General features: G+C 49.2%; 1 protein-coding gene and 1 long non-coding RNA gene across 2 annotated transcripts; one reads left to right on the forward strand and one right to left on the reverse strand.

Annotated features, from left to right (window-relative positions):
• Positions 1-5920: 5920 nt before the first annotated feature.
• On the reverse strand, positions 5921-105174 carry Cnih3 (cornichon family AMPA receptor auxiliary protein 3). Its single transcript, XM_005078128.4, has 6 exons — positions 104288-105174; positions 61141-61209; positions 57629-57676; positions 16020-16132; positions 11640-11783; positions 5921-7220 (listed from the first exon to the last, which is right to left on the reverse strand). Exons 1-6 carry the CDS (start codon positions 104366-104368, stop codon positions 7193-7195), a joined length of 483 nt encoding a protein of 160 aa, XP_005078185.1. The 5' UTR covers positions 104369-105174; the 3' UTR covers positions 5921-7192.
• Positions 12836-14585, forward strand: LOC121136823. The gene is made up of 3 exons (XR_005873976.1): positions 12836-13150; positions 13959-14156; positions 14438-14585. It is a non-coding gene; the product is annotated as an uncharacterized LOC121136823 (long non-coding RNA).
• Positions 105175-144179: the final 39005 nt, after the last annotated feature.

Here is a 144179-nt window from a genome sequence, read left to right on the forward strand (position 1 = left end):
GGTCCCCAGAGTGGCACCACTGGGAAGCGGTGGATACTTTAGAAGGGGCTCTGAGACCCCAGTCTCTTCCTGTCTCTTACTTTCCATCATGATGTGTCACCAGAAGCCTAATGGCATGGATAGGGCCAAATAACCATGGACAGAAACTCCTGAACTCGGGAGACAAAAATAACTTTCTCTTTGTAAGGGGTAGCTATCTGTCAAATTCCTGGAAAGTTGGATGACAACCCCCCACACGATTTCAAGTGGACAACAGTAGTGGATCACGGGTGTCTCAGACAGAGCAGATGACAGGGTCTGGTCACAAAGGCAGTGCCACCAGGAGCCCAGACCCCAAACCTACCAGTCGCCACATGTCCACCACTGTGTTTAAGATGTGCTATCGTCACCTTGGTTACTGGCTCCCTCGATGTGGTCACGCAACTGTGCCGGAGTGGAGACCAAACTATGCCAGAGAGGAGACCAGGGTGCACTAATAAATAAGTGCTCAACTCACACTCAGATGGGGGGTGGGGGAGAGGGAGATCGAGGAGGACGTCAAACATGTCCGTTTGCCATGTTTGCCAAGTTCTGTGATGTAAACACTTTCATCTTGGGCAGTTTCCAGGTACTAATGACATCAGTGAAGTTGAGGCTGGGAAGAATGAGCAGGAGCACACATTCACACGGCATGCATATTTCTACCACAAATATGACAGCCAGAACGTAAAGAGCACACAGAATATTAAAGGCATGTTAGGAAGTGGGCTTGAGACTGCACATCTTTGTCTTCTGAGTAGTTCATCCAAGCTTACATAACTTTGGCTTTAACAGTGGCTGCACTTAACAGCTGCTGGCAAATCCCCTATAAAATGGAACAGTTGGTTCCTGTAAGCACTAAGAGCCACTTCAAACACACAGCTCACTGGAAAAGGAGGAAAGGTGGCTGCCACCTGGAAGCCAAGGGTCCAAGTTCAAGGGTCCAGGGATACTGAGGAAGGACTGCATGGGCTGTGGGAGACGGCAGGGGCGGTCACACAGTGATCAAAGTCTGGAAGCTGCCGCTCTGGTGAGGCTGTTTCTGGATCATGAGCAGCAACGAAGAGCCAACCCCCAGTTCTGACGAGGTCTTCCCGTACTAACAGAGCTGTGAAGAATGTGCCTGGCTTTGCCATCCCATCGTATGCAGTTCTCTGTGAGGAAAGAATGTTCTTCCCAAACAGGGACCCTACTTTCCCCGGGAACACCCACCAGGCGTATCCGCCTTGCTTAGCTCCGTCTCCCAGGGAGAGCCCTGTCATAGAGCAATCTGGAACCCATCCCTCCTTACTCACCTCCCATGCTTCACTTTGGGGCTCAACCTTGGAGCAGAAGGAGCAGGGAAGATGGCTGGTTTTGGCTCTAAGGAACAGGGGAAGCTTCTACGGAGTCACATGCCAGAGCACAGTGTGGAACAGAGCAGCCCAAGTCCCCCCAAAAGAAAGGGCTATAAACCGGATCTGCGTGATAACACAATGTGAGTGCAATTAATTGTTGTCAAAGCATTTTGCTGGCTGCATTCATCTCTTATGTGGGAGAATAAAACTGTCATAACGATGACAATTTTATTCAACATTGGTGCAATTACCAAGCCTAAAAATAGGGAGCAGAGGGGGTATTTTTCTTGAGGCTGAGCTGTTACCCCTGTTGCATGGCTGGGACTGTCACCACCACCCCCTACCCCCACCCCCAGGAAGGAGAGAACAGGAAGAAAACTGAGACTCACTGAGCATTGCTACTTAAGAGACACATTTAGTTTTTTTTCTACATAATCCTCTGGGAGGGAGGGGAAGTGGGGGGAGGAGGGAGGGGCAATGTGGGGAGGAGGGAGGGGCAGTGGGGGAGGAGGGAGGGGCAGTGTGGGGAGGAGGGAGGGGCAGTGTGGGGAGGAGGGAGGGGCAGTGTGGGGAGGAGGGAGGGGCAGTGTGGGGAGGAGGGAGGGGCAGTGTGGGGAGGAGGGAGGGGCAGTGTGGGGAGGAGGGAGGGGCAGCGTGGGGAGGAGGGAGGGGCAGCGTGGGGAGGAGGGAGGGGCAGTGGGGGAGGAGGGAGGGGCAGTGGGGGAGGAGGGAGGGGCAGCGTGGGGAGGAGGGAGGGGCAGCGTGGGGAGGAGGGAGGGGCAGTGGGGGAGGAGGGAGGGGCAGTGGGGGAGGAGGGAGGGGCAGTGTGGGGAGGAGGGAGGGGCAGTGTGGGGAGGAGGGAGGGGCAGTGGGGGAGGAGGGAGGGGCAGTGTGGGGAGGAGGGAGGGGCAGTGGGGGAGGAGGGAGGGGCAGTGTGGGGAAGAGGGAGGGGAAGTGTGGGGAGGAGGGAGGGGCAGTGTGGGGAGGAGGGAGGGGCAGTGGGGGAGGAGGGAGGGGCAGTGTGGGGAGGAGGGAGGGGAAGTGTGGGGAGGAGGGAGGGGCAGTGTGGGGAGGAGGGAGGGGCAGTGGGGGAGGAGGGAGGGGCAGTGTGGGGAGGAGGGAGGGGCAGTGGGGAGGAGGGAGGGCAGCGTGGGGAGGAGGGAGGGGCAGTGTGGGGAGGAGGGAGGGGCAGTGTGGGGAGGAGGGAGGGGCAGTGGGGGAGGAGGGAGGGGCAGTGGGGGAGGAGGGAGGGGCAGCGTGGGGAGGAGGGAGGGGCAGCGTGGGGAGGAGGGAGGGGCAGTGTGGGGAGGAGGGAGGGGCAGCGTGGGGAGGAGGGAGGGGCAGCGTGGGGAGGAGGGAGGGGCAGTGTGGGGAGGAGGGAGGGGCAGTGTGGGGAGGAGGGAGGGGCAGTGTGGGGAGGAGGGAGGGGCAGTGGGGGAGGAGGGAGGGGCAGTGTGGGGAGGAGGGAGGGGCAGTGGGGGAGGAGGGAGGGGCAGTGGGGGAGGAGGGAGGGGCAGTGGGGAGGAGGGAGGGGAAGCGTGGGGAGGAGGGAGGGGCAGTGTGGGGAGGAGGGAGGGGCAGTGGGGGAGGAGGGAGGGGCAGTGTGGGGAAGAGGGAGGGGCAGTGGGGGAGGAGGGAGGGGCAGCGTGGGGAGGAGGGAGGGGCAGCGTGGGGAGGAGGGAGGGGCAGTGTGGGGAGGAGGGAGGGGCAGCGTGGGGAGGAGGGAGGGGCAGCGTGGGGAGGAGGGAGGGGCAGTGTGGGGAGGAGGGAGGGGCAGTGGGGGAGGAGAGAGGGGCAGTGTGGGGAGGAGGGAGGGGCAGTGTGGGGAGGAGGGAGGGGCAGTGGGGGAGGAGGGAGGGGCAGTGTGGGGAAGAGGGAGGGGAAGTGTGGGGAGGAGGGAGGGGCAGTGTGGGGAGGAGGGAGGGGCAGTGGGGGAGGAGGGAGGGGCAGTGTGGGGAGGAGGGAGGGGCAGTGGGGGAGGAGGGAGGGGCAGTGTGGGGAAGAGGGAGGGGAAGTGTGGGGAGGAGGGAGGGGCAGTGTGGGGAGGAGGGAGGGGCAGTGGGGGAGGAGGGAGGGGCAGTGTGGGGAGGAGGGAGGGGCAGTGGGGGAGGAGGGAGGGGCAGTGTGGGGAAGAGGGAGGGGAAGTGTGGGGAGGAGGGAGGGGCAGTGTGGGGAGGAGGGAGGGGCAGTGGGGGAGGAGGGAGGGGCAGTGTGGGGAAGAGGGAGGGGAAGTGTGGGGAGGAGGGAGGGGCAGTGGGGGAGGAGGGAGGGGCAGTGTGGGGAAGAGGGAGGGGCAGTGGGGGAGGAGGGAGGGGCAGCGTGGGGAGGAGGGAGGGGCAGCGTGGGGAGGAGGGAGGGGCAGTGTGGGGAGGAGGGAGGGGCAGTGTGGGGAGGAGGGAGGGGCAGTGTGGGGAGGAGGGAGGGGCAGTGTGGGGAGGAGGGAGGGGCAGTGTGGGGAGGAGGGAGGGGCAGTGTGGGGAGGATCAAGGAATGAGATTTCCTGGGCCAAGACTCCAGAGACAGGCTCTCTGCTATGAGCTCTCTAGACACCGGTGACATCGCACCCATGGGAGGTGGTATGCACCTCCTGTGACAGATGAGAAAGCAGGGTCTCAGGAAAGTTAAGCACCACCAAGTCACCACCCCATCTTCCTGAGGGCAGTCAGGCAACTCGGGTTGCTTGCCGTGAGACACGAGAGACACGTGAGGTGAGGCTGCCGCTCAGCTCCTATCCTGTCCATCATCTCTCGTGAGGCTGCTGCTCAGCTCCTATCCTGTCCATCATCTCTCCCTTTCTTCTTTCTTGCTCACAGCCCGTCACCCTCCTACACTGCATCACTCTTGGCGCAAAAACATCAAGACCCCAGAAGCAAAAAGACTTGGGTTGGCAACTTGGCAAGTGTGACTTTAGCTTGGGTCCTTTGCCTCTGTATGTTGTACACCAAAGCTTTCGACTACGGCCATGAAGACAGTCATAGCTCCTCCTTCATCACATCATTGTGAGGACTGAATGAGATGCATATGGGATGGCTGGCAGGAAGCTGGGCATTGGGTACCATGTAGATGGCAGGGCAGAATTTCCTACATAGTCACCATTACCGGCACAGCATACATGAAGTCAACCATCTTTATAGCAAGCCAGGGCGGAGCCTGACATTCTTCTTTCACCTTAGCAAAGGGTGACCTTGTGTGACACTCTGCCATCCAGGCCACACAGCACAGCCACACAGGGCTACAGCAGGGAAACAGAGTCCATGGTCCAGGCCAGCTCGGGCATGGGCTATGCCCCTGAAGCCCCCTGACCTGTGCTTGGTACATGTGTTTTATCTTGCTCAACAGAAACATTTCCTTTGGATTCTTGAGCCTCTGGGAAATTCTCTTGCCTTGCTCTCTGTCCTTCCTTTCACAGGTTCCACAGCAAGAGACAAAGTTAGCATGCACGCCACATCACGGGGCAAGAAGCCCGCATGGTTGTAAAGCCACGCCTCTGAGCAGCTGTGTGTGTCTTCAAGCAGCGCCTCTCATTTGCCCAGGCACCTGGCACACACCTGCCTTGCTCCATCACGAGCCCAGCTGGCTCATTTTTACCACCAGGAACATGAGCTTCTCCTGGGGGACTGAAAGTGTGTTGTAACTCCCACGAGATCACCGGACTTATTTCCCAGTCACAGTTGATGGCAGAGGAAATTTTTGGAATGCTTTTCTTTCATAAAGTTAAGAGCAGCTTTTAAAGATTTTAAAGGACTAAGGGAAGAAGTGCTTGCCTCCCTTAAAGGAACCCTTGCCCCCAGGCACTTCCTCCAAAGCTCTGTGCCTTAAGATCTTTTCTCATAAAAGTCAATGCTAGCCATTGAACTTACCAGGACCCTGACTACAGGGGTGACAGAAAGGGCATGCTCTCTTAAGTCAGACATCAGTTCAAAGGCAAATCTTCAAAAGTCCCCTCTCTTGAAACCGAGAAAACAACTGAATTTTGTGGAGGATTCAGTGTGCTAGGAAAGTATAAAATGTAACGCCCTGTAGTATGAATTTCCCAATTCCACATTAACCATCTTTGATATCGGTGTCTCCTGTCAAAAACTACTGCAAACCCTTTGGAAGAATATGATGTATAAAGCAAACTCATCCTGAGAGGCACACAGACCCCTTCCTTACCCTCTGCATGTCGGCTGCTTTTTTTGCAAGATGGTGATGGAGTTAGCTTTGTACCTGTCACCCAGACTCCACACTTGCTGGCTGAAACTAGACATCCTGGAAATGGTACCCACATGAGGTCATGCAGCCCCAACAAGTTACCCAGCAGTAGCAAGGACTCCTGCCAGAGAAAAACATTCTCCCAAACCCCGGCTGCAAAGACTATGATTTTATACTGCTGGCCCCTCAAGGAAGCTGCGCTTTGATTTTGTTCTTCCTTGTGAATCTTTTTTTTTCCTCCCTATTTTGTTTCCTGCACAATTTTTAGAAACATAGTGTCATTTTGAAACTGTTTTTTCTACCTACTAGTTTGCCAAGCATATGGAGACACATCCAGCCCGCGATGGGTTGAAATGATAGAGCCAGTAAGGTGAGCCACTGACGTTGTTGCTGCATTTTAAACATAGCACATAATGTGTTACACAAACACCATTCAAAACCTGAGTCACAGATTCAGATGGGAGCATATATAAATAGCGCGCGTGTGCGTGTGTGCGTGTGTGTGTGTGCGCGCGTGCGCGCGTGTGTGTGAGTTTGTGTGTAATGGTAGAAAAAGCAAGTAAGTTTGGGGAATCAGGTCAAACATCATTGTGCCCAATTTAAATATCACAAAAACCTCAGCCGTGTCACTATTTACACCCCCTCACACAACTCCCACCCAAAAATGGAGCAAAAGCCAAGTGGAAAATTCAAATAAGCGGATGTCCCCACGTTGAACTGAACAACGCAAAGGCTGCGTGGCATCAAGTGAAGTGATAATTATGTTGTCTCACTTCCTGGCTGTCCATACCCACATACAGAGCAGCTCTCTGTTTCTGGGCTTCAAACGGTTTTGAGTTTTTTCCTTAGGTTTTGGCTCATGCCAGCCAGTTGATTGGCACGTCACAACTCTGATGGATTTCTGGTGCAGTGACAGACTACATCTTGGGATGGTGAAGAACTCACACCTGGAACATGTTTTAAACATTTTTTAAAAATCCATTTTCTCACACTCCCCTCCCCAGTTCACCTTGGACATAACTTGCTGTCAACGTGCTGGCCCACACCCAGCTCAGGAAGTTGCTGCTCAGGCTCTTGAACATAAACCGAGCCTAAAAATGACATGACAGCAGGCTCAGGGCAGACCCCGCAGCTTCGGCCTTGCACTGAGCAAAGCATGAGGCCATAGGTCTGGAAAAAAGCTAACAAGAGTCTTGGGCAGCCCGTGGTATCCGTGAGGCTCTCAATCATCTCTGAAGACCCAGCCTTGATCCCAAGTCACTCTGTCCCTTGGTTGGTACCTTCCAGCTTCCGGCCTCACTCCCGCCGTCAAGGCAGGCACTCTATGTAGACTTGCAAGGTACTGCAGCTCAGCGAAGGGGATGAGGGGAGGGACAACTGCATCTTCAAAGGCTGAGCATTTCAGCAGCTGTAAGCCGGTGCCCCCGACACTAAGAAGGGCTCTGCATCCATGTGGGACGTGGAGGGCCACATACACAGCAACGGCAGCTGCACATGGGTGGCACGGCCCTGCTGCTGTGTGACTCCAGTTCCTTCCACTCAGCCTCTGCCAAGCTGGGTGTCTCCATCATCCCCGTCTGGTCCTTCTCCAGCCACAGCCACAGCGGTCCCCAGCCTCGGCCTCTCCATCAGCAGAGTCTCAGTTAGGAGCTCACTAAGGTGTAGATCATGCTGAATGCAAACAGAAACGGGAAAGCGGATGTCAGCAGGAACCCATGACTCTCAACGGTCCCCTTCCAAAGCTGGAGCCCGTGGAGTCACCTCAGTCCTGTCTCTATGGTCTCCGACTCACATACTGAGGCTTTGCCGCACCCCACAATACAGAAATGTCATCTGTTAGGAAGGCATCCCACACCCCGCATCCCACATCCCGTATCCCACATCCCCCAAGAAAGATGTGTTGTCTCTGGATGCCTATGAGTACACTCATTGGGATGACCTCGGTGGCCAGGTGCCTATGGGGTGAGGACACAGCAGCCTCTTCATGCTGCCAGCTGCTACCACATGCTCACATGATGGCTACAACCAAGGGTCCCCGGTGATGCCACATAGTGTGTCAGTTCCAAGGGTCAGGATGAAGATCATTGCTGTCAATGCCAGTGTGGATGCATGGACACAGTCCTCAGGGCAAATAAGGTAGGTGAATCTTAACTCAGTATAGGTCCCCAAACCTGCTTTAGGGGATGAGTTGTGACCAAGCAGGGGCCTAACAAGGGTTTCAGGCCAATTCTGCAAGATTGATGGGTTGACCAGAACTACAGTCTACTGCTTTGTCTATTTAGAAGAGGAAGAAGCACAGCTTTTTCCACTAGAGACCCCTCCCCTAGCTCTAACAAGATAACTAAGAAGCAAAACCAAATAAAAAGACCTAAACTATTTTCCTCCTCATCCTGCACAGCCAGGAAACCACTGAGCTCCTCGGGAGTCCCCCATCTAGAGTAAGGACATGGTACATGTGCCCGGCCCCAGTGGTTGGATCTGGAGCTAGACAGATGATTCTCACTATACAGCTCATGACAAATCACCACATTCCAACCCCAAAGCCAGTTCTCTGCCCATTGTGGACTGAGCCAAATTGTGGAGAACCCTGTTTAACTCGCTGTATTTCTTTTATTTGGTTTTCACTGAACACCTACTATGTACCAAGCACCATTCTCAGTGCAGGGAAATAATGGAGAGCGTGTGGCCCGGACCCTGACCAAGAAGGAACAGGCAGCCGAGCTGTGACAACAAACGTCACAGATTAGGTGAATGTATATCATGTGCTGTGCACTGAGCAGAGATAGAGAAGAAGGGAACAGACGGGTTCTCTGCCATCTGGAGACAAGCGACCCATAAACAACGTAAGTGTAGACTAGGAGGAAACGGCCAAGGCGAGACCAGGACGGCCCAAAGGGACAGAATGGTGTAGCTTCCGTGAATAACGTGGGCCAGGGCTACTCTCAGAATCCTAGCCAGGCCGGCGGTGCGTGCCTGTGATCCCAGCTACACAGTCCGAGGCTGAAGGCTCAGGTAAGGGTGGCCCGGGCGATTCAGCAAAACTCGGTCTCAAGTAGAAAAGGAGCCGAGGGCACGTAACCCGGTGGCAGACTGCTTGTCTAGCGTGGCTGGGGTCCTAGGTTTGCTCTCCAGGACAAGGAAAGAGGGACAGGAGAGGAGAGGAGAGGAGGACTGGGGGGGAGGGGAAGGGAACAGGGAGAGGACAGACAAGGGGAGGAGAAGGGGAAGCAAAAGAAAGGAGGGGAGGATGGGAAGAGGAAGGAGAGAGAGAAGAGGGTGAAAGGTCCTCCTGCTGAGCAACAAACCGTCTACACTGGACTCGCTCTCCAGGCTGACTGTAGCCTCATCTCTGTGACACATAATCCATAAATACCGCCCACACCACAGGACATTCTGAGGGGACCGGTGGGAGCCACATGGCTAACAGAGTGCAGTAGAGTAAGGCTCACTACTTGGGCGCAGAGACTTTCCTTAACTTCTCCGAGGTCTCAGAACTACTCCTCACTGCCGGATGGTCCGTAGCCTCCATCTCAGCTTCCGAGTCTCCAGCTCCACACTCAGCTCACAGCCTGCCTGCCCTGCCTGGACCTCCCCTCCCTTCACACGGCCCAGGCGAATGCTCTGCCATCTGCCAGTTCTCGGTCTGGGTTTGGGAATTCCCCAGGCAGAAGACACAGGGTCTCCTGGGAGACACAGCGGGGGACACTTTGATGTTGGGTGTGGTGAAGAATGAGGCCCCCTGAGCTGGTGCTTGGGCTGCAGGAAGACAAAGCTGTGAGCACGCTATGCTGAGACTGGGAGGCAGGAAGTTCACTGGCCTCTGAGGGACTTACAGGGTGATCACTCCCGGCTAAGCACCCAGAGCCACCCCCATTGTCCACGTCAACCCTTGATGGGGGAAGTCCTTCTGTGTACATGTTGTCTTTATAGGTTGATTAAATAAAGCACTGTTGATCAATAGGGAAGCAAGATAGGTGGGACTAGGAGTCGAGGAGGATTCTGGGAAACAGAGACACAGTCAGTCACGATGTAGGACACCAGAGGAGTAAGAGGACTGGACCCTTTCTCCAGTAAGAGAAGACCACATGGAAATACTCAGATTAGCAGTTATGGGTTAATAATTAAGTCAAAGCTAGCCAATAAGAAATCAAGCAAACGGAGGCAACAGCTTCATAATTAATATGGTGTTTTGTGTGTGATTTGGGGACTGAGACAGCTCGGGACCCAGGCAGCTGGCAGAAAAACTACATATTATACACCCTCTTGCCCCATGGCCCAGCAGACAGCAGTGTTGCTTTCTGGGAATTCCTCTACCTTTGGCTCCAACGGCTCAAATGCAAGATGAATGCTGTAGTCTCCCAAAGTAAGATGGACCTTAGGATAATGGGCCAGGAGCCAGAGAAGGCCTAAGCCATGCTCTGCTGGCTCTAAAATGGGCTGCTGCCATCTGGGGACAGGCCACCCAGCCTATGACTGCAGGTGGCCTGTAGCCTTGTGAAGAAAGTGAGGTGAAACTCACTCCAGAGAAGAAACTGTACCTGAAAATACTCCAGGGAGTGGCCCCTGCCTTCAGACAAGCTTTTTCCACCCTCTGTAGCCTCCTGGGATAGCAGGTGCTGGAACTGCTAAGCCCTTAGCCAGAAGGACTTGGGTGAGCCGCTGGTCACCTCAGCTTCTCCAAGGAGGCTCCAGGGGCCCTCAGACTTCTACAGTTTGGAGCAGGAAGCATCCAGACCCTTCATGAAGGGTAAAACTCTGAGGCTGGAGTAACCCTTGGCTTCATGAAGAAAGGGCTAGAATAACTCTGTGACCCCCCCTCCCCACAGCTGAGGTGAACCATGAGGCCACACCTCCCACGTCTCTGATCTGCTGCTTCTGGAGATTGAGGCAGGAAGCAAGAGCAAGTTAGCCTTCCAGGGTGCCGGGTTCCACCTCAGACCCATAGCAGAGTCGTGTGGAGCTCTGCAGAGTGAGGAGTTGGGACAGTAGATCTATTCCTACTAAAGGCCTGGGAGCCATCAGCCATCTGCACTCTGACCAGTGGCCTATCTCTATCCCCTCGCCCTCACTTTGATAAAGACTTGCTTAGGGGTCCTGTACTCTATCTGAAGTTCAGCCTCTAAGTCATACTTGGTGTGACCATTAGCTGTGACCTTGGGAAATGTTTCCACCTTCGAAGATCCACATTCCTCATTTTAAATATGTGGGCAAGGACAGAATGTATCTCATAAATTTGGCAATGCACACGGAGTTTGTTCTGGAATGTTGGGCAATGTAACTCCCCAGCCTGCTACACCCAGCCTGAACCCAGGGGTGGCTGTGAAGTCAGCACCCCCACCCTCCTCTGTGTCTGCAGAGACAGCACTGGGGTGTTCAGGGACATCTGTGACCCTGCAAAGGTAGGGACTGGACAGCAAGGTGATCAGGAAAAGGCCCCAGAAATGAGTACAAAAGGGAACAAGAGACATTTCCAGAACAAGGAGCCTCGGGAGTACAAACCAGGACGATGGCTCACAGAGCTCTGCTGAGCTGAGGCGTTCAAGTGATGAGGTGACGAGAGGGACCCGGCAGCAGAGCCGCAGAGTCGGCAGAATTTGCTCAATTAGGACAGTGTTATGAAACATGGAAGAATTGTAGCATAAGCACTTAATGACCCAATGTGTCACTCTGCAGGGTATGACTTGCACTGGATGGAGAAAGCCCACTGTCACAGAACCCAAGAACCTTCACAAGTAGGCTGAGGGCAAGGGGTAATGAGGCTGGGCCCTTTGGTTCACTGACACCCCAACGGGCTGAGCTGCTGGGCTCTCAAGGGCAGGAAGCCCTGCTGGGAAGAAGCCCTGGACAGTCCTTCAGCTGCTTCCTACAAGATGTTATTAGATGTTTCCCTGAGTTGCTAAGGATGTGAACAAAGGCATCTTCCTTCCCCAGAAACCCTTGCTCATGAGTCAAGGTTAGACACTGGACCAGATTCAACTGGCCAAGCTCTCCTGTCATCGCCCACCTCCCAAAAAGCTACCTCTTCAAGGCCAGCCTGAAATCCCTTCCCTTTGCTGTTGAGGCCAAAGCCAGGAGGAGGGCGGGACTCACCAGTACAGGTAGTAGAAGAAGGACAGGAGGTAGAAGGCTAGCTTACACCAGGCCTCCTTCTGACAGTAGCTCAAGGTGTCCGCGTTCATAACAACTGGTGGGTCGTAGGCTAGTTCTGAGCTGTCTGCTGGGCAGTGGAAGTACCTGCAGGAAAGAGAGCGTGACAGTGATGTCTCTGAGGCTCAGAGGCCCACACTGTCGGCCCAAGGCCACCTAGCATAGGACTTTCCCCTGAAAATCTGTGCCTCCTGCCAAAGTCAGACTCCAACCGTTGCCACAGTGCGACTCAGCTACAGCCTCCCGGCGGCGGTGGGTGTTTAAGTCCTGCAGCAGGTCCCTGGTATCGTAAGAAGGTGCTCCGACAGAAGGAACATGTCACCCAGTATTATGACCTGGATGTGAACTCTCCCCCACAGGCTCGTGTGAGGGTACACTTGGTACCAAGCTGGCAGCCCTGTTTGCAGGGGGAGCAGACAGGAGACTATGGAACCTTTAGAAGGTAGGGCTTCACTGGAGGAAGTGGAGGAAGTTACAGGATAGCCCCACTTCCTGTCCTAGCTCTCTGCTTCCATCTTCCAAGACAGTAATATCACTGCAAGTTCCTGCTGCCCTGGCCACCATGCCTTCTCCATCCACCAGGGCAGGCTGGATCCCCTTAAACTACGCGCCCAAATAACGCCTTCCTGCTCAGGCTGATTCTGATAGGGTATGGGTTGTTTTGCTGTTTTGTTGTTTGTTTGTTTGTTTGTTTGTTTGATAGAAGGGCCCAGAAGAGCAAACAGAGCATTGACCATCTTCAGAGAAGCCAGAAAGGAGAACCGTAGGTGGAGGGAGGAGTCCTCATCAAAGGCCACAGCCACACCAACCCCTCAGCTGCTGACCAAGCCCAGGAGGGCTCGCATGACAACTGGGGCTCTTGTCAGTGTCTGCAGCTCTTGGTTCGTGTCCCACGAACATCTGCAGGGCATATTTTCCCTGTGGAGCCCTAGATCCCAGTGCAGCTGAAGTGGCCCAGTGCTGCTCTTTGTCACGGTGGGAAAGGACCTGGGAGGCAGGGTACACACTGCCCCTCAAGCCAGGCCTGGGACAGTAGCAGAAGGAGCACAGGCCTGGGCCTGACCTGAAGACTGCCATGATAGCTCACACCTGCATCTCCGTCACCTCTTCCTCCCCTCAGAGAACCACACTGGCATCATCTGTCACCGACACTATGCTAAGAGGACATCAGAAGCCAGATTCGATGGCAGCTGCCAGCTCATAGCCCTTGGGCCGCTCACCTCTCCTCCTCTCCCAGAGCAGATTTCAAACCTATTTGTCATCACCGTGGCTTTGTTCCCAGGTGACCTCATTAAGTGGAGGAAGGGGACCATGGTGACCAAATGACTTCATAGAAAGGACTAAGCCTGACTCTTTTGCTTGCTGCTCACCAGATTGTCCTTCCCTGGGTCAGTCATCAGCCCATCCTGGGCTCAGCCATAAAACGGGGACAAGAATTGGAATGCTGATGCAAGGTGATGCATGCAAATGGCCTCCCCAGACAGCCGCCGGAAAGTGGTGGCCAGGCCAGTTTGACCAAAGCAAAGCGAGAGTGAGGGTGGACGTGTCTGCTAGAGAAAAGCCTGGCAGTTCCCCGGCAGAAGGGGGCAGATGGGCCAGGGTATTCGTTCAGACTGCAAGACCCTGCAAGCAGAGCGCCTCGGTTCAGCTCCCAAAACTCAGCTAAGTGGGTGGCGCTGGGCATGGTGACGTGAGGCTGTAATTTCAGAGCTGGAGATGGTAAGACATGTGCTTCTTGGGGGCACAGGCCAGCCAGCCTCACCTGCTTAAGTGAGTTTCAGGTCATCAAGAGACTTTGTCCCCGCCCCCCACCCCAAGGTAGATGGTACTACTTGAGGAACTATACTGGAAGTTGTCATCTGAACTCTACACACATGTTCATATGCATGTGTCTATGTATACATAAACATGTGGGCGGGAGGGGGAGGGGGCAGACAGAGAAAAGAAAGAGAGAGAAAGGGGGTGTTCTAGGACTCGGGGAACTTCAGTACATCCACCTTCATTCTGTCTGTCTTTTGTGATCTGATAACGTCGTAAGAGTAAGTAGGATAGGCCACCAAGGATCCAAAAACCAAGACAAGGTCCTTACAGGCAGTGAGACCGTGGCTGCTCCCCACCTCCACGCACACACATTCCAGGTGCGGGGACAATGGCCAGCTCTCCTTTTCCTCCCTTGGGACAAGTGCTAGCTCTAAGACTAGAGCACAAACCCAGCGTTCACAAGTTGACTGCCTTTCCTTTCCTTTGCCGGGGTGGAGGTAGAACCCAAGGCTGCGTTGTGTGTACAGCAAGCACATGACTCATCACTGAGGCACTTCCCCGGCCACTGACCACACTTCCCTAGGCTTCATGGACAGACCGTCACCTAAAGACTCTCCAGAGAAACTTCTTTCGCTGGAAGGAGATCCACCCTGGGGCTGCGTGTGAGGTGGAGGGACACAGATGGCCCTCACAGATGAGGTGAGCTGTCGTCCTCAAAGCCATCTAGTTCAGGGGTTCCCTCTCCCTCACCTACAACCAACCATGGGCAAAGCCTGTCCAGTTTACCTCCAAGATTCTGTTCTCTCGCTGGGCCAACTTTCCCTGGCCAGGACCCATCTCCATTATCTATCGCCTTCATTTCTTCACCTGGAGTGTTGTCATGTTCCTAATTAGATTTTGACTTCAATACATCTCTGCTGGCCCATCCTTCACACTCAGCCGGGATCACCTTCTAAAGCAAGGCCACTTTCCTCCTCCAGAATGTCTCATGGCTTTCCAGTTCCTGCAGGACCCGAGCTCTCCATCAACTCTTCTTGAACTCTCCATGTGAGATTTCCAGCTGCTCACCATCAGCACCCTCCAAGAGCTGCTATCCAGCCATGTGGAAGGATAAAACTGTCCCCCAAACATGCCAAGTGCTCTCTCACTTCTGGGCCTTTGTCCTGGCTTTTCTGGATTTTCCTACACTCTTCAGACTAACTTAAGTGTGTTATTCCTTCTGCTGCTAAAATGTACCTAAGATAAAGATTCATACATATTTTCATCTAGGAGTTCCCCTCAATGCCTAGCAAGAGTGCTCCATACCTTTGCTAGTGACAGAGTGGAATGTTCTAGGTGTGGATAATTCAAGGCCATATTGTATGGGAAACTGGCAATGATGGACCAACTGGCTTGGGGGTCCAGAGCTCCAGGATTAAAGGGTTCAAGGAAGGCAACTGATCCACACAATTATAATCCACTCCTCTGGTATTTCCCGCTTCTGCTCTAGATCCATACCCAACAGAAAACCCACACCATGTGACCCAAAGCCCAGTCTTAGAGGAGAAGTGATTATTTAACATCATGAAGTTTGCCCTTTTGACATGTATATACAATTCAGTGAGTTTTACTATTTTTATGGAGTTGCACATCGATCACCACTAACTCCAGAGCATTTTCATTACCCTAACCCTGAAAAAGAAATTACCCACTGGCAGTCGTTTCCTATTCCCCTCAGTCTTTGGAACATACTAGTTTACTTTAAATCTCTATAGATCTGACTATTCTGGAAATTTCATATCAACAGACTCATACAATGTGTGATCACTGGGTCTGATATTTTAGCGTATGTTTTCTTTATGGCCCATCCACTATGTAGCATGTTTAAGTATGCTGTGTCTTTTTAACTTCCTAGTAATGTTTCATTGAATGGAAACACCACATTTTCTTTACCCATTCATCAGCTAATATGCATCGGTGTTGTTTCCATGTGTGGGATACAGTGACTAATGTTGTGGTTGCTTTTCATATTAACCTGCAGGATTGAGGTTGATTAAGAGTCAAGAAGACTTACTTCCAGCTCTGGAGAGTACGTTTGTTCTAGGTTATCAATTTGACATAACCTATAGTCATCTCACAGGAGAACCTTAACTGAGGAACTACCTAGATCATACTGACCTATGGGTGTGTCTATGAGGGATTGTGTTGACTGCTGACTGATGTAGGAGGGACCAGCCCATTGTAGGTACGCGGTACCATTCCCTGATCAGGTGGTCCTGAGCTCTGTAAGAGAGTTAGCTAGACATGAGTCTGCCAGCAAAAACAGTCTTCCATTGTTTCTGCCTTCAGGCTTCTGCTTGGGTTCCTGCCCCCTCAGTAACGGGCTGTAACTGATAGCCTGTTCCTTCCCTAAAGTGCTTTTGGTCAGAGTGTTTAGACACAACAGGACTGTGTATCTATAACAAGGTTTCTAAAAGAAAGGGATGAAAGACCGGCAGGCACCTGGCGGCTGAGCTCTCTGGGCAGACTGCCGTTGGGTGGACAAGTGAAGGAGGGTGGGCCAGCCCAGACAGACAGACCTACCTCCAGAAGTGGTAGAAGAGCAGTGGCACGTTCAGCCCCAGGGTGAGCCACTCCTGAGCACACAGGAACATGATGCAGAAGAGGCTGTGGATAGAGTACTCTGGCAGCACCAGCTGGGGAGGGAGCAGAGGCACACGGGCCTGGTTAGAGGCAGGAGGCGCCCCCGCCCACCCTCGGCCTCCCTCCCCTGCAAAGGTCCGCCCCGTGACTGACCATTCTGGGGGAAAGTTCCGTGGTTTAGACCCAATCCCAAGCAGACACAAGCCCTCTGTACCTGCCTGGGGAACAAGGGAGGAGGCTGCCCAGCATCTGGGCTGCTGGGAAAGCTGGGAGTGTTCTCTGAGTGTTCTCTGCCGCCTTCCTGGCTCTGTGTTTCTGGCTCCTCTGTGCCCTCCCCCTAGCTAATAGGTGTGTCACAATACAGGAAGGTCAGGAGTTCCTAATACAGAAAGGCAATAGCTGATGAGGCACAGACCAAGAAAAACCCGAAACACCAAGTAGCAATGGTGAAGATGAGTAGCCACTATGTGAAGGGAGAGAGATGGTCTCAGATCAGAGTGGCCAGATGGAAGAGTGGCCAGCTAGAAGAGGGACACCTCTCCTGGGTGAGCACATGTGGCATAAATGAAAATAAAGATAACTAGAAGATGGGAATTGAACCCCTTCCAGTACAGAAAGCTGTGGTTATGCAAACACACTCATGTAGGTAGGATATACATACATACACAAGCATGCATAGGTATGGCCTGTGCATCTCACTTAGGTCATCACGAATGTTCCGGTCTTCCAACAAACTCTGTCTTTCAAAGGTCATCTCAAACTTGTTTCTAAAGGAATCCATCCTCTCCTGCACCTCTCATCCCCAAACCTGATCCCTTTATAAACTTACATAAAATAGAAACACTGAAGTTTTAAGTCACTAACTGTAGCTCCGGAAGGCAAGATGAATAGTGTGTGTGTGTGTGTGTGTGTGTGTGTGTGTGTGTGTGTGCATGCGCATGTGCATGTGCATGTATGTGTGTGTGCACACGCTGGCACTTTGGACCAATCCGCTTGGGTACAGAACATGAGTTTAGCCTTTTGCTGTAGACAAAAGAGCGACCTGACCAGTTGGCCCCTGCAGAAGATAAGGACATATTCATGCATTAAAAACAAATGCACATACAGGCACACGTGAGAAATGTATTTTGCATTTGGAGGCTCTCTTTGTCCTCAGCATCTGGTGGAGGGTGAACTACGTTAACCTTAAGTTAATCAGTGAGCACGTCTCTCCAGGCTCATGACTTCAGGGGGTGAACCAGGCACTGCCTGCACCTGAGTCTCAACTGTGTGGCAGGAGAGGGCATGTCGCATCTTTTCTCCTTAGAGGACCTCAAAGTTGTCCTTGCCAGCTTCACCTGTACCCAGCAGGGCATCGCTGGGCTGCCTCTCATGCACGGCTGCCACACGCAACATCTCTACATTCAAAGCACTTATGCCAAGTCATTAACATGTTTAGAGACAGCTACTCCAGGCCTGAATCATCCATTACAGCTCTATTCCCGACTCCAATGCCAATGGCAAGCCTCTGAATGATGGCAGTTCAGAGTTCATGTTCCTCTGTCAATCACGCTGCTCCCCTCTCTTTGGGACTTGATTGAGAGTGGAAGCTGTGACGAGCAGGGAGGATTCCCTGTGTGGAGGAAGCTACTTAACCGAGGCCAGCTCGCCTTTTAGGGCTGAGGAGAACAGCTAACAAACGTATGCTATTCTGTATGGCTCTTCCAACTGCCTCCGAGTATCTAAAACACTGAGCAGGCTCCTCCCCTTCACCCCAGGAGACTTCACATGGCAGCAATGTCCTTGTGGTATACTTATTGTCCCTCCTATTCTCCAGGCATCCGTTGTCACATTGATGTGGACAGTGTAAGGACCTTATTCCTACCAGACCAGACGGGGCTTAGGCAGGCCACCTGCACTGGCCGGCACCGTGGCCCCTCTGCACCAACTCCCCTTCCCACTACTTGGCCTTTGGAGCATAAGACATTGTGTCCCAGATCCCAGCAACTGGGAGGGACCGCATGGGCTTTGAGTGGAAACTCTATGAGAAACCTGGAACACTTAACAGCCAAAGAAAAATGCTCCTAAGTCCTATTTTGTTCTCCCTGATGTTGCAAAGAACAGTTACAACAATGGGTATACTCCATCATCCTGACACTCTAAGTAAGGAGAGGGGCCCCTGGGCAACCTGTGATGAGTGGAATGAGAACAAGACATAAACTTTTGTTGTTCTGAGCTACGGAGAGTCGTATGTTGCTTCTCACTACAACACACTTTGATCCATCTCGTCTGATATAGTCAGAGGCCCAGGATGGGAAATCAATGAGAAAAGCAAAGCTGTGCTCTTCCTCCCTCTTCATCCTCTCTCACCATCCTCCCAGGCCTTCGTTTAATAAGCCACTGAGGATGCTGCCACATGCTCCTGTCACTGGGCATGTGGAGCACCAGGCAAAAGGCCACCAGGCAGGCAGATGCTTATTCATTCCGGTGTGCAGCCAGCTGGGTGGCTCCCTCCCAACTCAGAATAATTGCTAGAGAAAGATTCCCTACCCCTGGACCTACCAGAGAAAGTACAGAAAAGTTGATGGAAACAGTGACCACACCCCTGGCCAGCATCATCCCTTAGCATCGGCAGATACCGTTTCCTGTAACAGAGCTGTTGAATGGCACTGATCCCTGTGATTCACTGAATGAACTATAAATAGGAGGCCACAGTCTGCCGAGACCCCATGCCCTGCTTTCTGTGGTTATAAATAGTAAGATATAGACACCGTAGGGTTGCTAAAAAGACAGCAGTTCAAGTCAGCATTACCTACACACACCTATGATCCCAGGCTAAGAGAGCAAGCTACATAGTTACATCTGGCCTCAAAAAGCAAAAATCTAACAAGCAAAAGACAGTAATGCCAAGGCTTTGTGATCAAGGCAGGACCAAACACTATTGCAAAGGAAGAATAGACCTAACTATGTATGGAAACCAGAGGCCAGCATTTAGATGACAGGGCTTGCCAAACTGAACACAGGGCTGAGGAAATTGCTCAGGGGTGATACAGCACTTGCCACACACATGAGGATCCCCAGAAACCCACATGCATATCAGGTAGGCATGGCGGCCCACCTGTAATTGCAGCCTCAGAAGCTGCAGGTGACAAGGGATCTTCAGAACAAGCTAGCAAGACCAACCACAAGGGACAGGCTCTGGGCTTGACTGAAAGATCCTGCCTCAATGTCGAAGAAAGAAGAGTGATTGGGGACAATCTCCACCATCAACCTTGACTCTCTACATACTTGTACATACATGGGCATGTGCACCCACACACACTTGCCCATACACATGCAAAAACATGTACACATTCATATGTACATATATGCACCACACACACACACACACACACACACACACACACACACACACACACACACACACACACCACAGAGGATGGAACAAGAAAAACAACAACAAAACAAAGAAGTCACTGCCGTGGGTAACTCTTCACAAGCCACCAAAGGGCCACTCATTTCCCAATGTATGGGTCAAGCCTGATGCCAGGTTAAGACTGAGGACCTGTCAAGCCCGTTCCTCTTCTGACTTCCTGCCCAGATTTTGGTAGTCACTTTCCATCTGCTGGACATATCCCATCTGGGTGTTCCCGGGCCACTCTGAACTGAACCCTCACATCTCCCTGCAAGCATTGTCTCCTGAGCCTCTAGCTCGTCCAATACCTGTCTCTGTGCTTCCTCTTTCTCCTCAGCCCTCATGGGGACTCTTTCCAAACCTGACATCACCGTTTTCTACAGGGACACTCAGATCTGCTCTTGCTTTTCTTATGTCTACTGTCCCCTGCAGGCCTGGGCATCTAGCAGAGTTCTGTCCCAGGGGTAGGATCCCTCTGCCCAGAAGAGCTACATCTGTCCTCCATGTATGGCTTGGCTCTAAGCTTTCATTCATCCACAGTCTTGCTTCCCAGGAATTTTTAAAATTACATTCATTCTTAGATGCCAAAATATGTGTAATTTTACTAGTAGTTACAATAAAGTATTAAATACTTGCTTTTAGCAATCTCAAGCATTTAAAATATATTGTATAAAAATCAATACCAAAACAGACTAGAATTATAATATCTAAAACACTTTTATTTTCTGTTTTTTTTCTTGATAAAAATTTTCTTAGATTTTTCTACATATGTAACAGTACTAGATTCTGGAATGGAAGGAATCATTGTCTCCAATAAAATTATTTTTAAACAAGATCTAAATTCATTTTTATTTGTGATCTAAATTTTTTCTCTGTCACACCAGCTTCTCATTCATTCACCCACCCATTGGTTGTCAGGATATAGGTTGTCAATAAGCTTGTGTGTCTTGGGAGAATAATGCCATGTGACAATTTTAGGATTCTCTTCGATGTGCTGGTAGAGAAGAACAGTGGGTATGGGGGGAGAGACTTTTCTTAGCCTCATAGGAAGAGGAAGTAGGGAGCACACGGCTATATCCTATACTGGAAGTGCAGGAATGATGTGTTTGGGATGGGGGGGTCCCTAAATGTAGGGAATGGGGCAAACGGTGAGAGGTAAGCAGTCACCCATGAGTCCCAAGAGGATAGGATTTCCAGGAGGAGGTGTACACACATGAGTGTGTGCGTGTGCGTGTGTGCGTACGCGTGTGCGTGTGTGCGTGTGCGCGTACGCGTGTGCGTGTGTGCGTGTGTGCGTACGCGTGTGTGCGTACGCGTGTGCGTGTGCGTGTTCAGGTTTGTGCACCTGTGCGTATGTATGCATATGAAGGCCAGATGGGGACACTGGTGTCCTCTACGACTCCCCCCCTTATACCTTGAGACAAACTCCCTCACTGAACCTTGAGCTTGCCTTCTCTTCTTCTTCCAGCTGGGCTGGCAGGCAGCCATCCACAGCAATCATCCTGTCTCTGCCCCACCAGTGCTGGGGAGACAGTTATGCATACCCATCCCCATTCCAACTTTTTCTGTGCTTACTGAAGGTCTGGACGCAGGCCCTCCTCACGCTTGCCAGGCAAGCACTCTCGTCCACTGAGCCATCTTTCCAGGCTGGGGACCAGATCTCTAAAAGGACCAAACACAGCCTACAGTCACGGAAGGCCCACGGCCATGTTAGGCCCATGACCAAGGAAGGCCCATGGCCACAGAAGATCGGACCTGAGCTTAGCTGGAAGACTGTGGAAGCTGAGAGGCTCATCAGTCCCAGCTCTGAATGTGTCCTGTCAAGCTCAGACAACAGTTTTTCCGGCTACAATCACACTGGGATGAAATGATGAGCATCACATAAATTCCTCCCTGTTACATAAGGACCAACCATGTGACGTGAAGCAGGGCAGCTAAACGTGCAACTTCCCTTATCTCTCAGGCGCCACACCTGCTGTGAGGGACACAGGCTGGGCTGTGAAGGACAGTGCTCTCAGAGGTGAGCCAGCTTCAAGCAGAGGACGATGCCGCTACAGCAATGCTCTTCACGTTGTGAGCAAGCTCTTCACGTTGTGAGCAAACAAACACATCCCTACTTGGGGAGTAACTTGCCCTTCTCTTCTGAACGTCAACCTAACATCCCATAGCCAGATTTGGCTTCCTAGTTCTCAATCTAGACTCCTCAGTCTTCTCCAACTGATGCCGCCTTCCAACCTCTCCAGGTGGGAAGACAAGCAAACCAAGGGCTGCTTGGTGGCCTGCCTCTCAAGACACAAAGTGGAGGTCCTGTCTGTGTCCCGGGTAATCCAGTCCCTGTTTGTCTGCCAGTGCATGTGACCCTAGCACGGAAGTCCTCCTGGGCAACACAGAATCGAGGTGACCTTCTCACACACCTGCAGCATGGAGTCCATCCCTGTGTTCTCAAATGAGCAATTGTTTGCAGAAGCCCAGGGCTCTCGTTGACTTAACTGAGCAAGGGGACAGCAGGATGGTGCTAAGGTTTGAATGTCCCCCAGATGACTGTGTTAAAGGCCTGATCCCTAGGGTGGCGCTATTGGGAGAGGAGGAGCCTAGAGGGAGGTCTTTGTATGATTGGAGTTGTGCTCTTGAAAGGGATCTCAGGACTCTCTTTTGCTTCCTGGCTGTGAGGTGAGCAGTTTTGCTTTGTCACAGACCCCGGATTGATAGGAACGATCTGTGAAGGACTAGAACCTTCAAGCCTATGTTGGAATAAAAATAAACCATTCTTTCTCATAAGTTGATCATCACAAATGTTTTGCTGTGGTAATGGGAGTTCAGCAAGAACGGCCAGCATGGTTAGGAAATTAGGATTTTGCTATACTGCACGACTAGGCTAAAAGTGTCTCTGAGCGTTGTCACTTCACTCTGAAACTGTCTGCTCTGAAGAGGCCACTTCTAGGTGGTTACTCTAAGTGACAACGGCCTTGGGGAAGGCATTTGAGCCTGGGGAGGGCAGTCCAGCCTTTAGCCCTGTCACCTTGGGAACTAGGATCCCAGCCTCAGACAGCGTGGGGGAATCAGCTGCAGACACCTGCACTTGGGCTGACTTGAGTTTTGTCTATTAGAGGAAGCTGACTTGTTAAATCTTTTGACCCCCTGCAATCTGCATGAAGGTTTGCCAACTATTTTTAATGGTAAGCCTGTGTCTCTAGGCAGCCCAGCACAGAGCTACAGTCTGGAATTGTAATCGTCAATTTGATCTGCACCCGCAGCTACAGGTGTAGCTCAGGACCCATCACTTCCCGGAGTTCTCCTGAATGCCAACATCAAGTCCTGCTTTGATTTTGGCCACCCACAGCCAGAATCAGACCTGCGTGGCTGACCTCCGAAGAAGGGCACAGTCTCCAAGGAAAACTGCCGTTTCCCTCGGCCTCCCCTACCCCCTGCCCCCCCGCGCTTCTCTGAACCAGGCGCATGTAGCAAAGGCAAGGGAAGATGCTGCCTGCCTGAGTGGCCCAGGACCTGAAGACAAGAATGCGCCTCCTCTGTGGATGCCCAATGGCCACTACAGGTTTGAAGATTCTCCTTAGAGCCAAGAGGGTCCTCCTCTTCGTGACAGACTTTCTGGACCACGCAGAGCCCCGGGTATGGCCTGACCCCCTCTGAGGGTGTGTCATACTCCTTGGGTTGTGCTTCCAGGCCTGAGGACTCTGACTGACGTGGGCGCCTCCAGGCCCACTGCCATCTCCCTTGGGCCCTTCACCACCTGCTGCTACTTCACACTGAGCACGTGGTCAACTGTCTGTATAAGATGCGTATTTCCCAGGCTGCTCGCTGAGGATGGGCTCCTGTTCCAGCCCATGAGAAAAAGCACACGCAAGACCATGAGGGAGACATTTCCTTCCCAGAGTACTCAGGTGGGACAGGGGTGGCTTGGGTGCTAGAGGGAGGCAATGGGGACGAGGTGACAGGAGAGACTTGCCTCAGTGTCAGGCACACCTGGTCCTCCCCTGACAAAGTGGGTCTCTTCTCTGCGAGCTTCAGCAGCACTCGATGGTCCCCAGGTTTTATGTGATTCAAAAATGGTTTTGGTGAAATGGGGGCAGGGTCTGGGCTGCCTCCTGCCCGTCACCCCTGGGCTTCAGATCCAGCAGGGCTGGGGCATGCGCCATGAAGATGTTGCTCCTCTGTGTGCACTCTCTGGACCAGCACACCCCCTGACACTTGGCAGCTGATTAGGATCACAGAATTTGGGTCCCATCCCAAATCTGCTGGAGCAGAACCTGCCTTGGAAGAGTCCCAGGTGGTTTGTATGCACAGCAAGGTTTGAAAAGCACTTCTAACACTGGTTCTCAAAATAGCCTTGAGCTGCCTCGGAATAGCACACGGACATGTTAGGATCTCTGGGTCCCACCGTAGAGCCCAGGACAGACACTGGACAGACAGAATCTGTAGTTTAGACACTTCTGAGGAGATTCTGTCAGAATGCTTAAGCCAAGGTTACCACCACCCCCAGTCCTCCAGTGGGGTGGAAGGTTCGTTCTTCCAGACTGAGCACTCAGAACCCTTGAGCCACTTGTTGCTTGAGGGCTGGGGTCCGGTGGGGAGCATGCGCAGTCAGGAGCAGGTGAATCTAGCCCCTGGCTCTCTAGCAGTGCTGTGAGAGAGGACCCCAAGGCATCCCCAGCCCAAGGCTTCCCCTGCCCAAGGCATTTCCAGCCCGTAGCATCTGCTTGGTATGGAAGCAAGGGCTCTGCACTCCCCATCCCCCCCCTCCAGAATTCTCCCTCAAATTCCCACTGTATTCTTCCTGTGCTCTGCAGGCTACCTCTTCTCTCCCTCACCCTCTCAAGCAAGGTCCATCTGCCTCAGTGTTTCACTGGGTACTTTCTAGGCAAGACAGGTGACTGGTTCCTTTTAGGACCAAACTTTGGACTCTAGCCAGGCTTTGCCCCCTCCATCAAGCCTACTGGGTCTGACTTTTTGCATGCCGCAACAAGACATGCTTTAAATTCAGTAGCCCTCCTGCCAGCTTCCTTACACACTTGCTGAGAGACTGGCCCACCTAAGAGCCATGCGGGGGGGCGGGTGAGAGCAGGAGCAGTCGCTCAGACAGCACCACATTTCCAAAGGAACAGAATTCTCCTACAACTTGCTGGCAATTCAGACAGCTGAAGTTAGCACTTGTAGCTAGCTAGCTACCCACTCTTTTTTTTTATCTAAGCTGGTGATGAGGGGAAGAGGAATTGTGTCCATACTAGAGGAAACCGATAGGAAATGTTTCTGACTGTGTGAGGGGAAGGGCAGGAACCAAAGGAATGTTCCAGAATGCAGTAGAAGGGCCCCCGAGTCTGACCTGTTCCTACTACGGCTGGCCATCAGGGACAGGGCAATGTGAAGACAGCATTGTCTACAAATAAGAAAAGTGGAAACTCAGAAACAAACGGGCCACCGAGAACCAGCATGATGTGAAAGAAAAGAAAAAGAAAAAGAAAAAACCCACACATCGTCTGGAGAAAGGGAGCTGGGCACTGGAAGGAGACAGCCTGAATCAGGGTTCCAGGGCTGGTTTTCTCGTGGAAGCAAAGAGTGTCCTTTCACTGAGCCTGGAGTGATAAGCGCTTGTTTCTGGGTCCCAAAGAGGAACTCTGCCCCATCGAGCAGGCTGACACCCACAAATCCTCCTTGGTAGAAACCTTCAGTTGGTCTCTTCTCAAGCACAGGTGACTTCCAGGAAATCGTTACAACTCTTGCACCTGGCCAGGGGAACCCTTGGTGACAGGACAGAACCATGGGCAGGAAGACGCTCTCTTCCCCACCTGCTTTGGCTTGTTCATTTATACATCATTCCACCACGTGCGCGTGGGGGTCAGAGAGCAGCTTCGCGGAGCTGGGGAATTGAACTTCGGCTGTCAAGCCTGCATGGCGAGCGGCTTCACTCACTGGGTCATCTCACCATCTTCCCCTCCTTTACACTACATGGCAGATGATGCTTGAGAGTCCCTGGACCCACCCCCTGCAGCTTGCCAGTGAGCCAAGCCACACCCACCATCCTCCCCGCATGGGGGAAAGGGTGTCAAACCCTGTCACCACACCCTCCCTGTCCAGCGCTTCCCAGTCTCCCTCCAAAGGAGGTTTCGGAAGGAGTTTTGGAAGGAGGGCGATTACCCACACATAATGCTTCAAGGATGTGCCTTAACAAACCTGCCTGGTCTTCAACAGCCTCCTTGCCTTCTAAAGGAGAGCCCTTCCAGGATAAAAGCAGCTGGTTGTCCCACTTAGCAGCTATTAAATGGTGTTAATTACCTGTTAGATCCAGCAAGTTGGTAGAATTTTGCTCAAAAACAGGGTGACTAGCATGAGTCTGGGAAAGGAGAGACACCCGCAGCTGTCAACCATAATTTAGTGCTTGCTTTGTTTGTTTGTTCTCGCAGTGCCCAGGACCTTTATGGTGCCAGGGGCCACCTACCACTGAGCCAATCCCCAGTCCTTCAGTCTTGACTTTGATACAAGGTGTCACCCGGGCTGTAGCCTGGGCTGGCCTCAAACACTCCTAGCTCTGGCTCCCAAGTACTAGAATTCCAGGTAGTGCCACGATACTCAAGACAATGAATATTTATGGACGGGCCTAACAGTGCATGTCCAGGAAGTGTCCTTACCCTACACTGAGAGACAAAGACAAGGCAGTGACCTCCAGAGCCTGGGTAGAGCAAAAGGTCCACACTGGCACCTTCCCACGTGTTGACTCAAAATCTGCCCATGCATATACGAGCTGGGAGAGCCAGGTTTACCAGGAGTCTGACTCGTAAGTTCACATTTTGAGGAAAAGACATAATAATATTGTAACTACTGCTTCTGCAATGAGCAGGAGTGGCAGCCTCCTCGTGAAAATGGCAGGGTCCGTTTCATACTAGCATAATGAGTATTTAGAGTAAAACTGTATGTGGCACCCTTGGAGCTGCATGTGGCTCACGGAACCTCCACAAATAGCAGCTACTGCCTAGAAGATGAGGCATTTGACCAACACAATCTCCACAGAATTTTTCAGCCCAAAAATTCCCGACACTTTGTAAAAAAAAAAAATAGCAATTGAACTCCCTTAAAAATTAAACCAATGTATCTTCCCTCTCTATTTCCAGGGCTTGCAAGTTGTCTAAGTGTTCTTCCTCCACTACTTCTGCCCTCAAAAACGCCATGAGTTTGGGGGAATCTGATATTTGGGTGTCAGCAATAGCAATGCTGCTTTGATTAGAAGACAGCTTGTTCCCTTGAATTTTTGCAAGAATTTAGTCCCCGGAGTCTCGTTGATGGCGTTCAGGGGGTGGAATCTCAGCCCCCTCTAGGATTTAGAACCTCTGGGAACTGATCAGGTCAGAGCACTGGGCTGAGAGCTCTGTCTTAGCTACTTTTCTATTGCTGTGATAAAACAAGACAAGGCAACTTATAAAAGGAAGTGTTTAATCTGGGGGGTGGTTCCCGAGGGTTAGAGTCCATGGCCATCATTACAGGAAGTAGGTGTCTGGCAGTCAGGCAAGGCAATGGAGCAGTAGCTGAGAGCTCATGTCTCAATCCACAAGCAGAAGAATGTTTTCAAGTGTGAAAAATCCTACCAGCCCTTTCAGCAGCCTGAAACCTGAGGCCAATCCAAGCCCAAGTTGATGAGTCTTAGGCCTGGCCCTACCTTTAGTGTCTGTCCCACATCCACAGACTGCTGTAGCCTTAGCCTGGCTGGTTCGTTACAGGTATATGCCACTGGGCAAGGAAAAATATGAGTAGATTCAAATGAACTCTAAGCTCTGGGCACCCAAAGTGCTGGCTTAGATGTAGCAGGAGGCCAGGAACACACATTACCCAAGTCCTTACAGTAGATCAGCAAGGTCAGCTGAGCCCATGAGCAACACGTCATCCACAGAATGCAAGACAAAGCGTGGTAGCTTCAAAGAAGAGAGAAACGCCGAATACGGGCGTTGGCCAGGAAGCACAGTGATGGAGTGAATGTGCCCATCCCCAAATCCACACACTGAAACACTAACTGCAAAGGGGACCGTATTCAGAGGGGGGGCTTTGGGAGGTAACTAGGTCATGACAGCGGTGCCCTTGTGAATGGAACCAGTGCCCTAAAAGCCTGTATCACGCTCATGTGGAAACGGCCACTCCAAAGGGAGCCAGCAGTGACCCATGCTGAGGTGTTTCAAGAATGAACTATCCCCTCCTCTCCCTCTCCACTTCCCGTCCTTCTCACTGGGGCAACAGCAGTAGCAGCAGAGGAGGGTTGCCTGGAGACTCTCCTGGCTCCTCAGCTCATTATTGGCCCGACTTTAAACTTGACTCTCAGAATCCCCTTCTAAAGTCTTTAGGAAGCTCTTCAAATCCCAGAAGTCATTAGGCTGTCCCACTCACCTGCAGGCATCTATCCAAGAGTGTTCTCATGCAGCCCTGTCCTCCCCAGGGTTTTCATCCTGCTGCTGACAACTAGAAGCCCGTCCTCTCTGCATCCTCCTCAGCCACCAATAACACCCCCACCACCACCATCACCCCACCCACGCCGTTCTTGGAGCTAGTGACATTGGCTTGTCCTTGGAGGTCCTAAGACAATAGAGAGGAAGGAAGCCATCTGTGAATGACAAAGCTCAGGACAGAGGTTTGCTACCTCACCCACTCACTCAGGAGTCACTGTTCCTCTGGGTCTGTAAGCTGTGTGCTGCACAGACACATCACCCTGCCGGTGTGTGGCATGTGTCCCCGTGAAAACATGATTGAAGTGGTGCTATGGGGAAGAAATAGATGTCTAGGAAGCTGGGTGGGGGGGCTGGGGGATGAGAGCTGTGGGGATGGGGTGCTGGGAGGTTGGTATTCTATAGAAATGCGCCCACCCCAAGTCAAAGCTTGGAAAGATTACCGTCTGACCTCACTCGCCATTCCCAACACTGCAGGTAAGAGATGGCGATGGCCAGGACTATTAGCTAGACACACACTGATGGAGTTGAAAAACACTTAAGAAGTCTTCATTGATTATCTGAGAGGAGGAGGAGAGGGGAAAGATGGGAGGAACAGACTTGCACTGATGGAGCTGAAAAACGCTTAAGAAGTCTTCATTCATTGATTATGTGAGAGGAGGAGAAGTGGGAGGAACATTCAGGACTTCACTCACAGCCCGAAGCCTGCCTGGTTGGAGTAGATGCCTGCCTGGCTCACCGAAGCTTGAACACCATTAGGAGTAGAAACCCTTTCACTGAAATGTGTGAGCCCAGCACGGGCCAGGGTCTGAGGTACCTGGGAGACACACAGGGCAGTGGGATGAGGAAGCCGGTTCTAGAAGAGAGCTTTGGAGGCTGTGGAGGAGTCGTAAAAATGAAGTCGCAGATCTTGGGCTTAGATCTCTTGTCTGGGGGAGTGAAGAGCAAGAAGGCTGAGAACAAGGCTGGGCTATGTCCTTGGTGTGACCAGTACTTAGAGACAAGGGGAGAAAGAAAAGCAGACAGGGACGCCATGGAAAGACCAGCCACACAGGCAGCGGGAAAGCAGAGAGCCTGTGTCAGGCTTTGTGCGTAAGACAAAGATGTGGCCAGCCAGACACTGCAAAGGAGGCAAAGACCTCAGGGAGCAACATGCCACGTTCTCTGTGACACCAAAGTCCCTGCCACACTGTCCCGAGTAGTGCTTGGCAAAGGCTGAGGTGGTGATTAGAAAGGCCCATGGAAACCAAGGATTCCCTTGTTGGCTGCCAGCAAGAAGAGCAGCTGTGTGTGTGAAGGCATTCTGTGGGGACACCTGGCCCATTGTCACAGTCTAGCCGACATCATACTGGGGTGAACATCAACTCTTCACTTGAAGTGATTCACTTACAGGTAAAATGTCAGAATGCTAACAGTGTATTCAGAAGCTAGAAACAGTCTGCAAGTCTCCTGTGGAGCCCACAGCACTCAGGGTCAGTGCTATCACAGTTAGAGAGTGGGTGTTCAATAATAATCAATGAAGTGACTCAGGGGGGGCCTGCGGTCCAAGCAACCACTTCTCCACGGAACACCAATCATGCCGGGTCATCCTGTGGTCTACAAATTCCCCCAAATGTTTTCAGTTACCAACAGACACAGAGTCCTGAGCCAGGTGGAATTTAAGCTACCTGAGACTGCAGCCAGTACATGTATACAAGAAAGGGTAAGATCATTGGCACAAATCCTCCATGCATACCAGGGCATGAGAAGCCCACAGCGCCCCAGCCTGGGAAGTGTGTGAAGAGAAGTTGCCAATACCTGTCCTCGTTGTTTGATCCCCACAACCTCTCATCATTATCTTCCCTGGTGCCCAAGGAAACTTTTATCCTCCTAAGTTGATTCTCAGTCATTTGAGGAGCCCAGGTAAAGTGTGCTTTTGTGACACTCTTCTGATTAGGAAACTCCGGAGCTAGTAAAAATACTGGTTATCAGGGCAGCATGTGTGACTTCTACACTGGTTTCTGGAGCTTTCACTTCAGGATCAGTCTGCGGCTTCTTAGGCAACATGTCATGCAGTCTATATGTTATAGACTGATTTTTAATTGCATTTAAATTAGAGGAATAAAACACAGTGAGACCAAAGCAACAAAACAGACATAGTCCATACTGGTAAGGAAATAGTTAACGCTATCAGAAGGCAAGTGTGAGACTTGTGGAGAGTGAATTCAAGGCCACCCTGTGTAACTTAGTGAGACCCTGTCTGAAAATAAAAACATTTCATAAGGGCAGGCCATAGGGCTGTGGTAGAATGTTTGCTTAGCACATGCCGGGCTCTGGGTTCAGTCCCCATTACCAGTACAAGATGCCAAACGTTTTCTCCTTCCTTTCAATAAAACTGGGTTAAGTGCATATTGTGCTGATAATAAGAACAGTGATTACATTCGGTGCCTTCACTGCCGAGTGTCTTTCTGTGTTGTCTCGTCTATTCCTCGCAATAACTAAGCAGATGCCTTCTACCTCCACAACATGTTCTAGGAGATGAAGTTCAGGGAAGTTGAAGTCTGGTTCCCAAGGCGGCATAGTCCACCGACTCCACCAGGATTGGCTGTGGGGCCTACAGCCTGTGTAGACTGATAGAGATCACCCCTCGGGCTGGCATCACCTCATGTACATGGGCAGGACACTCAACAATCAAGGCAAGGCCAGAGCTGTGGAGTCAGCAGCAAAAATCGGAACTTTGCAAAAATTTGTCTGTGACAGTCAAGACGTGTTGTTTCCTCTGTTTGGCTTTTCAGTAAACCCAGAGGCACTTTCTAGAGGTAATGTGTATGATAATTATAGTTTTAATCAGTGATGAGAACAGGGAAAGCCTCCCAGGCAATGTGTATATGATACCGGGTCCCTCAAAAGATGGTGTTTCCCTGAGTCTGAACCCCAAACCAGTATGGTCAAAGAAAGCATATGTTACAAGGACGCTAACTAAACTTGGTGAGGTAATTGACATGGCTGTGGTAGCCATTCAACCAGAGCTGCTGACAATCAACATGGCAGCGGGAACCTGGGAAGTTGGGGAGCTTGAGCTGAAACTCCAGAGTTTTCAAGGTGGTTGCCAGAGCAACCTCAGGGCCTAGTCTCTGGAAGAACTGAAGCGTTCTATTTTAGAAACACCCAGTTGATCATCGGAGCCAGAAGGAAACAACCAAATAATAAGGTACTGAACATTCTTATAGTATCTTATACAAAGATGAACATTTCCCCCAACTGGAAACAGTTCACTCTAGGAGGAATTTTTGACCCTGGAAGCAAAATGATTTCAAGACGACTCCACAGAGGCCTGATTATCACCTGCGTCTTCCACAAACTACTGGAATTAAAAGCTGCTCTTTCTGTATGAATTTCCTCTCAAGCTTGGCTACATTGCAAGCTTCCCATGACCTTCTGAGTCTCATCTCCTCAAAAGTCACCCCTTCATGAATGCGTATGTGCGTTCATGTAGTCTACGAATACTCACTAATTAATTTACCTCGCTGCTGTGTAAGGCGTCCTGCCGGTTGAACCCCCGTGAAGATGAACTAATGAGATGGCCCTGCCTCTAGGGTACAAACTAGAGGGTGGGCACTAAAGGCAAGCAACCGCACAGCATCGTGAGACCGCAGCATGAGGCTGCAGAGTCTCCCAGGGCCAGCGTTTGTCAGGCTGTTAGGCTTGTGGGTCCATCGGCAGGCAGATCGTTGTCAAAAGGCAGATTTGCAAATGTTACCTCCATGCTGCGCATATGGAGCTTGCTGAGGGTGAGAGAAAGATCTCACTCCTGGCTGAAATGATGGTTAATGACTTCATACAAAGAGTTGAGGTGGGGGACTTTAGAAGAGGCTTTCTCACCTAGAGAAAGGACAGCCCCTCAAGGGTGAGGGTGTTGTCTAGCCGACCTGGATCTATGCTGAGGAGAGGCAGGACCACCATGCACCGAGAGAAAGAGAGAGAGAGAGAGAGAGAGAGAGAGAGAGAGAGAGAGAGAGAGAGAGAGAGAGAGAGAAAGCGCACCATAGAGGCCATGAAGGTCTTTGGAGGACAAGAGAGACTCAGTGCGATCGTCAGAGCCCTATGAGCCTGGGAATAATATGCATAGCAGCCTTTACAAAGGTAAGGTAATTTAGTAAACTATGGTGGATGCATGGGCATCTGAACAAAGTCTGCTCTGTACCTGCTGGTTATGGTTGAAATGGGCAAGCTCATGAAACCCAGAAAAGTGATGATGAAAGCTGTCATCATGATGGTGGCACCTTAAACCAGCCCTACAGCCATGCTCTGGTGGCCAGAATTGACCACTGTCCCAGTAGAGTGATGTTACTATGGGTCTGACTGCCAAGAGGTCAAAGACCATGCCTTCTGAGAAAGTTTGTAAGGTACTCTGTGGATATCCCCTTTGGCAAACTGTTGTCACCAAGGTTGTCTTCAGAGACCCAGCTCTGAAGTACAAAGCTAGCTAAGAAGCCAAGGTCAAGTCTGATGAGCAACTTAAATGGGCAAGAACAAATGGTTCTCCCAGAAGCTCCGGCTGTAGGTGTTTTTTCCCCTTGGTAAAAATAAAAAAGAGAAGAGACAAGAAAAATCGATAAGAAAACAACTGGTTCTTAGAGTAGCCGACATGAAGAAGGAAGACATGAAGAAATATCTTAAAAATCTCAGATAGAGCTTTTTTTAAGGAGATTGTAGGAGGCTCACAATGTGCAGTTAATTAATTATGACATATTTGTCCCTGCACGGCTATATTTAGCAAGACTGGGGATCATAATTTATTTGTGCTTTAAAATATTTGTCTCTGGATTTTTCTCCATTTCTACTTCAGAGAAGGTGCAGGTCTACAAAGCATCTCATTCGAGCCAGGACTTCATAGCACCGTGGGGAAGTGAAGTTGAAGGAGATGCAGCCTTAGACTTCAAGGAGAATATAGCCAGACACAGGAGATCAAACAGGTAAACAAGACATCATCTTACAGGAAGACTGCTTTTAAAAACCCAGCAAACGAGAGAGGGCCAGAAGCATGTCTTCAGCAGTGGAAGGGAGGAGGCGTTGTGTAAGAAGGGACAGCTAAATTGAAATTCAAAGGCCAGAGGTGCAGGTCAGTGACACAGCACGGAGATTATATGCACAAGGGTCTGCATCCAAACCCCAGAAGAACATCCCAGATAACAGAACAGAGTAAGAAGCTATGCAAAGAACAGGAATCATGGAGCAGAGACCGCACCCTGTGGGTCTTCCTTGTGTGTTGGCACACAGCAGGGATTCAGTAAAAGCTGTGGGAGAAAATGAGTGCCTAGAAGCAAGCAAACACCAGTGAGGGTTAAAGATAGAGTAGAAAAGAGGTGGGTCCTTTATTCATGGTCCTTTCTCCAGAACTAGAACCTGGAGGTTCTGGATAAAATAATTACTCATTAGGTTTGCATACATCATTCGGCAGGAAAAATGGAGGAAGAGGACAAAGGAACAGGCCTAGACACAGAAAAAACAAACAAACAAAATAGACACCAAACACCACACAGGAAATGACTATAAAAGTCCAGATAAAAGAAACGAGAGCCTGGGCCTTTAGGCAATGGCTTGAAGGAGAGGGGCTGTCATACCAGAGCACACAGAATCCGGACGGTATGGAATTAAACACAGGCATGGAGATGTCCTCATCCAACCAGTGAGCAAAAGAGCAGAGATGTCAAGCAATGGTGAGTTCCTCCGAGTGAGTTCTTCTCATCCTTTCTTCAGACTCTGGTTTCAACCCTCCAGAAAGCAACAGCCACCAACTGTCCCATATCCAGGGGAAATGACAGAGAGGAAGCCTGTGAGCTGGGCTTTCAGGCTGTGGGACCTACCCTTACGACATGCATACATTCTCCTCGCTCCTATAGGCAGGTGGTACGTGGGTTTATACAAAAAGCTGCCAAGTCCTCCAGCGTGTATCCTCCATACACACCAGGGCACAGAAGCCAGCAGCAGCCCCCAGCCCCACTCAGCCAGTAGGTAAGGTTCCAGAGCCTGCCTCAGGGGCAACACCAGCCTGGAGTCACCCTTTGACATTCTTTTCCTTTGTACTCAAAGAAGGCAGAGCCCCACCATCCCGTCCATGCTGTGAAGTGACACTACATTCTAAACTCTGTCTATCCTCAACTGGGCTAAAACTAAACATGGGGAGTCGCATGGTTCCCTGGCACCCCTTACCCTGATACTGAGTTTGAAAGACAGGAAGTAGAGAGGTTAAGATTCTCCATTAATGGATAAAAAGCCACACGCTTGGAATTGCAGAGAGAACAGGCGGCACATTTGGGGTGCAACCTGAAAACGGTTGTGACTGAAGATCCACCAGTAGTATGATGAGATCTGGAGCCCAGAGCGGCACAGTACATTACACGTCTGTTGATCAGACAGAGAGTGACATGACAGAGGTGATCTGAAGGACAGATGTCTCATCTCAAGAAGTCACCCTTTAAGCAACCCCAGCTGATTGCTGTCTTGGGGAATATGAATCAATTACTATAAAGTACAATGCTGCCTTTTTCTGTAAAGTTTTCAGAATTAAAAAAGATTTAAAGGGTCAAACAAAACAAATTCTCAGGTCACACCCTATCTACAGCCCATCAGTTGCAACTCTTAGCACGAGAGAGAGGGGGAGAGAGAGAGAGAGAGAGAGAGAGAGAGAGAGAGAGAGAGAGAGAGAGAGAGAGAGAGAGAGAGAGAGAGAGAGAGAAGGAGGAGGAAGAAGAAGAAGAAAAAGAAAAAGAAGAAGGAGGAGGAGGAGAGGGAGAAAGAGAAAGAGGAGGGAAAGAGAAAGAAAGAGATAGAGGGAGGGAGGAAGGAATCAAAGTCAAGGGAAAACATGCGTGAACTATTATTTGGAGAGTGAGGCAAAGAACAGAAATGAAAGTTAAATGAACACAAGTCAGAAAAAACAACCAAATTCCCTCATACAGGAAACCAAAATGAAGAAGCTGACTAATAAGTAAAAAAAAGAAAAAAAGCATCAAGCCAAGAAGATGGCCCCTGGATTTGGTAATGAGAACACAGTTGGTGACCTGCAAAGCATTACTCTCAACAGAATGAGAGGGTTACCCCTCAGCTGCCGGAGACCCCCAGATGAGTGGGCGGATGAGCAGGCAAGGGCTGCAAATGACTCTTCCCAGAGCTCAGCAGCCACGGCAGAAGGAGCGTGTGGGACGGCAGCAGGGGTTACCAGGCCAAGAGACCTCTCTTAGAACGGAAAGATAAGCAGTGTTTGAAGATGAGGAGAAAGGTGCTAGCAAGAGGAGATGCTCTAGGCAGAGGGGGTCGCTAGGCTAGGCCTGCAGGAGAGTCGGATGGCAGTCGCTAGAGGGAGTTAAAGGGACCTTGAGAAGGCTTGGAGAGGAGGAACGTGTAGTGGACGGGGAGCAGAGAGGTAGGGGACTTGGCACAACGCCACTACCCAATTGCTCTGGTGCTGAGAAACGAGTTGATGGGGAAGGCAGAACTTAAGAAAGTATCCGTCTGAGTGAAGCACAAGGGCTGACATTTTCACCAAGCTGTTGGCTGACGGTAAAGTCGCTGGTCATAAACCACTCTAAGAAGAGTGCTCCAGGGCTCACACTGCTCACCAGACATGATGCTCACAATAACATGCTTATGAAGATCGAGCGAAAGCTGACCATGCTTGGGGAGCTGCAGTCAGTTGAATATGGGTGATGCTCCCCAAATGTTGGTGTCAAAGGTTTACACCTCAGCTGGCACTATTAGGAGGTGGTGGAATCTTTGGGGCACTCATGGATGGTCTTTGGGTCATTGACGTGCTTTCAAATGGGACTGTCCCTTCCTCTCTTGTTGCTTCCTCCTCATGAGGTGAGCGGTTTGCTCCACAAGCTCCTGCCATGATGTCCCGGTTCATCACAAGCCTAAAGCCATGGCTGGACCACTTAGTCTTAAACTGTTGTCTTCAAAACTGTGAGCCAAATAAGCTTCTCTCTTTGTAAGTTAGTTACTGTAGGAACAGAGATCTGACCGATATAGGATTCCACAAAAGGATAAAGCCCAAATGAAGGAAGAGGCAAAAGGCATCCCCAACATGATATGAACTGAGTTTAAAAGAGAAGGTCCAGCCCCAAGTAAAAGTCAAGGAGGAATGAATAACAAGAGCAAAGAGTACTGATGCATCATGGCTGGACAAGTCTCACAACCTCAGGAGGGTCGTCCTGCTCTGCAGAGCCTTCCTAGCTCCCATGCTGCTGCCAAGGGAAATTCATTTGCCACCGTTTCCCCTCCTTGGCTGCATTGCCTCAAGCACTGAGTGTGTAGGCTCCACACTTTACAAATCCAACACAGAGCACACAGGTAGGAACCACAGATCTCGAGAGAGACAGGGGATTGGAGGCAAAGGTGCTGAGCTACCAGGAAAAAAATACCGCTCAGGGTGATTTGTGACTTGACACAACTAGTAATAAATGCTATGGAGCTTGACTGTGTGTGTAAGATGCATGGACAGTGACGAGGGAGATGGAAAGGACAGTGCTTAGCCCTGTGGCCCGCACCCTCGTTCATTTCCTCCATGTAAATGTTTGCCTGGGGAAAGCTAAGCACACAGTCTGCTGCCACCAAGCTTCTCAGCCCTGTTGCACATGGGAGCCCCTGGGGACCTGTCAACACCACCCTCATTCAGGGGCCCTCTAAAAAGGCTAATGCCATTAAAACAAAGAGCGCACGCACTGCTCTAGATTAAAGGAGGCCATGGAAACATGACATCTTGATGCCATGTGTGATTCTTTTTTTTTTTTTTTTGAGGATGCTGCCTTTTTTTTTCCTTTTATCATTTTTTATTTTAATTTTAAATAGCTTGTTTTACATGTCAATCCCAGTTCCCTCTCCCTCCCCTCCTCCCGCACTCCCCTTCCCCCCCCCCCAGCCTCCCACCCTATTGCCAAATCCTTCCACATAGGGGATGTCTAGAGTCTGTCATTTCACTCTGGGTAGGGTCCAGGCACTCCCCTAAGAGTCCAGGCTGAGAGAGCATCCCTCTTTGTGCTTTAGGCACACGAAGACTGTTTGTATTCCAGGGATAGACATTGATCCACAGCTCAGGGCCCCATAGGTTACCCAGGCCTTCTCGCTGACACTCACATTTAGGGGGTCCAGATCAGTCCCATGCTGGCCTCCCCGCTGTCGGTCTGGGGTCCAAGAGCTCTCCCCTGTTCAGATCAGCTGTCTCTGCTGGTTTTGCCAGCCCATTCTTTGCCAATTTGCTCATCACTCCTCTCTCTGTCACTGGGTTCCTTGGGTTCAGTTCAGTGATTAATTGTGTGTTTGCCTCTGCTTCCATTAATCACTGGATGAAGGCTCCCGGATGGTTATAGACATCAAGTTCATTATCAAGAATGGGCATTCGAGGTGGTCTCTACACTATTGCTTAGCTTGACAATTGGTGTTATCCCTTTAGATCACTCGAGGTCACTCTGGTGCCTGATCTGTCTTCTAACCTATGATTCCCTCTTCCCCCTATTCTACCCCCCACTCAACTTCCTGTTCCCCCATGACCTACTCTCTCTTCCTCTTCTCCCCCTCTCTTCTTCCCAGCTCCCACTCCCCCCCACCCCTCACCGTGTTCCCCATCCATTCAGAGGATCTTGTCTCAATCCTCTTCTCTTGGGTACTATGCATATATGCATATCTTTTAGGTTCTTTCCTGTTTCCCAGACTCTCTATCAGTGGAAGTGCAGACTGGCACTATCCTGATCCATGTCTAAAATCCATATATGAGTGAGCACATACCATGTTTGTCTTTTTGCGACTGGGTTACCTCACTCAGGATGGTTTCTTCCAGTGCTATCCATTTACCTGCGAATTTCAAGATTCCATTGTTTTTTTCTGCTGAGTAATACTCCATTATGTAAATGTACCACATTTTCTCTATCCACTCTTCAGTTGAGGGGCATCTAGGTTGCTTCCGGATTCTGGCTATTACAAATAATACTGCTATGAACATAGTGGAGCAGATGCCCTTGTTGTATGAACTTGCCTCATTTGGATATATGCCTAAGAGTGGAATTGCTGGGTCTTGTGGTAGATTAATTCCCATTTTCCTGAGGAATCTCCATACTGATTTCCAAAGAGGCTGTATGAGTTGGCACTCCCACCAGCAGTGGAGGAGTGTTCCCCTCTCTCCACATCCTCTCCAGCATAAATTGTAGGTGTTTTTGATTTTAGCCATTCTGACAGGAGTAAGATGGTATCTCAGAGTTGTTTTGATTTGCATTTCCCTGATGGCTAAGGATGTTGAGCACTTTCTTAAGTGTCTCTTAGCCTCCTCTATTGAGAATTCTCTATTTAGTTCTGTAACCCCACATTTTAATCGGATCCTTTGGTGTTTTGGAGACTTGTTTCTTGAGTTCTTTGTAAATTTTGGAGATTAGCCCTCTGTCAGATGTAGGGTTAGTGAATAGCCATGTGTGATTCTTGACTGAACCATGGATTAAACGAACTATAAAGACTATTATCGGGAAAATAGTACAATGTGAATAACAGGCATAACGCTGTGACATTTTAACATCTTCAGTGTGATCACGATATTTCTGTTTCCTGGGGAATGTATGTAGGGAAGAAAAACCATCACCAGTACAATGAAATGATCCAACAAAAATACAAAATGTGTGCTGAACATACAGCGTGTCGGGGCAGGAAAGAGCCCATGAAGTGTGTGTGGCTGTTGCTAAGGAGCGATGACTCCTAGTGAAAAGTATCAAACTTCATCATTACACTCTTTCAACACTCTGTGATATTTTTCAAAAGAAAAAGTTAGGAGAGGCTCTCTGGGGGTTCAAGCGCATATAGTCCCACATCCCCTCGTCCACGGCAGACCTCAGTCCCTGAAGAGGCTCTGTCAGCTTTCAGAGCCTTTGCTTTGCCTAGGAGACTGGAAGGGGGGTGCTCAGCCATGCAGCTATCCTGGTTGACAGGGCAACCCTTCTCCCCCAAGCTGCCACTTCTAGGTTAAGATGAGGCTCTGTATTTGCTCCTCTCCAAGGACTTGTAGGAGTCCCAGATGCATCCTGTGGGTGATGTCAGCCGACTCACCTGAAATAGCTGGTCGTGACTGTTCCCTGGAGCTTGGATCATCTAGAAAACATGTCTTGCTGTGTTGTGAAGGCATTTCCAGAGAGAATTAGTTGAGGTATGCCGACCTGTCCTCCATGTGGGTAACAAACTTCCCATGAGTGGCTCAGACATAAAAAGGTCTAAGGTAAAACTATGTGCCTCTGTCTTCCCCTCCCTTTTTCTTTCTGAGTGAATCCATCTATCATTGCTGCTGCCCCCGGTGCTGACATGGAACTCCAGCTCCTTCCATCATCTGGACATTAACACAATACCAGAGACTGTCCTGGATTTCTGCACCAGGTCAGGGTTGCTGAGGGGTTCAGTTGCTTGGCCTGAGAGCTACTAGGTTTTCTATTTTTCCATCAGACAAACAGCCATTGCTGAACCACCCGGCACCAATCATCATAAAGCAATCTAATAGTGTGTGTGTGTGTGTGTGTGTGTGTGTGTGTGTGCTTGTGTGTGTATTTGGAGGGTATGTTGTGTGCTTGTGTGTATGTGTTTGTGGAGGTGGTATGTGTGTTTGTATGTGTTGTGTGTGTGTGTGTGTGAATGTGTGTGTGTGTGTGTGTGTGTGTGTGTGTGTGTGTGTGTTTGGCTCAGTTCTTCTAGAGAACTCTTAATAAACCACCCCAGGCAGCACCCACCCTTTGGTCTGCCCACTGAGCACTCTAGGCGTGGCCCATCTGACCGCTTTCTGCATAGCTGTCCAAGCCCTCACCCCACTTCAGGTGCACCCTGGGAAGCACAGGACTCGCGGACATTGGCCATTGAAAGTGGCTCCTCCACAACCTGAGTGGCAGCTGCTGTCCACTAGCCCGTTTCCTCGCTCTGAGTAGCATGAAGTGGGGAAGCCAAGAGTGGCACTCGGGTGAGCTGAGGGGAACACCAGGCGGGCGCTCGCCCTGCTCTGCTTAGACCCCCACTGTTTGGGGGCTGCTGGCCGGCCAGAGATTACCAAGGTCCTACAGAACCAGGGAACAATTCTATGTATAAAATAATGAGGCTATTTTTTGCCTCCTGGGGGGAGGGAAGCACAGTAATTTCTGTCTTTCAGGACACAAATTGCTTTCAGAAATGATTCTAAGCTCAAAAGCTGGGAAGGAGCAGTGAAAATCGTGGACGGGCGTGTGCTGCCGTTGCCAGGCCACATAGTTACTAACCATGGAGAGAGACGTGAGGGCCAAGGGCTCTCTGGAGTGTTGTTTTGCAAACATGGCTGCACACGGCCATCACTTGGAAGGTTTAAAAATACTCATGCTGGGTCCCATCCACAGAAATTCTGACTTCGTGGATTTAGGTAAAATTCTGGTCATCAGGAATTTTTATTCTCCTCCGGGTGCCTCCAATATACTACAAAGTTTGAGGCCTTCTGCTAAGCCAGCCTCATAATTCACATTCATTAACACACTTGCTGCCCTGCGTGGTTCATCTGGGCTGCTAGCCTACTTAACCTTGGCTGGCCCTCTCCCCTCCCAAGCACAGGGCCAAATGGGGTGTGCGGACACCAGATCACTGTCTCATAAAAATCTCCTGCCCCTCCAACAGGCGGAGGTCTGGACCTGGTGCAGTCGGGAGCCTTCAGGGGAGGGGGGTCCACTCTGCCAGCTGGCAACATCACAAAACACTGTGTTCAGGCCTGAGTTTCCAGTTCTGCAAAAAGATTTGGGAGTGGGAATTAAAAGTCAACACTGACAGGGTGGTTTCCACAGGCCCAGGACAGTGAAGGGAAAGGCTGCTTGCTGAGAAGAAGCCCTGAAATCAAGATTTCACTGATTTCCAGTGAGGCTAGGGATAGAGAGGGAGAGAAAAGGACTCAGGTCCATGTTGGCACAGTTCCGGCCCAGGCAGGACAAGGAGGCCCCTGGGAGGTTTTAGAAAACACTATTGTCTGAACTCAGTCTGGAAAAATGAGGTGCAACTTTTTGGATTTGAGTCGTTTGAATCCCCAGGTTTTAAGCCTCCAGGGTTTCCACTCCACTGCTGGGGTGGAGAAATGCTGGCCTGTTAGGATACATTCCGGACTGCTGAGCAATGCATCTTCCTGGGGAGCGTTTGATAGGCCCCTGTGGGATCCCCAAGGCAATACTAATCTGGAGAAACAGATACCCTCTTTGAGGGAGGTGGCATTGAGACAGGGTATCACTGGGTTGCCTAGCTGTCCTGAAACTCGCTCTGTAGACCACGATGACCTCAAACTCACAGAGATTCACCTGCCTCTGCTTCCCAAGTGCTGGGATGAAACACCATCCTGCTCACAGACACCCTCTCCCACCACTAAGTAGGATACAGAGTGCTTTGTTTGACCTTTTGGGAAAAGTAACCTGGTAGTACACACACACACACACACACACACACACACACACACACACACACACACACACAAAACCTTCCAGGCTCCCTTCTGACAGAAGCACACAAATTACTGTTGGGTTATTCACAAGGGGCCCAATAAAACCAGAAACAAAATATTCATAAATATGGAAATGACTAAAGAGTGTTTACTGTGGGGTACTGCACAGACTTGGTGATAGTGTTTAAGAGAGCAGCTTTTGACCTGATGAGAAGTCCATGATGAACTGGAACAAACTAGCTATGGTCAAGGTCTCCTTATTCCCAACAGCTAATGCCATGGTCCCTAGCCCACACCAAGCCCTGTGGTTTAGTGTGCCGCTGTCTTACGCAGGCAGTTACCATGCACCACAGCCATAACTTTCACAAGGGGGGGTACATCAGCAAAACCAGTGGGTATCCATGTGTTTCACACTTGCACAAGATTTGTTTTTACAGTATATCTTGGTAACATCAAATGTTTCTTTCTCCTTTTGCTCATTGAGAACTCTTACCTTTCAGTTAAAGGGAGAACTTAAAGGCTTTGGCATATTCCAATTGTTAAGTGTAGTTACCCTTGCACTTTCTGTCATGATTAAATAAAATAACCGTCACATAGCATGGCTCTGCGGCACAAAAACAGCAGGCCTGACAACTGAGATCTGCTTGCTAAGTGACTCAAGGGCAGGCAGTATGTGCAATGTGGATATCCTGGACAAAATGTGAATCACGTCCCAACAGGAAGAGCTCATCATACTACTTAGAACAGTGTGCAGCTTATTATCTATGAGTCATTTATTTAAGGAATTTTCCATTTAATATCTTTCAACTAATGTTAACACTGGGTAATAAAAACTGCTGAAAGTAAAACTTCAGATGAGGAGGAATAGCTGTATATAAACCCATTTTTTTCCTTCATTGGGGAAAGAAGCAAAACCTTCCAGTCCTGTGTGTGTGTGTGTGTGCATGTGTGTGTGTGCATGTGTGTGTGTTCACATATTTGCTGTTTGTGAGTACATGGAAGTATGAATGATGAATATGGACTAAGATGTTTGGCATCAATTATGTCATAGTCATAGCATGATCCTTCTAACAGTCACCAGTCACTGTCTTCATCAGTGCGTTGATGACTACTCCAAGAGACTAGCAAGATACAGCCTGCTGATTCCTCATGGGAGGCAGTGCCGAGGGCCTCTCCTGATATCTCCTTCACTCTCTTCCTCACCTCCCAGCCAACTGTATGGAATTGTGGCCTAATTGCCTGTGGCCTCGGGATCTCTGGAGGAGCTAAGCAGACATAGCATAGAAGGTAAACTACAGAGGAGTCCACCTAAGCAGCTGTGGGGAAGTCATCATCCAGGCTAATGTGAGACTGTTCAGTAGTTCGGGGGCCTTGGCGTCACTTGCCCTCATTCATGCTCTGTCAGTAATTCATTGGCTCCCCCGTTAATTCATTGGCTCCCCAAATTGGGCTTTAGTAGACTTTGTTGTTAGTACCCTCTGAGGAAGACACAGATCTTTGATTTTTGTCTCTCAAGGAAAAGAGTTTCCCGAATTGAGTTGGAACGGGAGCTTGTTAGTATTTCTCCGTGTTAACTTTTATGGTATTTGTGGTGGAAACAGGGCAGAGCACTTTTATAATTCAAGCAGTTAATAAAAGCGTAAGAGCACGTTCTGGGCCAAGACCACCTGGACTCTGTCTTGGCTTTGCATGTAATCAGCAATGTCACTTAACCTCTTTTCTGCTCCCTCTCCTCTTGAGTGAAGAGGAGCCCACACTGACATCGGAACTGTCTCCTATTAGACAATCTAACTACACATCGCAGACGATGCCTGCAGACCAGAGAGCAGATCGGGTAACTTAGTGAATGCCACCATAAGAAAAGCTTTTCTTGAACCACTGTGGCTGGCGACCACTTGTCTCACTCGCCCCCCCCCCCAGTTCACATGCTGGAGACACTGCCCCTAACGTGGTGGTGTTAGAAGGTCGGTCTTGGAGAAATGATTAGGATTAACGATGACCGGACAAAGAGATGAATATTGATCTACAGCCAGCGTGCCTTCCCCACAATGAAGACACACCAAGATGACAGCTTCCTGTGGGCCATGAAGACGACTCTCATCAGGCTCTCAATCTACTGATCCCCTACTCCTGGACTCCCCACACCCAGAACTGTGAAGGAAAACACACCCAGGCTGTCGTGTCTTATTATAGCAGAACACATAGGCCAGGACAGCCAGTATGGACTCATCCTCCACATCCCGGGGACGTCACTTCCTCCAGCAAAGGAAACAACCTGTGCATCCTCTGTGCTCTAGGCAGAAAGCACCAAGGTCACGCTGGCCTCCCCGAAGCCGGTGCTTGTAACTTCTCTTGGCACCACCTAGAGAGGACCATAAGTGGTCTGTCATCCCTATTATCTCTTTCAGCCCCAGAACGGCTCAAGCTGGCTTTCTACCGAGTGACAACTTCTGGCAAGGAATACACCTCGATCTCCTGGGAAGGAATGTTCTACAAACAAATATAGGGTAATTACACAACCGCAGCCCTACTCAGCAATCTGCACATCTATAGGATGTGAGCGTCATTTATATAGATTTGATTCTGACCCGTATCTTTTGGGGAGACAGGAGTGAGAGCTAATTAGGATGATAAATGATCCATGCCCTGCATGATGTGCACTAAATTAATAGGCTTTGGTGGTAGATCTGAATGCTGTTTCCCATGGGAAGTATAGCTTCCTGGAGGGATGGGGACAGGTCCCTGTGAAGTGCCTCCTTTTCATCACAAGCTTTGCTCACAATAAGCTGGCTTTTCATTCAGACAAACACAGGACCACTTCTTCTTTTTCCAAATTTCCCACGATGAGGGGGGAAACGCCAGAAAAGCAAAGTCCGGGGTCTCGCTGTTCACCCTATCAGCTAGTCACCAATGGTTTTCTCTCTCGCTGAGGGCTGGCTGTCTTCATAACGTCTCTTCCCTGACATGTGCTGAGGATTCACTACCCTTCCCACACTCATGGTGAGGTCCTAGCTCCTGGGGCCATGGAATGTGGCAAACATTTGGAGACAGGGTTTTTAAAGAGGCAATTAAAGTTATGACGATACTAGCACGGGCCTTAGCCCAGCATGACTGTAATCTTTATGAGAAGGTGTTTTAGGACACAGAGCACACAAAAGAGAGGCCATGACAGGACACAGGAGGTGGAGAGCCATCTTCAGGCCCAGGAAAGGGCCCTCGGAGGCACCAGCTTTCAGTTTCCCTGACCTCATGCTTATTGGCTCCAGTACTGAGACAATAAATGTCTAATATTTCATGGTAACCCTGGCTGACTACACTAATTCCTGAGGGAGCAGTTAAGGGTCATGGCACCCTCTGAAGGCTTTCTCCCAAGATACTAATTTCCCAACAGTCCTTTAGACCTAAAAAGGTTCCTCGGTTCAAAAATCCCATAACCTATCTTGTTTTTGTTATGTTTTGTTTTGCTTTCGTTTCGTTTCGTTTCGTTTGGTTTTTTCGATACAGGGTTTCTCTGTATAGCTTTGGAGCCTATCCTGGCACTCACTCTATAGACCAGGCTGGCCTCGAACTCACAGAGATCCACCTGCCTCTGCCTCCCAAGTGCTGTGACTAAAGGTGTGAGCCACCAACTCCCAGCCTCATAACCTAATTTTGACTTTTAGGGCAGGGATCAATTGAGGGGAATGGTCACACAGGGGGGAAATATGGACACCCAGGCCAGTGGCCAGTGGTGTAGCCCATGGACACAGGAAGGAAAAGGGCATGCTTTGCAGCATTGAAGGTGTGGAAGTGTCTCCAAAATGTAGCATGAAGTCTTTAATCTGCGCGTGCAATCAGGCCTGCTGAGAAGGGTAGAGGTTTGGGAGGCAGTGGCAGATCTGAACCGAGATCCAGGGATGAGTCACCACAGAACCCAGAGGAGCCCATGAGCCCCGTGAGCCTCAGGTCTCAGCCTCCACCTCACACAGCAAAGGGGAAGGAGACGCTCTCCAGCAGGTCTGGTATTGTTAGCACCGAGCTTGTCTCTCTGTGTCACTCGGTCATCAGTCAGTCTAACTGGCCACGCGCTGTACCACGCAGCAGACACCGTACATCTATTTTTTCACTGGCTGTGATAGTTAGTTTTGAGTTTCCTCTTGATTGGGCTGAAAGATACCAAAAGGAGCAGTAAAGCGCACAGCTGGTCTGTCTACAAGCGCAATTCCAGAAGCCAGCGTGTCATGAGGACTGTCCGCTAATCAGCCATACTACTGACCAGTTCATAATGACAGGAGACTGTCCTAGTGGTCGGGCTGCAGAAAGTAAGGTTGGTTGGAGAAACATTAGGGGCATGTCCTTGGAGGTTAGGATTCCCAGGAGAAGAGCTGCTTTACCACATCCTCCCTGCCACGCTGGTCTGAAGCTTCTGGAACCACGAACAAAACGAGTCTTTCCTATGTAGTTTCTGTCGGGTGTTTGGCCACAACGTGACGTCTAACTACAACACTGACCTTACGGGCTGCTGCTGAAAACTTTACACCTTCTGACCACCTTCCACACCAAGGCCTGGAATATCTATGTTCGAAATCCTTTATCAGCAACTGAAAACAGCTTGATGTCCCTTATTCTTGGTATTCTGTTAGCAGCTGGCATGGCCACTATGGAAACCCCATGGAGTACTGCAATGGCCGGCATTAAAGGGCTCTGCAGATGCCTTCTCATCATGCATCCCACTGAGAGGACTGGAACTGTGTGTCCCCGTAGCAGGAGCCTTCCCGACAGGCTCCTTTATCTGGTTCCCACCAGGACACTGTGGTGCTGGCGCTAGCTTCCGCTGGTGGGCTGAATCGTAAAGGCAGAGATATCGTTGCTAAAAGGCTATCCCAGTGAGGCTGTTCCTGCTGTGTGTTCCCTGCCTACCTCCCTCTGCTGTCATTGCTGCGCGCTGTCCTTAATTCCGTCATTGCTGCCTCTGCTGTCATTGCTGCGCGCTGTCCGTAATTCCGTCATTGCTTTGACCACTTGGCAGATACAGAAAGGAGGCCGTGTGAGTTTCCTGTCCCCGCATGATAATGGCATTTTGCATTTGTATTTCACATTCAACTTGTGCGGGGCATTTTCCTAGTCTATTGCAGAGTCTTATCCCAATGAAACAAAACTTGGCATGTTGTGTAATTGTCTGTGCCATAGAGACAGCTTAGGGATGAGAGCCAGTGAAACTGGGAGCTGGAGGAGGACCAAGATTCCAAATTGCTTCAAGAATCCCAAGCCCCATAGAAGTTGCAAAGGGAGTCAGCATGGCAGCTTGGAGATGTGGCTTCCCCATAGGGAGGAGACACATCTGGAACAAGCCAACCAGCTTCCTCAAGCCCTTGGGAATCTCCATCTGCAGCCCAGGGCTCTGTGTTGCTCCTGCCTGGGTACAAATGCTGCTGGGCTTACCTTGAGGGAGAGGGGGCAATGCCGCTGAGAATAGGAGGCCATTAGATTTGGTTACACTGGCCCACTTTGTGACCTAGAAACAGCTCATAAATGTCTCCTGCTCCTTCAGCAATTTGGAAAAGGGCTGGAGTGAGAGCCTAAAAGGGGGAGCCACATCAGGAGTTGAAATGCAGAATTTTTACCTCTGGCCACATTTTGGAAAAGGAAACATCTACAAAGAAAGTTTATACCCCCAAAAAAACAAAAAAAAAAAAAAACAAGTTGTCCAGGGACTGCTTGAGATGAGTCACCCTGTGGGACAGCCATCACTTTGGAAGTTAGGAGCCCAATGCCTCCAATCTTCTTGGGCACCCGTTGGCAAATTATTGCTTTTATTCTAGTGCCATTTAGAAAATTGTGGCTCTCTAAATCACACTCTGGGCACACAGAGAGAAGAAATGCCTCCCCACCTGCGTTGCCAAAGTGTGGCTTCCCTCCCAGTTCCGGGGCTCACAGCCTGACTGCCCATTAGCATCACCCAGGGAGCTGCTAACAACCCAAGGCCTAAGCTGGGCTCCAGACCAACTAACCCAGAAACCATGGGGTAGGACCAGGCAGCCTGTTTTTTAAACTTCCTGGTCGATTTGAGTGCATAGGCGAGATTGGAAGCCAGAGTGCTAGTGCTTCCATCACAATGCTCACCCACTGGGCAGTGAGAGCCACTCTCCTACCAAAGCATGTCTAACCAGCCCCAGGACTCTTTCGACTCCTCCACATGTGAGCTTTTTGCCTCATGAATTATGGAAATCATCATCCAGGGCAGTAAATGGTAGCTGCTCTCAGGGCCACTAATCCATTCACCAATCCATTCACTAATCCACTTAACTAATTAACTCAAGAACATAAGTGTGCAAAATACATGTGCAAGGCACCACAATATAAGGTTTTGTGTAATGGAAGCTTTCAGGGACTCTGGGAAGGGATGAAGAGAAAAAGTTACTCCCTCTCTCCTTCCCTCCCTCCCTCTCTCTGTCTCTCTCTCTCTCTGTCTCTCTCTCTCTCACACACACACACACACACACACACACACACACACACACACACACACACTTGTGAGACCCCACATGCATGTATTGACCTCAATACCCAATTCAGGACCACAAACTGAGCAGGCTCTGAATGGATTACAAGCGGATGGATAAATCGGGCCTGGAGCTCACTGCTCCATCACGACCATCACTGGGCCTTCTTGGCTCCCTCCCTCCTCCTCCCACCAGGCCCAGATTCCATCGGGTACCATCCAACTTCACTCAGCCCGTGGCACTTCCTCTCACCCCACCCACGGCCCTTGAAGCTGCTCATCAGCAGCTGCGGGGAGAAGACGCCACCCAGAGACTGTGGTCAGAAGCTGTCTCCCAATACCCACTCCCCATTTCTGCCGAGAACAGTCTCCCCAAATAAAGACAATGTGGCCTTTGCATAAAACCTGGCCAGTGAGTCAGGGAGAAGCAGAGTGCTAACTTGTGAGTTGTGTCCGGCAAGGAAATGGCCCTTCTTCCCTTCGTCCCGCTGCTTGAACAAGGTCATGGAGTGAACCCTCCTCAGCCACATGGGCAAGAAAACACTGTCGCAGAACCCGGGAGATGGGAGGAATCCGAGTCTCTAGATAACTCTTAGGAGGCAGAGGACTCTGTGGGCCGGGATGGGTTCCCTTCAGAATGAGTTCCACTGTGTCCCAGCCCCAGTGATACTGGATCCCTTAGAGCCAACCCATGTCCCCACACCCCACATGTCCTGCAATAAATATCTGGAGTTCTTTTTCACACTAATGAAAACGGTAAGAAATTACAAAAATCCAAATTATTTCTAGCAGACTGAGTGATCTAGCGACTCTCATAGCACTAAAAGCAGGTGTCTGCAGATCTTCAGGCTGTGGGGACCTATTTCCTCAAGAAGGTGGCACACTGGCCAGCTGACGCCTTCCCAACTGCGGCACTTGATTGGGCACCATTATCTTCGCTGGTCCCCAGAGCCTGGAACCAGGGTAGAGGTAGGAAGTACTCTAAAGGTTTGGAAAATTACAGATCCCACGGACAGACTTGTGAAGCAGCAGGGTGTGGGGAAGAGCAGGGACTCTGGAGGCAAATGTGCCAGCCAGGTGGCTTCTGTGAGCTGAGATTAAGCCAACTAATCAGCCACTCTGAAGATTCAGCACAGGCTAAAGCCCTTCAGCAAACCTAGTGGACCTGACTTGCCAAGATTAGGGAGAGTGCTAGGACTTTCCATGGAAGCCTGGTGTGTGTGTATGTGTGTGTGCATGAACACGCATATATGAAGAGAGACAGGAAGAGAAAGGGTTGGTTTTACAGAACTGGCTCACATGGTCATAGGTCTGGGATGTTTCAGGAGAACTGGATCACTGGTTTCAGTCCTCATGAACCGGTATAGAACACTCAGGACTGGATTAGTGACCTGGAGAGTGGGCTATTCTAAAGCAAGACTGTGTACTCTTCTCCACATGTCTGCTCTGCTCTTGGTTTTCACAGCCTCCAGAACCATAAGCTCAGACACTCGTGTTCTCTATAAAGTACCCGGTCTCTGGCGTTCTGTAACAGCAACAGAAAACAAACTAAGGCCAAACGTTATCAGCTTTTCCTAAGTTTTCCCATTTAAAGGTTAATCCCATGCAAAACCCAGACTCACAGAAATAACCAGAATCATGTCTGACCAAAGACTGCACTCCATGGCCTAGTCAAATTGATACACACAATCAACCATCTTGGGTGGAAAAGAAATCTCTCTGTCTAGCATGTATCCATATTGTTGTGAGGCATAGCCAGGGGTTGTGATCACTCTTAATAAGATGTCCTAAGGTCACTGACCCCAACCCCAGGCCTTGGGGGCTACTAGACTCCTTCCCCGCCTGAGGCCTGCAGTGTAGCCCCATCTCAAATCCAACTGTCTGTTGAGCCTTGGGTAAGGAAGACATTCTGTATACACAGTCAAGACAGAGCAGGCTTGGAAACACCCAACCCAGCTGGACCCAGGACCCCTCCTCATCCTGGACCTTTTCCCTGGAGTCAGCAGTGAGCCGCACCTGCCTGTTGGCTGTCTCTGGATTGCTGAGTCTCTCTCTCTCTTATCCTTCAGCTAGCCTCAGCCCACATTCCCCAGGTACCATTCTGGCGACTGCCTATGAATGACTGGCGCATCCTCCCTCCGTCCTAACCACTGGGTATTCCTGCTATGCTCCTCTACTCTGGGTACGCAGGGGCCTCTGAAAGGAATGCAGACAGCAGAACCCTCTCAAGACCTACTGGGTTAGAACTTTCTGGATGCAGTCCATCCAGAAAGGTGAGTGTCAAGTATCTCCGCAGGGGACTTCAGCCCCACTAACAAACAGAGACAACAGACTGGCATTTGCTACTTCCAGACACTATGCCAGCATGTGATTCCCACACAACAGCACCAAGCGCTCACTGGAGAACACTGACCCTTTGCCCTGTGACTTTGTCCCTCCCACTCTGTCCCTGATTTGGTTCCACGATGAGTTCCAGGAACTAGAATGCTAGTGGGTTTTAGACCTAAGCTTTGAAAAACCACTCAGGCATTGCCGCTTCCACCCGACACCACGAGGATGAACCCTGGCATGTGTAAGATAAGATGTAGAGCCAACCGTTCTAGGGGTGACCAATGATGAGAAGCCAAGGGCCTGTGGGCTGCCAGAGATGTAAAGAAGCCTCAGGAAGACAAAAATGCTCCCTCCGTGCCATGTCCCACCAAGACCACAGAGTGCAGCATATGTCCTGTGGATTCAAGAGGAATGTAAATGGCGGCTACAGTGTACTGGCTTGGTTCTTTATTATGATGGCCATAGAAAACTGATTTGTGTCGGGCAGCTGCCTAGTGTCAGTCCACTGAAAAGCCAGTGACAACGTGTTTGTCATGGCTATGACTATCGGACCCTTGTGTGGCCCTGCAGCTCTCTGGAGGAGTGAGGTAGGGACAGGCCCAATCCTTTTGCCTCCAGCTTCTGGCTCACAGACCTCATGACAGCACTATTTACATGGTGAGTAAAATGTTCCATCTCTCCCTCTGACTCAACAAGGAGTTTGCCACAGAGTCCCTGAAAATAAATTATTCATGAGACATGGTATCAGCACCACTTGCAAGTTTTGTTCCAGGATATTTTTACTTTTCTTCAAGTGTTCCCTTCAGGGCGAACTATCCCACCACGAAGTTAAGTGGTATTAGGCAGGATCCCCCAGGCCTGTGTGGCTCTCTGGATTCGTGTCTTCTCCCTAAAACAGATGAGCTGTACTACTGCAGAGGCAGCCTTTAGGGGTTACATTGTGAAGCAAACTAATGACTTGCCCCACAGTGTAGAGATTCAAACTACGGGTTGTTCCAATGGACCTGCCTTCCAACATCACTTAGGGACTATGAGACCCACAGGTTTCAACTTCTCTCTGTCCAGCAGGGCCAATAGCACCTACTTCATGTACTTCACAGACTCGATCTGGGGATTTGATGAGCTAATACCTTTAAAGACAGAGTAACTACTGCCTTTGTTCCACCTTAGAAGTCCCCAAGCCATGGGTATTTCTGGTCTAGAAATCTTATCTACATGGCAGATGGCCTCTCTGAGACATTCCACACAATGGCTTCTGAGTTTATGTGTCCCTGTGCACTGCATTATGTCCTACGATTAAAATATCTCATCCCCACCCTACCGCACCCTGGGCCCAGCAGCTAAAGCAGGTCCTGAAGCAGAGAGAGCCCGTGACAGGGAGGAGGGTACATCCTCACCACCCGCCCTACTAGCCAGTGCCCAGCAGGTATTCCGCACCGAAACAATGGGATCTTTCTTGAGCTTCTGGCAGGTAAGTGCACGGAGTATTTAGTCACCGTCTTTAGTTAGAGAAATTGGACAGACTATGGACTCATCTATCTGAAAATTCATGGAGTCGAAATGGAGTGAACTCTGGCACAGAAAAGTGCCACTTTCAAAAGAAAGATACAAAAAAGAAATCCGGGACGGTGAGATTGCTCAGAGGGTAAAGAACTTGTCACACAAAACTGATGTGCTGAGAGCAACTCCCAGAAAACCTGGAAGGAAAGGACGACTCCAAAGCCGCCCTCTGACTCCCACATGTGTGCTATAGCACCCACATACACACCATACACAAACAACAATAATAAAGCAATTAAAGATTCCCCTATTACGAAGGACACACACATATGGTGTTCACTGGCCAGTGTTGTCATGTGGATCTTCACTATCCCCCAGGGGCCTGTCTGTCCCCTGAGTGATGCTATTGGAGGGGTGGGGCTCATAAGAGATAAAGCCTATGGGAGGCGCTTAGGTCACTGTGGATGCTTCCTCAAAGAGAACTGAGGGACCCCAGCCCCTTCTTCTTCCTCTTGGTGTTGTAGTTCATGAGGTGAGCAGTTCTCCCAGCCATGCTGTGCCAACCATGCTGCCAAGGTTATCTGAGGCCCCTGACTACTCCAGGAAGTGTGAGTCAAAATAACCATCACCTCCCCAGGCGTGAACTGCCTCAGGTATTCATCACAGTGACAGAAGGCTGACTAATAATTGACATAATCGTACTATATAAAACATCATTCTAAAATTCAGTGTCTTAAAACAAGAGTAATTTGCATTTGTTTGTGAATCTGATAGGGAGGTAGGCCTATGGGATCCAGAGGGCTTGGCTCTGAGCCATAGACGGCTGGCTTAGATGACTTCCTCTGTACCGCATTCTCCTCACACCGCTGGGCTGGGCGGCGTCAAACTTACAGAGAGAGAGGGTATCTCCCAGTGGTTCTCAAAGCCTCAACACATAAAAACATCTAGCCAGATCCCCGTGGGCAAGTCTGATCCTGTGGAAAAGCCCTTCTTCAACAGAGAGAAGATACACGCCATTGCAGCAGGAAGAATTACAGTCATGCACACAGGTAGAGCCCACTGCAGGGACACGTGGCCTGCCCATGTGGCAACACAGGACACAGGGCTCAGAAGAGAACCATTTTGTTTGAATGCTCTGCTATCTGATTCTTGGAATTCTCCATTTTTATTTATTTATTTTTGACACTAAGGCTCATATTGTCTTTTCACTGGACCCTGAAAACCACGAAGCCAGCCCTGTACAGTGTATAAATGTTTGTGTACCCATGTGTGTGGCAAATTGAGGCTACCGGGCTTCTCATTTAACAAAAGTGGCTTATGCTGGGAAAGTGGAGTTTCTGCAGCAGATTCAACTGGTATTCTCAGCTTTATTGCATACCTGGGCTCCTCCCTGGCACCATCCCGGAAGCTTGGGCCAGGGAGCATGTGGGAGTTCCTGTAGTCCTACTGCCTCTGTGATTGATCCAGTGTTGAACCCAGAGCACCTGCCCTTTCTAATCATCCCACTGAAATCACCTCCACCATCTCCACAAACCCCAGCCACTCCTCCCATCTCAATGAGAATTCTCAAGAGGAGACTGGAAGTTGTCGGCACACAGGGCTGATTCCATCCACCAACACCAGAAAACCTGATGTGGAACCAGATATACCCTTAGAGAAACTAGGTCTTCAAGAAGGATTCCACAGTTGTTAAGCAATAGTGATGTCCTAAACTAAGCAGCCAAGTCCCTTACATTGGGCAAGATCAACCAAGCTTACAATCATTGCGGCCCTAGCTCTTCTAATAACCAAATAGCCCCAGAACTACCAAATCTGAGACCTGAGGATTGCTGCCAATAAAGCAAGCCCCTCTTTATTCTCACCCTAACTCTTTAGTTCCCACATAAGACCCTCCCTGAGACCACTCTGAACCACAGATATAGCAGGCCACCCCTCCCCAGTCTGCCCACCATGAGAAGCCTGTGTGCCTGGGAGCAGCCACCAAACCTTCTATGATGTGTCTCCCAAACAGAGTGTATGTACAACAGCCCACAGAGCCTACTTACTACACACTGGGAGCTGCACAAGGAGCCACAGAACATGAATCATAGGCACAAGTCGACACCAGCACCCTGCACTTCAGACAATTACCCGAAGAACACATTTTCTGATAATTATAGAGCTAAAAATGGATCCACTTTGCAACCCTTCCCTTTCTCCCAACAAGGCTGAGGAGGTGGCCCAGCAGCAATCAGCTGTGGAGACGCATCCATTCTGGGCTGTTTGGGAGGCTGGCTCCAAGAATTTCTTGGAAGGTACAATTCCCAGAAGGTGGTGATGCTAACTAGATCCATAAGGCCTTCAGGCTAGCCCTAACCTGGGCTTGTAGCTTGGGAACCTGAACATAGCCCATTTGAAACATGAGCAACAGGAGGGAGAGGCCCAGGCTATGCCAATTTTGTTCACAACCCTGTCTCCAAAATATCAAATGGTACTTACCTAAGATGATGGGAAGATGTCACCAGCCAAAGCATCATGTCAACCTGTGTGCCCATGGAAATGCCATAAAGGATTTTAGAAGGAGGGAGGGGCAGGTCACTAAAATGACAATTAGTAAGTGTTAAGTACATGTGAACTGCATGTGTGTGTTATCTACTTTAATTCTCAGGATAACGCCATAAGGATGAATTGTTATTGTTCTCTCACTTAAGAGTTGTCCTGATGTCTGGGGATGTAGCTCAATGGTAGAGCACTCGCCTTGCACGCATGAGGTACGGTGTTCAATGCCCAGTGTTATCCTCCTGACAAAAGAGGGTCATTCTGAGCCATACCCCACAGGTCACACAAATGCTAAAGGTAGGGGCAGGATTGGAAGGTGGATGTTTGCACACTTCACAATTGTGGTAGTTTGAATAGAAATCTCCCTGCCCTGTAGGCTCATATATTGGAAGATCAGTCACTATGGAGTGGCAGTATCTGAAAGGATTAGGAGGATTGGAAGGTGTGCTCTTGTTAGAGGAAGTGTTACTTGGAGATGGGCTTTGGCGCTATCTTTCTCTCCCCCTCCCTCCCTCCCTCTCTCTCTCTCTCTCTCTCTCTGTCTCTGTCTCTGTGTCCCCCCCCCCCCGCTACAGATAAGGATGTAGCTCTCAGCTACTGCTCCAGCATCTGCCTGCACGCCTCCATGCTCCCTGCCATGACGATAATGGACTAAACCCCTGAAACTGTAAGCTAGACCCCAATAATTAAATGCTTTCTTTCATACGAGTTGCCTTGGCCATGGTGTCTCTTCACAGCAACAGAACAGTGACTAAGACAACCGCCGTCCTTTAATCCTAAAGAAACCAAATTGGCTGGGAGCAGACCTTGGGGCATGGAGCCAAACAATGACTGCAGAGAAGGCAGGAAATATGAACACAGGAAACGAATAGGACCAGAGAAGTTGAGAGTTAAAAGTCTTCTGAGTCGAAAATCAGTTAGCTTTTATTTTAAAACACAGGCAATCTGGGCATGGTGGCACACACCTGTAATCCCAGCACGAGCAATGTGGAGACAGGAGGATGAAGAGTTCAAGGCCAGCCTTTGCTACAGCATGAGTTCAAGACCAGCCTAAGCTACATGAGACTCTGTGGCACAAATACACACACACACACACACACACACACACACACACACACACACCACCAGCTAAGATATAGATAGATAGATAGATAGATAGATAGATAGATAGATAGATAGATAGATAGGAAGGAAGGTAGGTAGGTAGATAAATAGATAGATTGATAGATAGATGGATAGATAGGAAGGTAGGTAGATAGATAGATAGATAGATAGATAGATAGATAGATAGATAGATAGATAGATGATATATATATGTAGGTAGGTAGGTAGGTAGATGCCATCTCTAAGGGGCAGTACATGGTAGATACTTGGTACTGACCTGGCACCCCCAAAATGAGGACTATGGCAGTACTCCTAACAAGAGGGACCAAAATAGCCATATTTATTCACTTAACACAAGTGAGCATCTTCAATAGTCTGTGTGCTGCTTTTCATTCGCTGTCACCATATCTGATGGTCAACTTGACACCACACCATTCTAGCAGCAGAGACAGACCTCTTGCATAGTTTACTCACGCACACCTGTGGTAAGAGCCTATATAGTTATCAGATTAAGCTAAAGGAGATGTAAACTATAGCAAGTTCCCAATGGCCAGGAGCAACTTGAAGTTACACCCAGAATGAAACTGAGTTCCACTGACATCAATGAAAACTGTCTCGGGTACCCAGGGCAGGTAGACACAACCGGCAAGGAAAGCCAGGCTTCTGGAAAGAGCTTGGAGCAGAAGGGAGACTCCTGAGAGGAGTAAAGTGATGGGCACTGAACTGGCATCCGCCTTGTGAGTCCCACTATGCAGGCCACTCCACGAAGCCAGAGAAGCAGAAGGCTGCAGGGGGTGACGTCACATACCTCCTGTGCCGGAGTTCCTCAGTGCCTATCTTAGACTGTCTTCCCTGGTGTTGCTCACCGCAGTGAGCAGCAATTATGTCTAACCAGCACTGGAGGCAGCAGCCAGAAAGGAAAGAGTAAGGAAAAGGCACTTGGAATACAGTATTTCCTGAGTAAACTCCTTCTGTCTACAGCTTAGAGAAGCAGATGCAGACCACATGCAGATTTGAACGTCAAAGCTAACTCCTGGAGAGTTTACTTCACATCCTCACTCCGACCTTGGGAAAGCCTAGGGCACAAGCCCGTAGGCAGCAGGACCTTGGTGAGGCAACAGCTGGCCAGTCTGCAATCCAGCAACAGAAGGCTGGGTGAGGCAAGGGGCATGAAAATGGGTGATCACCTGCCGGAGAACACTGGGTGATGCACTCAGGATGGGAGGGTGGAAACTTGGGGTCTGAGGGACGACAGTTTGATTTTTGTCTTCCCAGGGGTTGTGTCACTTAGGCACTATCCTAAGGAACAAAGAAGAGAATGTGGGATTGGTGACCGGGGAGGGTTACTGGTGTCTGCGACATTATCTAGGAAATAATTTGCACATTTTTAATGCAAATTGTATGCTATTTTCTTAATCATCCTTTATTCCTTGGATCACTAGTATTATCAAGTGCATGCTCTCATCTGAGCATCCCTGCTGAGACAAACAAAATGCAAAATTCTAAGATACAGGGTTTCTTAGAGAACATTAAAGGGCAACTTACTAGCTGAGAAATGGCGGCCTTCTAGATTAGACTCCCTCCAACGAAATACAGAAAAGAACTTTAGAACTTTGTAAAAAACTCTTTCCCTTGTGTCAGTGCTTGGTTTTACAAAAGACTGTATCTGGGCAGATAATGGCTTTCCTGTGGCCAGTGCCCCCCATTCTGTACTTAGGTCAGTGATGGCCATAGGCTCAAGGCCATGGGCCTTGCTTATGTTACCCGTGAGTGCCTCTTCTCTAAGCTTTGCTGACTGGAGAAAGGTAGTGTCTGACAGACAATGCCTAACGCCCAGCCTGGGTGGCACACATGCTTCCAAAAGGAGCTTGGGGCAGCTGTGGTCTACTGCCCCCCTTGACAGCATTTTCCAATCCCAGCCCTCCAGCATACCCAGCAATCCTGCTGAAAGGTCAAACTGCAAAGCTGAGTGACAGGTTCGAACCTCAAGGCACCCAGTTAAAAACTTCCTTAGATCAGGACGTGCCATTAAAATCCTGAGCCCAGCATGGACAGGATCAAAGACTGGGAGGTGGCAGGACCTGTAAATTCCAACCGTCATCATACGGCAAAGGGACGCCCTACAACTCCAATCAGAGAGCCCCGGGACACAGCCAGTGTCTTGTTGACACCTGACTGAAGGCCACCTCCTCTAATCTGTCCCTCTTGCCTCTGAAGAGTTCCAGAGAACTGAGGCCTCCTCCCACCTCATCCCCCTGCTGCCATTCACCTGAGGACCCCTTTCACTATGACCCTCCCTCCATCCACCTGGAGGAGCCCTCTGACCTTTCGCAGAAGGAAGCAGATGCGTTCGATGTTCCTCAGCCGCTCCCTCTGAGGATGTGCAGGAAAGAAAGGAAACAGGAGATTAAGGGTGGCTGAGAATGCGAGGCACACATAGTCTATCACAGCAGAGGAAGCGGAACCCACAGAGACACACCCTAGGCACAGGCACTGTCTCTTCCCGGCAGTCTGAACCTCATCAGACCCACTTGCTTTCTGAATGCCGGTATCCACAGCCTAGAAGGTGGCTTCAGATCTCCTGTAGCCAGAGTTACAACCTATGTGGGTGCTAGGAACCAAACTCAGGTCCTCTGTGAGAGCAGTAAGGAATGTTAACCACTTTCTTTCCAGCCCTTTAACAGAGCACACCTTAAAAAGCAAACACCAAAACAAACAAAACTTCTCAGAGAAACTGAGGAAGACACATGACATCAAGGCACATGTGCTTGCATACATGAGCGTGTACAGACTCCTGGCAAAAGCATGCATTCTTCTCTTCCCACCCAGCATTCATTTTCCTATAGTCAAAGCCTCCATGCATCCACAGCAGACGGTCTGGATGCAGAGTGGGCACCATACGCTCACTGCGTATCTCAGGCACAGGACACCTCGGTGTCTCTCCAAGAGCAGCAAGCTCGTATCCTCATTAGCGGAAGCTCGTATCCTCATCAGCGGAGACTCTTTGCTTTTTCTATGTGAGTGTGCTTGGAGGAAGCAAGCCCTCCCTGGACTCAGGCTACCAGTTGTGCGCTGGGCTCTGACTTTTCCAGAAGTCAAGTTCATCTGTCTCCAAGGACTGGCTCATTTCCAGGGAAAGGCGTCATAAGGCTGAACAGAGGGTGCTGCCCACAACAGACGTTAAATGCCCCCGGCTGGGTGCTGCCCACAGCAGACGTTAAATGTCCCCGGCTTCCTCTCTCTGCGATAACTGTCAAGACGTCTGAGCCACGCCGAACACAGCTGTGACACCTCTGTGCTTCATTACCGAAGCAATTTGGTTGCCGTAGACACAATGGTAATGAGTTCCTTGTGGATCTGGAGAGGACAGGTGGCCGGGACACTTCGGTTTCCCTAATTGAATCATAAATACGGAGATCTCTGTGCAGCCCATAAACCCAGAGGAAGGAGGCACATCAGGATGGATTACTGTCCACATCGCAGGGACACAAGCTACACACATGAGAGTGCATACAGATGCATACACAAGCTACACACATGAGCGTGCATACAGATGCATACACAAGCTACACACATGAGCGTGCATACAGATGCATACACAAGCTACACACATGAGCGTGCATACAGATGCATACACAAGAAGAGACACACATACTCCAGCAAGCCAGAGCCTTGCAGGAAAACACTGCCCCTCCCTGTGACAGAGACTTCCAGTGGGGGCTGATGATGGAGACGGAACCCTCCTGGCCCTGGAAGAGGTCCACCACTCCCACTAATACTTGAAGCTTTAAGGCATCTTAAACCTATGGGGCATGGGTTGGATGTCAGGGGTCAAAGGCTTCCCTAGCAATGCCCAAAGATCTGAGTTCCATGCCTACCATAAGAAAGGGGCAGGGGAACCAAGTGGATCTCACGCCCTCATTAAAAAAATGCATTGCCTCTGTGAGTTTGAGGCCAGCCCTCAGGAGGCAGAAGCAGGTGGATCTCAGTGAGTTCAAGACCAGCCTGCTCTACAAAATGAGTTCCAGGACAGCCAGGAGTCTGACACAGAGAAACCTTATCTTGAAACCCACCCCCAACCCCCAAAAAAGAAATGCATTGCACAGTCAGCAAGTTCTTGGGACCCAAGTTCCTCTAGGGCCAGAACTGTCAACCAGTGAGGCAAGCCTGTAAGTCTCAGAGCCTGAATGTTACTCTACTCTGGAGGCTCCAAGGAGGCCAGAGGCCTGAGGCAGTTAAATGAACTGGCCAGAGCACTTCATTCCCTGCTGGGAAATAATGTCATGACAACAGGGAAAATAATAACATGTCTATGCACTTGCCTAATTACAGCTTTGAGGATTTTTCAGCTTTGTTTTTAATCCCTCTTCCCCAGGGGCACCTCAAGCTCTGCTCTGTCCATGTCTGGGCTTCACAGGACTCAGCTCCTTAATTAATACGATAACTAATTAGAAATGTTGGGATGTAGTTCATTGATAAAGCCCTTGTCTGGTGCATGCAAAGGCTTGAGCTCCACCCAAGCACCGCAGGAAGAGAAAGGATGCCTTTATCCTGCAGTCCGTTTCTGTTTCTGGTGAGTAGTTCTGGACGCTACCTACTGAGTGCTGTTTCTGCACTATCCTTTTCCAGAAGCACCCCCTTCCCTTAGAGGGGAGGGGATATGCAAATCCTAACTTAATGTCTAAATTAAGGACTTGTCCTGATGAGACAAAAACAGACTCCACAAAAGTATCTCCAGGTTGTACCAGGTGCCTGCAACCTGGCATGGAACTGGCATGATGAAAACAAGGGGATGAACAAATTTTCCTTCTTATCCTGCTCGGGGATCTGTCGGAAAACTCCGGATACACTGGATGAGGGAGCAGCTCGGGCTCCTGAATTTCTTGCATTTGGAAATGAACACTCTTGGCTTCGAGCCACTCTGAGCACCTATGGGTACTGACGAGCAGGTGTGTGCTGTTGGTGCCAAACTCGGTGTCCAGAAAGATGTGAGCCCCAGGCAAAAACCATTCAGGCCTGGCAGAGTCAAGTTATCACAGGTGAAGGTAAGGCTGGTGGAGGAGAATAAAGCAGGTTTTTAAAACTACAACGTTTATGAAGCTTTCAAGTGGTTCTTAAGGGTACTTCGACTAACCCAGTTTGCTTTTTATAACTGACTTTGAAAGAGTTGGGCTCTACTTTATAGAATCAAAGACTGTTATGCCAAAGTGGGGCTTAGATATTATAAAGCCAAGTCTTTTCAAGAACTAACTTGAGTTGGTGGTCAGAAGACCTGACATCCAGAAACAGAAACAGAACCCAGAGCTCATCCACCAGACTGCACCAGATTCCTGGTGTGCAACAAGCTGACTCCAAGCCACAGGCACCAGAGATGAAAGCCCACCAGATACCGGGGCTGGACCTGGTACTGCATTCATCCATGTACCCTCCATGAGAAACCCAACGATTGCCCACCTACCACAGAGCAAGAGGTCCATACATAGCACTTGCACACCCTGCAGACATGCTGGTCAACACAGAGTCTTTTCTATGGTCAGAGATAAGGACCCAAAAATCACTGGCACCAGGTTTTGAGGACTCAGCACCACAGTGTAGCAGATCCCTCCACCCCCCACCCCCGGGGTCACAGGAACTGCCACACTTGACTGGCAATGTATTGATTGCAAGAGCTCAGCTGACCTCAGCAAGGAGGCTCTGTAACAACTGTCAGCAAGGAATAGAGGCAGGACCAGGACAACATGTTCTCCTTTATTCTCTTCTGTAAAACCTCCTCTGTCCTTCGTGAGCCCGGTGACTTGTGGGGACACTCCCTGCCCACCGCAGGCACCACTACTTACCGCATGGACAGGGTTGCACTGGTCTATGGGACTCTTGAAATCCGTCCTTAACTCGTCAAAGGCGATGATCTGAAAGAGAACACACAATCAGGATACTGTGCACACGCGGTCAGCCCCGCCCCCAGCTCCATGGGAGGAAAGGAAAGGCTGGAGACCACACAAAGCTGCCCAGGAGCTGACCACTGCCAAAATGGGCAGTGGCAATGGACACATGGGTTTGCTGTCTTCTGTCTGTGGTGCTTGCCTTGAAACTCCCCATGTAACATTTTTTAAATGTTTTCTATTCCATATGCAGCCTGTACAAAGATGTAGAAAAACTATTCTGATGGAGCAGAGTCTGGTAAAGGCATAAAAATGTAAAACTTCCATCCAGTGTTTCAGCACCTTCCCTGACAGACACTGCAGTTGACTCATTTATCTCTGTGTTTGTTTGTTTGGCAGAAATGCCCAAAGTAAAAAGAAGTCGGGGGAAAGACAGGGAAGCTAAGCTGTCACGATGAGAACCAATCCCATCTCTAAATGTCCAAAGGCTACATCAGCAGCCCCAAACAGGCCATGCCTATGACTGGAGGCTCCAGGGCTCATCCAGATATAGACTCCAAGCTCCCTAGGGAGCTATGGCTCCCCATTTGTCAGAAGGGAATAGGAAGGTGACTGTCTGCCACCATAGGATGAGGCATGTCCCAGCCACAGAAGGAACCAATGAGGGTAAAGGCTCTCAAGTCCTCATCCTAAATCCAGTGTCCTGTCTGTTATTGGGGGGGGGAGCTCAAGTGGCAGAACACAGAGGTGTTTGGTCCAGGGACTCTCCACTCTTGGCGGAGGCTTTGGTATTCTCAGCAAAGTCTCTTCCCGGCTACAGTTTGGATCTTGAATGCTATCTGAAGGCCCATGTGTTAAGGGGTTGGTACCCAGCCCATGGTACCCTTGGTTTGTTTTTTCGTTAAGTTCTTTGGTTGGTTGGTTGGGTGGGTGGGTGGTTTGGTTGGATGTGTTTTGTTTTGTTTTGTTTTTTGATACGGGGTCCATGTATCCTGGGCTGGCTTCCAACTTACTATATATGAGGATGATCTTCTGATCCCCCTGCCTCCACCTCCTAAATGCTGAGGTGACTTGGTGCACCCCCCACCCTTGATTCATGCAATGCTAGAGGTGTAACTCAGAACTCCAGGCTAAGCAAGCACTCTACCAACTGAGATACCTCCTAGTCCATTACTATATTGGGGAGAAAAACCTTAAGAATTGGGGCATAGCAGAGTTAAGACCTCTTAGTTTTATTAGGTTGTTTTTTGTTTTGTTTTCCTTCCTGACCACTTGGCAGTGCAGAGGTGAACAGGGCTCCTCTACCATGTGGTTCCCTTTCCAGGATGTTCTGCCTAATCACAGACCCAAAATCACAATGCAATAAACCATGAGCCGAAGCATTTGGTGACACCAGGAGTTAACCCAAAACTTTCTTCCTTATAAGTTGTTTATCTCAAGTATTTTGTCACAGTAAAGGAAAGATGACTATCACACCTACTTAGCATGAATGAACATACTCTCCACAAAGGCACATTTCAGGGAACCCTGAATATGTGGCAGAAATAATGAAGCGAGGAAGTCAGCTTAGCACCCCGAGAGCTCCTGACCCAGCCCCATGTGGCCACCGTTAAGATCCAAGTGAGGATGGTGACTTCACTCTGCAAAGCAGTGTATTTACAGCATCCATGTGTCCCCCTAACTTCAACATGGAGGAACATGCTAGCATAACTTGAGCTAAGAGGGCATTCCCACACTACCTCTGATGGACAGTTGGGTATCTAGCCGGGACTTCTCAGGGTGATCACTCTGCTGCTGGCTCCAGCAAGCTGAGCATTGTCTTCACTGGCCTGACCTATGATCTTCATAAAGTTTCCACCCACAGCCAAAGTCAGAGCAGTGAGCTGCAGCCTGCAGGCCAGGCCAGCCTGCCACCCACTCTCTCATAACCTGTGGGCTAAGAATGACTCTAGCATTTTATAAAGAGTTGAAAAATATCATCAAAAGAAAAAGACTGTTTTTGCAACATGTAAAAAAATATGCTAAATCCAAACCTTGATGTCCACGGATAGAGTTTTGCTGCTGCTTGGTCAAGTTCTCTTTCTGTATGTTGCTTTTGAAGACTCTGAGGCAGGGGTGAGGCAAACATATCTGCTAACATTTCTTTCTAGAGAAAATAGTTGATTCCTGGTCTATTCTTGTATTTATCCTCTAGATCAGTGTTTCTCAACCTTCCTAATGCTGTAACCCTTTAATACAATTCCTCATGTTGTGGTGACCTCCCAACCATAACATTATTAGGACTGCTAATTCATAACATAATTTGGCTACTATTATGAATCGTAATGTAAATACATTTGGTGATGGGGTTTGCTGAAGAGGTTCATCCCACAGGTTGAGAACCAGAACCACTGCAGAACATGGTAATACCAGAACAGGAAAGGCAGAAATAGGGGATCCCTGGGGCTGGCTAGCCACCCAGACTGTACAAATCCGTGAACTCCAAGTTCAGTGAGGCATCTTGTCTCATAAAGTGAAGTGGAGAGCAACTAAAAAGATACATGTACACCTGCAGACACAAATGTATATATATACACACATGATCATGAACCTACACTGCACACACACACACACGTCTGTTATCTATCACATAAAAACTGTTTGGTTCCTGCAGGAATTTCTACAGGGCAGTGCTACATGAGACACGTAGAATGAGTCCAGTCTCCCCGACATGGAGCCTGTTAGGGATTGCCACTATTGTGACCTCGGCACATCTCTATTCCCTAAGCAAAATCTCTCCACCCATTGTTTATACAAACCAGTGCTAGGTCATCTCATTATCCTAATTATCATCTACTGGCATGACTGGCTGGACATGTCCACCCAAAACATACCTGTCAGAACTGAGCACTATCCAGAGTGAGGCTGGTTAGCACAGAACAAGAGCATCAGTTGCCATCTCTACTCTGCACCCCAAGCCTCTGCAAATGCATCTTGGCTGTACCAGCCCTGATCTTCTCTGTGTGTTCTGGTTAAACTCAATCCACCTTATTCTACATGAGTATTGTTGGCTTTGGGAGCCTGAGAGCTGGCAGACCTTTGCCCCTATTCACTCTTCCTTAATCCATCCAGTCCAATCTTTTGAGACATAACCTGTCTCTCATATGTACATCCTGATAAATTCAATGTCCTCAGACTCCTCAACAGTATCCCCCATCCTCAGCCTCCTCATCAGTATCCCCATCCTCAGCATCCTCGTCAGTATCCCCATCCTCAGCATCCTCATCAGTATCCCCATCCTCAGCATCATCAGTATCCCCATCCTCAGCATCCTCACCAGTATCACCATCCTCAGCATCCTAACCAGTATCCCCATCCTCAGACTCCTCACCAGTATCCCCATCCTCAGCATCCTCACCAGTATCCCCATCCTCAGCATCCTCACCAATATCCCCCATCCTCAGCATCCTCACCAGTATCCCCATCCTCAGCATCACCAGTATCCTCCATCCTCAGCCTCCTCATCAGTATCCCCATCCTCAGCATCCTCACCAGTATCCCCATCCTCAGCATCACCAGTATCCTCCATCCTCAGCATCCTCATCAGTATCCTCCATCCTCAGCATCCTCACCAGTATCCCCATCCTCAGCATGCTCATCAGTATCCCCATCCTCAGCATGCTCATCAGTATCCCCATCCTCAGCATTCTCACCAGTATCACCATCCTCAGCATCATCACCAGTATCCTCCATCCTCAGCATCCTCATCAGTATCCCCATCCTCAGCATCCTCACCAGTATCCCCATCCTCAGCATCCTCATCAGTATCCCCATCCTCAGCATCCTCATCAGTATCCCCATCCTCAGCATCCTCATCAGTATCCCCATCCTCAGCATCCTCACCAGTATCCCCATCCTCAGCATCATCAGTATCCCCCATCCTCAGCATCCTCACCAGTATCCCCCATCCTCAGCATCCTCATCAGTATCACCATCCTCAGCATCCTCACCAGTATCCCCATCCTCAGCATCACCAGTATCCTCCATCCTCAGCATCCTCATCAGTATCCCCATCCTCAGCATCCTCACCAGTATCCCCATCCTCAGCATGCTCATCAGTATCCCCATCCTCAGCATTCTCACCAGTATCACCATCCTCAGCATCATCACCAGTATCCTCCATCCTCAGCATCCTCATCAGTATCCCCATCCTCAGCATCCTCACCAGTATCCCCATCCTCAGCATCCTCATCAGTATCCCCATCTTCAACCTCCTCATCAGTATCCCCATCCTCAGCATCCTCATCAGTATCCCCATCCTCAGCATCCTCATCAGTATCCCCATCCTCAACCTCCTCATCAGTATCCCCATCCTCAGCATCCTCACCAGTATCACCATCCTCAGCATCCTCACCAGTATCCCCATCCTCAGCATCATCAGTATCCCCCATCCTCAGCATCCTCACCAGTATCCCCCATCCTCAGCATCCTCATCAGTATCATACCCCCACTAATTATGGACTCAAAACAGGGCCATCGACAGAGACTTCCACCTGTCACTCCAGCACCAGGGAGGCTAACATCGGCACTTCCTGGGCCTGATATTTATCCAGCTAGAAAGACTCACAAGCCCACACATTTTGATCCTCTTCCCACACCAGCCTCATGCCTGAATCTCTGTCCTTGCACAAGAGAGCGCAGGCAGGTGAACCTGTGCTGCCTGGGGCAGGAGCGGCTGGTTGTGAAGCAGGACAGAGGATCTTCTGGGAATCCTGAGACATTCAGTTCCATGCCTGGGCTCCAACCTGGGCACAGCTTATGCCAGTGAGTTCCACCCCATGTGAGCTATGGCCAGGCAGCTTTCTGTCATGGCCAGGGTCTTCAGCATCCTCACTACACCAAAGTCACAGCTGAATCTGTCTACTCAGTTGAAAAACTCCAGGAGGCATCTTTTATACTCAGGTCCTGCGCTGGCAACTTGGAGATACTAAACTCTACAAAATGTAGCTCCTGGCCTCACAACATGCCCTGTCTGTGGCAGCAGGGTACATGCACACATTGTAGCACCAGTGTGATAAGGGCCAGACCCAGGAAAATCAGTATATTCCTCACAGGGTCACCATGTCAGGTATTGGACCATGTACTACACAAACATGCATCATTCAATCCTTGGACTCTCCATGAAAGAGGTCTATTATTGCCGCCAATTTAGAGATGGAGAATGGAGCCAAATGTGACTAATGTCTCTAGTGCCAGACTAGAAACCAAGACACAAATCCAGGTGGTACCCACACGGCTGCTCCACAAAATAACGGTGGAGGAGGAAGTGAGGCCTCTAAGACACAGGGAAGGATGAGCAGCTGGCCGGGGAAACACAGCAGTGTCCCCGTAGAGAGATTTGGGCCACCCTCTGCCTGTCTGGATGGTGATCAGCAGGCTCCTTGGCCCTGCCTCCTGCTGTGTCTGAGAACAGGGGCAGCATGGCAGAGGGCAGTCCTCAGGCCCTGGAACCTGTGAGTATGAGAGGCACGAGGACCCTGCTGTGATTGAAGGTGGCTAGATGAACAGCTGTGACTCAGTTATACACACTTGAGCCTCCTGTGTGTCCCAATGATCCACCAAGGCACACAGCCCAGCACCACACAGTACCAGGGGGACCTGAACTCCTGGCCCAGTGATACAGTCATGTCAAACCTCAAGCTCATCTTTCAAACTTTAACATAGTAAGATTCACCCTTTTAGTGAAAGCTCCTTAGATCTCAGCAAATGCACCGTCCTGTGCACACGCTGTGACGGTGATTCATTGCTTTTATTACTCCCCAACCCTTCCTTCCGACTCTGAGACTCAACTGTTCCCCCACCCCAACACTGCTTCCTGCCTGTCAATCACCAATGTCTGCTTCATGTCTAAAGCTTTACCTTTGTCCAGACACCCCAGAAATGGAACCATGAGGCACGTGGGCTTTCCGGGCAGCTTCCTTTCCCATGACAATATGTTCAACATTGGTCACATCACTGCTCATATCAGTAACACGCTCCTTTTCCCTCCTGAGCTGTACTCAGGCCTAAAGATACACTCATGTTCACCTATCCAGTCCACCTGCTGGAGGATGCTTGGGTTGTCCCTATATTTTGACAATTGTAACTAGAGCCAGCGTCAACGTTTGCATAGAGACAGCTGTCTCCCCTGGGTGATGGGGAGAAACTGTTAGACAATTTGATGAGTGTAGGTCTAGGTTTGTAGGGAATTGATAAACTTTTCCAAAGTATCTGTAACATCCTGCCAAACACCATGTGAGAGTTCCAGACATACCACATCCAAGTCAAAAACTATGATGGCTGATTTTGCTTAGCTGTTTCGATGGGTGTGTGGATGAAGTCACTGTGGCTTCAATCTGCATTTCTCTAGTGAGTAATGACACTGGGACTCTTTTCATGGGCTTAGTCGCCATCTGTGTGTCTTCTTTGGTGGAGCATGTGTTTAAATCATTGGCCCCTTTTGTAAAAACAAAGCTAACAATCTGTCTTCATATTGATGATTTCTTTTCCTCGCTGGGGATGGAGCCCAGGGCCTCACATGCTCTTTGCAAGCACTCTGCCACTAAGGTCCATGCCTGCCCCATTTTTTTCCTTTCCTTTTTTAAAACATTTGAGATAGGGTTTTGCTATGTTGCCCAGGGTAGCCTTGAAAGAGCAGAGCAAAAGCTTTTATTGTGACACTTGACAACTATTCTTTTATGTACCCCTCTTTTGGTTCTGGACTCAAGACTCACATGGATCTAAAATCCCTTGGAACCACAGAGATTTTCCTTGCCTATGTGGAAGTTTAAAGCTCAAGTTTAATTTCAAAAACATAATTAGGATTACTCTGGTAGTCTTGCTCCTACTATGTGAGCTCTGTATACCCACTGCTTCAAGGAACTGGCCTGTTTCATCAAGTTGTTAAACTTAGCCTGTTCAAGCCAACGTCCATTGTTACTACCCAGCCACCAGACACCAGACACCAGCCACGCCTACTTTTTTCTCCTTAGACATTTGGGTTGAGGATTTGAGTGAGTATAAGAAAAGGCAGGAAGGGCCAATAGCAGAGCAGTGGGAATAGAGAGAGGAGCAAGTCCTGTACTGTGTCCCAGAGGAAGTCCCTGTCACATCCACAGAGTTTTCCTGCAGATGAATCTACATCAGTAAGATAGCACAGTATGAATGCAAGGTATAGGGTAGAATAAGTAGCGTCACGGAAGACATGGGGAAGAGAAGATTCCAGACTCATCCTCCTGTTGCTGACCTCTGATGGGCAGCATGGAACTCATCAGCTGATGGAGGGTGAGATGTTGGCCACTTCTCCACCTTCTAGGAAGTGAGAGTTCTAATGATATTCTCAACGTCACAGGAAGAGTGAGGCACAGTCAGCACATGCCTAGACACGAGCTCTGAGCCAGCCAGGACTCTATCCAGCACACAGAGCTCACTCTGTGACTTGAAAGGGTAAAAGAAAGTGTTGAGTTACTGAAGATGAAACAAATATCTTGACTGGATGCCCAGGATTCGCTGGCACCATTCTTTAGCTCTGAAATGCAGCGCTGATGAAGAAGACGAGGCCCTTTGTCACCACTGCGATTATAATCTGGGGCAGGGAGCTAATTAACAAATAGACAAGAAGATATCAGAAAATGGTAGGTTAGGTGACAATGATGAATCAGCTGACATGAAGAAATTAGACTGGGGTGAGTGGCCAAGGAGGGTTTCTCTGAGGAAGCATCATTTCTGCCAAGAGAGAGAACTGAGCAGCCAGGAAGCCAGGCGTGGATCTGGTCCCACTTCTGTTGCTCTGTGTGTCATCCGACAAAAGGTAACATAAGCATGGAAGTGTTTACTTGGCTCACAATTACAGCTTATAACCCATTGTTGTATGGAACTCAAGGCAGGAACTTAAAGTCCTGCATCCACAGTCCACAGCAGAGAGAGAATACACACATGGACCCTTGTCTGCTTGCTGCTTATGTAGGTTTCTCCTCTCTTAATGTAGTTCTGGACCCCCTGCCCAGGGAACGGCACTACACACAGTGTGCTGGGTCTACCCATGTCAATTAACAATCAAGACTCTCCTGCAGAGAGCTAATAAAGCCAACCTGATCTAGACAGTCCCTCCTAAGACCCTAGGACCTAGAGTCTAGACTGTGGGCTGGAAAGATGGCTCAGCCATTAAGAGCCTTTGTGGCTCTTCCAGAGGACTCAGGTTTGAATCTCAGCACCCATGTGGTGGCTCACAATCATCTGTAACTCCAGTTCCAGGGGGATCCAATGCCCTTTTCTGGCCTCCACAAACACCAGCACCCATGGAGTACACGGACATACATGCAGACAAAACATCCATACACATAAAATAAAAATAAATAAACCTTAAAAGCAAACTTTTAAAGACTCTAGGTTGTGTCAAGCTGACAGTGAAAACTGACCTGCACAGTTGAGGAAGAACATTCCAGTGAAGCAAGCTGTGCTGTAAGGAGGGCAAAGCTTGATCATGGGAGACAAAGAGCCAGTGGGGAACAAGATGGGCTGTGATAGGGAAACCAAAACCACAGCCTGGTGCAGAGACAAGCCAGGAAGGGGCCTCACTGTAGCCTCCACACGGACCACTCTGGGGTGTGGTCCTCAGGTGACTTGCAGGGACCACTCTGGGGTGTGGTTCTCAGGTGACTTGCAGGGACCACTCTGGGGTGTGGTTCTCAGGAGACTTGCAGGGACCACTCTGGGGTGTGGTTCTCAGGTGACTTGCAGGGCTGGCCACATTGGCTGCTCACACTGCCTCATTTTAACAAGACTTGCACAAATAGAACCTGAAAGGGGTCAGGAAGAGCACTGAGAACAGGTCAACAGGAATGAAACTAGGATGGGTTGTGCAGAGGTGGGTGGTGGCCTTTTAGATCTTTTACCTAAATAGAAAGTCAGTGTGCAGAGAGCACCATGAACCCAGCAAGTCAGGCTCAGGAAACCCAGCAGGCTGGGTACCAGCACCCTGCCATCTAAGGTTCTAAGCAATGTGTCTGCTTAGCCCTACATGACCAAGAGCTAATGAGACCAAAGAAGGCAGCGTAAAGCCAACACCAGGAGCTGAGTCTTGTCCTAACTCCACCGGATCTCACATGATAAGAGCCCTTTGGGAAAGCGGAATCAAGAGTTGTGTCTCTTGAGCAGCACACATGGGACAACTTGTTCCTGTCACATGCAGCATCCACTCTCGTCGTGACCAGGGATCCCTGTGCTGTGGCCTACCAAGAAGATGGGGCCAGGCCAATTCCATAGCAGAGTCTCAAGGGGCAGGGACACCTACACATGACCGGAATGGGCCAATGATTGGGGAGAATATGGAACCCACCCTTCTTCTGTCTGTTGTTCCTCCATATCTGACCCCCCACCAACACCCCACATTCAACCCATGATCCCCTGATCTCCGCATGCTACCATAACGGTATAGATCTTAAATGGCCCCCAAAGGCCTCTGCGTTAAAGCACAGGTCACCAGTCACCGGTCTGTGGTGCTGCTGGAAGGTGGTAGACATTGAGGAGGCGGGACCTAGTGGGAGGAAGTCATTACGGGCATATTGGTTGGAACTCCAGCCCTTCATACCCTCCCTTATGTCCTCTCTTGTCCTATGCCTCTTCTTCCTTCTGCCTTTCCCACCAGGCAAGAGCACTGCTCTAACACACCCTCTCTACAGTAACCTTACGCCTCACTACAGGTACCAAAACAAAGAAACCACTGACCACGGAATGTAAGTTCCAAACTGTGGGTCAAAGTCTCCCTTCCTTTAAGCCGGTCTTGCCAGACATCTAATCACAGCTAAAGAAAGCTGACGCAGCCTCTATCATCCTATGGTTCCCTCATCTGCCATTCTCTCAGACACACCTCCCAAATGCCCCTCACATCGTTGCAAGCTGAGTTACCCTTAGCTGCTGCGTCTCGCAGACATGGCCAGTACAAAGAGGAGTCCTCCTCAAGTCTCCACCTGCCCATTACTAGCCCATGACCTTGAATGTAACCTCCACCTCCCCAGACTGTGCCTTCTTTGTTTATAAAATAGGAAGAGTGATGTCCCTCCCCCAGCTGACTGTGGGGAGTATGGGGAGGTGGCAGAGCCTGCAGCAGAGAGCAGAGAAATGAGGACTCAGCTTGATGGGAGTGCAGACTCCCACTGTGTCCACACTGAGGAACAACTCCATGGGGAGCTCAGGCACACTGTGTGAGTCACAAGGCCCCTGCTGGAATTCAGTCTCTGCCTCACTGATTTGTGTGACCGCAGGCAAGTTTTATTAACCTTTCCAAACCACTGTTACCTCAAATATAAAGAAAGGGCAACAATAGTTCCTACTTCAGAGCCATTGTAAAAGAAACAATGAGGCGTAGAGAGATGGCTGGGTCAACACATGTTTGCCATTCTGAAATGTTTGTCATGCAAACATAAGGGCACAGTTAAATCTCCATGTCCACCCATGCCCACCCACATATGCACATACATATACATGAAAACACACAAGGAAAAAAAGAAGAATTACATAAAGCAAGAGACTCAGGACCCGTGCTCAGTAGGAAATGATGTCACTTTCTTAACTAGTTACTGACCTCGGATGTTTGTCCCACACCTCTGACCATGGTCTTGGGCAGAGTCATCAGCTGTATAATCTGAGTCCAGTAGAAGTTGTCACTGTGGCAAAGGCACAGATAGGAACCCAGGGAAAAGCAAGTAAGTGAGAGAGACTTCATGGTCCACCCTGTCACAGGTGGGGACTGGGATCCAGCTGACAAACAAGAGAGGCCTCAGCTGCCCTGTCCTGGACCTACATGGCAATCCTAAACTGAACACAGAACACACTGGCATTTCCAACCATTATCTAGGCCAGAATCTGCAGGTGCAGCTAGTTCTGACACTGTGTCCTCTGCGTCTGCTGGCCATCCAGTGACCAGCAAACAATGACAGCTCAGAGCCCCGCATGTCCAGATGGATGCCAGGGGAGCAAGACTGTAGCCTGCACCCAGCCAGGCTGATTTGCTGACACTCCAAAGAGGCATCCTGCCTCCAGTCATCAGCCACCAGGTCGGGAAAAGTCCAGGGAGACGCTGATAATGGGGACAGCTGTGCACACTGACTTGTTAAAGGAAGTGACACTGTCACTGAGCAGCAGGAGTGGGGGAGGGGTGGCAGCCTGTAGCACTCTGAGCCTCACTACCATGCCTCTAACCCCAACACTACAGTCAAAGGCCGGGCTCTGGGTAACTGTCCCCAGCCCAGAGAACCCTCTGTCCAATCAGGCCCATGCATTTTCTGGTGCCTTGAGTTCTCTCTTAAACCATGGAGATTTAAGGACAAGGGCAAAAGATCTGTTCCTCCCCTGGTTCCAATGGGCTCTGCCCTTTGGCTAAGCAAGTCCCTCTCCATCACCCAGACCGTGGCACCTGCCCACCATCCACGAGGGACACGAAGAACCGGTTTTGTTTACTCCTGCAGGTACTTGCTGAGCAGTGACCATGCCTCGCGGTCAGCGCTGGAAGCAAGGTGGACAGAGCCAACCTTTACCTACCTGACCATTCTGCGGTAACCGGGAGCCACAGTGACCTCCTGGGGTGGGCACCCATGGCTCCAGGCTTCACTTTGTCGCCTGGCTAGGAGACTCGCAGCAAAACTGAAGACGACGGGGTGATGGAGGGTGGTCATGTGGACTGGGCCCAGGCCTGCCATTTTCAAGCCGTTAGTGGTGGATTTGGCCACCATGATGTGAGCGACTCTGACCCACCCTGGCTTCCTTGTAACAACGCACTGAACCCCTAAAGCTGTGCACAAAAGAAGTCCTTCCTCCTTGAGATCATCGGGCATCTGTGGCAAGAGGAAGGCAGACAGGATAAGAACAGCTTCCTCGCTCTTCACAGTCTGTCACAACACAACCCCGTTACTCCTCTGTGTGTGGCACCCGTTTTCTCCTGGGTCCCAAGCCCATTAGGAGCTAAAGACGGGGCTCAAGCAGCCTTCCCTAAATAGTCTGGATGCTGCCTAGCCCATGAAGAGTTGGTTGGTGGATCAAGTCTCAGTGTGTGACTGAGCCGAGGAATGGAATTTGCTTGGCCTAGGAAAGTTCTAAACAATGCTTTTTGCAGCAACATGGTCATTTTGCAGAGGTATTAAAAATAAATCTTAGCAATGCACCTGCAGAACATCTCAGTTTGAACAACACCACTTCCTAATGGATTCTGCAGAATGAATTATCTGCTGAGTGTCTCCAAGTATAACTACAGGAAGTGGCCTGCTGTGCCCCACAAAGTTATTGGACCTAACCAATTAAATTGGTTTGCAGGACATTGGCTGATTCTTGTTTTAGAACCAGGTTTCACACAGAGTCTAAAATAAGTGCCTCTTGAGGCCCCTCATCATTTAAGTTAAAAGGGAAGGAGCCTTGAATAGTCAGCATATAGAAAACCGGGCTTATTCAAATCAGACAAAACCAAAATAAACTCCCTAACAAGGTGTGAGCAGGCATCATCCAAAATAATTGGGAATCTGAAAACTTAGGTTTGAAAGCAACACCATTGCCTTCCTTGTTCAGGCAGCACAGCTGACCCTCTAGGACGCCAGACTGACTCTAGGAGGAGCGGCAGAGAACAGCAGTGAGGGCTGGACGCAGATCACCAACGCAGTGTCCAGTGGGAGCCAGGTCCCAGTGGGAGCCAGGTCCCCGTGTCAGCCAAGTCCCCGTGTCAGCCAGGTCCCCGTGTCAGCCAGGTCCGAGGCACCCATCACTGGGATCCCCACAGCTTGTTGAGTTCATAGAGTGGAAATGAGAGAGACTGCAAAGACGTGTGTCGGTGTGTTCATGAAAGAATGTGTGAAGGTGAGCCACAAATACACTAAAATGGTCTGGGAGATGTCTTAGCCAGTGAAGCACTCGAGACACAAGCTCAAGGACCTGAGTTTGATGCCTGGGTGCCTACACAAAAAGTTGGGATTGGCAAACACTTGCCACCCCAGCACTGAAGAGGCAGAGGTGGGAAGACCCTGGGGTTTGTGGGTTTAGCTCAGCCTAGTGAACAAAACCCAGGTCCTGGTAAGAGAGCCAGTATCAAATATATATATTTGGATCCTGAGGAATGACACCCAAGGTTGATGTCTGGTAGGTGCACACGGATTCACATATAAGGACTTGTGTGTGTGTGTGTGTGTGTGTGTGTGTGTGTGTGTGTGTGTGTGTGTATGTATGCATGAGATTTATGAGAGGAGTACAGAAGTTTCAGGGGAATCCGGTTTTCTGCCTCATTCCCACTGCCTTGGCCTTCCCAACACCCATGTAACAAGGCTGTTGCCCCTCGCCCGCCCACCTTAGGCACAGGAGAAGAGAAGGCTGGGACACGCTAGGCAAACCTGCATGTGACAGGGAGTGTGGTAACAACCCAAGCCCCTGAGCTTAGCTGGAACCCTCAGACAACAACCCAGGGCACGAAGAGCCCTCCTCTCTCAGCCACCACACGCTGTAGGACTTGCATCTGACAAGTTGCAAAGTGACTGGATATCTTGAATGGGATAACCAAGCCTCTCAGTGGCATTTCCCATTGCTGTGTCTGCCCCACTATCAGACCTGTTAGATTTGGTGCACAGAGCATCCAGGCTGCAGCCAAGGATTTTTCAATCAACACCACACCCTGGTTGCTCTGAGTCCAGTGTCTATGTCTTCTACTGGATCCCATCTAGTCAGAGCAGCACACAGAGAGGAAGGGTCTGTGAGAGGCCACAGGCCAGTAACCTGCTACCTCACAAAACCCAGAAGTCACAGGTCAGACTCACAGGCCGAGTCTTGCTTTGCAAAAATATTCAATAATGTATTATAACCTTGCCAATGGGCTAAGGAATGCAAATGAACTAGCATTGAGACCTAACTCAGGGGAAACCGATTTTATTACAGTAAGGTATTGGGGGGGAACCTCCACCCTGTTGGTGTTGGAATGGGAAGTGATGGAACCAACAGAGGGCAATCTGATCATGCTCACTGTTGATGGAAAAAGCATATGTCCTTCATGCAATAATTCCCTGCCAGCATCTGCCCCACTGGAATAAAGACAATGCAGGGTAAGGATGGATGCATGTCCACATTGTTTGAGATATATATAAAAACAAAACAAACAAACAAAAACCAGGAATGTTCATCGATCAGCTTACACGTGATTGGAGAGACAATGATGATCCCAACTGCGGAATATTCTGCAGCCCCAAGTAAGATTTATCCACCTAACTGGGCTATGACTCTACAGGGAAAACAGGGTGTGGAGACACACATGCAGGTCACATATGTTTGCATATGATCCATGAACTTGAGAAGCATGTGGCTGGTATGTAACAGGCTGTTTGCACCCGCTCATCTGAGCTCAGGGGGGACAGTAGCTGGAAGGAGAGTGCTTACAAATAAGCGACACGATCTGATCCCTCCTAATTTCCTTTGTGTGTGCATGTGCACCGATAGAAAGACCGGCAAAGGTATGGGCACCTTTACACACAACACACATAACACATTCACAACACACCGTATACAACATGCACACACAACAAACTGTACATGCCACACCACACTTAGCAGAGGCCACTAGGCAGCCTCCCCCACCATCCCTGTACTGTTGGCAACTTTACAAAGTCAGTATTCACACAATCAAGAAAACTCACCCAAAGCTGTTTACTGATCTAATAGCCCTATTATTCCACTCGTCCCTAAGCCTGTTGCCATCCAAACTCTCTGCTTCAACCGCATTAGCTACCGCGGAGGCAGCTGCCCGTGACTCTGGCTTAGTGTTGTCCCCTCCCCCCCAGACCTGTGTGCACATCCCCCATCCCCTCAGTCTCCTTCCTGTCCTCTCTCCCTCTGCTTGTCCTCCCTCTCTCCACTCTCCCCTCCCTCTTCCTCCTCCTCTTCCTTTCATCTCCTCCCCTCCCTTCCGCTCACTCCAGCCCATCTTCTACAAGGAGAGGAACCTCCTATGCATAGCCACACAGAGCCCTGCAGCTCGCTCTGGGAGACACACCAAGCACCCAATAGTGTGTGTGTTGTGCGTATTGGGGAAATGTGTGTGTGAGTTGTGCTCTATGAATGATTCAAGTATGCATGCTGTATACATGCATTGTGTATGTTGTGTGTTGTAAGTGTGTGGTATGGTATGTACAGTTTGTTGTGTGCATGTTGTATATGGTGTGTTGTGAATGTGTTATGTGTATTCTGTATATGTGTCTTCTGTATGTGTTATAGGTATGTTGTATTTTGTATTTGTTGTTTGTGTATTGTATGTATATGTTTATTTGTTTTGTGTTGTTCTGTATATGTGTATTACTGATGTGTGTGTTGTGTGTCTGTGTTATGGCTATGTTTTTGTGTAGTTTTGTGTGTGTGTGTTGCATATGTATGTGTGTGTTATGCATGTTTGTTGTGTGCTGTATACATGTGTGTTTTGTTGTGTTGTGGCATATGTTTGTTGTGTGTTATGTGTGATGCTTATTTATGTGTATGTTTTGTGTATTTGTTGTGTGTTGTATATATGTGTGTTGTATGTATTATGTATATGTTGAATGCTGTGTGTTTGTATGTGTTGACTGTATGGTGCATGTGTATGTGTATTACGTATGTTTGTTGTGTGTTATATTGTGTGTATGTCGTGTTGTGTGTGTTATGTGTGTATGTGCAGTGCATACGCAGGCTCCTCATTGGCTCCTTTCCATTATGCAAGGGTTCCAGCCTGACCCTGTGCCTTGAGGTGTGGGAACGGCAGCAGCAACAGTCTGTCCCCGGAGGAGCCCAGGGTCACGTCCATCGCCCACTCTGGAGCTGGGCTCTGATGAACCAACGTCTACCTTTCGGAAACTCTGGAGACCTCCGTTCATGAGCAACAGTCCTGTTTGCTAGAACTGTTAAACTGGAGCAGGCCTCCCATCTCCCAATGCCCTCCCCACCTCTGCCAACCTGAGCCAATACAACAGTCCAGGGCCCCGGAGTCCCAGAGCCCCGTGCAGGCCAGCAGGGCCAAGGCTGCTGTCCTTTGGCAGGAGCAGAGCCAGGTCATTTGGCCCTGGTGCTAATTTTCATATTCTTTTACATAAATTTACATGTTGGCCTCAGAGGACAAACTTCAAGGATTTGAAACTGAATAAGTTTGTGCTAAGTCTGGTGTTCTGCACCCAGTAGCCCCCGCCCCCACTTGGTCAGAGCACAGGAAGTCTCTGTCTCCTTGCCTGATCAGGGTTCTCCCCTAAGGGTGCGGCTGTGGTTAGCATTGGTGCCTAGATGGAGGAACTAGGTTACTGGGGGAGTGACCTGAGGTCTGAGCTGTCTGCACGCCTCTCTCTGTGCTCTCTGCCTGTCAAGAAGTAGAGAAGCTCCTCCACCACACACCCCTGCCGCCATGACCCTCCACCACACACCCCTGCCGCCATGGCCCTCCACCATACACCCCTGCCGCCATGACTCCCCACCACACACCCCTGCCGCCATGACCCTCCACCACACACCCCTGCCGCCATGACCCTCCACCACACTCCCCTGCCGCCATGACCCTCCACCACACACCCCTGCCACCATGACTCCCCACCACACACCCCTGCCGCCATGACCCTCCACCACACACCCCTGCCACCATGACCCTCCACTACACACCCCTGCCACCATGACCCTCCACCACACACCCCTGCCACCATGACCCTCTGCCCAAGCACATGAGGCCAAGCAACTGTGGACTGAACACTCTAAAACTGAGGAAAAGTAATTCCCATCAGATTATTCTCAGTTGCTTTGGTCTTGGTGAAGGTGGACCAGGTAGCCCAGGATCGTTTTTTTCATCTTCACCTCCTTAAGCTATTCATATCTTCCAGTACTGTTTTGCCATCCATGTAAGGTAAGACGCTCACCGGTCTCAGAATTAGGAGGTGGCCGCCTTGGGGTGAGGCACTGTTAGCCTCTTACAGATGGTAAGACTCACAAATGTGGAGAGAGCCACCAGTGGCAGGCGGGCTTCGGAGGCATGAGGTGTGCAGGTGCGCGGGGCAGGAGTCACTCACAACCCAGGGGAGATCAAGACGTCTGCCCCTCTCCTTTCTCTCTGCATCCTGTAGCGCTCACTGCAATTCGTGCTTATAGGACTCCAAGGCCCTCTAGATTCCTTCAAGACTACGGCAGGTGACTGCAGCCCACACCTGTCACTCCAACACAGTCTGTCTCAGTGTGCAAGCGTCTCCCTGAGCCCCGACACTGCCCTGTGTGCCTGACTGGCATCTGTGCAGCCCTGTTACGAGAAGAGATTGACAAGAGATGAGGTGCTCCCGGGGCCCCGCGCTCTTTCGTGAACTCACCCTTTCTCAGGTGTCCACGGCTGCCTCCCCTGATGAGTTCCCAGTGAGTCCCACGGGCTCTCCACTGCTACCCCCTGAGTCCACAGCCTCTTCCTCAGCCCCTGTGGAGGCTCCATCTCAGACACCCAGGGCAGACCCCCCAACAGACTTCCACAAGCACCCCCACCTTCAAGCACCCAAAGCCGTTGAATGTAACCTCTGTCTCGCCTCCATACCGCTGACCTGCGAAGCCACATGGCCCACCCAGCCTGGGGTTTGCAGCATTAAGTTGCACAAACATGGAGCCACCAGCAGACGTCGCGGCACAGCTGGGATGCGTCCTCTTCTCCCTGGCACCTCACTTGCTCCCAGTCCACTTCTGGTTTCACCCCCAGACACTAATTCTCTCCCTGCAGCCCCTGCCCCACGCCAGCTGTGTCCCTTTGGGCGGGGTTAAACATATTTATACAAGTCTGTGTGCTCACTTTCTCCTGGGGCTCAGGCCCAGTCAGTTCACTGTGTTGGCTCTCATCATAATCTCTGGTCTTGGCTAAGAATTTCCTGTCACTGCCCGGGACCCACAATGTCTTTCTCAGCGTTCACCCGCTCCTAAGTCCCCACCCAGCCCAAGCAGGAGGCTGGTCTCAGGCACTCAGCAAACCTCCACATTTCCCAAAGTTCATACTCCAGAGACAAGTCTAAACACCCTGATGGGTTGAACTAACCCCCCACCATGTTTTCCCTCATTTCAATGTGCTAAAACACTCACATCAACACAGCATCTATAACTCTCCAAGTCAAATGTGTCCTTGGGGCTCTAGATGCAGCTCACTGGTGGAGTGCCTGTATCCCCATCAATGGAAAGAAAATGGCCTTGCTCTGAACCTGCACTGCTGGACTTTGCTATCTTATGTTCAAGCAGCATCGTATACTACTGAAGATTAGGTCTTTATCTTAGTCTTTATATGCCCTGCAGCCCCCAACACAGTGGCTGACAAATGGATGCTCAGTAAATACCAATGCAATTAAACACAGCTTGTTTTCCCAAAAGGGCTGCCTAGCACAGGGTGAGACGTATCCTGCACACTGCCAAGGGAGAGAGATTATTTGATTTATGAATTAAACATTTCCCTTCTCATTCTCCCTGGTGCTTCCTGCCCTTTGGCCATTTCAGTCCTGATTCATTCCTTCGGGAAAAGAAGGCTACAGAAAGAACTTTCTACAGCCTAGACTCTTCCACTCACGGGGGGGAGGGGGCAGGGAAACATGGTGTGGGGGAGTGGGGAAAGTGACTGGCTTTGGGACGTGCCTGTCTTTAGATTTCTAGACTTAACAGATGGAGGTCTGCACTAGCCACAGTGAGAGCTGTGCCTGCCACCACGCACGCCTTCCAAGCCTGTGCCTGCTTCCCATGCTACACTCCCCTGGAGCTGGGATCCGGGTGAGCCTGGACGCCCATCGGTTGGACACTTGGCCCTAGTTCGTGATGTGCTGGAAGGCTCTAGAGCTTTTAGGAACAGGTACAGAGGTCAGATGGTGGCCTGCTCAAACTGACTCCACATTGCACAGAACAGCTGTTTGGGGATGTGCCCTGCTGGAGGGACTGCTTCACAAAGGGTACCCTGCTCCACTCTGCACGCAAATGCTGAGGGCCACCCACTCTACACCGTGTTTATGGGAGGACACAACCGTCCCCTGTCCGTGAGACACAGACTTATTTACATAATAGAAGCATTAAGTTGGGAACACATGGGCATATCTAGACTGTATTAGGAACACCCGATTCATGCACTCATCACAGCAGGCCAAGGAGGAACACCTCACACGGGAGCCCATCCACCAAGCAGTCATCAGACCGTCAGTACCCGCGGCATGGGATCAACAAGTGATAAACTCCTGAGTGACCCCAGGGACTCAGCTCAGCACAGTCCCCTGCTGGACCCAGCCTATTGGAACTGCCATCCACCCAGTCTGCACTTGACAGCTTGGTCCCTGAACAGCTCCACACATACAGTTCATAAAACCATCAAATCCCTGTGGAGATCCTTCTGTGTCTAAACCAGCTCTCGGCCTCTTTGAGGCCTCCAGGCTCTTTTAACTCTTTACTGGCCATTCCGTAAGCCACACTTACACATCGGTGTGTGAAGTGTAATGTGTGACCTGAGAAGAATTACTGTCGGGGTAAAGGAACCTGCGATTGCCACTGGCCATGACAACTAAGTGAAATTGGTGATACCTTTGAGTTTGTTTGTTTATTTATTTATTTATTCCATAAGGCCACACCCCCACCATGTTTCTGCACATCTCACAACAGTAGACTTAGTGAAAGGAAATTAGGTCACTGGGGACATACCCTTGGAGGGATATTGAGACCCTGGTCCCTTCCCTGTGCCCTCGTTTGCTTCTTATTCCACGAGGTACATAGGGTTCTTCTGCCACAGGCTCCTACCACAATGTCTGCCAGGCACGAGGGCCAAGTGACAACGACTTAAAGTTCTGAAACCATAATCCCCAGATAAACCCTCGCTCCTTCAAGCCAATTGTCCCAGGTACTTTGTCTCAGTGAAGGAGCGCTAACAGATCCACACCCTAAACTGGAACAGGATCTAAATCTCATCAGTATCCATACACTGAGGGACAAAAAGGCCAAGCCCTCTATGTCAACGAGGAGTCACGTGACCCTGGATGGAGCAGCAGGAAATGTTCCTCGCTTCCGGCTTTGACTGACAGCAGATTCTGCAGCAGGACACGATCCCATGCAGTGCTGGACAAGAGCAAGGCCTGAGGAGACAGAACAAGCCTCTCTGTCCCCACTTTTGGGACTGGCCTTCTAGAACTGAGATGTCTACCCTGGGAGCCTGAGAACCCACAGCAACACCAAGAATGACCAGATGCCAAGCAAGACCCAAACAAACGGCCCAAGAGGAAGCTGGGGGTGAGGACAGGAGAGGAATGGAGTGGAGAAAGAGAAACCCATTTCCCTTGGTGGAGAACTCTGTCCATCTAACGTGTCTGCATTTAAAACTAAAATTAAACAAAGCCATTCACTGAAAAGAGAAAGTGAATTCAGGTTGCTACCGCCCACTGCTTCACCGCCACCCACGGCCACCCTGCCAAGAAAGATCTAAGGCTTCCATTGCCCCCACCAGCCACACAGACCCCAGCCACTGTCCACACAGGGTGTGGAAGATACAGAAGCCATCTTCCTGCTGCTCCCCCACCCAGACATGCTGCTACCATATCTACTGCTTAAGTCAGTTTTCAAAATCTTCCCTGCATGGCCTGTTCAGTCCCTCTGAAGCCCCGTGAACTTGAAGGTGTCCTGTCATTGCGCAAAGCCTCGGCCCTCTAGTGGCAATGGATGAGCACTGCAGGGTGCTAGAGGGGGAAACTGCATCTCCAAGAGAAAGAGGGCTGCTTGCTCCTGGAGTACTGTTTAGCAGGATAAAGGGCGCACAGAGCAGCCAGGAGAAACGTAGTGAGATGCACGAGGGCAGGGCCTGGTGGGCGTTTCTGGCATGTGCTTCTCCTGAGAACAGAAAGGCCCCTCAGACACGATCTGACATTCTATCGTTCATCTCCATAGCGACCACCTTAAGTGCTAACTCATCCACTGAGACACTTCAAGTCTCTTCAGCATCACTGAATGCTGCTTTGTGAACCTTCCTTCTTAAGGGACAACAGCTTCACTCGGCCTGGACTGTTATTGAGATACCCCGGTAACTTCACCAGAGCCTCCTGCCTGCACCGGTCTCTTTCCTGGGTTCCAGGGCTGCAACAAGGAGATGCCAGCCCTCACTGTGGCATGTTCCCACTCACCAAGTCACCTATATGCCCTACCCACTAGGACATTCCAGCCAAGCCAACTGGCCCTCAGGGTCCACACTGGACCAGTGTAGTTCTGGTTAGGTTTTCAATGGGTTTCCCTCAGTTTTCTTAAGTATAAGAGACTTCGACAACACTCCACTCCACTGAAGAGCTCTTGGGGAGCTCCCAACTCAAGTGACTTCAGTTCCCAAGGACCACCTCTTCCTTCTGTCCAGATCACTAGTCTCTTACATCAGGACGGGGGGTGGAGGCTTTCTACCCCCAAATGGCAGACCCAGTCAACACAGGGTTTCTTCTGTGGCCCTATGCTGATACATGTGGCCCTAATGAGAAACCATGACTATCGGACAGATCCTGGAAAAGGTTCTGTGGATTCGGCACCCACAGAAGGCAGGGAGCCAGGCAGAGTAAGGTAGCACCGTGGTCTGGGGGCCACACGCTGGTTCACTGCTGAGCATGGGACCAGGTTCATCCACTCCCTGTCTGCATTTCCCTTTCCTCATCTGGAAAGTGGCCATAATCCCAGGATTGGCATTAGCGGACCAGGCTAAGATTCACTGAGTTGCTGTCATTAGAACAGAGCTTGCTGGAGTCTCTGCTCAGCCACCACTGTGAGGGTGCCAGTCCTCTGCGCCTCAGAAGAGAGCAGCAGCGTGTGTGAGTGAGACAGGGTTAGCCAGAGACTGTGCCCACACCACGTCCTATAAGCAAGAGATTCAAGGCAGGGCCAACAATCCCAAAGCTTCAACTATTTCTTGGTCACTGTCATGCACACTGAAGTGAGCTAGCGTCCAACCAGTGGATGTCCTGCATGGAGTTTTAAGATACATAAGGAAGAAAACTTCAACTTCTGCCAGTTTCACACAGGCAACCCAAATGTCTGTCACTTACCAGTGATACCAGCACCAGAGAGGAGAGAAAGAATGGAGAGGAGGAGGTCACATTCTTGTCATATGTGATACCCAAGGGACTCAGACATCACATCTTCTTTATCCTTGGGTAGTACACCTGTAACGGTGGCCACACCCCTTTGGGCGTGGCTTCAGGCTGACCGAAGAGGGGAGCGTGAGGCGTGGTCTCCTTTGAGCTGGCTCTTTCTCTTGGGTCCGCCCATCCGATAGGAAGGGCAGAGAAGCGCTCCCGCGGTTCTTTATTTATTATCTGTGTGAGTGTTCCCCCAATAAACACCCCTTTATCATTTACCTTGGGTCTAGTGAAATCTTTATACCCTCACCTTCAAAGCAGTTTCTTTCTCTGTTAACAGCCAATGGGAAAGTGGGTGCCTGGGGAATTGAGAGGACTCAGGGATGCCGCTTTCATCCCTGTCCAATGACAAGAGACGATAAGGAGCTGGACCTTGATAAGGACCATGAAGAAAAGGATGTGTGCCATAGGGAAAGCCAGGGACAGAGCGGAGAGAGACAGCTGACAGCTGTTCTTCGCTGTTGGAAGGCACAAAGAGTTAGCTGTTCTCTGATGGAAGGCACTTGGTGCTCAACATGGATGTGCTCAAGTGAGCAGAGACCCTGCCTGCCTGTGGAATTTGTGTTCTCAGCAACATTCCCTGCTACACATCAAGACACAGAGGTTAATCCCAGCGTCCTTCAGAGCCTGGGCTGATGGCAGAACTGGGAAACAAAGGTAGGAGGGAAGAGCTGACTGTCCACCAGAGAGCTCTCTGGAGGTGCCCACAACATTGCACCAGGGTAGTGGGCAGGGGAGCAGCAATGAAAGCCGGTGGGGAGTCCAGAGAGTCCGGTCAGGAAGATGAGAAGGGCTCCCAGCTCCATCAGGCACAGCCAGGTCCGTCTGCTACTGCGGGGAAATAACTCGTGGGCTAAGAGATGCACATCTCATCAGAGTCCCCTGCTCTGGGGTCCTGCCTCCTGTGGTGGACCTTGACCTCTTGCCATCCAAAGGGTGTACTGCCTGGGAGGCTCAACCCAGCCACCTTCCCTTTATATCTCTAATACACCCCTGCCCCTTCTACACATGAAGACTGGAAGACTAACCACAGCATCTTCACACACCAATTACACAGAAAACAAGCCTCAGTGTCCTGGAGGATGCCACGTGTCCCATTGGGGAAGTAAATATAGTACACATGATGTATTTTTTAAAGTCCCCTCCCCCCTCCCCCTTAAGATCTGCTGCTTAGGAAAGGACCAGTGGCTGCGTTCAGCCAGCTGGAACCGCCCTGACACATATCCAACCACTCAGCCACCTGCAGGGTGGTGACACACACAAAGCCATCTCAGCAGATATTGGCAAAGTTCCTCAGTGCCACCCAGCACCTTGCGCCTGAGCTCAGCATTGACCCCTGAGACCAGGTCTAGGGTGCCAGTGAGTCAGTGAAGGGTTTTCATTTCCTATGCTCTTCCTGCCCTGCCAACTCTGGGCACAGCACTAATGAGCAGAGAATAGCTAGAAAGGCGAGTGGGGTGCTGAGGGGTAAATAAATTATTCAGTGATCACAGCATCCAGAGACACACAGAGTCTAGGAAGCTCTGAGTCACCCTGGAGTGCACGTGACTTCTCCCGACAAATGACACCAACATCCTTCGCAAAGAAAGGGCTTTTCTAAGTGGCGCTCTTCAACCCAGAGCACTGAGGAAGTCTGGGCTTCTCAGCCCTGCCTTGTGGAAGAGGATAGCCTGGTCTAGACAAGGGCAGGAAGCAGGGCACGGAGCACACACAAGCCTAGGGTTCACTCACACACTTGCACATCAAGTGCAGCAAGAGTGAATGGAAGGTCCTGGGACGGGCACTGGACATGGCTGCAGAAGGAAAAAGGGGATCCCACACAGGCCTGGGTCTCCTCCCCATCATCATCATCATCCTTTTCTTCCTCCTCCTCCTCCTCATCATCATCCTTTCCTCCTCATCATCATCATCCTTTACCTCCTCCTCATCATCCTTTTCCTCCTCCTCATCCTTTACCTCCTAATCCTCATCACCATCCTCCTCATCATCATCCTTTTCCTCCTCATCCTCATCCTTTACCTCCTAATCCTCATCACCATCATCATCATCATCATCATCATGGAGGAGGCTTAACTGGAACCATCAAAGCAGCAGCTGCAAAGTTCCCAAGGAGGACTATAGGAAGGGTAGCCCTCAGGAGCCCCCAGCCCCCTGCACTCCTGCTGGGAAAGGGATACAATGGGCTACATAGGAGTCCCTGCCTTAAAGAAGAAAGAATTCACTGATCAGCCTATCAGCCAAGGAGTCCATTTCCTAGGCAACACAGGAGGGCTCCCTGCCTACTCAGAGAGGTACACAGTCCCTTCAGTGAGCTCCAAGGAATCCTGGGTGCAAGAAGCAACAGCATCAGAAACTTCCCGGAGAAAGAAAAGTGTAAATGGACTGCTTGGAAATAATGGCACGTTGGAGGGCCAGATGTGGGGGCGACCTGGAAGAAGAGAAGTGACATGGTGAACTGTACTTGATGTGGGGGTCTTGGAAGGGGATGACAGAACAAGACTCAAAGATACATGGGATGTCAGAGCGATGGTCTGGGCTAGTGCTTTCAGAAGCTTCCTGAGTGCTGCATGTCCAGCTTTCTTGGGAGACACACTTAGAGTTCTGAACACACCAAAACCTTCGGAGAAATGATGCAGGGGCAGGAGAGGAGAGACAGCAGGCCGCTAACCCTAAAACCTCTCCCTTACGGAGCAGGAAACTGTGACCCAGTAAGATGGGGAAGATCTAGCACAAGTCAGAAAGGCAACAAGGAAGGACTGCAACTGGGGACAGGGTGTGTGCCAACCCCTGCCCATGTCCTCTGAGCCTGGGAATCTAACTGCTCTTAACTCGTGACCAGAACCCTGTGCCTACACTCTGCAGCATCTCCCCCGGGATATCTCTCAGGGAACATGCATCACCTAGGCAGACTGCTAAGACCGCCCCCACCCCCCCTGCAAAGGCTACTCTGACACTCAGCAGTGTAGAGTCTCAAGTGCAGGATATACTTGCCCTCTGCAGGCTGCCCACACCTTCCCACAGGCATGTTTCTGGATGTCACACTGTGAGCCCACACCTTCCCACAGGCATGTTTCTGGATGTCACACTGTGAGCCTTTTCTCTCCTGTACTGTTACGTTAGTAACAAGCTAAGCAGGGTTTCTATCCTGAAGACTACAAACAGGAAATGCTGCTAGCTTAATTTTTATTTCTTTCTTACTCATCCATCTGAAAAGCAAATATGAGAGTCCTCTGCAGGCAAGTAGAGTGGGGGATAGGCGGAGGACCACAGAGGAGTGGCAGAGAGGAGAGGAGGGGCCTCAGAGGCCACCACATAGCACCAGTGTTTTTTCCCTATTGACTGAGACGGTAGTGATGTTAAGCTGACAATGTGAGCAATAAGACTTCAGTCACCATTTGGGGACACCCTGTCATGGCCTGTAAGACTATATGGAATCAAATGACACTGCCAAAAAGAGAAGGGTGTGACTTCTATGATGTTTTATAGGGCCAGGGGTGACCCGTTCCTGAAAACACATGGCCTTCACACCAGGGATGACCCATTCCTGAAAAACACAGTGTTCACACCAGGGATGACCCACTTTTGAAAACACACAACCTTCACACCAGGGATGACCCACTCCTGAAAAACACAGCCTTCACACCAGGGATGACCCACCCCTGAAAACACACAGTGTTCACACCAGGGATGACCCACCCCTGAAAAACACAGCCTTCACACCAGGGATGACCCACCCCTGAAAACACACGGCCTTCACACCTTACACAAAGACTGTCAAGGCAGAAGAGTGGTGATAACCTACTCAGAACATGGGGAACAGAGGCAAGCACCTTATCCTCTTTGATAACTACAGATACGACAAGCCAAGGAGGGAGGGGCTGCTCCTCAGGAGTGGTTCTGAGCTAGGGCCCCAAGTGTGGCATAACTGGGTTAGGGTTGGTGGTCATACGCCTGCCTCTTGGGTAGAAGCCTATTCCCAGTGGGAGAGGGTATCTCCTAAGGACAGATGCTAGTTAGTCGGTGGCTAGGTAGACAGAGAGTGGATAGACAGGCAGACTGACAAAGATAAACGAATGATTGATGAAAGATGGACAGTCGATAGATAGGTGGTGTAAAGTATGATTGATTATTAACACTGATTGACAGGTCAAAAGTTGATAGAGGGAGATGATGATTTATAACTGAAATATTCAAAACAGCCTAACACCTTCCTCAGGGCTGTGTGATATCCTAAATATGAGGATTAGCTTAATATTATATTAGTTATAAAGTGTGTGTGCGTGCGTGCGTGCGTGCGTGCGTGTGTGTGTGTGTGTGTGTGTGTGTGTGTGTGTGTTTAGGCTAGAGATCAATGTCAGGTCTTTCTCATTACTCTCCCTCTATTTTTTGAGACAGGCTCTCTCACTAAACCTGCAACCCACTGGCTAGCCTGGTGGACTGGCTACCCAGTAAGCCTTCGGGATCTGCCTGTCTCTACCACAAGCTCTGGGATTACAGGTGTACAGCACTATACTTGGATTTTTACATGGATTCTGAGGATCTAAACTCAGTTCCTAATGTTTATACAGCAAACACTATCCATAAAGCCATCTCTTTGTTCTGTTTTTTTGGGGGGGTTCTATTTTTGTTTTGAGACAGGGACTTACTATATAGCTCAGGCTAGCCTTGAATTTGCCATAATCTAGTTCTGGGATTGCAGGAATACCACTATGCTCCTCCCATTTCTCATTATCCCATCTGGAAAACAGCCTAGCTCACCAAATCCAGCTGTGGGTTGTGCAGGGGGTGTGACTACTTGGAACACAGATGAAAGGACCAACGGCATGCGCCCATATTCTTGGTTTCCATAGCTATAGAGCATTTATGGAAAAGGAACATGAATCTGAAACACAGAGGACCAAGAGCATCCTCAGTGCTGTTTCCGATAACTGTGGCCTCAACCATGTCATCGCCTTGCCACTCGGGTTAAAGAACTTTCAGTTTTCAAGCGAGAAGACAAACCCAGGCATTTCTAGGGTCTAGATTCAGAGCAGCAGAAAAGAAACCCAAGCCATCCAACAGTGTCCAGCACAGGACACAGGCAGGATGGAACACCCTGAAGAGTGGGGTGCACCTGCAGCAGCAGGGCGGTCACGTTGTTCCTGGCTCAGCCCCAACCCCAAGCCCCTCCCCTCCTAAGGTTTGGAGGACTGCATAGCTGGTTATGTGTTTTCTTCTTGCACGAAAGCGCTGATTAGTGTGTTGATAGAGGAAGGGAACATTTAAATGAGGAAACGGATCAAGAAGCATCATCACTCAACAGCTCATTCACGGGGCTTGGGTGGGGCACTCGCGGGTGAGCACAGGCTTGGGTGGGGCACTGGTGGGTGTGAACAGGCTTGGGTGGGGCACTGGTGGGTGAGCACAGGCTTGGGTGGGGCACTGGTGGGTGAGCACAGGCTTGGGTGGGGCACTCATGGGTGTGAACAGGCTTGGGTGGGGCACTCTCGGGTGAGCACAGGCTTGGGTGGGGCACTCATGGGTGTGAACAGGCTTGGGTGGGGCACTCTCGGGTGAGCACAGGCTTGGGTGGGGCACTCATGGGTGAGCACAGGCTTGGGTGGGGCACTCATGGGTGAGCACAGGCTTGGGTGGGGCACTCGAGGGTGTGAGCAGTAGTCAGCTGGCCTGTCCCATGGCATCTGAATCAACACATGCCCCAGACCCCTACACTGGTCACCTTCCTTGTAGAACTTCTAATTGGGATGCTACAGCCAAAGCCGTTTCCCTTGTGGCTTTAACCTTCTCTGGCCTCTGTGTAACCATCCCAGAATGGTGAGAAAGATGGTTTTGTCTGAAGAACAGGCAACCCACAGCTCTGAGGCACAATATCACAGCTGCCTTATGAGGTGAGTGATGCTACCTCCCTCCCGTCAGCGGAGTAAAATCACTTAACTCTACTATGGCAAAAGTTGCTGACTCTGCAGTTCTGCAAGCAAGTGGGCTGGTGGAGACGTGGGGTCACAGTAAGCGGCACAGACAGGGCTGAGGAGGTCCCTCCTGCCAGGCTGTGTGTAGCAGGGTGCTTCCCAGCACAGGTTCATGGGGTCAGGGCAGGTCAGCGGCAGAGCAAAGGGAAGAGTAACTCAGGTGTGTGCACAGGAGTGTGGAGGACAGAGGTCAACCTCTGGGCTCATTGCTCAGCCACCATCCACATTTTTTTTGAGACAGAGTCTCTCGATAGCCCGGGGATCATCAAGTAGGCTAGGCTGGCTAGCAAGCTCCAGGGGTCTGCCTGCCTCTGCCTCCACTGCTCTGGGGTTACAGGCACATGGCAACATACCTAACTTTTGTATGTGGGTTGGGTGGGCTCGATCTAGGGTCTTTATGGGCGAGCAGATCTAAGAACAAGGATTCTTTTTTTCTTACCCTTGGTTCACACAGAGGCTGTTCCTTCCATTTAGGCAGCTCTGAGCTGTGCTGCTGTGGAGCTGCAGGGTTGGGGAGCCATGCCTGTCACAGAAGCGCACCGATGCCTCCAAGGCCTCGGAAGTGCTTATGACGGAAAGCCTTCGCTAAGGGCCGTGGACAGTCATCACCTGGGGCAGGAATGCATTCAGGACTGTCAGCCCAGTGAATCAGTCCCGGTGGCCAGACCATGGCCTCATCAAGATGAGAATGGAGTTAATCTGATCTTTGCCAACAGCTCACAGGAAGGCAACACATTCAGGGATCTGTGGAAACAAGACAGCAACCCTAGTTCTAGAGAGATGCTTGCTTTTCTCAAATGTGGGTAAGATGACGGGTAAAAGACAAAACCTAGGTGATCAGGCAGTGGATGCTGGCATTTTCTGGTCAGCCACACACATACCATTTCCCTACAGTCTGAACTCAGCAAAATTCTCTCTGCTTCCACTCCCTCGGCACAGTCCTGGTGGGACCGTGACCCAGGTCCTTCCACTGTGCCTGGGACCCTGTTGTAATGGGAAGTCTTCCCGCCAGCCTGGTTCCAGAGCCGCATCAGTCCCAAATAAACACACAGGAGGCTATATTAATTATGAAGCTGTTGGCCTTGCTTGTCTCTTACTGGCTAGCTCTGCCTTAAGTATTTATCCCATAATTGCTAATCTAAGTATTTCTCTTACTGGAGAGGTTTCCGGGCTTCTTATCCCTATGGCAGTTACATCTTGACTCCCTGTGTTTCTCCTACCCAGAGTCCTCCTGGACTCCTAGTCCCACCTATCTTGCTTCCCTATTGGCCAACAGTGCTTTATTGGCATATACACAGGACTTCCGCATCACCCTGTCATCTAAAGGTAACCATGTTTACATTGTCCTAGTGACTCTGGAGCAGAGAGAAAAAGCTGCTTTTCCAGACTCTCCCTCCACTCAGTGAGTATTGGTTCCTTCCTAGAAATCCCTCTTTAGCAACTGCAATGATACCCATCCTACACAGAACCTGAGGCTGTAAGAGAAAAAGAAAGGAAGCAGGGGCTGGAGAGATGGCTCAGGGGTTAAGAGCACTGGCTGCTATTCCAGAGGTCCTGGGTTCAATTCCCAGCATCCCCGAGGCAGCACTGTCTATAACTCTGGTTCCAGGAGATCTGGCATCCACACCCAGACACACATGCAGGCACAACACCAATGCACATAAAGAAAGAGAAAGGAAGCAGGCAGCGTGTGGTGGAAGGCGGCAAGTCTGGAACTGGATAGGTCTTGGATCGCTTCCTCCAGGACCTGCACCCACAGAGGAGGAAACAGAGACTTGGAAGGAGCAGGGCTACGGTCAGGGGGAGATTTGCTGAGAGTGCACAGCCTGTCAGCTGCTGGCCCCTTTCTAGGCCATGACTTTCTATGTCTAAAACTGCCAACCAATGGGAGAGAACCGTGTCAGGACCAAACAGCAGACTTCTCTCCAGTCAGCACATATGTGGTGCTGGCCTCCGCTCAATTCCCAGTCGGTCTCCGGAACCTCCAAGAAAAAGCAGTCCAGGGTCAGTCTCAACCCAGCAGCGATGGAGCGGCTTCAAGGAACACTACATCTTCTGCAAGTCCTATCCTGTCTTCATATTATGACTCCACACTCTCTAAGAGACCGTCCCCCCCATCCACCACTCAGCACAGTCCGTCTCAGCAGCTCTTAAGAATTTGTTCCTGAACTGGGAGTGGTGGCACACGCCTTTAATCCCAGAACTCAGGAGGCAGAGGCAGGTGGTTCTCTGTGAGTACAAGGTCCAGCCTGGTCTACATAACAAGTTTCAGGACAGTCAGGACTACAACAGGAATACCTTTTCTAAAAAGAAGTAAAGAAAAATAGAAAGAAAAAAATTGTTCCCAGCCTTTCCCCCCCCCACTCCATCCTTGTGAGCCCCCAACACCAGCTCGTTGCCCTTGGCAATCCGGAATCCCCATCAAATGAAGGTCCCCTGCTCCACCCAGTGATCTACCAATGACCCATGACAATATGGACAATGAAAGTCTGTTCCAGATTTCAGGCAGTCCACAGAGTCCCTGTGGTTGTTTCCCAAAGACCACAGAGCTGGGAAATGGGACCATCTACACATCAATTCCCAGGTTGGTCCTTTTGGGTCCAGGTCTGTCTGTGAACAGTGTGAAGTAGTTTGCAAAACAGACACAGCATCCAGACATGCAGCACAAAGTTCACATACACAGGCTCACATTGAACCTCTCCCCTGGTACCATGGGCTCCCCATGAAATAGAGTAGGATGCTCAGAACCCACCCCATATCCTGGCTCTAGACTTCCTAGGTCCTATTTCATCTTACCAAGAACTGGCTCATCATTTAGTCCTTTTCCTCTCCACACTCCTGCAGAGAGGTTCTAATCCCCTTTTCCTGATAAGGTTTGCAGAACACATTTCAACATTATGTTATTCAAGATACAAATGTCTCTATTATATAGGGGGCCATCTGGGCTGCCACCGCTAGCCAGCCATGTTGCTATCAACTCTTTTTTTAGAGTTCATGAATCAGTTGCCAATAAGAAAGAAAAAGGGAACTGATGCCAAGACTCCGTCTCCTCCCCTGCACTTTTCCCCACCAGGAGAAACAGATCCCAGAGTCAGGACGGACCATGTGAACACAGACACAGAAAAGATGCTGAAGACTGATGCTCTGGAAATGTCAGCCCACGGTTCTAGACATCATGGAGGTGGGAGGTGGTGGCAGCTTACTTCCCAGCCCTGGATCCCACCAGCTGGGCTAAGTGATACTGTGCAGCCTCCGATAGATCAGAGGCACATGCAGAGAAGAAATAAGAGGAGCCCAAGAGCAAAGAAGAAAGGAGCAAAGAGGGAGGAAGACAGAACAAAACAACAGAGGGGGGAGGGGAGAGAACCACAGCCCCAATTCTAGAACCATACAACGACCATGGACTGCTAAAGCAGCCTGCCCGGAGCCCTGTAGGGCAGTGGTGGGGAGCCGAGTTATATCTGAGCTGCCCTGGATACAAAGTAAACAATGTGAAAAGCTATACCTGGAAAGGATATGAATGGAAGGCTGGTGAATGAAGAAAGGAAGGCATGTATAGTGTGCCTGTGGCTTTCCCTTGTGAGAGGGGGAAAGACATAGAAAATGGGAACCAGTGGGCCAGTCGAAGTCTATCTTAAGTCACTGTCTATGGTTTTTGCAGACCTTCAAAGGATAATCAGCTCTGGCTCCCACTGGCTGGACAGTCTTGGGGAAGTGCAGCTCTGGGCTGCGTGTCCTCTGGAGGAGAGTGGATATGAAGGGTGGGAGTCCTCAGTCACAGCCGCAGGGTACTGCTGTTCCCCTGGGACAGTTAACCCATGTCTACCACCTACACCACTAGAGGGTACATGAGCCTTCCCCTGCTCCCCACCTCACTCTGCCTCAGGAGGAAAGAGAACAAACTATCCACACGGCAGGTGTCTGGGTAAGCATGAGGCTTGCATTGCTACCTTCTTTTTTTTCCTTTTGAATATGAATGGATGCTTGTATGTCTGTGCATCATGTGCGTGCCTGATGCCTAAAAAAGTCAGAAGACCGTGTCAGATCTCCGGGAACTACAGATGCTGTGAGCTGCCATTGAACCCGGGTCTCCTGCGAGAGCAGCAAGCCCTTTTAACCTCTCAGCCATCTCCCAGTCCCTTATATCTCTTAATGACTCTGGATGAAAACACACACACACACACACACACACACACTTTACATGTACTCTCTGTGTGTTATGGAGATGCTAAGCCAGCTGTCATCATTTAGCAGGCAAAGGAGTTGCAGGTCTGGTAAGCCGAGACCACATGGAAATACATGGATTCGTAGTTATGAGTTAATAATTAAGTCAGAGCTAACCATAAGAAGCCATAACCAAAAACCAACAGCTTTATAATTAATATAAGTCTCTGTGTGTTATTTGGGGCTGGTGCGACACTGGGACCAGGTTGGTGGGAAGAGTTATCATAACACACACACACACACACACAAACACGCACATGCACGCGCACACACGCACACGCACACACTTTTGTGACTCAAGGCAGGATTTTAAAAAAACAACTAAAGTTAGCCTCCAGACTGTCTCCCAGTAAACTGACAGATGTCCCGTTTCCATGCCCATAGCAGCCCCAACATAGGGCAACAGTGAAGGTGTGTGTCCTCAGTTCCTCTACAGGCCAGGTAAGGCTGCCTGCCTGGTCCAGCCCTCCCTGCCTCTCACCCCCCCACCCCCCACCCCCCACCCCCCCACCCCCGGCATGCTGCACCTCTGCACTGACTTGAGATGAGAAATGCAAATCAGCTTTCAATGAAGTACAACATTTTTTTGGCAAGATACCCTTTTTATCTCCTAATAGTAGGTGCATTCGTCAGTCCATACACAGCCCTGAACTTTCTCAGCCCTAAAGGAATGGGAAACACTGCTAATCTCTTTTGATGGAATTCCCTGGAATAAATGGCAGATTCCTGGAAGAGTGGTCTTTGGTTTATAATAAAAAATCTCTGCTTAAGAACCATTTGTAATTTCTGGCAACTAAAGCTTAATGATAAGATCTAAATAAGGATCTTATAATTATTTGTAGAATAGAAATAATACAATAAACCTGGCCAATTTTTTTTTCCAAGACAGTGTAGCCTGACTGTCCAGGAACTCACTTGGTAGACCAGGCTGGCCTCGAACTCACAGAGATCTGCCTGCCTCTGCCTCCTGAGTGCTTGAATTAAAGCCGTGTGCCACCACCACCCAGCATGCCAGGTACTTCAATGCACATATCTGGGATGTCCCAGAGATCTACGGTGGTATTCGGGAAAGTTCTGGAGACTCTGGGAAATCGGGGCCTAGCTGAAGAAAGTAGGCTATCGGAAGTCACTTCTTATAGGACATACTTGTCTTGGGCCCCTCTCCCTTCTTGGTTTTCTGACTGCCATGATGTGAGCTATTCGGCTCCACTACACCCTCCCTGCCATGAGAGGATGAAAGTGAGCAAAATAATGCTAGCCACACCACTCCCACCGTTGTGAGAGCAAAGACGAATGCATACACGCCCGCTCGCTCACTTGCACTCAGCTCTACCTCTCCACTCATACATTTCAGGAGCCTGGCCTAAGGAATGGCGCTCCCCATGGTGGGCGGGATCGTCCTTCCCCCATTAACCTAAGACAATCCCTCACAGACATGCCCACAGGCCAACCCAACATTGACAATTCTTCATTTAGACTCTCCTCCCAGGAAATTCTAGTTCTGACCAAGTTGATATTTAAAGCTAACCATCACAGGTACCACACTATGAACACAGAAACGCCGGTGGCCCCATTTCAGTCTAGCAGCCTACCCTCCATTTAGAGACTTTTCTCTTGCTTTGTTTTGGCTTTATTTTAGCATATGTAAGAAAGGGTTGCCAGGCAGCTGTGTGCCTCCTTTAATCCTGGCACTCAGGAGGCAGAAGCAGATGGATCTCAGTGAGTTCCAGGCCAGTCGGCCTTACAAAGTGAGTTCCAGAAACCCTGTCTCAGAAAAAAAAAGTCTCCTATTTGCCTCTCTTCCTGTGCTAAATTAAAAGTATCTTCCAGTCTCATCATCAAGTTCTACATTGGTATTCAGAGACCAACTCAGGTTTAATTGTACTCTTGGGAATTTTCATGACCTTTATGGGATTTAATCAGATTCCCAGTGCCACTAAGCACATAAAGCCTCAGTCACCCACGGAGATTCAGACACTGGACACAAATGAGCCCCCGCAGCAGCTACCCTAGCCCCCAGATCTGAGGCTGGAATGTGTGGGCACAGCTTCCCTGTGTGTAGCAGGACTCAGTCTGTGCTCTTCTCTATTCAGCCCAACTCGATTTCCTTTCTGAGGTCACTTCCGCCACCGCCATAAGAAATGGCCTGAATTGCAAAGACTTCAGCTGGCATCTAATATTTGTCTCTTCTGAGCCATGAGGAGACCGTCTACATTTGGTCACCCAGTGGTGAGAGAACAGTGTATTTCATAATTAATTATGATAAAAAATGGGTCTCACGGGGACTGGGGAGATAGCTCAGCAAGAAAAGGCACTTGCCACCAAGTCTCACAGCAGAGTGTGATCTCCAGGATCCACATAGGGGAAAGAGAATAATGACTCCAAAGTTGTCCTCTGACCTCCATACATGAACCATGATGTGCACACACACACACACAATAAATGTGATAAATTTTTCGTGGGTCTCACAGAGGCTGGTGAGATGGCTCAATGAGTAAGAATGCTTGCTCTACATGTATAAGGATCTGAGTTTGAATCCAAGGACCCTACATAAAAAAACAGATATAGGCCGGGCGGTGGTGGCGCACGCCTTTAATCCCAGCACTCCGGAGGCAGAGGCAGGCGGATCTCTGTGAGTTCGAGGCTGGGTTGGACCAACAGCCTCCAAAACAATACAGAGAAACCCTGTCTCGTAAAAACCAAAAAAAAAAAAAAAACAGATATGGCTGTGCATGCCTGTAACCCCATCATTGTGAAGTAGAAATGGGCAGATCCTAAGAGCTCCCTGACCACCCAGCCTAGCCAAAAATGTAACCTTTTAGTTTAGTAAGAGACCCTGTCTCAGATAGTAAGGTAGAGGGATGTAGAGGAAGACACTTGATATCCTTCTCTGCATGCAGGTACAAGGGAACACACAGTCTCACACTCTCATGCACATACTACATGACACATCTCATGTAAACACATACACACACACACACACACACACACACACACACACACGCATGCATGCACACACAGCATAAAATCAACCGGAGAGGATACAAAGCCCACTATGCAACCCTCTGGGCAGCAACAACCCTGTCCTCTGCTCTCAGACGTGCATATGGGCTGCAGTCACCATCACACAGACCTTTCAAGCAGAGATTCCTCGCTGAGATCTGTTGTTGAGCCTCCATGCATCAGGGTGTCCTCGCCTTCACTCTCCTGGCTTCTCCCCTGAGCATCCCCTCTGTCTAGAGATGCTGGATGAGAGTTCACTACTGTGGCCGTTTGAATAAGAATGGGCCCCATAGCCTATCCGAAAGTTTAGTTCCCAGCTAGTAGACTGTTGAGGAAGGATTGTGAGGTGTGGTCTTGTTGGGGAAGGCGTGTCACTAGGGGTGGGTTTTGAAGTTTCAAAAGTCCATGCCAAGCCCAGTCTCTCTCTCTGCCTCCTGTGTACTTGTGGGTCAGATGTAAGCTCTCAGCCCCAGCGCCACGCCTTCCCGCTGCCATGCTCCCTGGCATGATGCACACACACTAACCCTATGAAAATGTAGGCCAGCCCCCAATTAAATGTTTTCTTTTATGCGTTGCCTTGGTCATGGTGTCTTTCCACAGAAGTGGACAACTTTCCCTCATAAACAGAGCCACCAGGTTTCCTGCAGGTCCAGCAATGTATAATTTTAGGAACCACCCATATGACTATTGAAAGTCTAGGAAATTGTTCATCAAGGAAGAATTCTTCAAGCTTTGCTGGCCCAGTAAATTAGCCAGCCGCTGAATTTACTCATTCTGCGGTAACAGCTCTAATCATGGAGCCGCCATGCACTGGGTATTGACGCCGCAACAGACAGCAGCAATTCCAGGCCCCAAGAACCAGCAGCCCAGGGCTGTGTGACCAGTGGAACCCGGGGATGTAAGGCAGGACACATGAAAAATGGCCAGGGAGGGTGGAGGCTTCACAGAGAATGTAAGTCTGGAAGTCAGCCAGCCCAATAAGGAATGGGACAAGGGGCAAACGGCATTCCAGGGAGGCAGAAGAACCCGTGGGAACTGGCTGGAACACAGAAGATGTCAAATGAGGGGAAAGTATTAACTGGACCCAGTCTTGGAGCCCTGTAGGCTTTGTAGGTAAAAGTCCGAAGGGGTTTTAGTGTAGGGATGACACGCAGAGATTCTTTCTGATGTTGGAACTACCATTCTGGAGAGGGCTGCAGCAGGTGGATTCATTCAAGTGAGATGAAAACTCAGGAGGCCAATATTGAAGGGATATGATACTCGGAGAAAGAACAAATCAAGCCTGGCCCAAACTACAGAGTGAGTTCCAGGGCTCAGGGCTATTACAGAGAAACCCTGTGTCAAAAACAAAAGGGGGGGGGAACACATCTGGTAAAATGCTGATTTTAGTCCCGGCCTGGATGGTGGATGTAGAGGGCTTGGCTCTGTCCATCCCCGTATCCTATGTGTCTGATAGAAGAACATAAAGAGAAGGGAGCAGGATTGGGGCATGCAAAGCCTGTCTGGAGAGAAGAGACTTGGCATGTCAGGAGGCCTGGAGATGTGTTTGTGGGGTAAGGCATCAAGGAGACAGGGAATCAGTGTTCATGGAGGAAACCAGCTTCAACAGAAGGGAGACCACGGCTTGAGTCGGGGAGGAAATGAATTTACCAGAGCATAGATGGAGAAATGCATGGAGGGTGGGTACCGTGGTCTGACTGTTTCACCAAAAACCATGTTGAAATTTAATTGCGACTGTGACGAATGGAGAAGCAGGACCTTTAAGAGGCTATGAAGTCATGGGACACCACCTTCATTAAATGATTCAAGCTGTTATCATCGGGAGACTTGGTTCTAAAAGTGTGCTGTGGAGCCTCTCCTTCCTCTCCTGAACACATGCTCTCATGCCATGTGATGCCTTCCGCCATGTTATGATGCAATAAGAAAGCCCTTGCCAGATGCGCCCCTTAGATTTGGGACCTGTGAGTCAATTAAATTTTTGTCTTATTTCTACTACCTGATGTGCCTTGTTCTGTTATAGCAACAGAAAAGAGCAAGACGGCAGAGCAGTGAGTGCTCCTGATGACGGCCTCTGTCATCTCAACAGTGAGTGCTCCTCATGATGGCCTCTGTCATCTCAACAGTGAGTGCTCCTGATGATGCCTCTGTCATCTCAACAGTGAGTGCTCCTGATGACGGCCTCTATCATCTCAACAGTGAGTGCTCCTGATGATGGCCTCTGTCATCTCAACAGTGAGTGCTCCTGATGACGGCCTCTGTCATCTCAACAGTAAGTGCTCCTCATGATGATCTATCATCTCAACAGTGAGTGCTCCCGATGACGGCCTTTGTCATCTCAACAGTGAGTGCTCCTGTGTCATATTAGTGCAGGACAGTGAGTGCTCCTGTGTCATATCAGTGCAGGGCAGTGAGTGCTCCCGTGTCATATCAGTGAGCCTGATATAAAGACATGAGGGTGGGAGTTCCTGGGGCTCTGAGAATGTGACCAAAACGTAAGACAGTATAATGAAAGTTGAAGAATCAGACCCAAGCTATGCTAACAGGCTATGGGACTATAAGGGTCAGACAAGGTCACACTGTGCATTCACCTGGACAACAGAAGTTATTGGGGATCTAGGATGAGAGCAGAGGGGCGTATGAGTGGATTCCTGCCATAAAGGTAACGGAACATGCACAGATGAGCCAAGTGGTAGCAACGAGCCTAAGAGATCCAAGTCCTCAAGGGACTTTGCCCTGAGAGCAAAGGGGGAAATCACAAACAAAGCAGGGACCATGACAGAGTGGAGGTAAGAAGACCAGGGCTGCCTGGAATGGCAGGCATAGGTGTGGTCAGGAGGCCACAGTCACACAGGTAGTCTCTGGCACGTGGTCAGTTCAGTACCTGCTACAACACAGGTCAGTGATCATGTGACCATGACTAGGTCCAAATCCTTGGCGGATCCTGCAGGGAGTGGCCTACAGAGACAAATGTCAGTGACGGCAAAGGATAGAGAAGACACCATCCAGACAGCATGCTGATGGGAAAATTCAGCACGTTTCACCCTCTAGGAAGGAAGTCAGGACAGAAAACTGCAGGGAATCAAGCGCAGAGCCACATGAACACAGTAGACAACAGATAGCAGTGGCTGGAGGGGACAGGAGGACAGTGAAGCCAGGTCTGGTCTCAGGGTCGGTACAGGTAAAAACACCCACAACAAGGCCATGCAGCTTCACCTGCCTTTGCTCAGCAGCTGGAGAGTTAGAGGAAACCGGCCTTGGTGTCTCTGTCACATCCCATCTTAGGAGGCCTAGAAACATCGGCGGCTGATGATGCTCGGCCAGGCAGCACTGGCTTGTTTCCAGAGCCCCTGAGTTCTGTCCCCTCCTCTGCTCTTACACCATGATTGATGGAGATACACTGATGGCAAGCCTGGCATTGGGAGACAGCCAATCAACACTCAACACAAGCTGAAACAAGAAACAGACATCACAGGCCGGGCGGTGGTGGCGCACGCCTTTAATCCCAGCACTCGGGAGGCAGAGGCAGGCGGATCTCTGTGAGTTCGAGGCTGGGCTGGACGGATAGCCTCCAAAACAATACAGAGAAACCCTGTCTCAAAAAACCAAAAAAAAAAAAAAAGAAACAGACATCACACCCGATGGGGGAGCCCTCCGGTTCACCAGTGCTCCCCACCCTTTTACAAGAGGAAACACAGCACATCAGACAGACAGAGGGAGCCCTCTGGGTTTGCCAGTGCTCCCCACCCTTTTACAAGAGGAAACACAGCACATCAGACAGACAGAGGGAGCCCTCTGGATTCACCATTGTTTCACCCACCTCCTACACACACACACACACACACACACACACACACACACACACACACACACACACACCTTTGTAAGAGGACTCCTCACTAACATCAAGGGCCCTGAGCCTTCTGGAATGTTTGCATCAGTTGTAGCTCTCCAGGTTCCAAAGCACCAAGGCCCAGAAAAGGATGCAAGTCCATTGCTACCTAGGGTGTTGTCCCAAAGGACAGCCAGAGATGGGCCAAGCAGAAGGGCAGGAGAATCCCCTCAGCAGACTAGTACTCATTATCCCCTGTGAGATCCATTCAGACTCCAAGGGCGAATGCCACCATGACGCCCAAAGCAACTTCAAGGTGGGGTGATACATCAAACCTTTCCAGAGAGCATCACCAGGAACTAATTTTATTTGTTAATTGCCAAAGTTCAGAGGGACTCGAGATATTTTAAAAAACCTGGAGAATTAAAAGCCTGAAATAAGCGGTAACACGTCTTTGATCTTTTCAAAGAACAGCTTCATCTGTGTTTATATAATGAGACTGTCTGCAAACAGGCTCGGCCAAGCTGGAGCAGAGACGACACTGAACTGGGAGTAAACACTGTTCGTCTCAGACTGGCTCCATGTAGCAAACCTGCCAGGACACTTGTGGGCCTTTTCCCTTCTGAACATCAACATGTGCGCGCGCGCACACACACGCACGCGTGCACATACATGCACACACATACACACACACACACTCACACAATCACCCAGTCTTTTCTGGATGAAAAGGTGGGTGGTGGACTTTTGTTTCATTGCATATTGTTGTATTTTCAAACTTTTGAGAAATGAACCTGTACCCTTTTGGTTTTATAAGTAAAAGTCAACTTTTAAGGAGATGGAATAGAAATTCTTCTTTTAAAGAGGAATATGCATGGTTGGGTGTAATCCTAGCACTCTGGAGGCAGAGGCAGGATGAGCATGAGTTTCAGGCCAGCATGGACTATATATCAATACTTTGACCAAAAAACAACAACAAGACAAAACAAAACAAACAAAAAGGTGGAGGGGAAGATGGGTACTTCTGTGGGCCTTGTTATACTCTAATCAGAAATTCCAGCTCTAAATATCTTACTGACATAGAAGGCACTGTTTTTAGTAAATCAATAATTCAAAGCCAGTGATTACAGTTGGGGAAAGAGCTTGACCATAAAAGTCTCACAGACTCAGATCAAATCCCAGGCCCAGCATACACTAGCTGCACGAGTTTGGGCAAGTTTCAGAACCTCTCAGCATCTCTCTGAGCCATAGTTTCTTCCTATGTATAAAAAAAAAGTCATCTGTGGGGACTAAAGAATGCTCTGGCGTGTAAAAGACAATATCCATGAAGAATACAAAGCCATGGTTTCAAACAAACAAAAAACTCAATCTCACTCTGTTTCTGCAAAGCTTGACAAATACACTCAAATGCAGTGGCTGATGGGAAATAATTTCATATGAAAACAGTGCAGATAGATTTTCAAGGCAAAAATCAATATTTAAATGTGCTTATGACTAGCCACATCCATCTTTGCTTCTAGACATCCAGGAGAGGGTGGGGGAGGGGAGGTGGGGTAACTGGAGGTACACCTGTGAGGTCTTCTCCAAGCTACAAAGAATGAATGAATACATCTGTATAAACAGTGACTTTAGTTATTTCCCTCAAGTAGGCATGTACATGTACAAATAAATAGAAGAAAGGAAACGGGTCAACTGCATCTTTTTCAGGCCAGGGGGGTGTAGACATTTTAACCACTATGTATTAACTATGGGTTCCTTGCTTGGAATGCCAATATATACTAAGCAACCCATATGACTCATCAGATCAGGAAATGTATAGAAATATAAGATGTTGGAAAGAAGGAAAATGCACCATTTACTAACTCTCCTAAATTTGGGGTTGAAATAATTACCACCATTCAACCAACATCCACAAACACACAGTGTGTGTATCGGGAAATCAGACCATTTCTGAGTTCAGCTTTCAGTGTTCAGGAATCAAATCACTATGGTGGGATTGGATCGCTTGATTCAGAGAGAGAAGGGAAAGACTAGGAAACAGGGAGTGTGCCTGTTGTCACTGTGTCACTACCACTGACTGCGCCAACAGGACCTGACTTGGGATTTGACCGTGTTGCACTCACTCCGACCGGGAGATGAGGGCTGGGAGCAAGGATCACTAGGTCATGCAACTGTCATTCAGTTGTCTCTTGGTCAACTTGGCTGCACCAAGCATCCACTTAATTAGCTTGTTCTTGGTTTATTTATTACCCTCCCATCCCCACCCACGCACACCCTGAGGGAGAGAAGAGAATTCTTGCTGGTGACCCACCCTGCTTCAGAAACCAGTGCAGTGAACATCAAGTCTGAAGGAGTTTGGGGTGCCCTCAGATCTGCCACCTTCCAGGCAAAGCAAAATCAGGGGAAAAAAACAGCAAATTAAGTATTAGCCTTCAAAAATGTGGCTCCTTCTCTAAATCCAAAGAAGCCTGGAAAGTTCCTTTAGAATACGGGAGCAGATCTCTGCTGCATATTTGGGCACTGTCTACCCTGGATCCTTTTTTATCCTAAGCCTGGTACAGTTTCATTTTTTTCTTAGCAATTGCCAACAGCCTCAAATCCCACTGCCTGCCATTGAATAGACTCAGCACTCCAGGACAGAGAAGACAACTCCCATCCCATCTAACCTACGGGACTTTTTATACCAGCCCCCAAATTCCCACATCAGATCCCCTCTCTATTATGTCTACATTCCAAAACCAACTGATAAGTGATTACACAAGCTTAGAAAGAGGTAGCCGCTTAGATGTGATCTACAGGGTCTTTTCGGGGTCCGGTGGTTTAAGCCCCTTCTGCCTCCCCAGATGTTCTCCCTCTGCTCTTTGTCACAGCCCTTCTAGCAGGAGATGGAAAGTTCTATTTTAAGGCAAACCCTCTCACCCTAGAAACCACTCAGACAAAACACCGGCACCTCAACTACTCCCAATTCCTCCTCCTCCTGGGTCATCTCCTGTTGTACACAAGCTCTCCAAGGCACCCCAGGGCCTCCAGGAGCTGGTCTCCGAGTCCCTCCCATCACCTCACCCTGCTGGAAGGGCAAGGATGTCAAAAGTGGGACCTTGGTCCTTCTGATCTTCTTCCTCAGGTTGAGAGTGGGGAGCTTAGCCAGCCTCAGAAGGAACCGAAGGGGCTTGTGACATGTGACACAGTCCACAGTCCACCTGCTCCTTCCTCTTAGTCCTCTTCAGGAGTCCTCAGCTCTACACCACACCACACTTGGTGACCTAGGACCCATCCGCTCTCCACCCTGGGAGGGAGCTTGTGCCCTCGGGATGCCTGGACCTGACCAGATAGATCTATACTACCTGGAACCGATCTATCCTGGTCTCCATCTCCCTCCCTCTCTTCTGCACTCCCATCTCTCTTACTTCCCTCCCCTCCTGACTGGCCTCTCCCTGCTTCCTCTTACGAGGCACCCTGGTGGCGTTTCCACTTTGTCTCCAATTATGTCTGAACGCAACCCACCACAGATGCTGACATTTTAAATGTTTAGTTGTTATAGTTACTTGACTAATTGCCTGGGCCACCGGCAGTGTGTCTTCTCGCCTGAGGAGGGGGGTTGGGGGGGATCGTGCAGCTTGGTTTGGAGCCACTACTCCGAGCCGGCCCGGGACATCCTGCCACGCCCAGGAGAGTGCCCAGGCTCAGAGGCTCCACGGGCCACAGGCTCCAGCCAGGGTAGTAAGAAGGTGTGCCCGATACCACCTGGCCTCGGGATGCCTAGAGCTGCATCTCCTGCCCCGGGACAAGGAAGATGGACAAGGTATGCCCAGCAAATGCTTCTATTTGGCCTCACAGTCCGCCCACGCCTGCAATGTACAGAAGGCAGGTATAATGGGGAAGCGAGGAGGGCATGGCGGGGCGTGGGGGACACAAATGAGAGTTAGAAGCCGCTGCAGGTTACTCACGTGCCAGATAGCAAAGAAGATGAGTGCAGCGCAGAGCACCAGGGACAGCATGTAGCAGAAAGCAGCGAAAGTGAAGGCCATGGTTGAGACCCCGATCCCACCACACACAAAGCTGCTCCCTGGAGATCAGTACCCTCCCAAATGAGGGCCAGAAAGACGTCTCTTCTACACGCTCCGACAAAGCCAACGGTTAGGAGAACGCACAAGCAGAGAAGAGTTGAGGGTCAGTGAAGCCGGCAAGATTCGGGCAGGACAGGAGACCCGGGACGTGGAGAGCCCACAGGCACAGAATGTCGCTGGCGGCAACTGTTCCCCTAGCTGAAGAAGAAATCTAAGCAGTACAGAACACCTGCAGACCTGTGTCAACTAGAGATGCTCTTGAGACCAACAGGCATCGGTGCGAGGACTCCACAGAGGACCAGGCGAGGAGGTCCCGTCCGATGGAAAGAGTCCTCTCTTTCCCCTCCAGAGCTGAAGAGGTGAGGTGAGGCGAGCGCGCCACACAGGCTCCAGGAGCGTCCGGCCAGGTACCGGGGCTCCAAGGTCCCCAATCCCACAGCCACTCTGCGTCCCTGTACAAGTCTTTAGGTGGCGGCGGAGGCGAACCAGGTCCCGTTATCCCTGCACTATGGGCTGGGGTCTTCCAACGCAGCTGCACGCACCGAGATGCATCCGGCCCCGGCCCCAACCGCGTCCCCCGGCCGCCGGCTTCCGTAACCCGGTGCCTGGGAAACTGGGTCGGACCGGGGCGGCGTGGGCTCCAGCCTAGCGGGCCAGCTCCGGGCCCGGCGGCTGCGGCGCGGGTTTCCGGCTAAGTGCTGCTCGCGGCTGAGCTGGGCTCCACCTGCTGCTGCTGTCGCCGGCGCCGCGAAGACTGCGGCGCTGGGACCCCTCCCTCGAGGCGCCCCACCCTCGCCGGCTCCCGAAAGCGCCCTCCCCGCGGGCGGAGACTGCGGCGGCGGCGAAGGGGGCCGGGGAGGCGGTGGCGAGGAGACGCGGTGCGCGCCCGCCTCTCGGAGGAAACTTGCGGCCCCGCGCGCGGAGGCGGGAGGGGCAGGGACTCTTTAAGCACGTGCGCCCGGAGCGAGTGGGAAGGCGGAAGGCTATGGAGATGACGCGTCCGCCGCCCCTAGGTTTACAGCAGTTTCGTGCACACCAGAGCGGGAAGTGAAGGGACTTGGTCGCGGTAGTGGGCTGGCTCCTGTTGGTTGGGTCCTGCTTAGGCAGATTCCCCAGATTGTGAGGAACTCCTGATCTGAAAATCCCTTTTCGAGTCTACCCTGAGCCCATCCCAGCACCACCACCACCACCCCAGCGCTGAATTCTGCATTAGAGCTCACCCCAGGCATCCTGCACGATCCTGTTCCATCTGACATTGGGGTTGAGGGAACCTGGTGCCATAAATAAGGCAGCAGCAAGTGTTTCTGTGATGATCAGTAGCATTGTTTAGAGCACCTGCCGGTTAATGCAGACTCTTTCCTACTTCCAACTTTCTTAGCATCAAATAAAACCTGCTTTTCTTATCAGAAAAGTAGCAAGGAGTATCTTCAAACCAAACGGAACCTAGCAGGAAGCAGTTGGTGCCCAGTCAACCCGTCAATGATAGGGACCGTTATCTTCACACTCTTGCCAGAGAGTTTTAGCATCTTAGAAGCTTGTACCATAATCACTCAAAGTTCCAATCCTACAGATAGAGTTTGGATTTCAGATGAGTCAGTCTACAAAACAAGAAGAAATGACCCGAAAGATGACCAGCAAGTCACTTGGGAGTCTAGATACACGCCATAGTTCCTGGGGTGAATGTCAGAGCATCAAGTATGTCCAGACGACATGTTTCTCTCCCACCCACCAACCTCTGGATCTTACAGGGTTTTGTCCCGTCTTCTGCCACCTCTCCATGATGTCCATGAGTCTCAGGGAGAAGGGGTATGACACAGCTACCCCATGTGTGGCTGGCTGAGCATTCCACTGCACATTGACAGGTTGTGTGTTTCTACATTAACTGTCCCCCAGTGCACAGAGAAACTTTTCTCATGAGAACCGCACTGATCTAGGTATAGAGATACAAAGATGAAGGGAAATTTGATACTATTTCCATTTAGCAAAATAAGTGTAGTAAGTTGTCCTCTGGGCACTAACAATTCCCCAACCATGGATTTTTTAAGCATGAGTTTCCTCCTGTGACAAGTATTAAAACAAATCAGAAAGCAGCTGGTTACCCCCATAACATTCATGCCACCGTTGCTCCCAGGGGCATACCTCACACACCAGTCAGTCATTGTTGTAGCTCATGGGGTTCACAGCCGGATAAGACTGTAGATGAATGGGACCCATCCACAGACACCTGCATAGCAACTTCTGGTACAAGGAAAGGCAGACAGCAGGAAGGAAGCTCCCTAGTCCCTGCCAGCTTGATTTCTCCATGTCCTGTGACCAAAGTTTCTTCAGCAACAGAGTCTTATCATCAAGTTCTAGTGGGTGGCAAGAGAAAATGGCAATACCCTACATTCTTTGGTATTTTCTGAGATGCCCCTAAATTCTACAGGCTTTCCAAGTTAGACACACAAATCTAAAGATGCTAGGGCCCAGTATGAGTGAGAACATGCAGTGTTTGTCTTCCTGTGTCTGGAAACCCCTTACTTTGAACACCTAATACACACCAAAGAAAAAGCATTCCCAGATGTTTCTGGAAACTTGGCTATAATGACAGACTTTCTTTCTAGTAGATGTGAGGACAGTCTGCTGAGGGGATGGCTTGGTTCCCATGGATGCCATTTTTCTGAAGTATGAACAATAAATGTTTAGTCTATTGCCTAAGGTGTTATTCTCAACTGCACAAGATCAAAAGGGTTTAAATTTCTCATTTTAAATAAATTATTAAAATGCTGTGTGTAATAGTTCCTAGAAAATAAATATTTTACTGTCTTGATTTATAACTTGTCAAATAATTTGCTTTCTTACATAAGTAGGTATGTTTTCCATCCAGCAAGTGCAACCATGTAGTTAGAGTGGATGTATACTTATATAGACACCATTATTTTTTAATTACTATTGAATACTTCATGTTTTAAAATGCTTGATTATGCTTAAGTACATGTTGGGCAGTTTTACCATTTGAAGTATTACTTTCCTAGACTTTTAAATTGTTTTTATCAACATCTTGCTTAATTTAGAAGATTTTTTTCAAATGTATTATTGCATAAAAATATCTTCTGATTTTTGACCTACCTTTTGGCTGATAATTATAATGTAAGAAATTAAACCCTAAGCTTTGATGAAATGTGACTGACATGTTGGTGAATGTGTGTGTATGTTATAAGGATTAATAACATCTTTTCAACCCTTGTAGATTCTTAGTTTGCAAGAGACCCTTATGACAAAAGAGAGATTCACAAGCAAAAACAAATAGAAATTTACTAACATGCATTTTTCATATGCCTGTGGGAGATACACAGAGAATGAGGAGTTCTCAAAGAGGTGACTTTGAAATTCTAGCTTATATAACATCTTCAAATTCCTTGAGAAGTGACTAGGAGAAGGAAAAGGACTTTTGAGTATCCAAGTGTGGCGACTTGGGGGAAGCAGACACCAGGCAGGAAAGTCCAGCTTGTTTGGGTAGATGGGCCGATGAGTTCAAAGATGTAATGTGTGGCCAACCTGTTCTCCATGGAGAACTTGTTCACATTAGTCGGAGGGGAGTCTTCTGACTTTCTGAGCTCGTCCTGTTTTTAGGCAGGTAAAGGGAAGGCAGAGCTCTCCAACATATGCCCTATCTTCACTGCTTTCAGCTCAGCAATCTTTCCTGTTTGGGGTGACATATTCGGGTCTCCCACACAGCATTTTTAAGAATTAATTTCAAGTGTCATACATTTATGTCAGTAGCAATGGCGGGAAAATGATGTTTTGTTAAAATCATAAAACTGTTTTGTACTGAAGACATGAAAAGGGTGTTATTCCTGTTTCTCTGTGAGAAGGACATCCAAGGCGTGTGGCAGACCCTCCCAGATGCAGCTAATTAAAAACATCACTGTGTCCTCCATAGATGCAGATGGCTGAGGTGTATGACTGTTGATAGAATACTAATAAATGTATCCACAGTTGGTTTTCTCTCTATCCTGAGATAGTTTTTAATATTTTATTGACAAATTCTTAAACTTGTAAATATTGAAACACTGCATTTACAACGTAGGAAAGAATTGTGTTGTGCAAACAATACCTCTAAAGTAGCAATTATTAGAATCAAGGGACAATCGTGATTTCAATATAGTGATAAAACTGAGAGGAACACAGCGGGGGGGTGCTTTGTAATAAATAAGTACACGGGAGGCCCATCTATCAGTGGCCCCTGTGATGTCCTGTCATAGTTAGCCTGAATAAATGGGTTTAATTTAGAATTTAATTATTAATTGATTTTTCTACCATGTTCTGCAAGGGCCACCACACTGTTTACCAATCAGAGCAGAGATTTTTCAATAGTGATAGAGCCGAGGCAGTCACACTAATGAGTGTTGGCTGAATAGAGTATAAGGTGAAAAGTGAAATGACTTTTAAAGACCGCAGCCTTTTGGGGAAAAGTTTCTCTCCCAGAAGACATCTGAAGGATGCCCGGAGTTGGGAGGAGAGAGAGAGTGCTTCCGCCAACATGCTGGGGAAGCAAGAAGCATTTTCTGCAGACTGGAGAGGCCGAGGCCAGTGGTTTAGAGAAAGGAGGACACACGTTGCATGATGCCAGTGTTGTAGGAGACACAGCTGTGGCTATGTGATGCCAGGGAGGCAGAGGCCAGGCCTAAGCCTCCAAGGATCTCCAGCTAGCAAAGAGAAAAAAGCCAGAAGCAAAGCGACCAAGACATGGGAAGACCCAGTGTGGACCTGTGCCCAGTGACAGAGGTAGAAGCTTCTGGTCCTTTGTGCTGTCCCATCCCCCGCCCCAGAGTCTTTGCCAAGCATTGTGAGGATCCTTCTGCATCCCTAATAAAAATTTCCTTCTAGTCCAGCATCAAGGAGGCTCAGAGTTAGATTTAAACAATTTTAAAGGAAGTCAGGAGGTTATGTGTGCAGTTCATGTGAACCTGCACTTTGTAGACTTTCCAAGTGTGAATGGGGGCTGAGCAGGTAAAAGAAACAGTATCCAGTATCCGAACCCAGCCAGCACCAGCATAGCAGAGCAAGCAGAGCGACAGGGGACACAGTGGACTAAAGGCACGAGCTCTGAATGGAGGCGGCAGTGGCTGGCTCCCAACTTGGGAAAAGTTATTATTGAATCAACTACAGGCAAGCAAAAGGGGTAAAGCATCAAGGGGTGAGGGGGGAACTTTCAGATCCTGGTGATTAGAAAGCAGCTATAAAGGGCAATTCAGGGGCAACTCGAAAGCACTCAGGGCAAGGTGTTACCTGCTGCTGAGTCTGATGAGGGACAGAGAAATGTCTGCGAAGCTCTTTGCTGCTGCTTTGCATTGCTTGGGTTGTTACGAATGGCCAATTTAAAAGGCTCAGTTAAGGCACTCCAAACACCAGGAGGGGGAAACAGACTTTTCCGGAAAGTGCCTTTCCTAGACAGAGTCTACGGTTGGACAGTTGCTGAGAACCACAAGTGGTGGGTGTGGAGAATGTAGTGTGTGGATTTAAGCTGAAGGCTAGAGAGTTGCTGGCAATCCCACGAGGCTTGGCGGGGAAGCAATGGAAGAACTGGAGGTATCCCATCTGCACCAAAAAGCCTGAGCTAATGCCAGTTAGGGGACACACTTGAGTTCCAGGCTAAAGGAACGGTCTGGTCGGGTTTTCCTAGGGATGGAATGGGCTTGCTAAGAGGATGAAAGGAGTTTACACCCCACTGAACTAAGCTGCCCAAGAATTCAAAATACTAACCTTTAGGCACTGTCCATTTCCCTGGTGCGTGTGAGCACGGGTTGGAGGCAGGGTGAACTAGAGGCAGAAAGGGGGCAGGGGTGGGATGAGCATGATGATGGTCACGTCTTAGCTGTGTGGAGACAGCCAGCACCTTCACCTTTATCTGCCATCATCTGCAGTGATGCAGGGAGTTACTATACACATGGTAAGAAAAGGCAGGAGCCAGGTGTGATGACACCCACCTCTGATCCTAGCATTTGAGGTTGGAGACAGGGGAATTCCTGGCCACCTGGGCTACATAGTGACACCTTGTCTCAAATCAAAAGGACAAAACAACTGAGAAAGAGCAGGACAGTGTGCAGCTACTGCAGAGGAAGGACTAGAAGGAGCTTGCCTAGCATTGCGGCTTGACTCTGATGCCTCTCTGAGCACCTGCCCCCAGCATCCTCTGGTTTACATCACTGTTAGCTGGACCAGGGCACGTGGACAACAGAAAGCCAGACCTCAGCAGTATAGCAGAAATGTGGATGGCCACACAAAGGCCACTCCAAATCCCTTTGCTTCTCGTTCCTATCTTAGAAGACCAGAATGAGGAAACACATCTTCTCAGACTGCTTTATGAGGTAGCTAAAGGTAGCCACAGGTCAGAGTTCCAGTCAGTGAGGTAGAAGAGAGCCTTGAGGAAGCCTCCGTTTAGTCCCACACGAAAGCACGCTTTCAGGACATGCAAGCTTTTGACTCATTTCTGTCTTCACACCTGCTATGTGGATACGTTGGCTGGAGACACCACAACCTTTTTGTGACCATGAAAATTAAACCACACGCCAAGGATGGAGAGTCAGGAGGGAAAGGGGTCCAAGACACTAATGGTATCAGGGAGCTGCCACGTTAGGTCTAAGGCGATGCTTCTGATTTTATGTCATATCAGGAACCTTTTCCTGCTAAGCCATGCCATCAGTGCGGAACTATGTTCACCATCAGCAGCAGAATATTTTATTGCTGTAGGTTCAGCTTTGGAGATGGATCAGTCCATAAAGCACTTACTGTGTATCCATGAGGCCCTGAGTTGTGTTTCCCCAGAACCCGTGTAAAAGCTGGGTGGGACAGCACAAGCTTGGAATCCAGTGCTAGGGAGCTGGAGAAAGGAGGATCCCTGGGGTTTGCTGGCCACCCACTGTAGCCTAGTTGATGAGCCCCACATCCCAGGGAGAGATCACGTCTCAAAAACAAGATAGACAACTTCTGAAAAAATGACACCCAACATTGACTTCTGCCTCCACATACGCACATGCACCTGTGGTGATATTTAGTTTATGGCCTAACAAATAATGCTTGCCTAAAGGTCAGAGTGCAGAGCTAGCCACACTAGTCAGCCATTCACATGAGACCTCTATTAGTACAAGGCCACCCTGAGCTACACAAAATTGATTCAGTCTAAAAGAGAAACAGAGCTCACACAAAGATGATCCCAGCACTCGGAGTGATGTGCCTTTAATCCCAGCACTAGATAGGAATATAAGACAAGAAATCAATGCAGTCTGAGGTTTGGTGGAGACAAATACAGTCTGGAGACACAGTCTGTGGACACCATTACCCCTTTGGTCTGGGCATTGATAGAGGTGAGAACTCTCTAGTGACTGACTGCTTTGCTTCTCTGATCTTCAGCTGCAACCCTAATATCTGTCTCTAGGTTTTTATTATTAATACCAATTAAAATTTGTGCTAATGCGCCAGCATGCTCAAGAACACCAAAACACACATGCTCACTCACATGCACATGTATCACACACAGACACAGAGAGAGAGAGACAGAGAGAGAAGAAAATAAGAAGTTTCATTGTCTTATTCCACAAGAATTCACAGGATAAGCAGTTAAGAATGAGCAGGGCAGATCATTCATGTGGCTGGTCGTCGTGGGTCCCAAACTCAGTTTTCCCATTCTGAATTTCTGTTTATTTATTTATTTCATTATATCAACGCATCTGTGTGTGTGCATGCATGCATGAGAGCACAAGCACGTGCATGTGCCACGATACGTATGTTAGGGTCACAGAGCTATTTGTGGGAGTCATTTCTCTTCTTCCACTACGCGAGTCCTAGGGACTGGACTCAGGTCATCAGGTTTCACAGCAAGGGTCCTTCCTTGCTGAGCCATCTCATGCCTGTGAATGTGTTTCTCCTTCTAGGCATCATTATTGCAGGGTATTTGTACACTATGTGAAGACGTGTCAATTGTGATTGGTTTAATAAAAGGCTGAACAGCCAATAGCTAGGCAGGAGAGGTTAGGTGGGACTGCTGGGCAGAGAGAGAAACTGAGGGGATGAATCTAGGTGTGCAGATTTTGCCAGAAAGACACGCAGGGAGTCAGACGTACAGAGAGAAGAAGTAAGGAGTGGCAGAAAATAGACTAATAGAAACAGGTTGATCTAAGTTCTAAGAGCTAGTTGAAACAAGCCTAAGCTAAGGCCAAGCTTTCATAATTAATAAGAAGTCTTCTTGTTGTTATTTGGGGGCTGGACATCCAAAGAAAGTCCAACAAAGAAGTACTAAACATCATGCCTGCCTTCCAGACAGGAATAAGTTTGAATTACAGTTCCACCGTGGTACATGGCCAGTCTTGACAGAGCGGTGGCAAGGGAGAAAGTCACCATTTCACCATCTGTGAAAGAAAGACAGTTTGGGCACTGGCTAGTCATTACCAACCGCCTCCTCCTGCTTCCCCCCCCCCCCCCAGGCCACACGGTTCTCTCTTTCATCTCTTTTTGGGGAGGAAATGCTCACTTACCACTCAGCCTGGAAACTCTGTGGACTCTGGACAGGGCCTAATTAGCATGTACAGATAATAGACATTTTAAATTTAATAAGCAGGAAATGCCTGGGGTTCTAACTTGCTGTGTTTCTTTTTCTTCTTCTTCTTCTTCTTCTTCTTCTTCTTCTTCTTCTTCTTCTTCTTCTTCTTCTTCTTCTTCTTCTTCTTTTTTTTTTTTTTTTTTTTTTTTTTGGTTTTTACGAGACAGGGTTTCTCTGTATTGTTTTGGAGGCTGTCGGTCCAGCCCGGCCTCAAACTCACAGAGATCCGCCTGCCTCTGCCTCTGCCTCCTGAGTGCTGGGATTAAAGGCGTGCGCCATCACCACCCGGCTTGCTGCGTTTCTATAGTCCCCTTTACTGACGTCATTCTGTCATTGGTAAAACGGGCACACTGGGCCAGGGAAAGGGCAAAGAAAACCAAGGGAACGTTACAGCTGGAGGTTTGAAAGTAAGAGGTGGGGTGATGGGGCCATGTTATTTTTTAACATGTGCTTGTGACAACATTTTCTTGTGATGTAGAGTGTCCCACTTCTGCCATGCACGGCTGCGGAGTTCAAACTAAGCCCCTCACCCAACACAACTGGGAATATTCGGGAGACACATGAAAACATCTGGAAAGTATTAAAGCTCTAAGAAGAGCATAAGGCGTTTCTGAGGCCAAATCCCAAGTGACTGGGAAGGCAGAGAAGCTGAACTGGCCCTCAGGGCATTTGCTGCTCTGAGGAGGCGGCTGAGGGGCTGTGTTCCACTGTCAGTGCCTTGTGAGGTCGAGGGTCAAAGTCCAAGCCCCAGAAGCACCAGGCTTAGTGCTTGGGAAGCCCCTTCCTTGGCATGGGCTTGGCAAGACTGCTCCAGATGAGTCACGGTGAGCCAGAAATAAGTCAGCTCTTAGACCAATGCCATCTGGTCAACCAGAAATCCACTGCTGCAGTGTGAGAGTGAAATATCCCCCACAGGCCCATGGTTTGGATTCCTGGTCTTGAATTCACTGTGCTGGTTTTGGAGACTATAGAACCCTTAAGGTGTGGACCCTCGTTGGAGGAAGGCACTAGGTCACTATGTAGATACGGATGTAAATTTAAACCATTACTCTACATCATACAGGTATATCTATGTGTATATGTAATCATCCATGGGCATATCTTGTCCATTACTGTAGCTCACAGGGTTCACAGCTAGATAGGACTATTGATGACTCTCCCTCCCCCAGTTGTTTGCATAGCACCTTCCGTACTATAAAAGCTAGCCAGGAGGCAGGGCGCTTTCTGGGCAGGACCAATTTGACTTCTCCATGCCCTGTGTGGTGTCTTGAGCAATAAGGTCTTACCACTACGTTCTGGAGGGCAACCAAGATCAACAACAATTATCTGCATTGGTTAGGGGGGTCTCCAGGACACATGGACCAAAAAAAATTCAAAGGGAGATATCCCACGTTTGGCACTGGGTTTTTTGTTTAGCAAACTGTGGCATCTGGGAGGAGTATGATCCCCTGTGTAAGGTAACCCCGAATAAACTATCTTATATAAATATATGTGAGACTTATAAAGTAGTAGGTATCCTATGATATGCTTAGTATTAGCTATCACCCCTTCACCCCCTACCCTTTCCTCCCATCATTCTTCCTACCTAAACTCCCTCCCACTTTTCCCCCTCCCCTCTCCATGTCACCTGTGTTCTACTATCCCCTTCCCTCAAGGTCTTCCTTCCCCTCCCTACCAACCGTCCCTTCCTAGTTTCCTAGATTCTACATTTACTTCACATTAAATACACAAACCCAAAGATTTGACGCTAGGATTCACATATGAGTGGGAACATGTAGCACTTATCTTTCTGGGTCTGGGTTACCTTACTCCATGTCCTAATTTTCTTTCCGTTGCTATGATATAAACACCATTACCAAAAACAGCTTGAGGAGGAAGGAGTTTATTTTCCCTAACACTTCCCAGTCACAATCCATTATTGAGGGCAGTTGGAGCAGGAACTTGAGCACCAAAGCAGAAACGATGGAAGAAGGCTACTCACACTGGCTTGCTCTCTGGCTCCTGGTCAGCTATTTTATACAGCCCAGACTCACCTACCTCGAGTTGGTGCCACCCGCAGTGGGCTGGGCCCTCCCACATCAATCATCAGTCAAGATAAGCTCCCAAAGACATGACCACAGGCCACTCAGGAACCAACCCATCCAAAGCCCCATTTATCATTCAGACTAACCTGTCCTAAGCTGCCTCGGCTGCCCTGCCTTGTTTTTCCCCTGCAAATTCCAATAAATGCAGACTCCCCTCCCTCCCCCCACTTCTGTCCCCTGGTCTTGGTGCCTTGCCCTGTGGCCCTTTGTGGCAGGCCTCCTGTGTCTGGAGTCCAGCAGCAGGCTAGCTCATTTCTCAAACCCACCGAACTATGATGGCTCACCTTCACTGCGAACTTGATTGGATTTGGAATCACCTAGGTGACATTCCTCTGTGCGCGCATGGCATTTCCAGGGAGGGTTAACTGGGGTGGGAATGCCCACCCTCAATGTAGACAGTCCCCCTTGGCTGAATAAAAAGGGGAAGAGGAAGAAAGAAAGCCCCTTCATTGTTCCATGCCCGGCAGATGTGACCCAGCTTTTCACACTCTCGGCTTGTAAAACTTCATCTCCGCACCCGCTGAACTACTCCTGCTATAGTTTGGATCCAAAATGTCCCCCAAAGGCCATTGCTAAAGATTTGATTGTTCCCACAGGTGGCAGATATGAGCCAGCTTGGGCTGTACAGTCAGGATGCTGCAAAAAGAGGGAGGTATAGTATCGTTAAGAAATTATGGGATGGAGTATGAGGGGAGTGGGGGGGAATAGCCTCAGCCACAGAACGGATGATTTCTGGGTCCTCTAGCCTAAGAGGCAGGCAATGGGAGGAAGTCTGGGGCTGACGTTCCCTGCTCATCTGAACATCATCTTCCTGCGAACCTTGCCTCTGAGGAAGCCGGGTGATTTTCCTATGATAGCACACTAAACAGGCCCTGTACACAGGTAGCAAACAACAGCATTTGTCTAAGGCATCCTATCTAGTTCTGAACCCTGGCTCCCTCCATACATGGCAATGTGTAATTATTTTTTAACCCTGCCTAAGAGGCAGCCATTATGCCACTTAGAAATGGTGGCACTTGAGCACAGGAGCTTAATGACCCGTGCTAGAGATGGGAGGCCCCACCCTCCCAACTTCATGCCTGACACCTAGATTCTTGGTACAGCCCTTTGTCCCCTAAAGCACAGGGAGTCAGTAGCAGTGTTGGACATGACTATTGCCAGGATGGTTCTGCAACTTTTGCTAATTGCAAGAAGCTTGGAGTCCTGAGCTTTCCATGGGATGTGAAGAGCCTCCCTACTCTTCCCAGAGGAGAGCAGATGTGACCTCCTTCACAAGCCGAGTGTCCTGTAGAAAACCTAAGGCTACTCACTTTTTAACTACTCAGCTAAGGAGTCTGGAGCTCACCAGAGCCATGCTAAACCTAGTCTTATGCAGTCCAAATGTTGCTGCCATGACTGTTCCCTTTTTTATCCCCAATTACATGTCGACTCCAGTGTGTCCTCACTGAGCTCTGCCCTCCTGGTCCCCCACTCCCCAAGCTCTGCAGAATCTCAGCTTTTCACACCATCCTGCTATCCCCAAACAAGCAAAGCATGTCTGCAACTGTCATAGAGGTTGGAGAACACGCACATGTACACAGACAAGCGCATCTGTAGGAATGAGAGGAGTGTCACACAGAAAGCTGAGCCCCGGAGTCACCGCTAAGAGAGCTAAGAGAGCGGAGGGTGTCCCTCCAGATGATTACAGCTCACACAGCTATGTGTCCGTGAACGTGATCTATAAATGGCTGCTATTATAAATAGTCAATGCAACAGCTTTCTTGGGCTCCAGATGTGTGGCATTTGTTCTGCTTTGTCCCCACAGATGCTCATGATGCATTGTGCCTACTGACAACCACGTTTTACCGTAAGAAAACAGACTCAGAGAGGCTAGGCACAGCACCATCAAGTCAGAGAGAAGAAACAAGTGCGCATCGCCTAGTGTTGCCACAAAACTGCAAAAAAAAAAAAAAAAAACTGGCTAATTACTGAAGATGGGCTGTCAGACACCTCTGCAACATTCCTGGGTGTCTGGATGGTCATTTACATCTGAATTAATGTACACTGTGGGTGGTTTGGTTTTGTTATGTTTGTTTGGTTTTAAGAGAAGCAAAGATTCTAGTAGAAGTTACATTGTCTCCTGAGCCTGCTCTCCTTAACACAGGCTCAGAAGAATCTGCTGTGGAGCCAGAATACTTGAACTTAGAAAGTTCTTCACAGGGAATTAGCAAGAGGCTCACAACTGGGGCCACTGCCACCTCCTGGCTCCCCCACAATGAACCTACCTTTTTCCTACAGCCTCACAGTCTGAGACAAAAGCCATAAAAAAATTCAGGTACTCTATAAAACTTGAAATAAAGATACCCAAGGAAGAAAACAAAAGGTTGCCTGTAGTTCTTTTTCCAGGGTGGGATCCCCAGGAATCTCCCCCTTCCATATTAACACAAATTGGTCTCGCCATTGCTCAAATCTTCAGCCATTTGTAAGAAAGACTTCCTGGCTCTTCTAATATCTCCATCCCTTCTTCTGCAGTGCTCCCAGAGCCATGTTCATGTGGAAGGCGGAAACTGCACGAGGTCCCACCCGTAGACAAAGCTCTACAGGCAACTTTTGACTGCCCAGAGAAGAAAACCTACCCACTTCTAGAGGTGAGTCCTCTTACATGTTGTCCAGAGTGGTCAGCCCTGCGGTCATGTACACAAACATCAAAAATGGACATAGCAGATTCTATATATGTGTGTGTGTGCATATGCATACACACATAAGTATGTATATAACAAATATAATCAAAGCCAAAGAGTCTAGCATCTGGAGGGTTGAGGAGGTGTTCAAGGGAGAGTAACTGGGAGGCACTGGAATGAGGAAAGAAAGAGAGAAGTGATGTAATTCTATTTCAGCTAAAGACATTTTTTTAATTTATTTATTTTTATTTCATATGCATTCATGTTTTGCCAACATGTATGTCTGTGTGAAGGTGCCAGATCCCCTGAAAAAGGAGTTACAGGCAGTTGTGAGCTGCCATGTGGATGCTAGGAATTGAACCTGGGTCCTCTGGAAGAGCAGCCAGTGCTCCCAACTGCTGAGCCATCTCTCCAGCCCTGGTTAAAAAAAAGTTTTTACAAAAAAAAAGACAAAAAAATATTAGTTAAACATTTGAGACCTTTCATTCTCCCAGACAATACTCAGCTAGACCACAGGCAAGATGATAGACAGGGATCAGCCAGTCAGGTCTTCAGGACACAGATATCCAGGATGTGTTCAAGGTGGATGGTATCATCCTTACCTACAGGAAGCCCCAGCTGAGCTTCCTGGGGAGACACACAGAATATGGTAAATATTCAGGGATGCCATGAAATTTATGTGACAACTAAAACAGGCAAAGACTATAAATATTTTTCTGTAACTGTTCTTATCTTGAAAACACACATGTAAAGCTTAAATAGTTTTATTTTTTAAAAAAAAGACTCTACTAGGCTAAAACTATTATCTTTTTTATTTAAATCTCATTTTTTCCAGGCCTGCTTTTTCTTTCAGAACTGTTTCTTTCTTCAGGGCTATTGTGGCCACACCTCTTCCTTCTCAAGATGGCGCCTCAGGCAGGGGCCTTCCTATGCTGATGGCACTAAGCACGAGCCTTAGAAGCCACACGCTATTCCTGGTCACATCTGTACACTGGTGTGTACTGCCCCCTTGGATCTGTGATGCTGTGTTGGTCCCTAGGGCTGAAGCCCTGGGTCTCTGGCCTTCCTTCATGGCTTTCCCTGGTTCCGTCCAGTCCCAGAAGCTACTCTAGCCCCTTCCCCTTCTACAAGCCCACTCCTGGAAGGACTGAGTAAATTCTACACGCGTTGCCAGGCTGGAACCACCAAAAGCATGACCTCTGCTCCCACACCATTTTCCCGTGCCAGTGCTGCTAAACACAGCGCCACCCAACAGATATGCCAAGTTTAGTAGGGGCATGCTTTTGCCAGAGACTGTAGTCAGTGGTGGTCCTTCCAGGTTCGTTCTCAAAGCTTGTAGCTTCCTCAGCAGCACCGAGCCCATCTCTGCCACCATCTGCATATGGCCCCTTTCCAGTGTCTGTGTCTCCTCTTCTCAAATGAATTCACTAGTAATTGTGTTTGGGTCTACCCAAATTTCAGGGTGAATGCATCTCAACATCCTTAATCAGTTGTGTTACGTGTTCCCAAATAAGGTCACATCCAGAGCACCAGGTGAATGTGTGCTGGGAGTCACAGTTTAGCTGTCACTGGCTTCCCAGGGAAGCCAAGAGTACACTCTGAAGTTTTCAGCATCTCATTGCTTCTCAGCCCTGTGGAGGGTTCAAACATCACTGAAATGACACATCATTCCCATGGAAATGTCCCTTCCTGCCTCTTTTCTCCCCCAGCTCTGGGAGAGAGTTACCTCTCACACACACAGTAAAAATTCTATAAACTGCACAGATCCAGCTTTGTTCTTGTTATGTAAGATGAAAGCCCTGAAACACTTTGTCTTTCAATGAACTGGCTTTCAAGACTAAGCTAGCCTGGTTTTTAAAATCTAATCTAATTTGAGTGACCCCTCTGTCCCAGTCTGTTCCCATCTTCCCTACGCTGTTGCACAGCTGCAGAGCAATCAAGAAATGGGGGCTTCAGGGTGAAGGAATGAGTTGTGGTTAAACACTGCTGGTAACACTGGTACACGTGGGCTATGGACATGCATGTGTGACCCCAAGACACTGTGTCCTGTCTGTCTTGAGTCACGGCATCAACATGTCATAGAGGAGATATTCATTACATAAGCATTGAATGGCTGGGGGTCTGACTACCTTCACATCAAATCCTTGAAAAATAAACGCTGTGGAATAATCCTTTTGTACACTGCAAAGATTTGTTACTTGAATTGGTTTAATAAAAAGCTGACTGGTCGGTAGCCAGGCAGGAAGTAGAGGCTGGACAACCAAACTAAGGACACTGAGAAGGAGAAGTCACCAGCAGACACAGAGAAAGGAGCTGTACTGAGAAAAGGTACCAAGCCACATGGCAAAACACAGATAAAAATATGAGATAATTTAAATGTAAGAGTTAGCTGATAATAAGCCTGAACTATTGACCGAGCATTTATAATTAATAGTAAGCCCCTGTGCTGGGTATTTGGGAACTGGCAGACAGGAAAGAAAAGTCTGCCTACAAATAAATGTCTGGGATTTTGATAAATGGGCATGATGGTTTGAATGAGAATACATTTACATGTCCAGGCCCAGTTGATGAACTTTTTGAAAGAATTAGGAGGTGCATCCTTGTTGGACAAGGCTATAGCTGGGGATGTGCTTTGAGGAATCAAAAACCTAGTCTCTCTCTCTTGATGCCACACTTCCTACCATCATGGTGATGGTCTAACCCTCTGAGGTTGTAAGCAAGCCCCCAGTTAAATGTTTTCTTTTGTAAGTGTTGCCTTGGCCATGCTGTCTCTTCACAGAAATAGAACGGTGAGAAGTGGGCAGGACAGTCGTAATGTAAAGGGGGGAGGTGTGGCCTGTAACCCCAGCATGGGAAGCCTGAGGATGTCAAGTGTGAGGCCATCTAGAGCTATTAATAGGAAAGGGGGGAAGGGGAAAGAGATGCCCATTTCAAGAACACTAAGGAGTTAAGTGACTGGTAACAGGGGATCAGCAGCTGAACATCCCTAAAGAGTGTGAGAGACCCTCCACAGAGAACCTCCGTGGAAGAGAAATGGAACACTGTGAGTCAGACTAAAACGGAAAATGCTTCAAGGGTGCTTCACATAAATTCATGCTTTATTGACCTGTTGTCACAGAGGAGACAGCACGTCTGGGGCTCATACGTGTCCTCTCAAGGCTAGTGGCAGTCTTCACTGTACCAGATAAGGAAGCCCCACCTCTCCCTGAGATAAGGTGAACCCACCTCTCCCTAGAACCCTGAGCAGATAAGCATTGCACACTGTTAAAATCACCCCCAGTGATAATGATAAGTTCTTCATGTTCTTATCTTAAAGATGCCTCTGGTGTTCCTTTGCCTGTAAATAACATTGAAGGATGGAGCATTTTGACCCTTATCTTCTCAAGGATTCTCCCTTGGTGCTCTGACTTCCTTGAACAAAAGGATCATCAGTCAATGAGTCAAGTGGGTCATCCCTATGCCAGCACCAACCATTCTGAACACTCCATGAGTGGCTTAAGGAAGCTATACCACAATTACAGCTGCTTGCCCTAGCAGCTGTAGATGTAGCCCTAGCCAAGACTGTTTCTACCAGACCTTTTTCTGTCACAAGTTCTAGTTGACCATGCAACCATTTGCACCTAAGACAGAGGAGGAAGGAGTAATTCTGATAGAGGGACAGCTGTGACTGATGCAAAAGATACAATAGCATGATTGACACAAACTTCCCTTTGCATGAGTGTTTTCTACGATCTCTGGCTATATAGGCAGGCTATTCAGACTGGGAAGCACCCCTCTGTGTGGCATCCCTTACCATTCCAACAATGGGCCTCAGCAACGACCTCTCGGTCCTTTAACAGCATTTGTGTATGGGAGCTATAGCACCAGAAGACCATGCATGAAAAAACCAGCAGAAACAGTGGTGTGACAGTAGTATCAGAGCAGTCATCATCGTGCCGATGGCAGTGGAGCCACCAACCCTGCTTGACATCTGGAGACGAGGAAGCACTGAGTGGGCAGCAGGCCAAGCTGCAAAAGTGGCAGAGGAGCCGGCTTCGTTGGCAGCCGTAAGAGAGAGGGAGGGAGCACGGGACCAGCTGTTGCAGCAACAAAGGATGCTGGCAGCAGCTTCCTAAATGGCAGCAGCCAAGAGAATGACCACAGCCACAAGAGTCAACGGGGCATTCCGAGAGGGTGCCAGGGCAGAAACAAGGATCGCAGAAGCAGACAGAGGCTGGATGACTGAGGCTCAAGGGGGACAGGAGGCTGTAAGGGAGAAGAGAAACTGCTTACCCTAATCACAGGGAGAATCCTAAAGAACTATCAGATCTCTGGGATCGGGGTCATGGACACCCCACGCGCAAGAGTTGTAACACTGCTGGACAGGAAGTGCCCACCCGGAAGTTGGAACACCAGGCTCTGCTGAGAGCTGAGGAATCCCAACTTTGTAGGCCTGGCCCTATGCAGTCACAGTTGGAGAGTTCAGGCTCCCACTCCCCTAGCCCAGCCTGAGAGCTGTAACACTAGATGGCGCCACCTCCTGCTGCTCTTGCCTTCCTGAGGCCACTATTCTCCCTTGTCAAATGCCTAAGACTTCCAAAGCCGGGCCCTTGAAGAGCTTCTCCTCGGCTATTGATGGTCCTTAAATAAGGACACTAGTCATCCGTTTGGTAACATTCCCATTCCTAAGCACACCTGTTGGGAACATAACTTGAAAATCATTTTGTGTAACTCAGAAGGCATTTTATGTGACTTGAGATAACCACCAGGTAGCTCTGATAAGAGCTGAGCCTCAGAAGCAAGCCCCTGGCAGGCCACCTGGCAGCTCAGATAGGACAGGCCCTGATATGCTAATGGCCTAACCCCAAGGCCAAGTTGATCAGTGAGCCAGCACCAAGATGTAGACTGTGACAGGAAAAGCTACCGCCCACTAAACGATAGAAAAATTGAAACTTTGGGAATGCTCTCTGGGTTCCACTGTCATGCTCCTGAGACACATCTTCTATGGCCTCTGTGTTGATTCCTGTCTACAAGAGGGCTTGAGGCTATGTGTGTCCCTGCTTCAGTGACCACTGAACTTCTGTGTGTGTGTGTGTGTGTGTGTGTGTGTCTGCTTCAGTGACCACTGAACTCCTGTGTGTGTGTGTGTGTGCTTCAGTGACCACTGAACTCCTGTGTGTGTGTGTGTGTGCTTCAGTGACCACTGAACTTCTGTGTGTGTGTGTGTGTGTGTGTGTCTGCTTCAGTGACCACTGAACTTCTGTGTGTGTGTCTGCTTCAGTGACCACTGAACTTCTGTGTGTGTGTCTGCTTCAGTGACCACTGAACGTCTGTGTGTGTGTGTGTGTGTGTGTGTGTGTGTGTGTGTGTGTGTGTGTGTGTGTCTGCTTCAGTGACCACTGAACTTCCGGAACTGTCACTGAGCCCACACAGGCCACCTGACAGCACTAGCCTAGCTGTTGGTTTGGCTCTCAAGGGCCCCCTGGGACCCCCATCAGTACCATCCACCCAGTCTATCACAGCAAAAGAGCACCAAGGAGGATGTGGGTTGAGCCTGAAAACTTCCAAAGTCCTCACTGGAGAAGAAAAAACAACTGCTCCCACTTGGCTGGTTACCTTGCATATTAACATCACATTATAAGGAATGTTCGTGTGAATAAGCCAAGCATATTCCAAAGGCAAGTCTTGTGTGGACATCCTAATTTCCACGTACCTTACTGCCAATAGGCCATGTTCTCTGTGACATCCCTTGACCCTCGCTTCATAGGACCAGTGCAGAACAAAGCTACACGGCATTTCTGAGACCTCCATGGTCTTACACTAAGAGGGGAGAATGCCATAGAGCTGATTACGCACATGGTGGTTTGAGTAAGAATGGTACCCACAGGCTCGTGGATTGGTCCTTGAGTAAGAATGATACCCACAGGCTCCTGTATTTGGATGCTTGGTCCCCAGCTGGGGACCTGTTTGGGAAAGCTTGGGAGGTGTGGCCTTATTGGAGGAGATGTGTCACTGGGGAGCGGGGTGGACTTCGAGGTCTCAAAAGCACAAACTATTACCAGCCCGGTCCCCATCCGTCGGTGTCGTCCCCCCCACTTGTGTTTGTGGATCAGAGGTAATCTCACCGATACTCCTGCAGCTCCAAGCCTGCTGCCGTGCTCCCCGAGATGATGATCGCAGACTCTGGTCCTCTGAAATTGTAAGCAAGTCCCCAGCCAAACGCTTTGTTCTCTAAGGTGTCTTGCTCTCGGTGTCTCTTCGAAGCAACAGAAAAGCAACTAAACAAGCCACACACAAGGACTGTTCGAACGAAACAAAGTATTTCACTAGGAAGAAAACTTTGTTTTCCGTTTTTCAAGGAAAATTAGAAATACTGAGTCATGTAAAATAAAATACAGCAAATGATAAATATGCCTGTTCATCAAATTCAAGTTTTGCTGTCCTGATGGCTGCGTATGTGAATATTTCCACAAGTCAGTCTTTGTTCCGTGACAAAAAGAATCAGCCTCCCAAAATAAGGAAGGCTTTACATCAGCTCTTTTCTCTGCCTCTAATGAAACATTGTGCTCTGACATAAAGGGTTTGTAATGGAACCAGTTATTTTTTTCTGAGTCTCCAAACAAGACTTAAATGCACTTAAGTACCTAGCTGTCTTAAATATGATCGAGCATAATATCTGAGTCTCCCATTACTCCAAAGATATTCAAGGACAAGTGTGAGCTCCATTGTTTATGGGAATTGTCTACCTCTATGCAACAGAAACTAGATTTTTTTCCCTAATGTCTTTGCTCTGTGTATTGTAACTCTCTCTTAAAGGAAATAATTGAATACAAATAATGATGAGGAAGTATAATAGCTTTTATAGCATTACAAATAAAAGTAACATCAGCAATAATAATGTGCAGAAAACATCTCTTTTTTAAAAAACTACTGTAAGTTTCTCAAAGAACCATGTAGTGGGTGTGATTGTTTCCTGGGATAGAGGGAGAAGAGAAGCAAACAAGGCTGTGAGCAAGTTGGACACCCAGCATGGTCCAGTTAGAAGGATACACTGGAGTGGAGAGCATCCCCTACTGACTGTTCTTGCTTTACATAATCTCTCTGTGTGTCTCACTTTAACCCTTCTTATCCCAAGTCCATTATTTGAAAGTGAACTGTTGTGATCTCCTCCTATTTCTGGGGTGGGGTGGGGGTGGGGTTAAGCACTGAAAGCCATGAAATTGCTGAAGGGCTTCTCCCAAATATAGACACCTTAGACACCACACCAGATTTCTTGAGCCAGAATTTCCAGGGCTGGAGTCCCAGCAAGAGTGACTTTAAAATGCTCTGACTAGGTATCCCTGAACCAAACAACCCAGTCTCTAAGCTCAACCTCCACCCAAGTATGGCATCCTTGGCCCATTCTCCAGTTGACCCTCCAGTGCTCTAGTGAACTCGCTAGTCCACCTCCAGCCAGGCTTGATGCCATCCCCTCCCCTGGCACCTCCCCAAGCACATACTCCTCTCTGAGATACACTTGAGATTATCTAAAACTCAAATCCTGCCTCCATAAAGCCTTCTCTGGTCAGCTGTGACTCTGTTCATTGCCAGAAATGTTTCCCAACCTCTGGGTTACCATAGCACTCTGGGTACCTTCTCTGGGTTACCATAGCACTCTGGGTACCTGACCTCTGGGTTACCATAGCACTCTGGGTACCTGACCTCTGGGTTACCATAGCACTCTGGGTACCTGACCTCTGGGTTACCATAGCACTCTGGGTACCTGACCTCTGGGTTACTATAGCACTCTGGGTACCTGACCTCTGAGTTACCATAGCACTCTGGGTACCTGACCTCTGAGTTACCATAGCACTCTGGGTACCTGACCTCTGAGCTACCATAGCACTCTGGGTTCCTGGATGGCATGGTGCTTGAAATGAGAAATGTCCCCTGGAGTCTCAGCACTCAAACCCTTGGTCCCCCGGCTGTGGTACCATCTGGGAATCTTTAGACGGCATGGCCTTTCTGGAGAAAGTACCGAAGCTTTATACCGCCTCCAGTCCACTCTCTCTGTCTCATGCTTACAGTTGAGGCTGTGAGCTCACAGCTGCCTGCTCCTGCGGCCATGCCTGCTGCTCACCATGATGGACTCTCATCCTCTAGAACCATAAGCCAAAAATAAATTCTTCTTTCTTCCATAAGTTGCTTCTGGTCATGGTGGTTTTTTTGTTTGTTTGTTTGTTTTTGTTTTTGTTTTTGTTTTTTTTTTTTGGTTTTTACGAGACAGGGTTTCTCTGTATTGTTTTGGAGACTGTCGGTCCAGCCCAGCCTCGAACTCACAGAGATCCGCCTGCCTCTGCCTCCCGAGTGCTGGGATTAAAGGCGTGCGCCACCACCACCCGGCTAGTCATGGTGTTTTATCACAGAAAAAAACAACACTGGTGGTAAATACATATATCATGAAGAGAATGCCTAGAGAGGTGGACTCACTCAAGCGATCTGAGTAATTTCTATCGAGTGTGGAGTTTTTAACAAATGGGTTTTGATGCTCTATAATCTGCTCCAGGGAGGTGTGCCACCCTTTAACATTTGTGAAGTCAACATGGCTGTGAGACATCAAGAGAAGACCCACTAGAGATGAATTAAAAACAAGTTGTAGCTATACTAGGGAGGGAAGAGTGTGTGTGTGTGTGTGTGTGTTGTTGTTGTTGTTATTTTGTTATTGTTGTCATTGTTCTCCATCTTTATGCAATATTCTTATTGTGAAAGAAAAATCCCAACCACATCTGTCTACACATTGTAAGGAAACATTTTGTTTGCTGTAAACCCCGTTGATATGCTAACAGACTTGAAGTCCTGGCCTCCTGTGGCTACCTCTGAATTATAAATAGCAGCTAAAAGAAGGAAATAAACTCAGGGACAGGCGGAAGAGGCACAACCATAGGACAGTGGGCACCTAGAGGCCTCAGAATACCAATACCAAACAGCCAAATTGCATGAACTTTTGAGAGATTCAGCAAAGATGCCTGAAAGAAAAGCCACCCTCCCTGGCCTCCACAGCGCCTCTGATTTTTTATTTTGTGTTTTTGGTTGCCGATCCCATATGATGCATGTCCATCCACCATTTATAGAGATAAACATTTACTGTTACAGGCACACACTTCTAGCTGGGTTGAGACATGTGAGAAAGAACCCGGGGAAAGTACCTTCAGCTACCCCTTTCAGCTTCCCAGGGTCCTCCTCGACCTGTTCAGCTCTTCCTTCCCTGGGCACCTCCCTTCAGTCACCTCTGCTGAAGGCTAGAGGCTGAGTGTGGGGGTAAAACACTGAGTCACTTGGCACAAGGAGAGGGACAGCGTATTAAAACATGCACAGCAGATTGATTAGGGGGTTACAGGCAACCCCGCGCGTCCACCACCTTTACCACCCAGACCTACCTCCACTCATTTTGACATGCTGTTAGATATAACCCTACAGACAGGACATGGGGAGCATCTTCCTTAAAGAAGTTCATCCAAAGGGGGAAGAATGACCCAAGGATGCTGACGAGAAGGCCCCCCACAGAACTGTTGCAGCCAGCTCACCTCAGTGAGGCCACCTCCAACACACATGAGTCCCCACCAGCTGGAAAGAGACCCTCTCTCATACGTATAAAAAGAGGCCTAGGACCACCGGATCACGTGACAGAAAGAGGGATCCAAGCAAACAAGCAGAAAACAGCACCCAAGAGGGAACAGGACTCATGGGAAGAGAAGAATACATTCTAAAACAATCCTATGTGTTTAGGAATTTAAAATAAGATGGCAGACAGAAACCCAATAGTAACAAGTTAACATTTAAAAAAAATTCTCAGAAATGCAGCCAAAGACTTTATGGAAAACTGGAGAGGGAAAAAAAAGGCAAGAAAACAAAAACAAGACTGTTCACACACTCCACCTTCTGAACAGGAAGATTTGGTATAGTGGGCTCTCCCTCTCATCTTGTGAAGAAAGGGACTCACTGAGATTCCCCAGGATAGCAGACATGGGGCTGAACACGGAGCAAGCCCTGAGAGAACCCAGCACAACAGATGAAAATAGAAACATACACTGCGAAATTTTACTCCAGTGTGAATAAGGGAGAATTCCACAGACTTTCTGAGAAAAGAGGGGGTCACCAAATTTCAACAGCAGTAGGAAGACTCAGAAAAGAGAACGATGTGTGGCAGCACTGGCCTGTGGCCCCAGAATCTTGAGAGGGTGGGGCTGAAGGACCCGTTGAGTCCAGAAGTCTGGACTAGCCTGGACAACGTAGCAAAACCCTACCTCAAAAGCAAACAAATCAGAAAGACACTGGATTTCTCAATTGCAGCACTGGGAACTAGAAAATAATGGAGCATGGAAAGTGTTTTGTAATCCAAACTTTATATAGTCAAACTAAAATAAAGCATGTGGGTAGAACAAAGACATTTATAGACATGTGAGATCTCAAAACACTTCCTATGCAACTTCTCCGAAGGCGGTGCTAAGTGTTAAAGGATGTGTCCCACCAAAATAAGAGAACTGGCAGAGGAAAAGATTCTGAATCCAGGAGACGGGGAGTCAAGCTCAAGAGGGAGGAAGGGACTTGCTGGGAGATGATGGGGAAAGTGTACTGGAGTTTAGGTCTGGAGTGTTCTTAAAGGCCCACATGCCAAAGTTTTGCTCCCCGGGGCAGTGCTGTTGGGAGATGGCAGAAGCTCTAGGAGGTGGGGCCTAAGGAGAGGTCTGCTGGTCACTGGGGACACGCCCTCACAGGGGATAACGGGACCCCAGCATCCCTCCTTCCCTGTGTCTCACACTTGACCATGATGTGCTCTATCATGCACTCTCACCATGATCTGCCCCTAGACCAGAGACCTAGAAACAACACGTCCACACAAGCATGAACTAGAACCACCAAAATGGTGACCCCAAGTAAGCCTTCATCTATTAGAGGCTGATTGTCTGGAGTGAAAGTTGACTAACTGTGTTACTTGCCCAGGCCAGAGGTGGTCAGGAAGCTCTGGGATCATTAGGATAATAAAATTGATAGAAATGTGTAATGTGTTTAGGCACTAGGAGCAGATCAGACAGTGTCCTGGTTGGCTTTTGTCACTATTGACACAAACCTAAGCATGTCTGAAAAAGGGGAATCTTTTTTGGGGGGAGAGGGTTCAAGACAGGGTTTCTCTGTGGGGACACCAGACCTTGAACAGAGACCCACTTTCCCTTCGGCCTGGGAGCAGACAGCTGTGAGATAATGTTTACTGAAAACAATTCAGTGCTATAAAGCTCTTGATAGGGCTCAGATAAGGGCTCTCTCACTGAAACACCATGACTTTGACACCCCCTACGGCTAGATGCTTCTTCCTGTTCCCCCTGCTGTTTCTCCCCGATTCTGGGGCCGGAGATTAAACCACCAGCCAGGAGGGTGAGAAGTCTGAGAGAGTTGTTGGAGAATTGTATGTAGATGGATGGCAGAAGTCCTTAAAAAGGGAAGCGTTTTTTCTTGGAGTGCTCCTAAGCCAACTTGGGAAGCATAAAGTTTTCTTAAAGCAACCGACCGGTCTCTGTGTCATCTATCCCGACCACCTGGCTACATTCTCGGATGCAGGCTGCACAGCAGGTGCGACATTTCTCTGTGGCTTTGGAGGTTGTCCTGGAACTAGCTCTTATAGACCAGGCTGGTCTCCAACTCACAGAGATCCTCCTGCCTCTGCCTCCCCAGTGCTGGGATTAAAGGTGTGTGCCACCACCACCCAGCAAGAAAGGGGAATCTTAATTGGGAAACAGCTTCCTTAAGATTGGCCTGTAGGCAGGTCTATGGGACATTTTCCTGATTAATAATTGATATGGGAGGTCCCAGCCCACTGGCAATGGTGGTGCCACCCATGGGCGGGGGACTTAAGTGATAGAAGAAAGAAAGCTAAAGAAGCCATGAGGAGCAAGTCAGCAAGCAGTGCTCTCCCATAGCTCCATTTCAAGTCAGCAAGCAGTGCTCTCCCATAGCTCCTACTTCAAGTCAGTAAGCAGTGCTCTCCCACAGCTCCATTTCAAGTCAGCAAGCAGTGCTCTCCCACAGCTCCTACTTCAAGTCAGCAAGCAGTGCTCTCCCACAGCTCCTACTTCAAGTCAGCAAGCAGTGCTCTCCCATAGCTCCTACTTCAAGTCAGCAAGCAGTGCTCTCCCATAGCTCCATTTCAAGTCAGCAAGCAGTGCTCTCCCATAGCTCCATTTCAAGTCAGCAAGAAGTGCTCTCCCACAGCTCCATTTCAAGTCAGCAAGCAGTGCTCTCCCATAGCTCCTACTTCAAGTCAGCAAGCAGTGCTCTCCCATAGCTCCTACTTCAAGTCAGCAAGCAGTGCTCTCCCATAGCTCCATTTCAAATCAGCAAGCAGTGCTCTCCCATAGCTCCTACTTCAAGTCAATAAGTAGTGCTCTCCAATAGCTCCTACTTCAAGTCAGCAAGCAGTGCTCTCCCACAGCTCCATTTCAAGTCAGCAAGCAGTGCTCTCCCACAGCTCCTACTTCAAGTCAATAAGTAGTGCTCTCCAATAGCTCCTACTTCAGCTCCTGAATCTGGGTTCCTGTCTAGAGTTTCTGCCCTTCCTCCCTCCGTAATGGACTAGAACATGTAAACTAAAATAAACTCTTCCCTCCTTGAATTGTTTTTTGTCAGTGTATTATTACAACAATAAAAACCAAAACCAAGACAAGCATTAAGGCGTGAATTAGTAGACAGCATAAAGAAAGCTAATCATGAAAAAGGAAATAAGGGGAAAGGAAGAGAGGGAGGGGAAGGGAGGGAGGGAGGGAGGGAGGAAAAAGAAAGAGAGAGAGAAGGAAAGAAGGAAGGAAAGAAAGAAAGAAAAAAGAAAGCTAATCATGAGACTGGAGAGATGGCTCAGAGGTAAAGAGCACTGGCTGCTCTTCCAGAGGTCCTGAGTTTAATTCCCAGCAACCACATGGTATCTCACAACCATCTATAATGAGATCTGATGTCCTCTTCTGTTGTGCATGTATGCATGCAGGCAGAAACACTATGCATAATAAATAAATCTTGCTGGGTGGTGGTAGAACACGCCTTTAATCCCAGCACTCGAGAAGCAGAGGCAGGTGGGTCTCTGAGTTTGAGGCCAACCTGGTCTACAGAGCAAGTTCCAAGACAGGCCCCAATGCTACACAGAGAAACCCTGTCTCAAAAACCGAGAGAGAGAGAGAGAGAGAGAGAGAGAGAGAGAGAGAGAGAGAGAGAGAGAGAGAGAGGAGGGAGGGAGGGAGGGAGGGAGGGAGGGAGGGAGGGAGGGAGGGAGGGAGGGAGGGAGGGAGGGAGGGAGGGAGGAAAGGAAGACTGGAACTCCAGCTCCAGGGGATCAGATGCCCTCTTCTGGATCCTACAAGCACCTACATTCATGAGCCCATACCTGCACAGAGACACACACATGGCCACGGCCATGAAGGTCTGGCTCTTGTCTGCCTGCGGTGTTGCTCTCTTTCCATAACCCTGAAGTTGCTTGGAAGACAGAAGGATAAATAAAATATCCCGAGCTATGTTATTTCACCTGAGAAGACTTCAGAGAAGTGGCATCCAGTCAAATTTCTAAGGTAATTAACTTTTTTTTTAAAGGCAGAAGTTTAGGCAAAAACTAAGTCCTTGCTGGCATTCTGTAAAGCTATCGACTGACAAGAGAAAGAGGAGAAAGGAAAGGCTTTGCCTCAGTGACAGTGGCAGGGGAAGATGAGATGCAGGACAGCATCTTCAACAGCTCAGTCAATAAGCACCTACTGTGTGTCAGGCCTGGGGATGCATCTTAATAAGGAAAAGGAAAATGCACACCGGCGCTGCTTGATGTGAGGGAGAAGCAGGAGCTGCGGTGAGGGCTCAGGAAGACTTTCCCAGGGAAGCATTGTCTGACGTGTTGGCAGCGAGGGAGAGAGTCTAGTCTTGACAATGGCAGATTCGGAGAATCCGTGCTCACAGTCCTCGGGAGACAGCTAGAACAGAAGGCCTGACACGCAGAACGCAAGGATAGTCAGTTCTGGGCTCGTGTGCTGCCTGGTTTAAGGCCCAGAGGACAAACCCAATAAATGCACCTCCTCCATCCACTGAAACAAAATTCGAGATATATGTCCTCCTCACTCGTTTCCCATAGTGCATTGCACCCTTCCAATTATGTTCAGGTCCTGATGTCGGGCACCAATACGGCAGTGTTTTGGACACACAATCAAATGGTGAAAATTTAAACCCCCATTGATTCTTTACAAGAAGAAATACACCAGGGAAAGATGCACTTCACTCCTCAGATTTCCTCCCCTAGAAACCCACTATTACATGTTAAGAAGTAGCCCCAAGCATTGGGAACTATTCTGGAGAATCATGACCTGTTTTATTGCCTGCCTATTATGGAGAAAATCTCTGATGAGATGAGTCACCTGGGCTTTTTAGATTTCTAAAAATCTGCTCGCACAGGGTCTCAGGGTCATTTATAAGAAGACGAAAGGGACAGGGACACGTCTGCTCCTGTGACGGCTGCTCCAGCTCTCTTAAACTGACTCTGTTGGGATCCAGCTGAGCTGTCTCCATCTAGGTATTGTTACACATTTATTTCGACTGTAATTATTCCTTCATGCAGTCAGAACCCAGTCTGGTGTCCAGCAAAGTGGGGCGATCCCACCTAGGCAAACGAGCTAAGCGACTAGTGGGGTACAGTTGAGGTAGCCCTGCCATCTGGCACTTAGAAGCAAGGCTTGAGGCTCACAACATACCCTCCAACCTTGAGTCTGACTGAGGCAAACCAAATGGTAACACCTACGCAACTCTATTCAGTGCCTCTGGTCACGTGGGTCCATTGTGTGGCTTCTTATTCTCTTCAAGCTGGCCCTTAAATTCCCCTTCTCCCCTGATCTCACCAGGATAAAAATGCTGGGTCGTCAAAGGGAGGTGAAGAGTGGGAAGCCGAGAAAGTGTACGGCGCGATTTGCCTCGGGGCCTGTGCAAGCCCTGGTGATGGCCTCAACTGCGCCTATCTGGCCAGGGGCAGTGCAGTGGAAACAATAATGGATTATTTCCCTCAAAAGACAAGCATCAAAGCTGCGGCGAACTCATTCTCTGTTTTTGTCATTTTTAGAAAAAAGAGGTCTGGAGGAATGCTCCGTGGACAAGGCTCCTCTCGTCCAAGCGTGAGAACAAAGCTAGACACCATAGTGCAATCCCAGCATTCCTGCAACAAGATGGGAGGCAGGCAGAGATGGGAGAATCTGGAAGAGCGTGAGTCAGCCAGCCTGCCGTACTCAGCGGCAAACAATAAGAGGCACTGTCTCAAAAGAGGTGGGGAATGAGAACTCATGTTCATGGTTGTCCTCTGACCCAGGAGCTTGCTATGGTATGTGCACACCTACACTCTCACATACAACTATGCATGCATGCATGTGCACATACACACACATACAGACAGAGAGGAGAGAGAGAGAGAGAGAGGAGAGAGAGAGAGAGAGAGAATTTTTTGGTTTTTAGAGACAGGGTTTCTATGTGTAACTTAGAGTCTATCCTGGCACTTGCTCTGTAGACCAGGCTGGCCTTGAACTCACAGAGATTCACCTGCCTCTGCCTCCCCAGTGCTGGGATTAAAGGTATTGCTATGGTTTGGGATCTGTAATGTCCCTCAAAGACCATGTACCAAGGTTTGTCCCCAGGGTGTCAAGTGGGGGAGTCTTTAAGAGGGAGGGCCCAGTGAGAGCTTGAAGAGGATCATGGGAGGCCCTTATTTTCCTTTTTTTTTTTTTTGTTTTTGTGCCCTAACTATGGTGAGCAGCTTTCCTCTGAAAGCATTCTTTGCCACAATGAGCTACATCACCACAGGCCCAAGAGCAAACAACCACGGATTGAGCCCTCTAAAGCTGAGGCAAAATTAACCTTTCCCCTTCGTAAACTGGATTGTCTGTCACAGTAACAGAAAGATGGCTAGTAAAAACATATCCCTAAATGGTCACGAGTGTTTCTTCTGACACAATCTGACCATTGTACCTAGGACACAGAGGGTCTCTAGAAGCCTTGGCTGATGGAGAAGTATAGATGGCCATCGTCAGAGCTTGCTTGTTTACGAAAGGGAGTTCTGAGAAGTCAAAACCCGAGATGCATAGACCTGAACCGTCCAGCATAGGGCACAGCTCAACACACGAGTAACTGGGGTCCCATTCTATCAAATCGAGTGTAAACATGATGACTTTTTCCATGTTGGGTCCCACCTGGGAGCCCCCTGCCAGAAGGCATGCCATCACACCATACATGGGTGTTGTTGGAGATTTTGTCCTATCTGTGGGAAGACACTGGAGATGCCACTCATAGCAGAGATGTGAAGGGAGCAGATGGCTGCTGAAATGGAGGCTATTCTCAACCCAGGGCAACAGGAAGTCTGGAAGGCAGAGCCCAAATTTAGTTTGAAACCTGGTGTCCAATGGTGTAGATTTAGAAATCCTCTTGAACCATCTGGGTTTTTTTTAAATAAACACCTGTCTGTCCAATTCTAGAATTGAAGGGGCTTAAAATCTTACTCCCCCTTCCCACTAAATGCAAAATCTGGGTCATCCTTAGTGCCTTGTTGCCGAGGAGGGGCTTAGCAAGGGGAAGATCCCTCATCAATGACTCCCAAAGGTCTCAGCAATGGGAAGATCCCTCGTCAATGACTTCCAAAGGTCTCAGCAATGGAAAGATCCCTCATCAATGACTTCCAAAGGTCTCAGCAATGGGAAGTCTAACTTAGAGTCACCACCTGCCCCCATTATGCTCAATACAAGAGTTTGTTCCTCTCCTTTAGAGTATCCTTTATTCATTCTTTTCATGGGTTCCCTTATGCCATGCAGTCAGGTCAACGCTTTGCCTCTCTCTTATCCTAAGACCTGCAGGCTCTGTCACTCTGGGTGCCAGGTTGGACCCCACATGCCTGGTGCTCCTTGAGGACTATATCATGAAGGCATGGGAAGAAGAACATGAGGAGGCAAGGAAGAGTCCTCACACCTCACCCGTGTGGCCCTGTGAAAGGAAAGAAGAGACGTTGGGTAGGAAGAGCCTGGGCCATTCTCCATTCTGGGACAGTCGGTGGATTGATGGGAAGTATCCAAACCTGGCTTCACTCTTACAAAGTCCCACAGCCTGCAAAAACGGGTGACTTTAACACTCTTGCCACACGCATCAGGGACAGGGACAGTCTGGGGAAAGCATGACCTCCAGAGTAATGGAGAAACAAGACTTTGCAACATAGATCCTGGGACAAAGAGACCGAGGAGGAAATCAAAACTTGGTTCCTGCAGGTGCTATTCCCTAAAACTAGTTCCAGCTAGCCTATAGCCTAAAATATGAAAGCTAGAAACTATAGAGCCTTCCAACGCCACAGGAGAGTTCATGATGAAAAAAAAAAGAAACCCTATATGCCATAAAGGAAGAGAGCAATACATCAGATTACATTACAATGAAGAATTTTCATTCAACAACATTAAGAACCTGTCTGGGGGCTGGAGAGATGACTCTGTGGTTAAGAGTACTTGCTGCCCTTCTGAAGGACCTGAGCTCAGTTCCCTGCACCCACGAGTGGTTTACAACTGCCTGAAACTCTGATACTAAGCTGAATACCTCCTCCCTGCTTGTGAGCCAGAAATCCTCCTCCTAGGTGTGGAAATCCTGAGAGGTACAACATAACCTATAAAATGCCCAGGAAATGCATGCAAGAATGCTACAGTCTCATTATTCATTGTTGCTGGTAAGAAGTAAGTGTCCACCAAGAGGACAAAGGAGAAATGACTGTGGTACATTCCTTCTCTGGCACACATCAGTGACAGTGAGTGAACCAAGGGTGACCTGACAGTGTGGTTGGATTTCACGATACCCTACAGTGCTGCAACCAAGTTCAAACCACGTGAAAGAAAAATGTGATGTCTGGGGAGGTCCACTTCAGTGGTGGAACCAGTGGAAAAACCAGAAGCACATGGTGATCATTTAAGACAGGACAGTCGTAACTTTTAGGGAGGTGGGGTGTTCAGGGGCTCCTGGGATGCAGGCAGAGTCTGTTGTCTGTGGTGCTGGGGACTGAAGCCAGTACCTACTCAGCTCTCCTACTGAGTCTAGATCTGAGTGTTTAGCTTATAATAATGTCAAAAACCCCCTTGTTATATTTTGTACATTTTTTTCAACTGTAATACATTTTACAACTTTAAAGGGAAAAAGGAAGAAAAAAGGGAGAGAGGGAGATGGAGGGAGGGAGGATAGGGGGAGGGAGGGGAGCAAGGCAGACAGACTTGGCTCCTGGCGCACTGGGTAGTGGTGCACTTAATCCCAGCATTGGGGAGGCAGAGGCAGGCGGATCTCTGTGAGTTTGAGACCAGCCTGGTCTACAAAGCGAGTTCCAGGACAGTCAGTGCTTATATAGAGAAACCTTGTCTTGAAAAACCAGAGGGAGAGAGAGAGAGAGAGAGATAGAGAGAGAGAGAGAGAGAGAGAGAGAGAGAGAGAGAGAGAGAGAGAGAGAGAGAGAGAGAGAGAGAATTCACATGTTCCAACACAGGAAATAGGTGATCAGTCATAAACAGGTTAATTTCATAATGTGATAAGCCGTGTTTATCTTCTTAAAAATGAACTAGGCAACAAAAGGGATTGTTAGTAGATAGACTTTGAGACAGAATTGTCTACCTAGAACTCCAACTTACATAATGGTGACATTGCTGCCCCACTAGGGGAGGTGAAGGCTGCCCCCCTTGGCTCCCCACCACTGGGGACTGCAAAGAAAGACGTCACTGACTCGCCTAGGCAGAGGCGACTGATGGCTGACTGTGCCAGGGATCTTAAGAGACTGCCTTCTAAAGGGTACACGGATAATTACCGGGTAAGCCAGCAGGCACTTTTTCATTCAAAGACATTTATTTCTTAATTAAAACAGCATGCAAATGTTAACATTTATTAATTATTTCACTGGTTCATGGCAATATAATTAACTGACTTTTAACAGCTGAAAACGATACCACCAGCCTTGAGAAACTGCAGCAGTTAGTAAGTTGATATGGAATTCAGGAGAGCTGTCGTCATCCCAGTCTCTCTCCCCACAAGCCACTGAACGTGGCAGCATTCAGGCGTCTGTACTGGCCTGTCCCGGGGGTTCTGACAGGATGCGCCCTCGGCTGCAGCCACTAAGAGCACCACCTGTGCATGTTCATAACGTTCTGTTTTAAAAGGGCCCTGTCACCTCCCATTCTTCTCTCTCTTTCTCTCCTTCCCCCTGTCTGTTCCCCTCTCTCTGCCTCTCTCTTTCTCTCTCTCTCCCCCTTTCCTCACTCTCCCCCCTCTTTCTTTTCTCCTCTCTCCTGCTGCTCCTGTCTCTAGAGGCCAGTCTCCCCCATTCCCTTTCTCCTTTTTATGATCCCTTTTCCTAATTAAAAAATAAATAAATAAACCCCTCTGCTTGAACCCTGTTGAATGGCATCTTTCTCTCACGTGCCCCCTTTCTTAAATTACAACAGTAAGAGAGGGGTGTGTGCAATGGGGGGGCATGCTCCAGCAGGGACAAGGATTTCAGAACACGGTTTAGGGTCCCCAGCCCACGTGATAAGAAAAAAAGCAGAATTTTCAGTTAACTGTGGAGCTGTGTTCCATCACCCCCTTTGAATGCCACTGCTCCCACTTATTGAATCTTGCTGGGCCTGTAGGTTGCACCAACCAACACAATGTAACAGGACAACTGGGGGCTTCCAGCCCGAAAGGTCAGGGCCCCAGTGTTTCCAGAACCTGAGACCACCACACTGAGAGGCTCGCCCAGCCTCCTAGAACATAAGAGGACACACAGAGAGGGTTCCACTGACCGTCAACAACCACTGCCAGACATGGGTCACCATCAGATGACCTCAGCCATGTGAGTGACTCTCATTCTAACCCTGCCTCTTGACAGTGAGACCATCAACAAGTCCTGAGTCCCTCCCCTATGATACGGAGTGGGGCTTGAGAACAGTACTTTTCCATGCTGCCTATGGTAAGGACTGAGCAGGATATGACCGCCAGGTACTGGGGTAGAGCTGCTCAAGTGAAAAAACGACAGTGACAGTGACGGTGGATGCATCCCACGAGAGGACCCCAGTAGACAGCTGAGAATTGGCTGAGGACCCCTACCCAAAGGGTGGAGAGAAGAAGTTCTGTGGAAAGGTTTTGTCAGGGGAAAGCGCTGCCTGAACCTTGCTGGGGAGGGAGGAGGGGAGTTGGGGCGGGGTACTCCCTCTCTCATCACACCTGCTGGGGACAGATCCTCCCAGCCCCTCCGGTTGTCTGCACATCTCGCTGGTACCTAAGAAAGCTAGCGTAGCAGAGGGCAGGGCTGTGCTGGGACATAAAGCCCGTCCCTTCTAAAAGAAGACAGAGGGTGAAGACAATGGCCACTGGCCTGAAATTGTCTCTGCTTCTTCCCCGGAAGACCACCTGGGAGGTGACATCGCTCCTGGGTCGAGAGGATGCTGGAGAACTGAGGATGGAGGCCCCGTGGCAGCTGGAGGTTTAGGGAGCTGGTCCACACTCGGAGACGCTGCCTCTCCAGGGGCATCTGAGGGAATACACAAGAAACGGGTTTAAGTGGCTGTTGGCTCCACAGAGCACAAAGCCAGCCAGCCCAGAATAGGACCCGTGAGGTAGATGCTGCTAATATCATTTACAAACCAGAAGTGCACCCTTGGGGAGCTTAACTGTTTTGCCTAATGTCACATCAGAGCCCAGTAAGTGCCAGCGCTGGGATGAGACTCCCAGCGCTGTGTGGCTCCCATATGGATTCTTCACCCCCAGGCTCTTTCGGATTGCCGGTAGCCTACATGTGAAAGACACAAACAACCACACAAGGCAGAGACCAGATGACACCGAGGCCAAAATGGCAAACTATAAACCAGGCAACGAAGCTCACACCGGTTATCCCAGCACTCAGGAGGTGCAGCCAGGAGGATTACAGGTTTAAGGCCGGTCTTGGGTATACAGCAAGGTACTGTCTAAGGGCTAAAAAGGAAGAAAAATAAAAACAAATAACAGTGAACAGACATGTCAGGGTCTCCCTGGTCCCAGGCGGGAAAGTGACAGCCCATGAGGACAGGCAATAAACTGAAGCCTCTGAATGGGGGAGCCCCTCACCATAGTGCAACATGCCTTGCCTACTCCACTGATTCCAGTTAAAACCCACAGATGCCAATGAATAAAGCCATCTGGGTCAAGAGGCGCGTCCCAGCCTCCTACCTAGTGACAGAGTCAATGTTTTGCCTCTTAAGGGTAAACTGTAGCTCTATACAGCTGTGATAATGGCTGGGAACATGGTCGTTTCAGGAAATCCCATACGAAGCATAGCCATAGACCACAAGTCACTCAAGAGAAAGGGAAGGGTTTGAGACTAGGGGAGAGAGACACTGTGTGTGCGTCTGTGTGTCTCTGTGTGTACGTCTAGCTCAGAACTATAAAAAGAATATGGCAAATTCATAATCAATAAATGTTTAATTATATGTCTACAAAGTGACATGACAACCTCATTTGTTGAATTATTATTCACAGGAATTTCATTACATTTGGAAACAATCTGTATTTTAGGTTTTTGTAATTACTTCACAAGAATTCCAAGTGTGAATGAGAAATCACAGTGAATTGTGAATTAAATAAGTTGTTCATAGCTAGATCACTGCAAAGGCAAAATTATTTTTAAAAAGTCTTCCAAAATATTTACAGTAAAGAAAGTTATATTTAATGTGGAATTTTTTTAACCAGATAGGGTGGGGGCCTACAGAGAGAACAGTTCCGGGCCTGTTAATGTCAGATAAGCAAAGGGGGAGGGGTGAAAATACTGAGGTATCCAGAGTCATGAACAACACTTTGTTGAACATGCTAGAGATGTGGCTTAGGAGTAGAGCACTTGACTAGCATGCTCAAGGCCCTGAGTTTGAGCCCTAGCGTGTACACACACACACACACACACACACACACACACACACACACACACACACACACACGCTGGAATTTTGGTCATTATTAACTCTTAACTGCTTTGAGAAGGAAGCGTTTTGTGCCTGTGAGCAGAGAGTATGGGATAGGACTCTCCCCCCCCCCCCGTTCAAGGCCTGTCCTATACTTACTGGGTGTTTCTGATGCAAGTGTCTCAACCTTTCTGCACCTTGTTTTCAGCATCTGTAACATGAGGATGCTAACTGAAGTCACGAGAGAAGCTTGGGAGAATTAACCAAGCTGATACATCCAAGGCGCATGCACTGTGTCTGGAACACAGTCAGGGTTACATGAGCATGCTCTGGAAACAGATCTGCTGAGAGAACGCTGCCCCACAGCCTCACTCTTGGGCCAGCATTACTACTTGCATCTTCCTAAAGTGAGCGTGGGCAAAAGCAGAGACACTGCTTCAACCAGCTCTCTCTGGATCATGGCCAAGGTGCATGTGCCAGGCAGAAGACCCCTGAGAAGGGTGTAAAGTGAGAGACAGGCATACTGGGCAACATTCACTGTCAGAGCGGAGTTTCTTATCTGTGCAAGCCCTTAATCAGCCTTCTAACACAGCTTTCCATAGACCAGTGGTTCTCAACCTGCGGGTCCTGACCCCTTTCATAAGGATCATATACCAAGTAACCTACATATCAGATATTTACATTATAACCCACGACTAGAAAAATCGCAGTTATGAAATAGCAATGAAATAATTTTATGGTTGGGATCACTGCAACATGAGGAGCTGTATTAAAGGGTGTCATGCATTAGGAAGGCTGAGAACCACTGCTCTAGATGATTCATGCCTACAGACACAGACATAGAGAACATTTGTAAAACTGAATGTATACACAAATAAAAGCAATAATAAAATCATTCTTTAAAATTATGATGAAATCATCATAAATCATCAGAGAAGAGCTATGCAATTTTAAAACAAGAATTTGATTACACCATGTTAACTGTGAAACTTTCAGATCTGAAAGCACAGCCTGAGAAATGACAATAAATGGTGCCATCCCTGCTCAACTAGCAATCCGCCCAGGCCATATGCCCTACCATGGTGCTATACTGTATACTCATTTAGGGTGTATTCTACTTGTAGGCAGGCATTCTGTCCTCCACAGCTGTGCCTCTAAAAAGCCATTCTACTACTTTAATAGGCCAGTGACTTCTAATGGAGAACTATCAGACAGGACCCCTGAGTCGCATACCCACTGTAACAACTACTGGGCTCCCCATAGGCTACTTGGTCTACAACGATGTCGCAGATCCATTGCTGAGGGAATCTAACACTAAGTTGCAAAGGAAGTCAAGACAAACCCATACCTGGAACACAGGTCTGCAGTAAGCAGGAGGAACTGCCTACGTGTCTATGAAGATGGGATCTAGTCTGCCTACATGTCTAGGAAGATGGGATTTAGTCTCATGAACTTCCCAAGAGACACCACAGCTGGAACATGATTCTGGTCTCTGTGGCTGATGACTGGGCACTCTGAAGTGACTCTGTCCCTGTCAGCCTTGGTTAAGGCAGTCATGCTATTGTGGTCACATGGCCTTCATCCTGCCATCATGGCTACTCCATTGTGCCAGCAACGGGAAGCCAATCAAAGAGGCTAGCTTAAGCCACATGGCCAAACCATCCTATTCACGTGTTGCTTAGTACCTGGTCTATAGTAGATGCTGCTGGCAAGACTTGGGCCAGAATAATTGATTACCTGGCTCCCATTTGACCCCTAACCTAACCAGGGGCCCTGAGTATACTTTGAGTTCCCAAGAACAAATGTCTACTCTGATCATATATGCAGAATGTATTAGTTACTTTGCTTGACTCTGTGATCAAATGTCTGACAGAAAATAACTTAGGAGGGAAGGATTTCTTCTGTACACAGTGTCAAGGTGGAAGGTGTGGCAGTTGGGGCTCTGACCTTGGCATTGCAGCTGGTCATATCGTGTCAGCAGATAAGAAGCAGAAAAAAATGGGCAGGAGCCCAAACCAGAATATAATCCATAAAGCCCGTCTCCAGCAATCTGCTTCCACGAGCCATCACTCTTAAAGACGCCACAACCTCCCAAAACAGTGCCACTATCTGGGACCAACCCTTCAAAAGCAGTACCACCAGCTGGGGAGCAATGTCCCCCCAAACAGTGCCACCAGCTGGGGACCAAACCCCCCAAAACAGTTCCGCCAGTTGGAGACCAAATACCCCTAAGCAGTGCCACTAGCGGGGGACCAGGCATCCAAATTCATGAGCCAGTGGGAAACACATTTAAATATAACATGGAGTATTCCTTGAAATGTCAGAATATCCCCCTTTCCAGGAAACAGGAACCCAAGTAGGTATATGAAAATGGGTCCCTTTGAGGAACTGTGAGAACTCTACCAATCTCCTGTTGCCATGGTATTTCAGGGTCTTTCCCTGGCACAGACTGTGGGTACCTTGCCTTTCCTTCACTAGAGTTTAAGTCTGAAAACTGCCTTATCTAGAAAACTGAACAAAAGATTCCAATGGGGGATTTTACTTGTATTTTCCGTGTATAGATATTTTGCTTTCATGTGTGTACAATGTGTACATGCAGTGCCCTCAGAGGCCAGAAGATGGTGCTTCATCCCCTGGGACTGGAGTTACAGATGGTTTTATAGATACTGTATAGGTGCTAGGAATTGAACCCAGGTCCTCTAGAAAAGCAACCAGTGTTCTTAACCATTGAGCCATCTGTCCAGTGCCAAAACATTGTAACTTTATATATAAGGCCAGTGACCTTCAGTTCCTGATTCTCTCTATATAACCTGTTGTAATTTAAGAAAAGCAGCGTGAGAAAGATGCCATGCGACAGGGTTCAAGCAGAGGGGCTTTGTATTGTGGAAAGGGATCATAAAAAGGGGGAAAAGGAAGGGGGAGTAACAGCCTCCAGATACAGGAGCAGCGGGAGAGAGGAGAGATGGGAGAAGAGAGGAGAGAAGGAAAAAAGAGGAGAGGGAAGGAGATAGAGAGAAGGATGGGAGGCAGGCAGGGCTCCTTTAGTGACTGTGCACAGGTGGTGCTCTTAGTGGCTGCAGCTGAGGGTGTACCTGGTCAGAAACCCAAGGACAGGCCAGTACAGATACCTGAATACTAACATAACCTGAGCCAAATGTCTCTAGAAATATTTACTCCTTTAACCATCTCCACATCCCCTAAGCATCAGGTTTTCATGGTACCACTCTGACTTTCTCTCTTATATTAATAATGTTCCATCTGGCTTCTGTTAGGTGCCATCATCTCATGGCTATAAGAAAACCCATTTCTAAGCTAGCACCTACTGACCTCAACTCAACCTGTAGAGTCACACGGAGCTTCTTGATGACTCCAGTGCTACCTCTCTAGCATACTATACATTACTTACTGAAGATCTGCCCACCAAATGCAGTAAGGAAAAAAGTCACGGACTTGACTGCCAAATGTGTCCACGGATTGGCCACCAAACACAGCCACGGACCCGCCACCAAGTATAGCTATAGACCAGCTACCAAATATAGCTACAGGCCTGCCATCAAACGTGGCCATAGACCTACCACTAAATAAAATCACAGACTTGCCACAAATGTACTCCTTGATGAGCTTCCCAGCACTGGACAGTGTCTTCACTCTTGCATGCCCAACTTCTCTGGATGTTTTGACCACTTTTTCCACTCTTGGCTACAGCAATTCTGACATTTCTACCAAAATGAGCTATTCTGTTTTCACACCTCCAAGAACCATGCATACTAGATCCATGTCCCAGAATGTTTGCCAAGTTGAACTTCATGTGGTCTCTTGATCTGAACCCCTCGGTTGCTGTTGTGCGTTCTCTCCCCTGCTGTGGCATGCTGTTGATTGTGGTCCTGTTCCCTTTCCTCCAGTAGCAGCCCTGGAACTTCCCCAGCCAAATCAGTATTACAGCTCAGTCCCACTCACCGGCCCAATGGCCTTGTCTTGAAGCAAGAAAGGCTACTGGTCTCTTAATAGGAAGACTCCAACAGGCCTTTGAGGATGTGGGGGCGGAGGGGGGGTTGGGAAATTCAAGACTGTTTACTTGAATGATGCCAGCAGTCCAAGAATCTCAGGGTTCAATTCTGCACAACTCAAGGCCTTGACCTCAAAATTGCAAAACTTCCCCCAAACTGAGAATCAGCCTCTCCTGGGACACAGCTATTCTTGCAGTTAAGTTCTGGGTTTGATCCTCCAATCTTCCTGCTGTCTGGCTGCAGCTTCACCCTTAATCTTTAATTGGTGATTAAATTTGCTCGCTTACAGTTTCAGAGGTTCAGGCCATTATCATCATGGCAGGGGCATGGTGACATGCAGGCAGATGTGGTGCTGGAGCTGAGAGTCCTACATCTTGTAGGCAACAGGAAGTTGACTGATTCACTGGGCAGTATCCTGAACATAGGAAATCTCAAAGCCTATCTCTACATTAACACACTTCCTCCAACAAGGTCATACCACTCCAACAAAGCCACGCCTCCGAAGAGTGCCACTCCC

The sequence above is a fragment of the Mesocricetus auratus genome, unplaced genomic scaffold, assembly GCF_017639785.1.
Source record: "Mesocricetus auratus isolate SY011 unplaced genomic scaffold, BCM_Maur_2.0 Super-Scaffold_100676, whole genome shotgun sequence".
Taxonomy (NCBI): domain Eukaryota; kingdom Metazoa; phylum Chordata; class Mammalia; order Rodentia; family Cricetidae; genus Mesocricetus; species Mesocricetus auratus.

Bases quoted from the DNA above. Each gene is read 5' to 3' on its own strand.
- Cnih3 (XM_005078128.4), bottom strand. From the start codon at position 104,368: ATGGCCTTCACTTTCGCTGCTTTCTGCTACATGCTGTCCCTGGTGCTC. The intron at 57,677-61,140 runs GTAAGTAGTGGT...GCACATCCTCAG, and splicing joins AGTGCAACCCTGTCCATGCG to AGGGAGCGGCTGAGGAACAT. The intron at 16,133-57,628 runs GTCAGAGGGCTC...CTCCCTCCCCAG, and splicing joins TCTGCTTCCTTCTGCGAAAG to CTGGTGCTGCCAGAGTACTC.